The 129,648-nt window shown below is 35.1% G+C and overlaps 11 protein-coding genes, 4 non-coding genes and 1 pseudogene across 18 annotated transcripts; 6 read left to right on the top strand and 10 right to left on the bottom strand.

The window, feature by feature from the left end:
* Nucleotides 1–10,164: 10,164 nt before the first annotated feature.
* LOC117919765 (universal stress protein PHOS32) lies at nt 10,165–11,386 on the top strand. Its single transcript, XM_034837013.1, has 4 exons — nt 10,165–10,504; nt 10,597–10,706; nt 10,854–10,972; nt 11,078–11,386. Exons 1-4 carry the CDS (start codon nt 10,330–10,332, stop codon nt 11,166–11,168), a joined length of 495 nt encoding a protein of 164 aa, XP_034692904.1. The 5' UTR covers nt 10,165–10,329; the 3' UTR covers nt 11,169–11,386.
* A 6,715-nt stretch (nt 11,387–18,101) lies between these two features.
* Nucleotides 18,102–19,108, bottom strand: LOC117921118 (annotated as a pseudogene).
* Nucleotides 19,109–29,316: 10,208 nt separating this feature from the next.
* LOC117919636 (probable glutathione S-transferase) lies at nt 29,317–30,434 on the bottom strand. Its single transcript, XM_034836844.1, has 2 exons — nt 30,089–30,434; nt 29,317–29,960 (listed from the first exon to the last, which is right to left on the bottom strand). The coding sequence occupies exons 1-2, from the start codon at nt 30,398–30,400 to the stop codon at nt 29,607–29,609; spliced, it is 666 nt and encodes a 221-aa protein (XP_034692735.1). The 5' UTR covers nt 30,401–30,434; the 3' UTR covers nt 29,317–29,606.
* Nucleotides 30,435–33,686: 3,252 nt separating this feature from the next.
* LOC117921223 (rop guanine nucleotide exchange factor 7-like) lies at nt 33,687–37,466 on the top strand. Its single transcript, XM_034839055.1, has 7 exons — nt 33,687–33,704; nt 33,806–33,922; nt 34,390–34,544; nt 35,712–35,786; nt 35,869–36,159; nt 36,256–36,609; nt 36,701–37,466. The coding sequence occupies exons 2-7, from the start codon at nt 33,814–33,816 to the stop codon at nt 37,325–37,327; spliced, it is 1,611 nt and encodes a 536-aa protein (XP_034694946.1). The 5' UTR covers nt 33,687–33,704; nt 33,806–33,813; the 3' UTR covers nt 37,328–37,466.
* Nucleotides 37,467–41,071: 3,605 nt separating this feature from the next.
* Nucleotides 41,072–44,365, top strand: LOC117920413 (rop guanine nucleotide exchange factor 7-like). Its single transcript, XM_034837916.1, has 7 exons — nt 41,072–41,918; nt 42,001–42,117; nt 42,237–42,391; nt 42,682–42,756; nt 42,837–43,127; nt 43,248–43,604; nt 43,695–44,365. The coding sequence occupies exons 1-7, from the start codon at nt 41,315–41,317 to the stop codon at nt 44,199–44,201; spliced, it is 2,106 nt and encodes a 701-aa protein (XP_034693807.1). The 5' UTR covers nt 41,072–41,314; the 3' UTR covers nt 44,202–44,365.
* A 228-nt stretch (nt 44,366–44,593) lies between these two features.
* On the bottom strand, nt 44,594–44,665 carry TRNAP-AGG. The gene has a single exon. It is a non-coding gene; the product is annotated as a tRNA-Pro (tRNA).
* A 2,733-nt stretch (nt 44,666–47,398) lies between these two features.
* Nucleotides 47,399–48,014, top strand: LOC117920416. Its single transcript, XM_034837919.1, has 2 exons — nt 47,399–47,753; nt 47,847–48,014. The coding sequence occupies exons 1-2, from the start codon at nt 47,402–47,404 to the stop codon at nt 47,861–47,863; spliced, it is 369 nt and encodes a 122-aa protein (XP_034693810.1). The 5' UTR covers nt 47,399–47,401; the 3' UTR covers nt 47,864–48,014.
* Nucleotides 48,015–48,836: 822 nt separating this feature from the next.
* Nucleotides 48,837–52,177, bottom strand: LOC117920415. 4 transcript variants are annotated; one of them, XR_004652240.1, is made up of 8 exons: nt 51,891–51,982; nt 51,506–51,686; nt 50,822–50,912; nt 50,289–50,464; nt 49,808–49,868; nt 49,671–49,704; nt 49,482–49,586; nt 48,837–49,170 (listed from the first exon to the last, which is right to left on the bottom strand). XR_004652240.1 is itself a non-coding variant. In XM_034837918.1 (7 exons), exons 2-6 carry the CDS (start codon nt 51,638–51,640, stop codon nt 49,688–49,690), a joined length of 480 nt encoding a protein of 159 aa, XP_034693809.1. In that variant the 5' UTR covers nt 51,641–51,686; nt 51,973–52,177; the 3' UTR covers nt 48,837–49,170; nt 49,671–49,687. The 4 variants fall into 4 exon arrangements, 2 of the variants coding, with proteins under 2 accessions (XP_034693809.1, XP_034693808.1); XR_004652239.1 differs by lacking the exon at nt 49,482–49,586 and adding an exon at nt 49,377–49,441; XM_034837918.1 differs by lacking the exon at nt 49,482–49,586 and having other exon boundaries at nt 51,973–52,177.
* Nucleotides 52,178–63,848: 11,671 nt separating this feature from the next.
* Nucleotides 63,849–63,930, bottom strand: TRNAS-AGA. The gene has a single exon. It is a non-coding gene; the product is annotated as a tRNA-Ser (tRNA).
* Nucleotides 63,931–66,425: 2,495 nt separating this feature from the next.
* On the bottom strand, nt 66,426–81,870 carry LOC117920447 (probable proteasome inhibitor). Its single transcript, XM_034837984.1, has 9 exons — nt 81,640–81,870; nt 81,380–81,551; nt 81,088–81,219; nt 69,646–69,735; nt 68,653–68,730; nt 68,522–68,553; nt 68,369–68,432; nt 68,167–68,244; nt 66,426–66,849 (listed from the first exon to the last, which is right to left on the bottom strand). The coding sequence occupies exons 1-9, from the start codon at nt 81,812–81,814 to the stop codon at nt 66,780–66,782; spliced, it is 891 nt and encodes a 296-aa protein (XP_034693875.1). The 5' UTR covers nt 81,815–81,870; the 3' UTR covers nt 66,426–66,779.
* Nucleotides 81,871–83,670: 1,800 nt separating this feature from the next.
* Nucleotides 83,671–84,278, bottom strand: LOC117921222. The gene has a single exon (XM_034839054.1). The coding sequence runs from the start codon at nt 84,266–84,268 to the stop codon at nt 83,786–83,788; it is 483 nt and encodes a 160-aa protein (XP_034694945.1). The 5' UTR covers nt 84,269–84,278; the 3' UTR covers nt 83,671–83,785.
* A 3,248-nt stretch (nt 84,279–87,526) lies between these two features.
* TRNAG-GCC lies at nt 87,527–87,597 on the bottom strand. The gene has a single exon. It is a non-coding gene; the product is annotated as a tRNA-Gly (tRNA).
* Nucleotides 87,598–89,724: 2,127 nt separating this feature from the next.
* Nucleotides 89,725–89,795, bottom strand: TRNAG-GCC. Its single transcript has one exon. It is a non-coding gene; the product is annotated as a tRNA-Gly (tRNA).
* A 2,778-nt stretch (nt 89,796–92,573) lies between these two features.
* On the top strand, nt 92,574–93,796 carry LOC117919828. The gene has a single exon (XM_034837090.1). It carries the CDS (start codon nt 92,632–92,634, stop codon nt 93,454–93,456), a length of 825 nt encoding a protein of 274 aa, XP_034692981.1. The 5' UTR covers nt 92,574–92,631; the 3' UTR covers nt 93,457–93,796.
* Nucleotides 93,797–112,789: 18,993 nt separating this feature from the next.
* On the top strand, nt 112,790–116,710 carry LOC117920405 (protein NRT1/ PTR FAMILY 5.6-like). The gene is made up of 4 exons (XM_034837902.1): nt 112,790–113,117; nt 114,446–114,663; nt 114,909–115,453; nt 115,681–116,710. Exons 1-4 carry the CDS (start codon nt 112,991–112,993, stop codon nt 116,552–116,554), a joined length of 1,764 nt encoding a protein of 587 aa, XP_034693793.1. The 5' UTR covers nt 112,790–112,990; the 3' UTR covers nt 116,555–116,710.
* Nucleotides 116,711–118,078: 1,368 nt separating this feature from the next.
* LOC117920406 (aldehyde oxidase GLOX) lies at nt 118,079–120,478 on the bottom strand. The gene has a single exon (XM_034837903.1). It carries the CDS (start codon nt 119,846–119,848, stop codon nt 118,223–118,225), a length of 1,626 nt encoding a protein of 541 aa, XP_034693794.1. The 5' UTR covers nt 119,849–120,478; the 3' UTR covers nt 118,079–118,222.
* Nucleotides 120,479–129,648: the final 9,170 nt, after the last annotated feature.

The raw sequence follows: 129,648 nt of genomic DNA, 5'->3' as shown, positions 1-129,648 counted from the left end.
AAAATTATAAATTATTTTAAATTTAATTATCATAAAATTTAGAAAAATTGAATATAATTCATTTTTATATAAGAATAAAAAAATATAAGTAAAATAAGTTGAAAGAAATGTATCAAAATAATTTATTAATCATAAATATATTTTATTTTTGTTATTTTTCTTTTCTTTTAATTTTTTTCTCATCCTATTTTCATTCACTTCCATTTTTTAATGAGTCATTAATTATAATTATAATTATTTTTTTTTTATTCTACCTTTTTTCATCCTATTTGCATTCCCTTCCAAGTTTTCGGATAAACTTTTTAGGGTAACTAAAACAAGCCTAATTAGCCTAAATTTACGAATACGTGGTAAGTGGAATTGTGTGAACTGTTGGTTGCTTTTTGAGTATAATGTAAGAATTGGATAAAAAATAATAGGACTAGATGGAATAATTTATAGGAAGACATCTTAATGATTTTTAAAGGGTAATTTTACTTTGAATATGTTTTTTATATTATTTATAAATAAATTTGAGACAGTCAATAATGTGAGACCCATACATGATAACAAGTATAGACAATCAATAATATATTTTTTAGGTCCGAAAAAATTATTGTTAACTTTTGAATAATCAAGTAACTGTATAAAATTTTGATTTTTTTTTTCAAAAAAATGAGATATAAATATTAAATTAACTAACAAACAACTATTAAATGGAACAACTCACAATTATTCATTGGGTAATATAACTTGTGAAAAAATAAAGCAAAAAAATTTAAATTATGTTATAATATATTGTAATTATTGTGTATTTGTATTATAAGTATAATGCATTTATGTTGTACCTATATTTAAATATAAAAATAATAATAATTATAAAAATGCTTATTCATACCTTATTGGTATTAACAAAATGTATCAATATATTACCAACATTCATTGAGTGCATTGAAATTATTTTATAATTTTTGTATATTTATATAAAAAAAAAATCTACAAGTCTCGTGAATTTAAATTAGTATTTCATTTGGGTTCATAAATTATTTAATATAATATATTATATATGAAATATGATATGATTATATAAAATTATCATTGTTATAAAAAAATTCAAAATATTTATAATTAGGTTTTATTATTATGTATTGTAATTTAAGTGTATTTATATTGCAATTATAACATATATTTTGTTGTACTTGTATTTTATAATAAAACTCATAATTTTGAAGATCACTTTTTATACCTCATTGATATTCAACATATCAAATGTATTAACATCATCCTCTTAATATATATATATATATATATATATATATATATATATATATATATATATATATATATATATATATATGAAAATTAAGGAAAAAAACATCATGTAAAGAAAAAAAATCATATAAAATTTTAAAATTTATTTTATTATAAAAAATAAAAAATAATAAATAATTAAACATTCTCTGTTATTTTATTATAGTTTTAGATAATCTAAATAAAAAATAAAACATTTTATATTCCTTGAATTTAATACAAAAACATATTTTATCAATTTAAAATGAATATATATATATATATATATATGAAAGAATAATAAAAAATGCAAAAAATAACAATAAATGATATTTTGAAAATTTGTTGTAGAAGTATTTTTGTTTTAAATAATAAATTATACTATTATTATATAATAATAGTAAGAATTAAACAAAAAATTTTGATTTAAAATTTGAATATCAATAATTACAATAAGAGACATGCACTTGACAAATCAAGTACAATCCTTTAAATATTTTGAATTAAAAAAATTTTAATTAAAAATTAGTATTTAAACTTATTATTATCCTCCCAAGAATTAGAAAAAAAAACCGTCATTTTGGGTAATTATTCTTGCCCACCTTATTGGGTAATTATTCCACAAATAATTCAAATAGGAGGAATGAGTTAATGGAAATGAAGCAAGAATAGATAAAAAAAGAAAAAAGAAAATGACGCTGTGGTCGTACAAACAAGTAGGTCGGGGCCGTTGGGCAGCTCAACTATCAGAGTGTCTTGGTCAAACCTCCTCCGTTTGTTTTAACGGCTGTCGTGTTCCCATGATTATTACGGCGTGTCTTTTTTCCATTTGGGATAACTGCCGGCACTAGACGGCGCTTTCTCTGCCTCTCTGGCAACGCCAGTACCTTTCCATTTAACCCTATTTAATAAACCTAGATGCCCATGCCCAGTTCGTAGTTTTTAATTATTTCAACAATACAACACAAAACCAGAAATTTCAAATTCAAAGGAGAAAAAAATAAACATATAAAAATAAGAGAGTGAGATTGGGACATGCTTACCTGCGGAAAAGGACACGACAAGGACTTGTACACCTCACAGAAAATAGTAGACAAAGACTCGAGGATGTTGCAATTTCTATTAGCTCAATTTCACGATATTGTTTTACCCAATCGCTTTTACCCGTCCGTAGATGCAGTCGTGATGGCGGTATGATATGAAGGTGTTACTCACGGGTGCCACTCCGCGTGATTGAGTTATTTCTCATAAGTAGGTCGGCACGCTAGCCTTGGAAAGAATATAAAAAGGGTAAGAAAATTTGCGACGAAAAACTGGCTTTCTGTCTTGTTGCGCGAAGCTCAATGTCTGGCCTTAGTTTCTCATATGGCTTTTGAACTTCCCCGCCGAAAGGGGGGCGTGACTCGTGAACTTCATTTTCATATTTACTTCCATTCCGCCGTTGAATAATTCTAGTGGAATTCTTCTATTTGGGAATTTGAATTGTTTATTTATTTGTCAGCGAGATGTCATATCTATGTTACCAATCCCACCGGGCAATATTAGTAGACGTACCTCACCATTTCAGTAGTCGACAAGGCAATTTATGGCTATTTTGATAAATCACTACTTATGAAACTCCAATTTGAATTCTTTCCAAATTAAAATCGAAGTCTGGGTTGTCACTTCCAACTAGAAATTAAAAGGTGATCCAATTTTTTTTTTCTTTCATTTATTTATTTGTTTAGGATGCTGGAATAGCTCAAAACTTCTCCCCATCATTATCTTTATTGTTGTGACATTATCCAGAAGAGTTACATTTCTACCAACCTTATTTAAGAATATTAAAATTTATCGGATGAAGGCTATTACTATGAACCACCAAGAACTGCAGTTCATTACGTCATCGTCAAGCTTTGTCCTGTTAAATTTTCTTCTAACATTTTTGGATACAAAGTTTCAATTTTCAAGATCCATAAGTTTTTATCAGCTTGATTGAAATTACCGGAATGTCATTCATTTCAAAAACTAAATCATTTTTCATGAAAATATAGAACCTCCATAAAACCATATTAATCAAAGGTAGATCAATAGTCATGTATAACACATAACGAATGTACGACGTCAATAAAATTTATATTTCCTTTCACTTATGTATTACTAAAAATGTGAAATCGGAATTCCATAAAGTACTTAATGGATCCAATAGATTGAATTGGTCGGCAAAGTCGATGCCGCCGCATCACTTACCTTGTTCGCTCAGAGGGTACTGGGCCAGAAACGGCCCATCCATTTACATTGGTAGGCCCAATGCTTCATGTCAGTACGGCAATTGGATTGGACGAATGAGTGCCGCGTGCCACCACCTGGTTTACAGGGGATCCCCACTTTTGGTGCGGCAGATCTGAGATCACAAGGGACTAGGGATGGACCACTTGCTTCCCATCTGCTGTCTCCAACCCTCACTCTTTGTGGTGCGTGCATTTCACTTCCCAAACCCAAAATGAAAAATCTTCTGGGAAACAAGATTTCAGAAAAAGCAAAATATCTTCCACAGTGATGACTCATAATTTGAGAAATATGCTCATATTTTAACAATCGAAGCCGTGAGTGGTGGGAAGTGGGTGGAGGCCAGAGTGGGAGTGGGTCTACACTAAGGGCTTTCGGATAAATGGGAATGTGTTAATTAAGGGTTTTTCTTGAGTGACTCCTAAGCTTGCTACCCTTATTATACATTCTTATGTGCTTTGTTTTCCTTTTCATTTTTTCTTTTTCCTTTTTTTTTTTTTTTTGTTTCCTCTCCTTTTACTTTTTGCTTTTCATGGCTGGCCGTGCAAAAGTTGGTCAGCCTCCATACCCAACATTCCGTTCCTTACTTTGTTTCCCTTGGGGGTTTCCTATTCCCACCGTAGGACCAGATTTGGATGATTCGGTCCACACGTGACTATTAGTCCTATAACACATAAGTGGTGTCTCTCCCTTACAATAATAACCACTCCGTAAGTGACCATTTAAGAATAAAACGACGGTGTTATAAAATCTTTCATGATAATGTTATTTTTATTCTTTTTTATAAAAAAGCAGAAAAGCATTTGAAAAAGGTGGTCCTTTTCACTTATATCAGGGCATTCGGTTGGTTAATTTCTTTCATAAAAGATCATAGGACAGGATTCTGCTTGAGCCTGTGAATACGACTCATAAGTGGGCTGTGATATCAATGAGCATTACCAGAGACGTGGACAGATTTTAAGTGATAAGGTGGCAATGGCCGTTGGATACCAACCCTACAAGCAGTGTTGATGGATTGATAAAACCTTACGCAAAGAGCGTGCCATCGAACAAAAGATTTCATGAGTAAAAGAGGCGGAAGATTGTGCGTGGGGTATTCAATCAAAAGGCAATCATCCAAATAAAGCTGATTGGAAGGCGAAAAAGAAGGTGCATCAGGGTCAAACCTACGTATTAAGAGAGGAAAAAAGAAGGCAAAGGCCACACAGTTTGTAGAGAGAAAGAAAAAAGAAATATTAAAAATTCATTAGGTCCAAAAAAAAAAAAAAAAAACATAATCCAGCATCATATTGCCACTTTTTTTCTCATTTTCTTCCTTGTATCCTTAACACTGCTAATATCACAAGTGATAAACACATGAAAAAAGGAAATTGGATTATCACATGCTATAAATTTGAAATTACATGTCAGATGGAGGGTGGAGAGTAGAAACACTGTTGGATACAAGGTAACTCAATTATTGAGCATCAGCATTTTAATTTCCTTGTTTCACGCCTACAAGGCATGTCAACCCCAGTGCGTGCGGACAGCTATTATAATCAATAATTGGGATGAGTGACAAAACATCAAGATTAAGTCGCTAAACATGGGGATTGTGGGAATATTGAGGGAACATGTCGCCTTGATTAATGGTGAAGAAGGTGTTGCGGTCTCTAACTTTGTTTCTTCTTTAACTTTAATGCTCGAGTGTCTAACCCTGTTGCTAAAACTTTGACCATTTGTCCCCGTAACAGCCAACTCTCACTTTGACCAAAAAATTTAAAATAAAATTGGAGACTGCCTCTCATAGGTGGCATGCTAGCTGCCGCACCCAAACCACCCCATATCTAGAAACCATCAATTTGCATTGATTCTATGTGATAGGAAAAAAATAAACCATGGTGGGTCACAGTCTGGACAAAGTTAGGACATGGATCAAAGCCTATTACCAACCATAGTACTATGCTATTATACCCTGGTGGTTCGAAATATGAAAGGGTACCGTTTCAAATGCTACTTTATACCACTGAAACTACTCTTTTGTGCCAAATTGGGGTGCTGCTACGACTCGATGATTCTCAATAAAGAGGCGCATCCGGACCACTGTCACGGGAAAATGGGTGGGAATTTAACAGGCACTGTAGAGAAGTTTTAACGTCTATTTTATTATTATTAATTTTAAATATTTTTATTTTTTATTTGTTTGCGTTCCCTTGTCCTTTTTCTCAAATTTTTTCTAAGAGCGGTCACAATTTCTGCGGCATCTATCAATCAAGTTGTCAATTTCATTTAATTTCTTATTTTGTTTCGGCTGAAGCGTTTAATTTCATTGGAACATCATTATACATTGCTCGAATTTCAAGCTCATCTCTTATCACTTTCATATCATTTCACTTTACAACGGTTTGGATTTGTAGTTCTTTGCCTTTGTACGCGCGATCATGGTTGTACGGCAGCATTAGTACTCTGTATGCGTCTTTTGGAACTAGGGATTTGCAACCAAGGAGCTAAACACAAAACCAACAATATCTCATACCCTCCCTTTGGAATATAGAAAGCTATTTTACAAGGTATAGGCTTACCTTATATTCTTTAAATTATTTTTAAAAAATTTTAAATTTCAGATATTAATTTTTTTAATTATTTATTTTCTAAATATTCTTGTATTTTATATAAAATTACTATTATATTTTATTTTTTAAGTAAAAAAAGAAAATATATCTAAACATGTGCATAGTTTGTGATTTTGTATTTAGTGTGGTTTTAATTGTAATGCTTAAATATTTATATTATGTTTAATTATCAAAAAATATCAAGAAAAAATTTGTTATTATTATTATTTGAGATTTTTTTTTTATAGAAACAATTACATGTAGGAAAAGTTGAGACTTCTTTTTTCTTATAAACAAATATCTCGTAACAAAAGTGAGATAATTTGAAGAATATGAACATTAAAAGACTTAAACCTTATTTGGGGTAAGTTTAAGTTTTGTTGGAAATAAGGTTTATGGTTTTTTTCTCAAACTCATCTACCGTCCACTAGGTTCTATTATTTATAATGTCTATACTCTTCAAACCATCTTACTTTTGTTATGAGACGTTTGTTTATGTTAAAAAAAAATTTTAACTTTTCCTCTAAAAAAAAACTTAATTTTTTCTACTGAATATTTGTTTTTAGAGGAAAAAATCTTTAATAATAATAAAATATCTAAAAAAGGAGAAATATTTACGTGCAAAATTTTAATTGTGGATTGATGTTAATGATGTAACAAAAATGAGCATTTTAAAAAATAATTAGATAATTTATTAAAAAATCCATATATTTTAAATTATTTTTAAATAAATTAAAATAATATTGATTTAAATTTTTAAAGTTTATTTTTCATATATTTTTAGATTAGCAAGTCAAAACCTACTTTACTTTTTTCCATTCATCTTTAGTTTTGTTTTTTCGAGGCAATGGATAAGGATGCGAATAAGAAATCCTCATCCAAATTGTTTCCAATGAATAAATTATACGAGCCATGACTTTGTCTTGTAGAAGCAAAACCAACGTGATTTCCACACTGCTTAAGAGAGTTAGGTTTCCTGTGGGTTTGATTCCTTTCAGGTGGGCTGTCTCAACAACAGACTATAAATGTAAATCTCATGACCCTAACTTGGAAAGGGCGGGGCTTGGATGTTAGGCCCAACTTTAGTATAAGATTAGCCCCACTTTTCAAACAAGCCCACTCTATATTCTGCAGTGGGCTGAGGACTTTAAATCATGACAGGCAAGGGCAAATTCTAAAGTATGGTTTTTTCTTGCAACCACTCATAAAAGGCTGCATCATTAATCATTCATAGCACCGCCTCAGCCAGCGCATTTTTAGTATTTTGAAAGATATTTATTTTAATACGTATTAGCTGTTACGGATGGCCTCTAGCAGATACGGAATCTTTGACCAAGAGCCCAAGGAAATTTCCAGGCAGCTTCCTTTTTCTTTTTGCCTCAAAATGGTTGGGAAGGGTTTACTTTACTTAGTTCACAAGGAATGAGCCCCGGATGATCTCGTGCTTGGCTTTTATATCATCAATGCAATTATGGCCTAGGCGACATATGAGCGTGTATTTGTTTTCACATGGCGACAACTGTTTTTTGCCTTTTGTTCAATTATAGCGGAAGTCCCATAGTGTCAAATTCAGGGAAATCTTGGGGGGGAATGTCACTAAATGAGTCAGCCTCAGATGAAAAGAAATGGATAAACCTCGATTGTGAAAAATAAGCAAGTGAAATAGATTCCCCGATGTATAATGTCTTTCATGGAAATCTTAAAACTATCAAATTACCACCTTTTTTTTTTAATTAAATTTTAAAGGAAGTAACGTGAATTTGGAAGCTTGCTTGGCCTCTTTATTTATTTATTTTTTTTTTTTAAGCCACAGTTCCATTTTTTATTTTTTCTTGTTTGAATTCCCTTTTTTTTTTTTTCAAAAGCGATATATTGATATTAGGTCATGTGCATATTTGTTTCTTGCAACTGTTTTTATTACTTTGTTATCAAATTTTTCATAAATTTTGTTCAATAAAAAAAATGTTCTTCTTTTATTCCATACTTCCTTACTTTCAACTTGATATCGTATGAAAACAAATAATATGATTTATTGTCATTTTCATCTCTATTCTTTCAAACTTCATTTCTTTTCAAGATTGTTGATTATTATTGTTCTTTTTTTTTTTTTTTTTTCCAATTGTTGTGAAGACTACACCATCTAAAAACATGGGTCATTTTAGGTTGTTTTCAAGCAAATTTATTATTGATAAGCCCCATTCTTACTTTCTTTTTCAACCTCTCACCCAGGATAACCATAGCTAGAGCCTCCCATTCTTACTTTCTTTTGCAACCTCTCACCCAAGATAACCATAGCTCGAGTGATGTTGATTGCTGTGTCTACACATAACAAACAAATATGTATATGACCTAATCATTGAAAATCTACAATTAAAATCATAAGACAAACTATTTTGTTATTTTTGTTTTAGTTTTTTTTTTTTAATTGTAAAATCGTGGTTTTAATTTTAAGACTAAAATCACAACTATTGATTATGGTTTTAAAAACCATTGTCACTAATTGTGACTTTAAGATAAAAAATTTAAAAATAATAAAGCGATTTAAAATTTAGATTAGTAAATATTTTGAAAAATAAGGGATTACTTTAAAAAAAAATTATTTTTCCATCAAGCCCCTCTATTAGATGAAAAGGTTCAAAATTTGTAAAATAATTAACCTTTCCCATTTTTGAACTCAAAGAATAACTTATTTTTGAATAAATATTATTTAACATTTTTATTATTTACATGTATATTTTTTTTAAAAAGTTATTTTTATAAGAACAAAGTTAATGTATTTTTATTCATAATGGATATTTTTTCGGATAAAAAAATAGAAGGTTAGATTTACAATTTCATGTTTTTTTTTGTCTCTTTTGATATGTTATTACTTAAATAAAAGGTAGGCTTTAACAAAAATAATTTGTATAATATAATATTTTATAACAACGATGGGTGCTTTGTCTTTTTATTTTTTTTATTTTTATTTTTGGATAATTTGTCCCTTATGAGGTTGATTATTTAATTTATTTTTTTAATAACTAGGGCTTGTCAAGAGTTAAGACACAAGATTCAATAATTATTTTAAAAAATTATACTAAATTTGTTTCTTCAAAAACAAGCTTAAGACTATTTTTTATTTTATAGAGAATATCAAATAAATTTGCATAAAAAATATAAAATTAAATTCATTTCTTATTAAAAAAATTAAAATTAAATCTAGCTCTTAAATAAATGAGTTTTAAAACATGTTTTTTTTCTTCTATTTTAAGTATTATATATATATATATATATATATATATATATATATATATATATATATATATATATATATATATATATATTGCCAAAAAAAAATGATAAATAAGGAAAAAAACAGAGTTATGAAAATATGATGAGAACTAATAAGGATTATATTTGTATTGGACAAACTAAAATAGATAAATAAAAATACAATCAAAATATTTAAAATACAATCCTACGTGTCAAAGAGAAAGAAGGAAGTGTTGACGGTGATCTTTATCATCATTTTTATATTTTAGATTAAATTATTTTAATTTTTAACAAAGATGACGAACATGGACGAGAAGTAAGGAAGGACTGACGCTTCTAAAATTATTATAACAATAAAATTAAAATTAATTTATAAGGTGATTAAACAAAGGATAAATTGGGAATTCTTATGGCATCATATGCTTACACGTGGATCTGACTCCAAGGGTTATGTTTGATCAAAACTTTCTTACGACTCGAGAGTATTCGAAATATTTTCTTTTCTCTTTTCTTTCTTTTGGTTTTGAAGCCGCGGGAGTCATCACGTCACCTTGCACGCCACACGCACTCGCGTGCAAGGAAATATCGAAGAAAGAAAACAACTGACGGCCTATCATACTGAATACGTTGTTGCTCTGATTTCACGCTAACTTTAGAAGTTGGGTTCGTGATGCTGACGTGGACGGTCCAGATGCGACTGGACCGAGTCCTCGACGAGAATGAGCCACGCGCTTTTCGTCCAGTGCGAGGGCCATAAATATCTGAAGGAGCCATTTGCGTTTCTATCAAACTCTCGTCGTTGCATTGAAAAGAAAGCGCCATTTTAAGTTGTAACCCTCAAGAAAAGGGCAGATAAAGGCAAAACCCATTTCGGTTTCTAGGAATTCAGGGGTTGTTTGTTTCACTCGTTTGCATTGCTGGTATCGGAAAATCGACAGAGGGAGAGAAAATGCCGGGAGATAGGAAGATTGGGGTGGCCATGGACTTCTCCAGTAGCAGCAAGCTCGCTCTTCAATGGGCGATAGATAATCTGGCTGACAAGGGAGACCTCCTTTACATCATCCACATCAAATCTAGCTCGGGTGATGAGTCTCGTGACGTTCTCTGGACCACCCACGGTTCTCGTGAGTATCTCTTTCTTGCGATTAACTGCCTAGAAACCCACACCCACAATACGCAAACTGTCTTCTGATATGATTTGATCTGGGTTTTGCAGCTCTCATTCCCCTGACGGAGTTTCGTCAACCAGAGATCATGAAAAAGTACGGTGTCAAAACAGATATCGAAGTTCTCGATATGCTCGACACTGCTTCCAGACAGAAAGAGGTTTTTACTTTTTATGTTTTTTCGTTTTTCTCTTTTTAATTGTTGGATTGTCTTGTTGTTGTTATTTCTTCTTCTTCTTTTTTCTTTTTTTTGGATGTTACTGCCATTTCATCAACGATTTTTTTCCTTGGGTTTTATGGATTGAAGGTGAAGATTGTGACGAAACTGTACTGGGGAGACGCGAGAGAGAAGCTGTGCGAAGCGGTTGAAGATCTGAAGCTGGACTCTCTGGTTATGGGAAGCAGGGGTCTGAGTACCATCCGAAGGTACTTTTATATCTCCGTTGTTCATTTATTGCTTTCATCAAGCATAAAGCCATTGCTCTCTCGCTGATACGCCTGGTATATGTTTTGTTTTGACTGCCTACACAGGATATTATTGGGGAGTGTGACCAACTATGTGATGACGAACGCAACTTGTCCTGTTACCATCGTCAAGGATCCAAGCTCCCACAAGCAGTGATTATAAAAATTTGGATCCAATTGCAACTTATACCTATAATTTCCAGTATTGTAGTGTTTACTGTTTTAATGCGCTCTGAATTTGTTCTCTGGATGGTGTCTCAGATTGACTGGATGGCCAAATGATTGTTATACCTTCATTATGTAAAATAATGGATTTGCTTGCGGGCTTCTGTCCGGTTAATTATATTATATCTGTGCTTGAAATCACTACCACCATTTTAAATTTCTCGAGCCACTGATAGGCGTTAATGGAAATCGTTGTAAAAATTTTATATCTCATTGATTGCGACATGTGATATGGGGGGTGAAATGTCGCATGTTATCCTTCATCTTGGTTAAATTTAAATGTAGGCTATGCTCAGGGCAGGTGATAAGAGGTGGGGCACATGGTATTCTTAAATTTCCAGTCACATTCATGGGCTATGGCTTGCTATCGCTTATTTCAATTCACGTTGGTGGAACTCAGGCTCGCCTGCTTATAATTTGTGCTGTGGTGGTGTCTGAGCTTCCTTTTTTAGGTTGTGTGATTGAATGGAATTTTTAGATTTGAGTTACGTAACCCGGCAGATATGGCTTTCTTTGTTGAAAAGACTGGAACTCTCTCTTTTCGGGTTGGGGTTGCATAAAATATCCAGCGGAGGCCTTGCTGATTTCTTTGGATTGGATTAGGATTAGGATGTGGTTGGAACTTGAAACTTCCTAAATTTGATTTTGCTACATTGTAATTCCCAATTCTTTGAATAATCAGGTCGGCTGGCCTAATGTGATAATTCCATTCTTCTAGAGATAACGTAAGCCATTGTTGGTTGGGACTTTTCAGTGGCTGTTATGACATTGGATAGAGCTTAGCAGGCCAAACCTTCTGCCTCCTACCTGAAAATAATTTGACAAACAAAAGAGTGATCATTGAATCGTAGGTTTGACTGAAAGTCTGCTCTTGTACTCTTCTAAAATTGAATTGTAGGTTTGTTTCTTAGAATTCCAAAATGCAGGGAAAGGTCTCTGCGAGTTGGCGTGTAGCACAGGCCTATGATGAATGAGAAGAGTCAAGCAATCTCAAAGAACGTGGTGGCGACAAGTCAAGCCTCCATCGTACTCCTACGATGGAGGAGAGTTGAACAATCCCTAAGAACGTGATGGCAACTAGTTGATTGGTCTGAACGAATTAGCATAGATAAGAAGTTGAATTTATGGCTCTAGGATTAGATGTATACCCGAGGATAATGGTCAAGCTTGGAAAAGCCATATAAATCAAGTTCCAAAGGGCTACGATAGCTTTGGATGTCGGAATACTAATCCTAAATGAAAACCAAAAAAATTAGGCCTTGGTCACATTCAACCGACAATACGGAACGCAAAATAAACTTGACAACAAAAATTTACTTTGCTTCACTTTTTAAGGGGCCATGACCATTGTAGCACAACTCATGCGTAAGCCACTTATTTGGCAGCGTTAGTACTTCCAAAGCAAGGTGGGACAAAGCCCATTAGGTTGTCTTTGGGAGGCAGATTTTCGTTGACAACACTGCAGCTGACAAATTCATCAATCCATCTGCATCGCATCGGAAAAGCTGGCTTCAGTCAGCGATTCTATTGTTCTTCACTTCATTTTTGAATGATTTGAGACTCTCACTTGGTTCTTCTGTGGCCTTCTCTCGAGCGAGCAAGAACTAAAAATTAAACAAGAGACTGGATCAGTCTGTCTCTCTTGGTTATATTAGGATCTTGTATTCCAGGATGACAAGCAATTCCGGCTTTCCGTTTTGTAAGAGCACTGACATCTTTTGTAAACAGGGTCAGAATTGAAAAACAAAGCACTCTTCTTACTCACAACTTCTTTAATGTACACTCATATGCTGGAGTCCTTTCAGTTTCAGAGCAACCTCTAACCTGCGGCTAAAAGGGTTTGCCGTTGCGCACACTCGAAGTAGTTTCACTTCATTCGCCGTTCCTCACCTGACTGACTTTAGTGACGTAATGCGACAATATTTAGTGTCCTATATTTTCAAAATTAGAAAATAATAATAACTTTTGTATTACATATAAACTTATATTTATCTCGAAAAATCAATCATAAATTTTTATTATTTTAAATTTTAAATTTGTAAATCGATTTTTAAAAATATAAAATAAACCTATTTAAAGGAATAAATTTAGAAAGTATTTAATGGTTAAGGCGACAAAAATTGTATATCAAAACCAAAAATAGAAATATTATAATCATGAGTCAAAATAAATCATACATAGATGTTTTATATAAAAAAATAATTACATAATTATAATATATATATATATTCTCTTTATAATAACACAAAATTCATATAAATATATATCTTAATAGTAGGAAAAATATTAAAAGACAATTTAACAATAATATCTCTACATTAATTGATAAATCAATTATAGTAGGCATGCTGAGTCATTGTCCTCGTAAGCACTTTAATGTCACTTTAATTTTATTTTCTCTTCTTTTAATCAATAAAATAATATTATATTTGCTTTTAATATATTAAATATACAGGAAACAGTATAATATATTCTCTTCGTCAGGAATGAAATAGGGTAAGTCATTCTATTACTTTTCGCATTTGATCTTGATCAATCCAATAACATAAGTAATGAGAAGAGTCTAATAATCTTAAAGAAGGTGGTAACAATTGTTGGAATTTATATATTGGTGAATGAAATTGAGACTTATTTTTTTCTTGGAAAACATGTTGATTTTTAATAGACATAACTTATTTTAAATAATGTGTTTTGTATTTTAAAGATATAGTCTCTTCCAAAGGAAGTGTTTAGTGTCTTAAAAGACACATCTCTTCTAATACTCACCAATAAAATATATAAATAAGCCTTTCCTTTGTCTTTTTTATTCACTTACTCTCATTCATCAATTTTCTCAACTCTTTCTCCTTTCTAATTTTTTAAACTTTCAAGTCCCTCTTAGTTTCAAGTTTAATTATAATTTATTTATTTATTTTACATTTAAGCGAGTATAAATCACTAATTAATTCGTTATTTTTTGTGATTTGAAGTGTTACTATTATAAAAAAGTGATCATTGTATCTTAAAAGACAATCACTTGTACCATAAGCACTTGAGTAGGGTGAAATTTATCTTAAGAATATAGTATCAATCTCTAATTTTGATCAACCTCCAAAGACCATCTAATCCATGGTTGAGATAACAAGAAGGTCAAGCCATCTCCTATGATGGAGGAGCGTTGAGCAATAAGAAGGAACCGGAAGACGACTAATTGAAGGGTGTAAACGAATTAGCATAGATAAGAAGTTGAATTTATGGCCCTAGGATTAGATATATAGCTGAGATGATGGTCTTGGAAAAGCAACATAAATCAAGTTCAAAAGGGCTACGGTAGCTTTGGATGTGGGAATGCTAATCCAAAATGAAAAACAAAAAGCATTAGCCATTGGTCACATTCAACAGACAACACAGAGCTCAAAATAAACTTGGCAACAAAAATTTACTTTGCATCACTTTTAAGGGGCCATGACCATTGTAGCACAACTCATGGGTAAGCCAATTATTTGGCAGCGTTAGTTCTTCCAAAGCGAGCTCGGACAAAGCCCATTAGTTTATCTTTTGGGTGGCAGATTTTCGTTGATGTCACTGCAGCTGACAAATTCATCAATCCATCTACATCACATCGGAAAAGCTGGCTTCACAAGTCAGCAATTCTATTCCAACTAATTCTTGAAGAATGCCTCCTGCAATCCAAGAGACTATGATATTCCAACTAATTCTTAAAGAATGCCTCCTGCAATCCAAGAGACTATGATATTCCAACTAATTCTTGAATGCCTCCTGCAATCCAAGAGACTATGATGTTGGCAGCAACGTGCCAATATCTACCAGTCCAATTGTTTCTCCTCTCAAGAAACCTCTTGTTCCTCACCTCATTTTTGAATGATTTCAGATTCTCACATGCTTCATCTATGGCCTTCTCTCGAGCGGGCAAGAACAAAAAATCAAACAAGAGACTGGATCAGTCTATCTATCTCTCCTTCTTCTTCTTCTTTTTTTTTTTTTCGTTTCTCAATAGATTGGTCATATAATTACAAATGATATGAAGGTACTGGCGCATAGATGGGGCATTTGCCATGAGATAAACGCAATGAAGATTTTGAATGGCTGGCAGGCAGGCAGGCACAAACGTGATATCCACCTTAAACAAACATGGAAAAACAAAAAAAAAAGTAACAAAAATCGGTTTGAATGAGTCAGACCAGGTCTAGGTCCAAAGTATCCAACTGGGTCAAACCAGCATTAAAATCTTCAGCTCAAATCGTGGCATCAACCAAATGGGAAACCCACTCCTTAAGGCAAATCAGACCTGCATGATAGATAAATACTAGCATGTCCAACCAGGACCCAATGTTAATAGAGGTTTACCAAACATACTTGACAAAATGTTCATGCTTACCTTTTCATGATTTCATCTTAAGAACTTGAATTCCAGAATGAAAGCAATTCGGGCTTTCCGTTTTGTGACTTTTAAGAGCACTGAGATCTTCCTGTAAACAGGGTCAGAATTGAAAGGCGAAGGAATCTTCTTACTCACAACATCTTTAATGTACTCATATACCGGACTTCTTTCAGTTTCTGAGCAAAGGGTTTGCCGTTTGTGCACACTCAAATTAGTTTCACTTCATTTGCCATTCCTCACCCTGACTGCTTTTTGCACTACACATGTAATGCAGCAATGTTTAGTGATCCTATATTTTCAATTTTTTATTTTAAAAATTAGAAAATAATAATAACTTTAAACTTCTAGATACTTATAATCGAAAAATCAACGAATTTTAAAATTTTGAGATATCAATAAATTTTTATCATTTTTAATTTTAAAATTTGTAAATTGATATCAATTGCAATAAGCATGTTGAGTCATTGTTATCGTAAGCACTTTAATTTTATTTTCTCCTTTTAATTAATAAGATAATATTATATTTGATTTTAATAGATTAAATATACATGAAACAGTATAATAAATTCTACTCGTTAACAATGAAATAGGATGAGTTATTTCATAATTTATTGTCTTATCTTCAAATGGATAAGATGAGTGATGAGATATATTATTAGTGATGACAATGGAGCAAGTTTTTTTGCATATCTGTCCTACCCTTAATGGGACGAGTTTGAAATTTGAATAAAGGGTTCGAGTATTGCCTTATCCCACCTCGCCCTACCCTGATTATATATCAAATTAAGTTTAAAAATTAATTTAATGTAATTTTTATTTTCCTATTTTTAATATACTAATACTACTAATATTACTAATAATAATATTCAATAAAATAAGTTATACAAAATTATAATATTTTAATTATTTATAAAATATATTTATTTTAATGTAATTTTAAAAAATAATTTAAAAATAAAAAAATTTTAAAAAAAGTTAAATGAGGTGGACAAGTATAAAAAATTATTTTAAATAAATGAGATGGGGTTAAGATGAGGGTGATATGTCCTGAACTTGCTTCATTATTATTCCTATATATTATGCATTCCTTTTTACATGTAGGTGTAAGTTAAAATATGAGATATACATACATAAATTACACATTTACATTTTGTATCAATTTTCTTTATATGTATTTTCAATTTTATTTTATTTTATTTTTCAAATTTCTACATTACTCATTTTGCCAAACAATTAATTTTAATTAAAATCAAAATTCATAGTTCAAAAAAGAACTAAAATATGCCTATATAATATATATATATATATATATATATATATATATATTATAATATTTTTTATTTATATATTCTAAATATTTTAATCATAAATATTATTAATAAAGAGATAAAAAACTAATTACCAAATTATAAATTGCAAAATGATTTTTAAATAATACTAAACATGCGAGAAGTTTCATACTCTTTTTACTAGCAAATATTATGATGCAATTGATATAATTTTTATTTTGAAGAAATATCAAATATCAAAACATGTTATATTTTTTCATTTCATTTTTTATTCTTTTTATAAACCGACTCCCACAATGGTCTTCTCTCGTTCCTTCTGATAAAAATGCGTTCAAGAGTGCAGGTAAACGCTAAACAAATCAATAGATTCAATTAGTTTTTGTGGGAGATGCACGGTTGTTGCAGCCCCAAAAGACGGTAAATGCTAGTCAGATTTTAGGAAGGATAGGAGACAATGATACGTGCACCTTCTCATATGCGAATTTAGCACATAAATGTGCTCTGGCTCGCTGGTAGGGACCTTCAGGCAAGATGGTATTCTCTATTTCTCTTTCCAGGTTTCTTCCATATATTACAGGATAACAATAGACTTCGCAATAGGCTTTGCATTGCGGAGTAAAATGCTAGTCAGAAATTTATCGATATGTTTTAGTATATCGATTTCAAGTGTTTTGTTCATATTTAAATATTTAGAAGGAAATTCATTCTTTCGGCTGCAACTTGATTGGTTTGGGTGCTTAGAAAGTTGACTTACATCTAACTATTTATCGATATGTTCAATCCATTCCAAATCCAACCAAAGGTCGAGTTGGGAATTCCTAACTCCTTGTGTTTTAGTATATATCCGTACCTCTGTCCTGCTTTAGGCAATGTAAAAATGTTTATTCTCCACAGCCAACACTCTTCCGTTAGGTTTACACTTGATCACATTCAAAATCCCCTACTTCTGCCTCCTCAAGGGGAAGTAGTTTGAAATTTATTTCCAAGGTCTCTGGCTAATCCCACTTAAGAAGGAAAATGACATGATGAATAAAGAAAATAAATATGTCATTTATGACCGATTGACGGGGTGTAATGTTGTCTTTTTGTTAGTAAGAGAGTTAAATAACGGCTCTTGGATTACATGTTCAGCTTAGAAACCATACACAAAGCAAGCATGAAGGGCTTTATTGTTTCCCTGTTCACACTGTCAATATTTGACTCAACATCCTTTATTCTCACAAAGCGAGGAGTGGAAAAAGGTGTACGGACTGTATACTCTACCTCGTTTCCCGGTTCATCCAAAACGACAATCGACTGCTTATTACATGCCAAAAACAAGTATACAACATATTACAGTAGCAGAGGCATAACACATCACAAACAGACGGGAGAAGGCTCGTTTCTTTCAAGTTACTCGTGTCCATGAGCAGCAGTCCGCATAACCTCATCCATGGACCATAAACCATTCATTTGGATTAACTGGCGCTTTCAATCCGGGTCCGATAAAAGGCCACGACCTTATCTTTGGAAGGCAGATTTTCCTTGATCACCCGGCACCCGACGTGCTCATCACGCCATTTGCATACTATTGGAAATTTGTCTCTTGTCAGCAATTCCACTCCAACCGCTTCTCCAATAGCTCCAACCCAAAAGCCTATGAAATTGGCAACGATATCTACAAATCCGACACTCTCTCCTCCAAAAAACTTCTTATCCTTGAGCTCATTTTCTAGCGTTTTCAGGCACACGCATGCTTCTTCCACGGCCTTCTCTCGTTCCTTCTCTTCGCACCAACAAGCATTCCACAGTGCAGGCACACACTAAACACAATAGATTCAATTAATTTCTGTGTGAAATTGGGGTTGCAGGTCCCCAGAACGTGAACTCTAGACGTGAGAAAAGACATACCTTTTCATCTATGTATTTGGCCCAGAAACGTGCCATGGTTCTGTCGTAAGGGTGCTGAGGCAAGATAGGATTGTCTTTCCAGGTCTCGTCGATGTACTCGAGGATAACGAGTGATTCCGCGATGGGCTTCCCGTTGTGCAAGAGCACAGGGACCTTCTTGTGAACAGGGTTAGATTTGAGAAGCAAAGGACTCTTGTTAGTGAGATCAACTTCAATGTACTCATACTGGACTCCTTTCAGTTTCAGAGCAATCTCTACTCTGCGACTAAATGAGCTTACCTACATCCCAATTAGCTTCACTTCTTCAGCCATTATATCACCACTATCCAAGCTTGCCTCCTCTGCTCGTTTTGATGCCTTCTTATAAGGAATGTCCAATAGCTTCAGGGTTTCACTACTTGGCTAAGAAGTCTTCTGCTCTAGGCTAAGGTGTGTTTGTTTTTTTGGCTTTTTGCTGAAAATTATTTAGTTTTAGAATCTAGGTTGTTTGTTTTTTTACTTTTTCATAACTTATTATAAACTTTTTACTAAATAGAAAAAGTCAAAATATGTGGCTTTTTCTAAATAGAAAAAATAACACAATGATTTTTTTTACTTTTTAATACTTAATACAAATAAAATACTACAAAAACAAACAACCTAATATTTAATACTATTAAGTATTAAGGTTCTATTTAGAATTAAGTAAAAAAACAAACACCACCTAAGTGTGCTAAGTGATGATGTCACTCGACTTACTTATCCGACAAAGTGAAAATTCATTTTCAGGCAATATTCTAGGCTTACAGTTTTGATGATTAATTATGCCGGTTGGGTAGATGCGTGACACGAAAATTTGACTTCACATTCACCACAAAACATAACAACAGTTGAAAATTCAGAATGCGCACTAATAATATGTATTTATTTAAAAAATTTCCTTACTTTTTTTTTTTCCCACTCATTTTTAAGCCATTTTCTTTTTCACCTATTTCTCTCAAAATTTCTGATCCAAATAGTCGGTTAGTACAACAACCTTCACCCTTTTTCCTCTCAAAATTGACATAATAATCTAAGGTCGATTGTGGCCAAGTACGGGTGGTGGTCGACAGTTTCAACCAAGGCCCAGGAAGTAAAAAAACGGATGGGAAAACAGAAAATTCTAAATCCATACCCCATCAAGAATTTTAGAAAGATTTAAGTCGTATGGCTTCGTTTGAATTAATCAAACATGTATTGAAACGATAGGGTGGATGCACAGAGACCACTTCTCCTGGTGACAACTTTAATTTTTTATTTTATTTTTGACCTTTTGTGCTTTATTTGTTATATTATTATAATTAAATATTAATTCCATTATTAATATTATTATTTATGACATTAATTTATATTATTGATCCTACTAATATTATTCCTATTGCTACTTGACTTTACATATTTACATTAAATTTGATCAATTGGAAGACGATAAAGTTGGGGGCATTCTTTGGCCTAAACTTTAAATGGGTCCACCCCAATACATAGGAGAAGGGGAGAGCACAGTAACACAGTTCCTCCCATCGTCTTCTGTTGGCTTATTGAGGAAACAAAATCTAAGAATTTCTTTGTAAAGTATCAGTTGGTCTTCTGCAGCTAACCCAGGAGTAATATGGATTCCAGTTCCAGAACCACTAATTGGATTTTTTTTTTTTTTTTTCATTTTTGACTCAAACAGGAAGCATTTCCAAATGAACATTTAGCTATTATATTTGAGGCTTTTTATGGAAATATATATTTCGTAAAAATCAATAATAAAAGAATAAATATAGAAAGTATTTAATAATAAGGTAAGTAGTCAAGATGGCCAAAAACTTGCATCAGGACCAAGACAAAGAGATCATAACCATCCATTAAAATTTCTTTCATGTTTTTGTAAACACTTTAATTTTACTTTTTCTTCTTTTAATCAATAAAATAATATTACATTTGCTTTTAATGGATTAAATATATACGAAATAATGTAATAAATTTCGATGGACAATAAAATAAGATAATTTATTTGATCACTTATCATATCTCATTTTCAATAGTATAAGATAAGTAATGACAGTTATTATACACTCTTTTTTATGTATAAGTTAAAATATGATATATATATCTCTTATGAAATACAAATTTATATTTTATATCAACTTTCTTAATATATATTTTTTCAATTTTCTATATATTACTCATCTTTTCAAGCAAATAATTTTAATTAAAAAAATTAAATATATAGTTCAAAAAAGAACTAATATATATATATATATATATATATATATATATATATATATATATATATATATATAATATATCATAAAATAATATTAATACATGTATTATTTAATATATATAAATTATTTTATGTATTTAACAAAATACTATAATATTTTTTATTTATAAATTTTAAATATTTAAATCATAAATGTTATTAATAAAGAGAGAAACTACTTACTAAATTATAAATTGTAAAATAATTTTTAAATAATACTAAACATGTGAAGAAGTTTCATACTCTTTTTACTAGCAAATACTATGACACAATTAATATAATTTTTATTTTGAATAAATATCAAATATCAAAACATTTTAATTTTTTTTATATAAACCAAATATAGGCATAACATTATATATTATATTAGATATATTTCATTAATATATCATTTATATAGTAACCGTAGTGTTTATGATTTATCTTCTACTCGTGACACACTACAATATTAATTTGTAAATACCAAGTAATTTTTTTTTTCATTTTTCTTTGGATTTGACGTACATTATTATTTTTTTCTTATTTAAATATTAATATATTAAAATATTATAAAAATTCAACCTTATAAATGAAACACTTTTTCAAAATCTTTCAGAGTGTGTTTCACAGTGATTTTGAGAAGTGTTTTTAATATTTTTAATATTTGAAAAATAAAAGTTTTTAAGTATTAGAAAGATTAAAAACGTTTTTCAAAATCATTATCAAACATACTTTTAAAGTGTGTTTGAAAGTGATTCTAAAAAGAGTTTCCAATATTCTTAATACTTGAATAATAAAAAATTTCAAACATTAAAAATATTAAAAACGCTTTCTAAAGTCACTGTCAAACAGACTCTTAGTTACATTTAATCATCATATACAAACACCATTAATGAAAATAATATCTAATTGTCTTAGTTTCCCTTTCATAGCTAATATACATGCGCATTTAAAAATGGTTATGTCATATGACATGTATAACAGATAGTAGTGACAATCAAATGCGATTGGTTGAAACTTAAAATGGGTGCCTCCTTTTCTCTTTTCAAAGTTTTTTCCAGCTTGCACTTTGGTAGCATATATAGCATATTGTAAGTAAACTAATGAATATATCCAAGGTCTTATTGGAAGCGATGAACAAAAAAGTGCAGTCAACTCCACATGACATCAACGGTACGAGAACCAAAAACATTGCATAAACACAAGAAGGCTGGTTCATGATGCTGTACTTTGAATTTTGTTTATTTTTCCTATTGGATTGATGCCTCCTTATGTATGGAGTGATGATTACACGGTTACTTGGCGGAGAAGCCTCTGTACGATTTATAGTACCGCCCAAGTAACCTATATAAAGAAATATGGGAAAAGGAATCAGATGATAGTGTAGTATAATTTACAATATAGTATCTACTAGGTACAAATTACATTATCTTATTGGAAATAACAAACAAGAGCAGTCAACTCGTACAATGGCCTTCTCTCGTTCCTTCCCTTACGGCCATTGATAAAAATATCAATAATAACGAATATATCGATACTTTAATTTTACGGATATATCATAGATATATCGTTAAATATTTAAAAAAAAAATTGATAAACTTAAAATTGATAAAAACTCATAAAAATATAAGAAAAATCTCATACATATGTAATTAGAAGTTTAATAGATATTTAATTTTTTTTTTCAAAAATTTGATATATATATATATATCATTTATCATATTTGATAATAATATTGTATGCCTCAATAAAAAAATATGAATTATATAAGTGTATATTTATTATTAAATTACATTAACTATTATTCCATAATAGTATTATGATATTTAATTATAATAGGTCTAATTTTAAAATATATTTAATATTAAAATTATGACCCATTTAATTCAATTGTATTAAATAATATAAAATAAATGATTATATATGCATAATTTTTTTTAATATTTATTTTTTTATATTTAATTAATATATAAATGATATAAAAAAAAGTTAAGAAAATTATCACTATAATTTTATATTTTTTATGGTCAATTAAATTAAATTAAATTCGCATTTTAAATCATTGATTAATCGGTCCTAGTTGATATTTCGCTGATTTTTTCCAATATTTTTTCCCATTTTTTGTATTGTCCCTTACCCAAAACATGAAATTTCGACCAATTTTTTTTTTTTGAAATTTTCATCCATGCTTATGACAAAAAGTGTGAGGAAACACTAAATAGATCAATAAATTCAATTAGTTTTGGGCAAATTATCAGATGAGGTGGGTTGGATGTGATAATTAGTGGGTGCATACATGATGATAAGTACAAGTAATCAATATTACATTTCTCATACACTAAAAAATAGTTGTTCACTTTTAAACAATCGAGGGAGTGTTTAAAAAATTGTTTTTTTTTTTCAAAAAAATTGAGATTTTTTAAAGAACTTCGTAAAAAAAATAATTTTCAATATCTTATAAATAAAAACCATATCCTAAGGTTATTATGTCATTTTACATATGGAATATAAATTAAAAACTTTGTTACCATAATAAAATGAATAATTATTTTCTCATCAATTGAATAATATATAAATATTCAATTGAATAATACGCAACTATTAAATGAATTAACGAACAACTATTCATTGGGTAATATAACACGTGAAAAAAATTAAATTATGTTGCAATATATTGTAAAGATAGTGTATTTGTATTATAAGTATAATACATTTATGTCATATCTATATTTCATTACAAAAGTAATAATTATAAAAATGTTTATTTATATCTTATTGGTATTAACACATCATATCAATATATTAACAATCATTCAGTGCATTGAAATATATATATATAGTCTTAAGAATTCAAATTAGTATTTCATTTAGTTTCATAAATGATTTATAATATAAATATGTCATGAAATATGGTATGATCATACAAAATTATCATTTTTATAAAAAATTTCAAAATTTTTCCAATTAGGTTTTATTGTAATGTATATTTATATTGTGATTACAACATATTTGTGTTATACCTATGGTTTATAATAAAAGTAATAATCATGAATATCACTTTTTATACCTCATTAATATTCAACATATCATATATATTTTTTAAAAAATTTATTTTATTATAAAAAATAAAAAATGATTAAACATTCTTCATCATTTTCTTATTCCTTTTAGATAATCAATGAAAAATTAAACATTTTATCTTCTTCGAATTTAATATAAAAAATTAACTTATCAATTTGATATTTAAAAATATAGATATGAAAAAGTCATCATTTTTATTATATAATTATGAAACTTGTTTTTTTCTTAATAAAATTTAAAATTAGAAATAAAAAAATGTAAAAAAATAAACACAATAAATAATATTTTGAAAATATTTTTTAGAAATATTTTTGTTTTAAATAGTAAATTTAAATAACAAATTATACTATCATTATATATAATAATTGTAAAAATTAAAACTCAAAATTTTGATTTAAAATTTGAATGTCAATAATTACAACAAATGTAGGGGCCACGTCACCATAAATGTCCTTACAAACCAAGTGAAGTGATTTAAATTCTTTGAATTTTAAAAGTTTTAGTTGAAAAATAATTTTGGTAATTCTCCATTAGTTTTATATGGTAATTCTCCCATTAGTTTTTTTGTGTGAGATGCATGCACGACTACTGCAACCCTAAAAGATAGTAAATGTTAGTAAGCTTTTAGTGAGGACATGAGAAAATGATACGTGTACGGTGTACCTTCTCATCTGCAAATTTAGCATCGAAACTATCACGACTCAAATTCCGGGCGACCCAAAATTTGGCCCATGACCCCAGGTCAAAGATTTGACCCTAAGGGTTTCTCTTATTCCACGCTCGCAATCAACCAAAACACTCTGAATATTTATTTTTTTTCTTCTACACATACCTCACTCTAGAGTTTTCATCAACTAATAATATTTCAAATACTGCTCAAAAGCAACAAGATGTATTACTTATCATTACAATCCAAATTAAAAGTTCATACCATAGATCTAAGAATTCGACCGTTAAAATCATGATCGGCTATCGTAGAATCGTTTCTTTCGTCGAGTAGAACACCTCCTTAAAATTTGAGTCGAAGCGGACGTCGTTCAGCCGTCCAAATGGCTGGCCAAAGTTCCGACGAGATGGGTTTCTCCACAGTCCGTCGGGACTCTTTCTCTCTCTACCGTTCTGCCACTTTTTAATTGCTTTTCCTTTTTTCATTTTTTATTTTATTTTATTTATTTCATTTAACCACCAGCCCATTATCCACGGCCCAATATCCAAAGGCCTCATTGAATCCTTTTTATTTCTTTTATTATATTTATCCCATTTGTTTCATTTCCAATTTTTTTTTTACTAACACACAAATTAATTTATTAAACACCAACCCAAAAATTTAATTTTCTCAATTTTATTAATAAAAAAATTTAATTTATTTTTTATTTAATTAATTCTAATTAATTTTAATTAATTCACTTTTAATTTTCATTTTCGTTTTTCGTTTCTGGAAATTTTCAATTTCTAAAATCCTAAGTAAATTTTGATAAAAATTAATTCTAATTAATTTTAATTAATTCACTTTTCATTTTCGTTTTCGTTTTTTGTTTCCGAAAATTTTCAATTTTTAAAATCCTAAGAAAATTTTGATAAAAATTAATTCTAATTAATTTTAATTAATTCACTTTTCATTTTTGTTTTCATTTTTCGTTTCCGGAAATTTTCAATTTCTAAAATCCTAAGAAAATTTCTACCATAAGGTTGACGTGGCACAAAATTTTTAACTCGTCTAATTGATCAACACAATAAATCGAATTTCATCAATTCAAAATTAACATGTGTTCTTCAATCATTTTTTTTTTTTTTTGACTTTTCAACCACTACTCAAAGGAAGACTTTTCAAACTAGAATTTTCAACGTGGCCTAAAATACCTGGACATTACAGAAACGTGCCATAGATCGCCGCTTTCCAAGTTCTTCTATGTATTACAAGATAACAATCCATATTGGGCTTTTTGTTGTGTGGGAGCATGTAGAGCGACTAGAAAAGCAACAAACTCTTATTATTGAGATCTTCTTCATTGTAAGAGAACCACATTAAAAGAGTATGTGGTTCCGCTTTTACATTTGGTTCTTCTTTCAACTTCGCGCCTTCTTACAGAGGGACAATTATAGGATTACTTGGCAAATAAGCCTCTAGGTGTTGGAAAATTCTAGGGTACCTTTTCGGTACCTACCGAAAAGTTTTTCTAAGCCATTGGATGTTCAATATTACATCTTGGTCATCTATTTTAAATTTGAAATAAAAATTCCTCTTAACCAGTTAAGGGAAGAACCGATGGCCTTCTTTCTTCCTCCATTCTCAACAATTTTTGGTTTAAATAAAATAAATATGAGATAAAAATAGAATTGGAAAAAAATAAAAATAAAAACGATATAAAATTTGAAAACATATTTATTAGCAAAAAAAAAAATCATCATATATCATAATTACATTATTTTATTTTTAACAAATTATTAAAGATTTAAATTCAACATAAAAATGAATATGGTAATATTTTAATATAAAATGAGTATTTTCATTAAAATTCAACATTTTGATAATCATATGTAAAACTTAGGTAATTAGATCGTCCTAATTTTTTTATGTACTCTCCAAATTTTACATTTTTTGAATTTAAGGTTTTTAAAGTTAAATTAGAATAAAATAAATTACTAATACTCTTTTGAGTTACTAATGATAGTATTTTCGAAAATAAATTTTTAATTTCAAAGATTTTAAAACTAAAAATCAATATAAAAAATGTGATGAAAGTACCAAACATGCATTTATCACATTTTTTGTATAGTTCTCATATTTTTTGTACCCTAAATTATTTATATTTTTAATATTTACTTTTTAACTTGAAATAACAATAACATAGTTTAATAATATTATTTTGAGTTATTATTGATAGAATTGTTAAAAAAAAAAAAAAAAAGAATTTTAAAATTGGAAATAATGTAAATTATCCTAAAAAAAATTAGAAAATTAAAACACAAAAAAATTAGAGAGGATACGAAAAATGTGAGAAAAGGTATAAAGATTATGAGAAATCCTTACATTCTTCATACTCTATATCATATTCTCCATATCCTGAAGTTTAATTTTTTTTTTATTTTTTCCACTTAAAAATACAAATAATATTGTTTATTGATACTAATCAAGCATAGAAATGATGAAAACTATTTTCAAGAAAATTAAAAAATTAAAACACTACGTAATTGTAAAATATTATATTTTCAAAGTTCGTACACTCTCTTATAAAGTTCGCATCATTTCTTAAAAAGTTCGTACCATCTTTTACAAAGTTCGTACACTCTCTTACAAAGTTCGTATCATCTCTTAAAAAGTTCGTACCATTTTTTACAAATTTCGTACACTATCTTACAAAGTTCATACAATTTCTTAAAAAGTTCGTAAAATTTCTTAGAAAGTTCGTACCATTCTTACAAAGGTCGTATCATCTCTTACAAAGTTCGTACACTGTCTTCAAAAGTTCGTACCATCTCTTATCAAGTTCGTACATTGTCTTAGAAAGTTCGTACATTTTCTTACAAAGTTCGTACATTCTCTTAGAAAGTTCGTACTACAAAGTTAGTACAATATCTTACAAAATTCGTATACTCTCTTAGAAAGTTCGTATATTCTCTTACAATGTTCGTACTCTCTTTTACAATGTTTGTACCATCTCTTACAAAATATTGATGACAATTTCATAACAAATGACTAAATACTCTCAATTTGATTAATAATAACTAAACAAAAAAAAATGAAAAATCTAGATGTTATAAATCATTATATATTTAAATGTCATTTAACATGACATTTCTACCTACAATAGTTATATGTAATGGAAAAAAAAATCAAATGTTACCTTTTAACACTTGTAATCACTTGACATCCTTCAAGACATATAAAGCTTCATCTTCAAATTTAATCTATGAACAAAAAAAAAAATTATATAAAAATATTAATAACAATTTGATAACAAAATTTTATAATAAACTCATAAAAAATTCTAAAATCATTATTTAACATCACATTTCTTCCTACAACAATTATATTTGGATAAAAAAAATATCAAATATTACCTTTGACACTTGTAATCACTTGAAATTCTTCATCTTCTTCATATAATACAAATTTTAAATTTTCTCTCTCAAAAAGTTTTAAACTTGATCTTGAAATTTGATTCATCAAAATATATCTTACATATTTTGTAATTTGCTAGTTGAAATTATTTAATTTTCATATTAAATTATTATCCTTTTTTTATATATGAATAATGAGAGTATAAGAGTAGTTGATAGGATTTTCTTTTTTTAGATAGAGTTAGGTAATGCATTCAATAACAAATTATATTTGATATTTAATAATAAATTATAAAAAAGTTGTAATATTTAGATATATATGAAATGCATGTGATTATTTCTCACCAACAAATCATCTTTATCGGTTTGATAAGTTTTTATAAATTTTTTAATGATATGTACTTTAGACATGTCATCTTTTTATTGGGATCAAATGTGGGTAGGTACCCCAAAACGAAGAGTGAGTACCATTGAACAACCCTAGGGGTTTTATATTTATAAATTCGTCAATCGATATCATCCCCCAGTTGTTGGTGTACACTTCCAGAAAAGTGAAAAAGGAAGAAAAAGAGGCCCTATTAATGCATAATCTACCATAGTAGTCCCGGGTTGTCAAGTGTGTTATGACGTGTTTATGAAAGGTATCCTTCCCAGTTCCTAAATGAATATTTAGGAGGAAATTCGTTCTTTTTAGGACTAGCTGCAACTTAATTAGATTGGACAGGATGGCAGGCTAACTCGTATCTCGTCTATAGTATGTTCAATCCACACCAAATCTACCCGAGGTGGAGTTGGGAATTCCTAGCTCTTTATGTTTTAGTATATATTCATGGCTAGGTCATGTAAAAATGTTCATTCTCCATGGCCGATGTTTATTCTTAATCACATGCAAACATGCCTACTTCTGCCTCCTCAAAAGGATTAATTTTTCCAAGGTCTCTGCTTAATCCACTTGAGAAGGAAAAAGTGAAGGAATAGCATGATGACATAATGAATAAAGAAAATAAATATGTCATTAATGACCGATTGAGGGGGTATATGTTGTCTTTTTGTTAGTAAGAGAGTTGAATCACGGCTCCTGGACTACATGTTCAGCTTCTGAGCCGCACACAAAGCAAGAGTGACGGGCTTTATTGTTTCCATGTTCAAGTTCACACTGTCAATGTTTGACTCAACATCCTTTATTCTCACAAAGCGAGGAGTGGAAAAGGTGTACAGACCATATAGTCTAACACGTTTGCCGGTTCATCCAAAACGACAAACCACGGCAATCGACTCCTTATTACATGCCAAAACAAGTATACAACATACTAGAAAAGCAGAAGCATAACGCATTACACAAACATACAGACGGCTGGTTTTCTTTCAAGTTACTCATGTCCATGAGCAGCAGTCCGCATAACCTCATCCACAAACCATTCATTTGGATTGACTGGCGCTTTCAACCCGGGTCCGAAAATAGGCCCCTAGCTTTTCTTTGGAAGGCAGATTTTCCTTGATCACACTGCACCCGACGTACTCATCTCTCCATTTGCATAATATTGGAAATTTGTCAATTGTCAGCAATTCCACTCCAACCACATCCTCAAGAACTCCAACCCAAAAGCCTATGAAATTGGCAGCGATATCTACAAATCCGATACTCTCTCCTCCAAAGAACTTCTTATCCTTGAGCTCATTTTCTAGCGTTTTCAGGCACACGTTTCCTTCTTCCACGGCCTTCTCTCGGTCCTTCTTTTCGCACCAACAAGCGTTCCACAGTGCAGGCAAGCACTAAACACAATAGATTCAATTAGTTTCTAAGTGAAATAGGGGTTGCAGGCCTAGGAAAAAATCGTTTGACTCAAGAATGTTCTGCGGGGGGAAAAAAAAGAAAAGGCATGGGAAAAATGGTATTATACCTTTTCATCTATGTACTTAGCCCAGAAGCGTGCCATGGCTCTGTCATAAGGGTGCTGAGGCAAGATAGGATTGGCTTTCCAGGTCTCGTCGATGTACTCGAGAATAACGAGTGATTCCGCGATGGGCTTCCCGTTGTGCAAGAGCACAGGGACCTTCTTGTGAACAGGGTTAGACTTGAGAAGCAAAGGGCTCTTGTTAGTGAGATCAACGTCAATGTACTCATACTGGACTCCTTTCAGTTTCAGAGCAATCTCTACTCTGCGACTAAATGGGCTTCCCCACATCCCAATTAGCTTCACTTCTTCAGCCATTATATCACTATCTAAGCTTGGTTCCTCTGCTCCATTTTGATGGCTTCTTATAAGGTCTATCCAAGTGCTTCAGGGTTTCATTATTGCTCTTGACCCATTATCATATTGTCCATCGGTCAATGGCCAAATTAATAATATATATATAGAGCCTTCTGAGAGGCGTATAATATTAATTACAGGAGCAGCCCTCCAGAAGTGACCTAAGTGATGATGTCACCCCACTTTACTTATCTATTAAGGTAAACATTAATTTTCAGTCAATATTCCAGGTTAACAATTAATTATGACGGTTTGGTAGATGCGTGACACAAAAATTTTACTTTATATTCACCACAAAAGATAACAACGGTTCAACATTCACAATGTGCACTACCAATATGTATTTTTTTTTTCTAATTATCTTTCCAATATTTTTTATTTAAAAAAATTGTCAAGATTCTTATTTTTTTTTATTAAAAAGAAAAGAGCCAATTTCATTATCATTTTTTTAAAATTTCTTATTTTTTGTCCTAAATAGTTTGCTAATACAATATCCCTCACTTTTTTTCTTATAAAATAAAAATAAAAATTATAATTCATATAAATATCTATGAAAAATCTTTCTATCTTGAATTAGGATGATTATCTCTATTTTATTTTTAATCAATTTAATTCAAAAAATGAATTTTGAATTTCATGAAATCTTATCAACCTATTCATCTTTTATTTTTATTTTTATTTTTTACAAAAAAATCCAGATGTGAACCTTAAATTAAAAAAAAAACATTTAAATTCTAAAAACCTCTCAATATTGATAATTTGATATAATAATCTAACGTCAATTGTTATGTGGGGGTGGGTGGTTGACAATTTCAACCAAGGCGGCCGGCAGGTGAAAAGGAAGGAAAGAAAAACACGGATTAAATATTAATAATCAAATATTATATTATTATAGTTAAATATTTATGCTATTTTTAATATTATTGTTTATGAGAGATGAATATTATATTATTCATATCATTATTGATATTATTGATAGTACTAGTATTATTTTTATTAATATTATATTTATGTCGTTATTCAATATCTTTATTATTATGACACCTTCCATTACAAACTAATTACGGAAAATACACACATTTTTTTTTTAAATGATACTTATGGATAATTGCTATATGCTCCTGGACTTTACGTATTTACATTAAATTTGATCAATTTGAGTGTAATAAACTACAAAATTATCTTGAGAAAAATAAAATTTAAGAAATAAATTCGCTTGCAAGAAATAAATAAAATTATTACCTAAATTAAAAATATTAGTGCCTGACTAATTGTGTATTTGATAATATTTTTATTTGTAATATTTCTAGTGAAGTGTTTTTTATAATAATATTTTAAAGAAATTACCTATTAGATATTTTTTTAAAAACTATTTTTTATATTATAAATTATTTTTAAAAATATATTTTAAATTTTATTAAATATTAAAAAAAAAAAAAAAACATTTTGTAGGCAAAGGACACTCTCACCCCACCTCTTCCATCTATTAAAGCTCAATTTCTACTTTAATTTCTTCTAGACCTCTAGAAAGTATTCCATGTCTTCTATCTACTAAACAAGCATACCAACTACCCATTTATACTTTCTCACTCTACAAATAATAACATGGTAAATTTATTTATTAGAAGAAAATTTCAAAAATCATTTCTTTCAAGCTTAAAGTTTTTTTTGTTGATTATTTTCAAATTCAAATAACTTTCTAATTTTATTTATTTATTTATTTAAATCAGGAGGTGACATATGATTCCAAGAACTTTTGCCCAGTCACGTAGAAACCACCACTTGCATGATGACCTGGACTTTACATTGCATAAAAAGTTAAAAACTGATCATTGAAAAGCTGATAGAAAATCATCTGGGGAGGGCTCTCGTTGGTCTAGACTTCAAATGGGTCCACCCCAATACATAGGAGAAGGCCAGGGAGATCTCCGACTTGCAAGGAATTGTCATTTTACCACACTACAGTACATTAGAATGAAGAAAATGTTGTAGTAAATAAGCTTATGCTTCGGTTTTCCATGACTATTTGCATTGGCATTCTTATGAAACCAAGGCACGGTAACACAGTTCCTCCCATCTGTTGGTCTTCTGCAGCTAACCCAGGAATAATGCGGGTTCCATATCCAGAACCACTAATTGGATTTTACTTCACCGCGTATGGCATGAAACTCGGACCATCGAGCAAAGACACTCCAAATTTGCGGTTGTCCATATGAATATCAATGTTGGCTTTGATCATTTTGATCCTCTCTGACCAAGTTTATGACAGAATTGGACTTCCAAAAACCAACTACAATGGATGAATTTCACATGTGCTTTTACTTTTAAAAATAAAATAATATAAATAAGGGTAGGAAATGATGGGAAGATGGATATTTAGAAGTTTCAGTAATTAATTGGGGGATATAATTAATCACAGGTTTGCCATTTACAATGTTCCCATGTACTTCTCTCTCTCTCTCTACATATATAGTTAAAAAAAATGATAATATTCAATACGCTAATGATACCTGTGATCCCGTTTTAAGTAAAAACAAGGAGACAAGGTGCAAAGGTGATGAGTCCTTTCTCTCACACTAAATTGTGGCTGGAAACTTTATTGCAGTCTTGTCATATCACAAAGCTCTCCTATAGAATTTTCACCATTTCTTCCCAATTTTCTTTATTTGCCTCTTCAAAACCAGGCAGGGTTCAGACTGGCATCTTATGGAGCGAGCTTTGATCGACATACAGTCTAGGGACGAGAAGACCCAGAACACGCAATATCCCAATCTGTCCCTGCCACTGGTGAAGTTGATCATGTTGTCCTTATTGGGTAGTTTCTGGGTGTCGAAAAATTTTCGAACTCTGTATCACAGAACGCGGTTTTCAAATGTTTTTTCGGTGAGGAGGCTTTGTTCTTCTGGTGTGGTACTTACAAATTCTGCTATTAGTGAATCGCCTGGGTTTATTGAAGAAGGTGGGGATAAAATGGACGGTTCGATAGAGAAAGGTAACGTGATCCAACAGTGGAAACTTGAGTTTGGTAATCATGGAGATGGAACTAAGGAGAGTCGTTCGTGGTCTGGTTCTCCAACCCGGAAGGGGACGTCTAATGAGGAAGAGAGTCACCGTAGCCCGAGGCATTCGTCTTCCTCTCTTCCGTTGGACTGGCCTCTTCAGAAAGTTGAGGAATCACATTTTGTCCGTTCTGATGATATTCATGGTGCAGAGAAACCCCATTTGCACGAGATGAAATTTGAGAAACACTGTTCAGAAATTTCAGGTTACGTATCTTTTTTTCTCTCTTTATTATGTGGCGCTGATATATATATATATGTAATATGTCTGAATATTTGGTCGTGGTTGTTGTTGGTGTTTCGGTAGAGGTTGAGATGATGAAGGCAAGATTTTCAAGATTGCTGCTTGGAGAAGACATGTCAGGGCGTGGAATTGGGGTTTGCACAGCATTGGCTATTTCTAAGGGCATTACAAATCTCTATGGTATGCTACATGTTTGGATCATAGGAGTTTGGGTTCCCATTTGCTTTTCTCTCTACTAATTACAATGGTTGGTTAAGGAAAGAAAAGAAAATTACGAATCACTTTTTTTTTTTTTTTCTAATAGTTATGTAATGTTTGGTCTCAAGAAAGCATAAAATACATAAAAAAAAAAAAAAAAAAAAAGAGATGCTAAAATGATTGTGTTACTTCAAAGGGATAAAAAAAATCAAATATAATTTAAAATTAAATCAAACTTATATAATTTTAAATTATTTAATATTTATATATTTCAATTAAAATAACTAAATTAAATTTCATTAATATATAAAAATAATTTATTAATTTTAAATTTAATTTTTTAAAAAAATTTCTAAACTTTTTCTCCCGATTTTCTTTTCTGCGCATTTTTCTTCATTTTTTTTTTCTAATTAAACATAGATTATTTTTCTTTCTTTTCCCATGTGTAGCTACCCTGTTTGGGAAAATCTGGAAATTGGAACCTTTAGATCCAATGAAGAAGGCGATGTGGCGAAGAGACAAGGAATGGCTTCTTTCTGTCAGTGATCACATTGTTGAGTTCACACCCGCTTGGCAGAAATTTCCTGATGGAAGCGAGGGTGAGGTAAAATCTAATTCTATTTTAATTTTCAAAGTTCAACACCCTTAGGATGGTTTGTAAGAAGATATGGCGTGAAGGTCACATTTGGAACTTTCGAATAAAGAATGAGAACAAAAAATTTATTAGTATAAAAATTAAATTTCACTCAAATTAAAATTTTTATTTATCTTTTTTAGATGGTATTATGATTTATTTCAATTTTCATCTTAATTTTGGAAACGAAGGTGAACCACACTACCATATAAAAAAATGAATGAAAATTTTAGTTTTCATATTTGTGAATTATTATTTTTATTCTCATTTTAAAAACAATTTAAGAAAAAAACATTATTTCATCAAGAATGAAGATGAATTATAATACGATGTGGGAAAGGGGAATGCAAATTTTGATTTCTATGCTAATGAATTTTTTTTATTCCTATCCCCATTTTAAGAAAATCTAGGTTTATTGGATAAGTCAAAATGAGGATTCAAAATCCTTACAAGAGTAGATTTTGATTTCCATAAAAATGAATTTTTTTTTTTTCATTTCTATTTAAGATACATGACTATTATTTAATGTTTGATATATAGGAATGAAGATTGAAAATGAATATTTTGTTTTTATTTTTATTTATCCTTAAATGAGAAAGAACCTAATAATTCCAATTCTCATTTGGATGGAATGTAAAGTTGGAATTTTTATTGATTTTCATTTCAGTATTTTATATTATGAGATGAGAATGGAAAATGAAATAAATGGATAATAATAACTTTACAATTTTATTTCAAAAGAACATTTTTTGAGAGTTTTTTTTGTTAAATAAAAATATTGAATTAATAAATAAAAAATTATAAAATAATATTTTTAACTTAATATTAGATTTTCTTGAAAAATAAAGAAAGTTATTGGAAATAAAGAGAGAGAAGAGTATGAATATAAAGAATGGAGAATCATGTTATGTTTCAAGAATTCAATAGTTGTAATTGGTTTTATCCTTTATAATATTTTTTTATTATATAGTGGAATGATTTTATCTCGGCATGATAGATCGAATCATCTTAAAACCTCGTATCATACTTGTGATTATTTTATCTATTGAATTAACCTTGTTTGCATGAAAGCTCCCGCCGATTACTTAATTTTTGAGCTTTGTTTCATCCTTTTTCTTTTACTTTGCTGTGATTCAGGTCATGACTTGCAGGCTCCGAGCAGATCTTTATGCTAATCTCCCAGCTCTGCGTAAATTAGATGACATGCTTATTGTAAGGTTCAGAAATAATTGTCTCGCAGTAGATTTCCTATAGTTTCAAGAGGTCCCTCTTTAACTCATAACCCATTTCCCAGGAAACATTAGATAGTTTTGAAGATACAGAGTTCTGGTATGTCAACCAGGGGATCCTATCCCCTAAAGCAGATGGCTCGTCCTCTTCCCCAGGACATCTACATCACCAAGAGGAAAAATGCTGGCTACCTGTGCCTCATGTCCCTCCCACTGGCCTCTCTGAAAATTCAAGGAAGCACTTGCAGCAGAAACGCGATTTCACTAATCAAATACGAAAAGCTGTCCGGGCCATCAACAGCACTACTTTAGCTGAAATGGAAGTCCCAGAGCCGTATTTGGAAGCTCTTCCAAAGGTCCTAGAATGCTGCAAAATATGATTTTTATGTAATTGAAAGATATTTGTTATTGATTTCCACTGTCGTTGTTATCTTGCTTGTTCTTGGTTTCAGAATGTAAGAGCTAGCTTGGGTGATCTTATCTATCGATATATTACGTCAGACCAGTTTTCCCCTGAATATGTCCTTAGCCATCTTGATTTCACCTCTGAACAAGCTATAGAGGTTGCCAACAGAGTGGAGGCCTCAATAATTGTGTGGCATCAAAGACACTACCCAAAACCCGTTAGCATTAAAAGTCAGCCCACTTCGAGGCAATCATGGAAAGCAGAGAAGGAGCTGATGGCTGATGCAGACAAGACAGAATCAATAGCAGAAAGGGCCGAGAGCCTCTTGTTTTGCATTAAGCAGAGGTTCCCTGGCCTCCCACAGACTACCTTAGGGATGAGTAAAGTCCAGTTCAACAAGGTTTGGTTTAATCTTATTCAAAACTTCAGTTATTACTGCATTTTGTTTTCCATGTATATACTCAACCGACCAAGTTTCCCCTGTTCTTTAGGATATTGGGAAATCCATTTTAGAAAGCTACTCAAGAGTTTTGGAGAGCTTGGCAGCTGATATTTTGGTTTGTATCGATGATTTATTATATATGGATGACTTGACGAATCAGTTTTTGCCAATCACTAGGGTTGGGGTGACTGGCCACGAGAGCATTTCAATTCCACATTTGCTGCCCGTCTCAAGCACTCCTATTGAAACAGCTGTCACGACATCAGGCGTTTCCCAGGGGCAGCAAGTTATCCCTGCAAAGGCAGAGACATCACCATTCTTCAAACCTAGCAAGCTTCTGCTTCGAGGGTTAAGCAAGAGAAAGCCCTCGACAGATTTTCGGAATACTGAGAGAAAAGGGAAAGACAATGACAGTCACATTGAGGGTTCAGAATTGACTTCAAAAGCAACTGGAGAAGCGATGGGTTTTCTTAGTACTGAGACAAAAGGGAAAGACAACAACAGTCCTATGGAGGGTTCAGAATTGATTTCAAAAGCGACTGGAGAAGCATCAGCGCCACTAACTGGATCAGAATCTTTTGAGATTTTGAGAAAAGCTATTAGGCCTCCATCACAGGGCTCAATTCTGGGTCTAATGGCTTCTGATAGAACTTGGGGGATCACCTACTTACAATGAGGACTAGGAAGCCTCTGGACCTCTAGTGATATCTGTCAATGATAAGTAAAAGGCTTGGGGCGTTATCCGCATACAGGGGTGCCCAGGAAAAGGAAAACTCAGATCTGCTGGTGGCGACATGCATTTTATACTACCAAGAGAGGAGTTGGATTGGTTATTTTATTGTTTTAATAGTGTTTAATATACTACCAACATGTTGACACCATTAGCTTCTACCGTTGTACACAAGCCAGAAGAACAATGGCAAATGGCTGGTTGGGATTTACCATTATAAGGTATATATTCTCAATTTTAAGGCTCCCTATCCGAATCCAGGCCGGATAAAATTTTAGATAGGAATTGCAAATTCAATACGACATCTCACAACACAGTCACTATTTACATCAATGCTATTTTTAGAGATTAAATTCTGAGTTTTAGGCTTCAAAAATCAGTACTGCATGGTGTCAAGCAATCATGAGTCAGGACTGACACCATCTGACTCGTTCAGTCATGGCATCATCTCGCCTTTTGTCTCTGACCAAGTTGTAAGTTACAACTTACGTATTAACATCCCTTTTAGGCCTAAAATTAGAATAAATAGAGCCCATTCCACTCTTCATGAGCCATTGGAATGGACCTTATGCCACTCCAACCGTGTACCTTAGGGATTTCAGGCTTTGGTAAGCCTCAAGTGAGTCCTATAACATCCAGATTATGATTATGAGTCGCCAATTTTCTCTCTCTTGGAAGCTTCAAGTGACTCATGAAAGACAAATATAAATGAATCATAATCACCAATAAGATAAAACATATCTACACAAATTATAAAGTGAATATAACAAGCGGAAAGTGATGAGATCAAACCGATTGAGAAAAACCTAGTCTATAAGTGTGCTGATATACCATATTAGCGGAATCAATTGAAGAAGATATAGGTCAGAAGAAACTCTTGAACAAGAGCGTTACAAGTTTCATTTTATCACTACTTGAGTAAATATTACCTGAGGTAACTTTAATTTCATTTTGATGTCTAATATTTTTATTTGAATACAAAATCAACTAATTTTGTTAATTTTATTTTAAGATAAAATATAATATTTCTTTACCCTGGATGGGTTATGCAACACACCACATACCGATGGAGACACAGCGAAGAGAAGCCAAAACACTGGGCCCTGAAGACTTGATAATTTTTGTCAGACTCCATGTGCCAGAATGAGACTTTTTGCAATGAAAATCGCTTGTAGGTTGCAACAGCTAGAAGTTTTGAGTTCACTAGAGAGGGATGTATGGGCGCATAGAGATAGTACAGATAAATTGGGCATATTTTTTGGTGATTGGAACCCTCTTAGGATGACTCTAGGCTGTCTAGCATTAACTTTCGTGGATCACATCCCCACTTTCCATTCTAAGAACAAAAAAAATATAAAATATGAAATAATTTTTCTTATATTTAAAAAGTATTGTAATCAATTATAAAAGCTAAAATGGTAAGCATAGAACCACTAAACTAGACATACTTTTATAATATATTTAAAATTTTACTCTAAAAAAAATAGAAAAAAATGAAATAAAAAAAAGGAAAAGTATATACAAACAAGCACATACTTTCCAGATTTTAGAGATGGGGTAGGTTGCCTATGAATCTATCATGACTAAGTGATTAGTTCCGAAGGATAAAGAGGAGCCCCTTTTGAGAGGCATTAGCTCCTAGGAATTAATTAATCAATACAAACTTAGAAAAAATTCACTACCCTTAGTACTGACAATCCCAGAGAAGATGGCAAAAAGTTGTAAACTGGCCTAGATTTAAAGTTGATGCTATCACTACAACTAATATGGTGGCAACATATACTGGAGCTCCTTAAATTCTTTGGAACGGATTTCAAATTTTAAAGGGAATAGGGTGGTTGATGGGCTCCTCTTTATTCCCAAAATAAATAAAGAAAAGAAAAGAAAAAAAAGCATAGTTTAGGCATGCTATTTTTTTTTTTTGAAAACACTTTTCAACATTTTGAACAGCAAAGCTTCGTAAACCATTTCTGTTTTGATTGGGTGCATTTGTGTCCAGCAAAATGTTGTCTTGACAAAATATTTCCTCTCAAAATGCCTCAAATCACACGAGTCTCGAATCACCAAATACTTTGCCTTGAATACCAAACTAAGTCATGTTCTCCTTTCTCCTGGCATCATTAGCAATGTTTACATTACCAATTGTTCCCCGCGCAATTGCTGGAAAAGTATGAAAGGGCAAAAAATATTGAAGGCTATCTTGGGAGTGTTATAGAAGTCAGCGGAGACAACAATTAATATGATGAAACTTATGATATTTAGGAGCGTTCCCCCTTTCACTACTTAATTTATAGCCCATAACGCATAAGGGTTTGTATTCAAAAATTGAAATAGGATGAGGGAGGGAGATCGTGAATAAACTTCAAAGGAGGAAAAGAGCATATGCAAAAGAAACGTGTGATAGCTTTTATACCACACAGAAGGCTAAAAAAAAGAATAAAATTCTCTGCTTCCCTCTGGGGTTTTTCAAATACTGGGTCGACATCAACCAAACTTACAAAACAGTTGGGAGGAGGCCATCCATGTTTGCAAATATTCAGATGGAAGTTGGAACAACCAGCAATATCATGATGAGAGGAATCGGAAGTGGTAGAGGACATAGAGACTTACAAGGAAAGTTACAAAACTAAGTGGCCAAGTAGATGGTTGGGAGCTACTGTTTTTTATCATATCATTTCAACCGCTACTCTTTGTTAGCGTTAGTTAAGATAGAAATCCCATATTAAGTCCTTTTGGACATTGTTGCCATTATGCTTTTTTTATTACTTCTTACGAGCCACATTGGCTCTAAAACGTGACTGCAATTAGTATTCTTAAAACATAAGAAAGGCTCTTTTCTCCTTTCATGCTTCTTTAATGGCATGTAATATGAATTCTTAAGGAACACTTATATGAGGAAATTTAACATTAGGTTGATAAAACACAGAAGCATCCCTGTAGAATCCGTTGTGTGGCCAAAATGCCCTCAGAGAAGTTAATTCGTCGCCAACTTCTTTTGGCTCCAATTCATGTCTAGTGGCATGTGGCTTCGAGCTCAGATTCCAATTCCAAGGAGGAAGCCATAGGTGTTCCACTTTTTATTAGATGAGGTTCTACGGGACAGATGGAACAGTACTTTGCCTCTAGCATCCTAAAACACTTATCCCCTTGAATTCATTTTTTTTATTTATTTAAAAAAAGATCCGATTTTTCATTTTTGTCGTGAAACATCTCCATCCCCTTTAATTTAAACAGGCGCTGGCCTGCCCTTCTTTGGATTCCCTACTTTGCCTCTAAAAACAAAACATCCCTTTTAGGTTACATTCGCGATTGCCAAAGAACCCACAAATCTCCGGTCTGACTAACCTAGGAGTTTTATTTATTTATTTCCTCAAATTTCAATTTGTCATTGAATATTCAGTCATTAAATGTAAGCAAGTACCAACCATTAAAAAGAAAAAATGTGGCAATAAAATGCTACATTATTATCAAACAAAATGTTATATAATTTGAAGAATAAGGGCAATTGAGGTATAGCAGTAGAAAAGCAGTAAGGACTAAGGATTAATTGGTGGACGTAATCGATAGATTCGTCTCTTACACGACTCCCATGAGCTTACTTTATTATTAAATTTAATTTGAACTAAAGCATAATATTTAATACCCAATGAGGTGTGGGAGCTTGTTGAAGCAAAAGCAAAAGCAAGGGCATAGCCGCATAGAGAGTGCAGAAATATTAATGAGAAGAAGAGGGCGCTCCTTCTCTCCCACAATCTCCTACACAGTACGCGCTATCATGTGTCTCAGCAGGCTTCAGTAATCATGCCTACCAGCTTCACTGCCCTTCTGTAAACTTCTATATATGATAATGTTCCTCTACGATATATCCACCAATCTTTCTGCATTTCCGTTTTTGACCCCCTCAGAGCCAGACATGGTTCAAGCAGAAACCTTATGGATAAAGCTTTCACCCAACACCAACGGACAGAAGTACCCCAACTCCCGCGACGGCATGCCCTCTGTTTGCCATCCGTGAAGCCGAAGAGTTCCAATAAGTCTACTGCGTTTCTCGTATTGGGTCGTTTCTGGGTGTCGAAATATCTTCGAAATTTGTGTTGCAGAGGGCAGTTTTCTAATGGGTTTTGTGTGAGGAGGATTCGTTTTTCTGGCATGGTGGTGAACAACTCTGTCTTTTGTGATTCGCCTGGGTTTGTCGAAGGGGCGGCTGAAATGGAGGGTTTTATACAGAAGGGTGAAAAGGTTGAAGAGAGGGAAAATGGATTCGGTGACAGTGGGGGTGGAATCGAGACTTTTGGAAGTTTGCTTGAGGACGAGGGTCGCGAGTGCAGTTCGAGCTCTGATTCTCTGACTTCGGAGGCAACGGCTAACGAGGAGCAGAGTCACAGCAGTTCTGAGGAATCATCTTCGCCACTTCCATTGGATTGGTCTGTTCAGAAACAAGAGTCATCACATTCTCTCAGTTCTGGTGATCCTGATGGAGCAGAGAAACCCCATTCGGATGAGATGAAATTAGAGAAACAAGGTTCAACAATTTCGGGTATGTCTTGTTCCTTCTCTTTATTAAATTTCGTGACATATGTTTGACAATTTGATTCTGGGTCTTTCTGGGGTTTGGGCAGATATTGAGCTGATGAAGGAAAGATTTTCGAAATTGCTGCTTGGAGAAGACATGTCAGGATGTGGAAACGGGGTGTGCACAGCACTGGCTATCTCCAATGCCATTACTAATCTATGTGGTATGCTATGTGTTTATTTTTTGAAGTGTTTGGATGATGGGAATTATAAATTTACGACATTGGCTTTTTTGAGTTTTTTCCTTCTAATAGTTATTGCTCTTTCTTTTCCCAATTTCCAGCTACCCTGTTTGGGCAACTTTGGCGATTGGAACCTTTACCTGCAGAGAAGAAGGCTATGTGGCGAAGAGAGATGGAATGGCTTCTTTGCGTTAGTGATCACATTGTTGAGTTAATACCCTCTTGGCAGACTTTCCCTGATGGGAGCAAGCTCGAGGTAAAATCTGTTTCCATTTAGTTTTCAAAGTACATCCTCCTTCAGTTTGCTGTGTTAATTGTACCAAAAACCCTAAATAACAAACCTTTGTCTGATATAATCTACACTTGCATTGACTTGAATCCCTTGCAAATTTGGCTGAATTAAACCATATATGCATTCACTTCGCCCAAATCACTCAGCTGTTTATAAATGAAATGCTGGAAAATCTAATGAAACATCAATTGACTATGATGTTGAATGGATGACTAATTTTTTGTGTTTGTTACACTTCCTTTGATATGATTCAGGTCATGACTTGCAGACCCCGATCAGATCTTTACATTAATCTCCCAGCTCTGCGTAAATTAGATAACATGCTACTTGTAAGGTTCACTAAAACTCATTTCCTAGTAGAGTGCTTCTAGATTCATGAGGTCATTCTAACTAGAAGACTATTTTTCAGGAAGTATTAGATAGTTTTGAAGATACCGAGTTCTGGTATGTTGATCAGGGGATTCTAGCCCCAGATACGGATGGGTCATCCTCTTTCCGAAGGCCCCTTCAGCGCCAAGAGGAAAAGTGGTGGCTACCGGTGCCTCGAGTACCACCTGGTGGCCTCCATGAAAATTCAAGAAAGCAATTGCAACACAAGCGTGATTGCACAAATCAAATACTGAAAGCTGCCATGGCAATCAATAGCACGGCCTTAGCTGAAATGGAAATCCCAGAGTCATACTTGGAAGTTCTTCCAAAGGTATTAAAATGCTGCGAAGTACAGAAGTTTTGTGATACCAAAAAACATCTGTTGCTAGATTTTTGGATGAATTTAATCAAAAGACACCTTTGATGATGTTTTGCTTGTACTTGGTTTCAGAATGGAAGATCAAGCTTGGGCGATCTTATTCATCGATATGTTACATCAGATCAGTTTTCCCCGGAATATCTGCTCGCCTGTCTTGACTTGTCCTCTGAACATCAGGCCTTAGAGATTGCCAACAGAGTGGAGGCCTCAGTCTATGTTTGGCGTCGGAAAACCAATTCAAAACCCATTAGTAATACAAATCGGTCCACTTCACGGTCATCTTGGGAAATTGTCAAGGATCTGATGGTTGATGCTGACAAGAGAGAATTGCTTGCAGAAAGAGCAGAAAGCCTCTTGCATTGCATGAAGCAGCGGTTCCCTGGTCTCCCACAAACAACCTTAGATATGAGCAAAATTCAGTATAACAAGGTTCACTTTAAGCCACTGAGTATTTTTGTTCTATTACTGCATTTCATTTTCTATCTAATACTCAATTAATCAAATTTACCATTAATTTAGGATGTCGGGAAATCCATTTTAGAAAGCTACTCCAGAGTTTTAGAGAGCTTAGCATCTAATATTGTCGCTCGAATTGACGATGTGCTCTATGTGGATGACTTGACGAAGCATTCAGATCAACTGTTGTCAATCTCTAAAGTCGGTGTGATGGCTCACAAGGGTGTTTCAATTCCATACTCGGTGCCTGTCCCAAACACTCCATATAAGACAGCTTTCACCACACCGAGCTTTTCCCCTGGGCAGTTGGTTAGCCCTGCTAATGGAGACAGTTCACCATTCATCAATGACTGCAATCTTCTGCATCGAGGGTTTGGCGTGAAAAAGGTCTTGACGGATTATCTTAGTATTGATACAAAGGAAAGAGGCTGTGGCAAACCTATTGAGGGATCGGAATCAATTTCAAATACGGTTCTAGATGCATCGGCTCATCAAACTGGATCAGAATTTTTTGAGCATAGAAAAGAAGGGGTCAGCTCTCTAAGACATGGCTCGGTTGTAGAAGGATGAGAATGCTGGAGGTTTGCCCTCTTGAACTAATTCTGAGATTTGGTCTCTCGCCGAACCCATTTATGTATGCTTTAAGTAGATATACAAAATGTACTGGGGAGTGGAAAAATTAATCAAATTATTTAATTTTGTTGTAAAATTGGATTGCCAAATGGTTTTCGTCATGGGCCTTCCACCGTACATTGTTATGAGTTTGCACCTAGTTGGAACCAAATCAGCTTTGATATAATTTCAAATAACAAGACTAAGTCGTTTCTTCCTCCAAGTATATTTCTGCAACTGATATAAATCAAAGGAGGTGACTTCAGCTTGGTCATACCGAAAGTAGAGGTGTTGCAGACAATTTCCTCCAGCTTTTTTCCCTTGAAATTGTTAAAAATAAACGAAAAGTGGGGGCATTCCGAGAATTGAACTCGGGACCTCTCGCACCCTAAGCGAGAATCATACCACTAGACCAAATGCCCATTTTGGAAGTCGTTCTGAACGTTTATTATAAGTCATCTAAACACACCCATAAGGACAGAGAAAATAGGGAAAACCATCCTGGTGACTTGTATCAAAGCTAAAATCATTGCCTCCGAGGCATGTTATTTGAAGTATGAACACATCAACCGTTGGAGGATAAGGCCAGTTATTTTTCCACTGAAATAAATAAATAATTCCTCCAGAACCCAACTTTAGGTTGATTAAAGATATTCATTACCACTACCAAGCGCCATGACTGCTTATTTCTAACTGGAAAAAGGGACAGCACCTATTCAATGACATTTCAGTGTTCATTCGCCCTACAATCTTTGGTGGGCTCAGTCCCAAGAGTCTTCATCCAAATTCAAATTTCAGGCACCAAATGGGATTAATTAGATTTACTGTATTTTGGCACGCACTGCCTATAAAATTATGATCTCCAACACCATTCAGGAGCCAGCGACCCACGGGGAATCAATCATTTCATGGGTAGCTAAGGTTGTTGAAGTGCTGAAATTAATCAAGTTCTGCCCTATTAATTAGATCGCTTATGTTTTACCTTGTTGACGGCATGCCTTCTCGTCCGTCAACGAATATGGAGGGTTACTAATGCCGTGCCCACCATGTTTTCTTCAAGATACAAAAATGTGGCTTGTTGGAGCATGGCCGAAACCTTTTACACCAGGGTACATGATGCCCGGGTGGCACACTACAAGGCATACAGCTGGATCAAAAACAAAGCGACAGGCACCATAATTGAAAAAAAAAAAAAAAAAATTAAAAAAGAAGCATTCCAGTCAGATGGAAAATTGGCAGATTTGAGGACGTGACGTGGAGAACTCAGTTGGAGAAAATCTACACGGTGACATAGGTAACTAGTCGGAAAGAATTGAAGAGGACTTGATGAGATAAATGTGTGATAATTGATGAGTTAATTTGGAAAATTAGCAATAATTATGATTTTTTTAAGGAGATACAGTGCATGAGTCGACAAGGATCTAGCAAAATCATGCACTAAGAGGGATAAAATTTTTATCAATAGCAACATCAGTGTAAGATAGAAAGTTAGAGAATTTGGGAGACATCTAGAGAAGTATTGTCAATACATCACATTAATTTAATTAATTAGCTCCGTAGCTTTATTTTTGCCTTTTTTGTTGTGGATGATGACGGTCTTCTGTATCCATTTATTCTTCTAGTATTATTAGTACACTACCAATTTTCTAACCTCGTCTGGCGTCTTACCATCATTATGAAGCTACTGAATTTTATATCATCCTTTCGTTAAAATCTTAGTGGAAGACGAATGGTAGAAACTATTATTCTATTATCCAAAGTATCATTATTCAATGAAGTTAGCGGTTGTTGTTTTGGTATTTCAGTAATTAAAAGACTGAAAGCATTCATTATTGTTCCAATATCCAACATGTCATCAATTAGACCTTTATTTTAAGTGCCTTGTCTTAATGATTAGTCAATGAAGTCAACATCTTCTATTCCATTATTCTAGTAAAAGTATAATTATGTAAATATTTCATAGCTTTAGTATTTTAAAGTAGCAGTGGATAGTAGTAAAATTCTAATTCAATAATGTGATGCCAAAATTAGGTAGGTGCTACCTAGGTACCTCTAAAAAAACGCAACTCAACTTGATACTGTGCTAAGAAGGAGATCCTTTCGGTACTACCTATCAAGAGGCACCTCCCTACATCATTACCTGATCATAGAAAAGACCACAATAATAAAACCGTGTTCCCCTATTGGACATTTAACTGAAAAAGTTTGCAAATACCTTATGATTATCCTAAAAATTTCACATGTAATCGTTATATACAAGATGAACACGCCTATTGTAACCATCCATAAAATATAAGGAAGATAATAAAAAGAACGTTTCCAACAACAATTATTTCAAATAAATGAAGAATAAGTTAAATCAATATTCTAACTCCATGAACCTTGCAATTGTTTTATTTATGATATTTGCTATAAATTCAAAGCCTTTTCTCAAGGTAAGAAAAGAAAGGCCTATGAAGTGCCCTAACTTTTACTCCAAGAAATTTAGTATGGCCACAACAAGCACATTCATTGTGAGGGTCAAAACTAGTGACCATGACAACAAGGATTTTCTAGATGTTTGCATAGGCAAGTAACTATGATAACAAGGATTCTCTAACATGCATGCACAAAAAAAAAAATTACAAAGCACTTTTATACCAAAGATAAAAAGCTTTAACATAAAAAAGGTTCAATTAAATGTAGAACTCAAAATTTAAATCATTAAAATATGTGAGTAAAATTGAAATATTAAATAAAAGTATAAAGAAATAAAACTCGTGTAAACATAGATGAAAATATAAAAAAATGGTAAATACAAAATAATGAAACTTTCTTTATTACGTGATATTTTCTAATCGAAGAATCGAAAAACTTTTCCGTAAAAAGGAAAGTTTTCAATTATAAGAATGATATCATTATTCTTTTTACTAGAATAATTTATCAAACTTCTAAATTTTGCCTAAGATAAACCACATTGGGGTAGCGACTTAGCATCAGGGAGGCAGGGGATATTTCCTCGTCTATGGGCATAAAGTAGGCTACGCGTGCTTGCAGACTTTAAAGTAGTTGAGTGGTGCGATAATGTTATAGTACCTACTATTAAGACTATTAGTGGGTTGGAGTGCAAGCAGTTTTGGAGCCTTGGCTGCCCTATAAAACCAGGTGAGACTGGGGGAATGAATTGTGCAATGGAGTATCCAAAGAGCTTCATCTTCCTTGTGGGATTGCTTTTGGTTATCAGCCTTTCCAGTTTGGAAAAGGTTGATGGGGCAGGGGCCTGTGGAAAATCTTCCCCAGATAGTCAGGCTTTGAAGTTGATTCCTTGCGCAACGGCGGCCAGCGACAAGAACGCTGCTGTTTCTAGCAGCTGCTGCCTTCAGGTGAAGAAAATAATCCAGAACCCAAGCTGCCTCTGCGCTGTTGTGCTTTCCAACATAGCCAAGTTTTCTGGAGTCAATCCTGAAATTGCAATAACCATCCCCGAGAGATGCAATATTGCTGATCGTCCAGTAGGTTTCAAGTGTGGAGGTGAGTTTGCTACTCCTTTATGTCTGTGCTTTCCCTCATATGTTTCTGCCTCTCTTTCGTCGCTTCCCTCCTAATTTATTGCTGGTTTTGCAGCTTATACGCTTCCTTGATGGGATACACGTACACAACTGAAGACCCATGACTCTAGTATGGTACTTGTAACTTGTAAGCTAGCAGGCTTCACCCAATAAAAGCTAGCAGTCTGTATGCATCTACCCAAAATAATATTAATGCAATATGGTGATGAGCACATTACTTAAAGAGTTAAGATGCGTGGTTAAACAGAGTAGATGTGGCAGACCCACATGCGGGGGCCACCAGAAAAAAACTAATGCATTTGGCCGAGATTCACTTCTGCTGATATGTGGACACTGTGTTGGTCTGCGCAGGCCAATCTTGTTAACCACCATATCTAAACCATCAGGCTCTACTCATAGATAGGGACTGTTCCAATTGGTGGGTGACCTAGTGGACAAGGAATAACCCATACTTGGAATCTAAAGCTTAGATAAGGAATGCGAACTCAACAATTCTAAGACAGACAGCAGTTGATATAAAAAATAACAGTACTTGTTGGACCACTCCCCATTGAAGATATGATTCAGTAGTGTCTAGATGGTGGTATCGCATTCCATTATAATGGTGTTTTCAGTAGGGAAAAGGTGGACTGTCAAGGAATCTCAGACTGGAGGGTTTGACTGTTTGAGAAACATCAAACTTCATGTCTGACATGTTTCCAGAAACGGTCTCTAGGTATATCATTGTTCCTCAACAAGGGGACGAAAATTGGTTACACCCTGGGAAATATTGAAAATCAAGCAAACATTCTACGAAATAAAATAAATCAAATAGGGGATATTCAAGGAAAATAACCAGTGCCCCTCAATACATCAAGACAGATTGATAACAGGAAGCCAAGGCATAAAAGGTTAGGTGATGAGTAAGAAAACAAAGATAGCCTGAGTAACTCTGAAAGGAAGCCCAGAAGGCCATCCTGAGTATGTCATGGGAATTACAAAGGTCCCATTTAATTTTTGTGGGGTCCCTCTGTCCTACAACATACATATCCATCCACAATTAAAATAGAAAAACAGGGGAAAGAGTTCAACTATACACACAAGACACTAAAAGGTAATCTGAAATTCAAAGTAATCAACCAGTCAGCTATAGCCCATGGTAAATGCAAGCACTGCAACAAACATTCTTTACAGTAAAAAAGAAAAGCGTACAACATCCTTCACGGTAAACAAAAGACCGAAAAAGAAGTTGCATATAACTATCCAGTAAATATAAAGATTTTGTTATCTGGCTGGAGGAAAGTAACAACCAGCATTCCGGCAATTAGCTGACTGATACCATGATCATCTATCTTCATATTACAATGCAGATGAAACTGCTACCCTATGCTCATGACCTCCTGCATAGCATGAAATAAGAACAACTGCATTAATTAAGAATGAAGCTGATGCAGAATAAACAAGCAAATACTTGCAATACTTGCAACCCAATGAATCAGTTAAGTTAAAGCACCATTATGGATTTACAGGGGAAAGGAGTTTTTATGACATTTAATTTCCCATTTTCAGAACTTCTGGAAATTTGCAGAGAAACGCTAGAACACACCTTCAAAGTTAATTTCTAATTTTAGAAATCAGAGTAATTTGCCAACTTCTTCCACTTGTAAATATCTGAAAAATCCAGATGAAAAGTACAGTGATGGCAGATAACCTTTTATTCATCCAGCTTGTTATAGGTCCATGAAAACCATCAAGAAATTATCCATGGATGATATACTGAGGTATATGACCTCTTAACTTTATTGAATCTGAAAAACTGAGAAAGTGAAACCATTTAAAAGAGTGTGTGTGTGTGTGTGTAACTGGAGCAATCATGTACTTCAGGCACCGATTCACATACCTGGGTGGATCAGCTTTTTAGTAATAGAGAGACCCTGCAAAAATAAAAATTAAGGAAAATGAAGATGTTAGAACAGTACAAAAGGTCAATCATATTGCCTCATCATATAACTTAGATGCAGTCATAGTAACACACACCCTGCCACCAATTTCCTCTTGAAGCACTGCCAGTATCATCTTCTCCTGAATCTTTCTTTAACTGATGAGATCACCAAACATGTTAGCAAAATTTTGAATTTCAAGAAACTTATCTACTAAAATATATAGTAATGCTCATTGGACGTTAAAAATATTCTTCTTGTCAATCTCCCTCTAGCCTAGCGGAAATCTTATTTCTCCTCTCTTGCCTAAGAAGGAATGTAATCCTTCAATGAAAAGCATTTGAGATGGGGGCTCAATGACTTTCTCTATATAATACACATGATGACTATTTCATCAAACCAAAAGATCTTTGAATCCTGGTAAACATCCCAAGGGCTCCTCAAAAACTGAATCACTGGTAAATTCAACAGAAAAATATCCACTTATTGACTCGTGCAATGCATTTGCAGACCCTTTCAAAATTTAGCTAGTTCTGCACAATGAAATGATCCACAAATGTATGATAAACTACACTAACCATGGAGGGCATTCCAGAGCTCTGGGTGTTCTGGGGATGAAAATAGATGTCTTGACCACCATAGTAGATTGAGGAGCTCAGGTGACATGGTTGTACTCTTTGTTCCTGGTAAAAGGAACCTGTGTCTCTGTTTGATATACTCTGACTCTCGCCTTCACTCTGTTGCAAGGCATTTTCTGAAAAGATGACAGGAAAGATTTAAAGACATTAGAGTTAGACAAAAATTCAAGTTTTAACCAAAAAGAGTGATTAAAAAAGAGTGATTAAAAAATACAAGTGCAAACTTAAAAAGTATGCAAATAAATAATTCTCATCTAAAATTCCCAAACAATGTATTGAAGTTTTTTAATTGTTTATTGAGATGGGATGACAGCAGCTTTTATAATTTGTCCTTCGTTAAAAGAGGGTTTATGCCCTGGGATTTTCTCTTAATCATGACTTGCAATTATGGTAACTCAAACACAATTATAGCTGCACAATACGAACCACAACTACTATCCTTTGGTATGTTATTACTATGTTTCTTCACGAACCTGTAGTCCCTGGTTTGGCGTTCCAAACTTCATTGCCAGAATCTTGCTTTTTCTTGGTCAGGTCAGGGCGCAAAGATTCCCTCCCTAACACCTGGAAAAAACCATCAATAAAAGAAATCTCAGGGCCTGCTACAACGAACAACATAGGGAAATAGAACTTTAGACACCTTTGGTATAACAAAGCAGAAAAGAAACAGAATGTAGAAGATGAAACAGAGCTGTCCCTTCTAGAGTACTTCTTTATGATACCCGAAACAAGTATTATAATTGCTTCTTGTTCTTTATCCACTGAAAACATCTTAACTTGAACTAAACCCCTGGTTTGCAAAAAATTCCTCACTGCTCTCAAGGGTGTTCATCTAATTTGGTGGACTTCCAAAGCCCATATAAAGTTGACAATACGCAACCAACAAGGATTTTCCAAACTATAAAACAAAAACTTTAAACATTAAGAAATATCATCACCCAATAGAGAAAAAAACCCTTGGAACTGTGCAAACCTTTAAAAGAACTCAGCTAAAATTCAGATGAATGGTACAAAATGCAGAAACCCATTGACATTAAATGAAAAGAAAATTCGAATTGGACTGGGCAATCAATAGAAAAGGAAAGAATCCATGAGAGAAACAAAGAATTGGAAGAGAAAGAAACAGAGAAATGATTGAAGACGGCACTAATATATACCTTGGAAGAAGTCGAAAAGATAGAGGCGAAGATACCCGTGGAAGACGGAGACGGGTAAGAAGACTCCTTGGAACCAAAAAGATCGGTAGCGAAAGAGGAAGACGATGATGAACCCGCTTGCTTTTTTCCTTCCATTTCTATCTCTCTCTCAAGACTAGAGAATGGAGAATGCCCCAATAGACTGATAGATATAGCCAACAACCACCGTCAGAGAATGCTCAAAAAGAAAGAGAACGCCGATAAAGATTTTGCATAGAAACAAACACAAACTGCAGAGTTCAGATATAAAATACAAAAACAAAGAAAGAAGCAGAACAAACAGAGAAAGAGAGAAAGACACGTGAAGATCGCATCATACTAAGAGAAAACCAAATCGTCCTCTTACCGATTTATAAGCTTGAAAAAGAAAATGGAAAAAGAAAAAACAAGACAACACTCTTAATAAACTCCCTCGCTTTCTCTCTTACTTTGCCTTAATTCTCTCTCTCTCTAATCTTTTTCGGCTCTCTGCTTCTCCTTCTCCCTCTCCAAACCGTTGAGAGATTAGCCGATTATTGCCACGTAAAAATTATTGACTGCCCATGTGGGGTCAGCTCCAAAGTTCCAAACTTTTCTGCCACGACTTCCTAATGGATAAAAGCAACCCTCCTATTTTTCACTAGCCCATCACTGTCTCTGTTCAACACATATGTTTATGTATTGACCTTTCTCTCTCCTATCTCTCTCTCTTCCTTTCTTTGGATATAAGCAGTAAGCACCGTGGAGAAAGGCTACCTCATCTTATCTTTCAATCTTGTCGTAGCAAACATGGCTTTCCCTTTTTTGCCCTTTTTCTTTTTAATTGGAAAATCAGATGCAGTACAATAGGCCACGGCAACTTATTTGGAGACTGCAACGCATTATAAAATTAGAAGGAGACAGGACACGTTAAGTTGTGTGTGAAATGCATTTGTGTTTTTACTGAAAAATGGGGCCGAGGCAGATGAAGAGAGTGAAGAGGGTCCACAAGGTTAAGTGCCGACAGGGAGGTCACACAAAAGACAATGAGGGTCCACGTGGGCAGGTGCAGTCATATAAGGATTGCCACTGTGGGTCGCCGCATGCTCTACGTGTGTCCTACTTTAAGCCACATGGAGTGTCACAGTCCCTCAATCCCCACTCCTCATCCCCCACCAGATCTCATCTCTTCTGCCTATGACTCTCCATCCACGGTAATTTCCAAGTTGATGCCTAGATGACTTTAGAAGCCCCCTTTTTGGCAACTAGCCCTACTCCAAATGTGGATCACCACCATGGTCGCCGCATTTGCTTTAATTTCAATTTTTTTCCCCTTCCTTTTTTCCAATAGATATGAAACTCCTACCAGATATGGAGACCTTGATCACTAGTATTCGGTGTGAAGTCTTGAAATTTTTGTCCCTCCGCCTATTTGACACCTCATGTTTCCTCATCCTCAGGCTTGTCCCTCTCTATCCACTCTTTAATTAATCTTAAATACTTAATTTATTATCTTATCTTTCCAACCTCTATGCCCACCATAGCCAGTGGACAGGTCAAGCCCTAGGCCCCAGATTTAAACATATCGCACTTCAATCATCAACATTTTCACTATCAACCATACAAATAAAAAATTGGGTTCCTCTTGTTATGTTATGAAGAGTGGAGAGCACAAGTAAAGGTACACTTACTATCCAACAAATATTTGTAGATTCCCAGTGTCCCAAGTGAGAAAACTTTATCTATAAATATAGTGATCCCTCCAAACAAGGACAAGCTTATCCTCAAAATGTCTCTTCTATTACTAAGACCACTTGGTGATAAAACTTATCTAAGAGATGTTTTTCATTTGCACTTAGCCTTTTGAAAAGAGTTGCCAAATCAACTTCTTCTTTAGGTAAAAGAAATATGATTGTTTTATTAATAGTTGAAACCCAACTTGAAGATGTGTTGGCTTATATTCTTAAAATTATAATTTCCATTATCGATGGACAATACTCATTCGTCAATTTATTTAGTGCTAGAATCACGTCTACTCTTAATGTGGGTATTTTCATCTCCAAAATAGGATTCACGACTCAAATTAAAGTCATAAAACAAGAAGCTGACAAATCAAAATTATAATTGGTGTAATTCCTATACATATATATAAAGGAAAATTTAAGGTATCGTAATGGTACCTACCGAGTAAAAGATCTAAGTTGTTCAATATTATGGTGAGATTTAAGCCATTGAATGAAGGTAAAAATGAATTAGACCAAGACACAAGAGTATAAACAAAATACTAAGTACAAATACTGAAATCTAAAAATGTATATAGGGTGCCACCTAATTGATGGTGTTTTTTCAATAGGTGCCGACAAAATACATTTACATACCATAGCTAGGCTTATACATAATAATAATAGTTTATTATTATTATTATTAAGAAAAACAATTGTATGTGTTGACACAACTCCAATATGGCTAGCTTAGACGGTGGACACCCTTGCAACAAAAAAGACCCAATGCATCCTAAGAATCCTTCAATGACAACCAAATCAAGTTTTCTGCAAGGGTTCACATATCATCTTCACTACTTATTATTGTTATTATTATTATTATCATTAAGAAAAACAATTCACATGTGTTGATACAACTCTAATGTGGCTAGCTTAGACGATGGACACCCTTGCAACAAAAAAGGACCCAATCGATCTTAGGAATCCTTCAATGAGAACCAAATCAAGTTTTACGCAAGGGTTCACATATCATCTTCGCTACTTGGTCTTATTTTATGACCTTTCTCCTATGCATTGATTAGAGTGAGATTAATATACATGAGTTGGCACGTGTAATGTATGTGTTTGTTTTTTTATTAGCAATGCAACTTTCTACCTTGGGGATTGCCTAACAACATTCTCAAAATGCATAGAAAATCCTAATGGGAGTTCGGAGTGTGGCATGCCATTTCGATGGTGAATAAAGGGAGAGAAAATAAGGACAATATGCACGAAAAGGTAACATGGTTGGTTAGATGTGGACAACGTATAATAGATTAATTGAACTTTGCATGCAAGTGTTTGTTGGCCTTGCTCTATATGGTCAAGTGTCAACAAGTACAACTCCTACACAATTTTAGATCATCTACCCCCACCCCTAATCCTGCCTCGTTCTCCTCTTTCTACTCAAGTACTTTGGAGAAGTGTTGTCAGGTAAGAAAAATTGGCACATGTATAGTTTTAATTTTTTTGTAACTTGGTGGTAGGTGGAGGACATGTGGCATTATCATCATGGTCACAAGGTTTCATGTTCACCAATCATCTCTTAAAGGCGACATTAGTATTGGCAGCAACATGCCTACTCATGGTATTTAAAGGTGTGTTTTTTCGTATTTGGTTTGCTTTTCACACTTTATTTTTTGCTTTTAGGTTCATTGTTCCTGCATTTTTACTCCTTAAAACATTGCTAAAGTTGTTTTTTAAGTTGTCGTCACTTCTTTATTTCGATAGGTTTCTAGTTCTTTTTCATTCCAATTTCATTTTCTCCTCTAGTCTTCACTTTTTTTTCTTTTATGTCCCCTTGTCCATAATATATCTAGGGTTTTTAGTGGGAATTTTTTGTTGTTGTTAGGTCAAAACACCCCTAAGGTGGTTCTTGTCATTGTTAGATGATAAAGCAAAGCTACTTCATAGCCCTTTTGTTCTCTACCCTCAATTCTCATCTCCTATAATTTTGCTAGATCAAAGCCTTTAAATCTCTTTAGATTTTAGGTTTATGTCATCCCCTTAAGGTTGTCACTTGTGTGACCCTTGGCCTTCTCTTATCATTGAACAAATCAAACAATTAGAGTTGTCTACCGTAGGGGACTCTAATTCATTTTCCCTTGCGTGGGGCCCATTCTATAATTGTTATTTGGCCCAATCAGTTAAAACATCCAATCCATTCTTTACTTGATTTTTTGGACGCTTAAGGGTCACTCGATGACATTGTCTCACTACATGTTGGCTTTCAAAAAGGTCAACTTTCCCTTAATTGGTCATATAACTAATTTTTAATGGTATGTGGATAGGATGAACTTCATCTTATGTATCTAGGTTTGCCATAACACCGCATTGTACAAAAACAAGTCAACCATTATTGAGAATCATACTATTAGAATGATGAGACCATCTAAAATGGAGAAGACAATCTCCCTAAGAAAGTAGTAGTAGATCCATTTGTAGGAATGGTTACATAAACCATCTCAGGCCTTGGATTTCTAGGGTGTATACAAAAACTATCCTAGGTTTCTCTAGATTTACACAACGGAAACATAAATATATTTTAAAAGTTAGATATCGAGATTAGGAACAATACTTACAATCTAGATGTTTCTATCTCTTTTCTAGTAAATGAAGAAACGATGTACATCTAGAAACCTAATGGATCTTCTACCTAATGTCCCTTTCTTGAATCTTAACAAGCGAAAAAGGTGAATTCCTCTTTAAAGGGGATGAAGACTAGAGTTCACCTCTCTAGAAGACTAAATAACAAAGCTTTAAAGTCTTAAACCCCTAATAGAGTTCATATGGGGTTTCCTTGTGTTCTTAAGTGACTTAAGCTCGTCTTGAACTTAGGTCACTCAAACTGGCTCACTGGGTCCTAATTAATTGATTAGTCTCATTGGCTTCAATTAAGTAATTAGTTTAATCCAAAAAAATCATTCATAAAATCTCGTGCAATCTTACATATTTACTAAAGCACCTTTACACACATATATGAACAAAGAATCCAAATATCCTTTAAATAACGTGTCACTAAGGAATGTGGTCTTGAGTAAAGACTATTAGAACCCATGGGAAAATAATGACTCCCTCAAAATCTAATTATGAAGTTAACTTAATATCTCACTACATAGAGTCAATTGCACTATAATATTTTATGATATTAAAATGAAATATTTTCTCAAGTCCTTAACCTACTATTTACTATATTAAGCTTCTGATGAATTGGTATTTGTAATCTAACAAGATGAATACTATCAACCTTTTAAGATTACTTCTACCATCCTTGAGTCTCAAATCATCATATTATGTGATCAATCGACATACTCCACTTTTCCAATAACACATGTCAAATTCTACTTAAGTAATTACTATGGTCAGAGATTTCCTTATCATAAATCCTTAAGACCACCCAAAGAACACATTGACTCAAACTCATGAGATATCATGGTATCTATCTTAAAAATACTTATTGTCACATGTCTTAATCAATAGCGACTCAATTCATAGATAATATATGACTACCTCAAGGTCTCATGTGTATATCAAAGTCATTGAATATCTTAATACTAGCTCAGTTTTCTCTCACGGTTGAGAAACCATTAACATAGTAGCTTAGTGAAGTCATGAGTACTCAAGAACTAATGTTATGACTCACCATAAGTCCTGTCTAATGTTAATCATACATAATAATGTACTCACCATGGGAACCTTATCCTAATGATTAAGACAAGTTATTATTTTAATTGGGAGATAGTAAACTCCAACCTAAAAAAGATTGCCTAAGTTTATGAACTACTTACGAACAACTCATCTACTTATAAGAAACCTTAGATTTAGATTTTCCATATAACTCATTATGCACGCTAGTCATGTACAATGTAAGTGATGTTATAGACCTAAAGTTTTAAAAGTATAATGCATGAATAGGATAGGTAAGAAACCGGAACCTCAACTATTAAAAGAAAAATCGATTCTTTGGAACGCAACGAACAGAGATAGAATCAAACTAATTCCCAAAATGCCTTTTTGGATATTTCTCAATGTAAATATTATAAATTAAAAAAATATTTATTGTTACATTAGGTCATGATTTTAAGGGTTTTATCCTAACACTGCTAAAGTTAATAAGTACTCTCCTCGGGCTTTCTAACATTATTAGGGGATGGCCCATCTTGTAGTTAGTGAAGACATGGAGCAAATTAGCTAAGATCTCATGATTGATAAGTACCCTACATATATCAAAGTTTGAGATACTTAATGTTAGTATCAAAGAATCTTGACATATGATGTAAATTTGTCTCCAAAAGGTGATAGGATAGTCAATTGACTACAAACTTCCTAGGTAAAATAATACTAGACAACGTTGATGCAGTCGACCATGGTGGCACTTTAGAGCATGGAGTGTTTCCACCCTTGCGAGTATCTATGTGAATTTGTCGAGTCACCATGAATAAAATGAACGTATAATATGCAAACCTCATTAAGTGTTGCATTGGAAGTTACCAATGTTGTGGCATTTAGTCAGGGAGGCATGGTTCCTTTATTATGCACATACTAAGTGAGATGTGAGACATTGACCAATCTTTCGACCGAGAAGTACAAGTAGAAGCATTATTATGTGGTCTTCTTGCCAAGGATCACTATGCATGGGGTTTAGCCACTTGAATTAGGGTGTACTTTAGATAATTGAGAGTAACTAGGCATAAGGAAGATTAAGTGAAGTAAACACCATGGTAGCTTATACAATTTTGGATGCAACTTTCTATTTCTAGCTACCAAGGCTAGTATTGACTCTACCACGAAGAAGTTGTAGGTGGTGATTGGAGGTCAAAATAAAGTATTGTCGGGGTAGCCACAAGTCATCTTCCAAGATGATGTACTTGTTGGCATCACAAAATACATTGACGATGGTTTTCGGTGGCTTTTTCAAGACTGATTAAAAAAAAAAAAAGGAGTTAGGCATGATACACCTATTGAATGTTTGCATGAGATTATCTATGTTACATGACTCCATTTAGAGGACGATTTGCTTGAATCTTTTCATAAATCCCACAATGATTTGTTCCCCATCATGCACACGTTTTTTTTAGGGTGTTGACACTCTGCTTTTGTCTAACTAGGTATAGAAACGCACTATAAAATTTTTGAAAATATCTTGAAATAAGCATACAGAGTTAAGCAGAAGGAAACCCAAATAGATCATAGGAATCCTCCAATGGCAAAGTCAAGTTTTACGAAAAGAAGAATGACAGGTAATGAAGAAGAAAGGGTTCATTTATTATCTCTGCTACCTAGTCTTACTTTTATAGTCTCTCTTTGGCACACTAACTAGCCAAACAGTGATAGACATGGGTTATTGCACATGGGAGCTTTGATTCACAATGTGGTGAGGAGGAGGAGTGGTCGGCAATCCTCTCATAATTGAAAAAAACTCTGATTTAGAGTGTCAAGTGTTGTTTGGAGAGCTAATTGGGGAGAGGTGTAAGGACTGCATACATGAAGGAGTAATATGGTCAGCCTGACGTAGACAACATCTAGTAGAATACTGTGCATGGCCAAGTATCAACTGGTATATATAGCAGCTTCTACAAGGTTTTGGATCCTCCAATATGTACAAATTTAATTTCAATAATAGTTGCTATTAAATATACTTTCTTTATCTCTCTTTACACCTTTTCCATTAAAAAAAATATAAAAAGAGAAAAGTAAGAATGGAGAGGGCAAAGATAGGTATATTTAACATCACTTATAAAAATAAATACAAAGCGGTTAGTATTGGCGTGTCATGCCTTAGCAACGAAGATTAGAGACGACAGCACTTGTTTCAATTTGTCGTTTTTGTTTTGGAGACTTGGAGTGCATATCCTGGGCCTGGGCCTGGGCCTACAAATTGACTAATACCTGATATGTCATGTTTAGCATTCCACGTGCCTCTCACTCTCATTCGGTGGACACGGTCACGTGGGCCTACTGAAAGTCGGGCCAACGGAATAATCTGCTGGCACTTCGAGGCCTAAATTTGACCGCCTAAGCCCACTACGCAGAGACAACAGCTGGAGCCTGGCTGGTCCAATAAGAAAATAACTATCAACTCAACTGTTCATACAAATTAAAAAGAATATATTCTGAAGCCGCATGACATCATTTGATCCATGACATCTTTTGTTATTAAATTTAATCTACATTATCACATATTAAGTGGCCCCAAATAAAGACAAACCCGTCGACCAACATGGCTTGAAATTAACGTTAAGGTGTGAAAGAAATGAATAAATTTCGAAAACCGCCCATGTGCCATCACAATTAGAGTACAGTTTTGATCCTCCGCCCTGTTCCAGAAGGTGGTGGCCCAGCTCTCCTGTTGCCAATTAAGATAACTTTTGTTTAAGTCTTCTTTTAAAAGTCTAATGATTTTGTGTCCAACCCTTAAAACCCACTGTTATTTTAATGATTTTTTTTCTATTTATCATCCCTTTAGTCAATTCAAAAATATTAGAGAAAATGTTTTTACAATATAATATATATAAATTTTTATATGAACAACACAATCATGGTTGAAATTGTTAAACAAACAAAAATTTTAGTCTGAAAAGAAGAAACTTCAACCTTCTCGAATTCCTATTCTAAAAAAAATGATTAAATTTGATATTTTTCTAAAGTCTTTGTCAAAAAATATTTTTGCCATATGTATATATTCATAATCAAGTGCATAAAAATAAAATAAGAAGAAAGAATCCACTTCAATTAGTATTTCTAAAAATTAAAAGCAATAAAATATTAATATATTGAATTTTTTAATATAAAAAATAATATTTATTTTCCTTAATTTAAGATATTTATTTATTTTTATATAATTCATGATACATTTTTGTATAGATTTCCTAAAAAGTTTAATAAAATTTATTGCTTCTGTTGCCAATCAGGAAGGAGTCCCAAAGTTCATGTTGCACACCAAGGCATAAAAAAAAATATTAAGAAACTCCAAGGGTGGATACATGAAATTTAAGGGGCAAAAACAATAATATGAAATTTAAGAAAATGACAAGAAAGAAAAAGGAAAATCTATGAAAATGAAAGATGAGAAAAGAAAAGGAAAGAACACCTAAACCAAGAGTAAAGGGAAGTCTAAGGAAAAGGGTTCGGTTTCAATTAAAGTTTAACGGGTGTAAAGTAAAGGTGAAAAAGTTTGATACGATTTGAGAATATAAATCAAATTTAACATGTTTTATTTGTAAATTTAGGTCAAATTTGCATTGACGTATATAATTTTTTTAATAAATAAATAACTTTTTAATCACGTTCCATAATATAAATCAACCCATTTAATGATTACACTTATTTACCGTAGTATAACTTTAAACTGTTTAACTTATTTATTTTAAATTTATTTTTAAATAAATAAATAAGTTAATTGAATTAGAAATTTATTTGATTGAGATGTTAATCATATAAACTTATATAAAACATAACTCAATTTGATTATTAAATGAAATAACTTTGTTATTAAACAAGTTACACGATATATTATATGTTTAATAATTAGTTAATATTTGGATTTATGTTTTTGATATGATTATTATTTGTATCGGGTTTGAGTTGACATATATAGTAAAATATTTAGACCCTATTTGGTAACTGTTTTCGAAAATAATTTTAAAAAACAATTTTTGAGAATAGTTTTTTAATGTTTTATAAAACAAAAATACATTTATGAATATAAAATGTTTCTAATTCATTTTTAATGTTTTTTAAAATACGTTTAAAAATAATTTTTATATTTAGTGTTTTATTTTTAATGTACATGTTTATATAATTATCTTTTAAAATAGCTTTCAAAAACCGTTTTTAAAAATAGAAAATAAAAACAAGTTTTTAACTGTCAAATTTGTTTTTCTATATATTTTTTTTAGTGAGAATAGAAATTGTTTAAAGAAACAATTGCTAAATGGGACTTTAAGTTTTCATATGACAAAACATGACCTCCCACGAGACAAAATTTTTATTTAAAAAGTAAAGAGATAAAAGAGAAGAAAATTAAAGGGATTTGACTAGTTTAATATTTTAATAAAAATAACTTTGGTTTTAAGAAAATATCCTAAATAAAATATTTTATATATTTATTATAATTTTAAAAAAAATCTACATTTTTTTTTATTAAAAACAATTTTTATGAAAAATTGTTTTAAATTAACAATAAATTTGAAGTATCTTCTGATGTTTTAAAAAATGGAATTTTATTCCATAAAAGGATGAAACTGTTTTTAAAGAAATGTTTGAGAATTATTTTTTTATATAAAATATTTTTGACAAGTTTTTGAGTGAAAATAATATTTTTCACAAATTTTTTGGAGATATTTTTTATTAAGCATTTTAAAATGAGAAAAATATTTAATTTTTTTTTTCACCATATGGAATCATGGATACAGTCTTTTACCTTTTCAGTAGAGTTTTCAGGCACAGTGACTTAGATTATGTTTGCTTTTGAAAATTTTTGAGAAAAAATATAAAGAAAAAAGAAAAAAGAGATAAAATAAGACGTAAATTTAAATTCAATACATTATTTTTATATATAACTTCAAATTTATTTCACTTATATTAATTATTTTATATAGAAAATAAATAAATAATAATTATTATATTTGTTTTTTCTTCACAATAATAAAAAAAAATATCCATTTTCTTTTAAGGTTGATTTTTTATTTTTTATTTCTTATTTTTAAAAATAGGCCTGGTATTTAGTTACCAATTAGTATTTAATTATGAATCAGAAAAAGAGCTTGGGGGTGTTTGGATACATGTTTTGTTTAACAAAAAATAATATATTTTCCTATAGCCAAAAATCTTCCACAAACATTAATCCCTTTCAAAATCAGCAGACCAGCAGGTCATTTCATTGGAGGACCACTGGGTAAGCAATTAAAAGCATCCACCAGACCAGATGTTAAGAGCTCAGACTCTAATGGCAGCCTCCGAGCAGGCGAACCAGAGCCCCAATCAAATGAAAGCTCAAGCTTTCTTTGCTTTTCTTCATGTTAAATTTTTAGTAAAAACATCATGTTTTCAAGCCAAAATTCAGAAACAAAAACATGGGCTACGGGCGACAACTTGCTGCATCTCATATTAATTGGTATAAATCCCAAGATACATGTACAACAGCAAGGAAAACTAGAAACTGTACAGAGAAATCAGTGTGATTTCCATGGTGAACATTGGAGATTAGAGCAAGACATATTCCATGTACTTGTGCATTCGCCTCCCACGCCATCACAGCACTTGCATACCATCCCCAGGGTTGTGAAAATCTTCCAGTACCCTGTCAATTATTCACAAATATATATATAATTCACACTAACCATTGCCCACCACTACCCTTGATGAGACAGAAAAGAGTTTGAGAATCCTTACAGTACCTCTGTCCTGAGGAGGAGGAGGAGGATGAAAGCGGCCTGCCTTCCACAGCTCTCGTTTTCTGCGTGGAGAGATTACTCACCAACAGCAACACCATCACCACGTAAAGCTTCAACACACCCATTTCCCCTTCCCCTGTGTTTCAACTTTCCACCAACCCTCTGACTGGGGGAGGAGGAGGCTGTCTAAATTGTCTAATATATATCTCTAGTTATCTACATCTCCCCCACCACACTTAGCGTCAGGCCCCAGACAAGGAAAACATCATTATTTATAAATATTAGACTAATGCGGACGGGTTGCTTTCAACCATAATACTAATAGCAGTACTTCTAGAAAAAATACAGGGTAGTGATGGATGGGCCCGCCACCACACGTTTCCACCTTCTTTACGTCTTCTGCGAGCCTGAGTGGAAACTTCAACTCGGGGGTAAAGTTGGGACCACTTCTTTATTATATTCAGATTATGTACAGTGAGAATTTGGCCTATGCGATTTGATTCCTTTCTATCTTAATTTCAAGTGGTTCACATGGGCATAGAGGTAGGCCCCCAATTTTAAAAATGTGTACCCCCTTTTCTGTCTCCTTTTCAAATTTTCTTTGTGGGGTAGGGAGCCATCATCATAGGGATCTTTAGCTCTTCCTGTAATTAAACATTTCTACCTCTTAATCATATCATCTCATATTTTTCCTTCTCTTTGATTTCAATTTTCGTAATAATTTTTTGTATATATCTCACTATTAGTTGAAATTGAAGGAAAATTTAAAGGAAAAAAGAAAAAATTAAACTATCAATAAGATTGACTTACGAGAAACAAAATGCAGAATCTCATGATATTTTCTTGAGTCTCTAGAAAACCGTGGCACAATAAGTCATACACAAGTAAGATGAGCCGCCCCATCACTCAGATGATGATTGACAAGAAACATAATGTAAGAAACGAGCATGTCTTTTTCAAGGCAAGTTCGAGGCAAGAGCAAGAGGGACAAGTATGGTAGAGGATAGACCTTTGTGGAAGACCTAGGGATTAGTAGTTCAACGCCTCCACCACTTTACTAACAACCCACTTCATCATCCCAATGTATTCTGCTCCACTGACCCGTGTTGCTCAACAGTTCTAAAAATTGAAAAAAAGTGGATGTTTTCTTTTATATTTTGTAGCACCCTTTCAAAAAGTATTTATCAAAACCGTGGGCGGCAGGATTCGAACCTGCGCGGGCAGAGCCCACATGATTTCTAGTCATGCCCGATAACCACTCCGGCACGCCCACTTGATGTTTAAGCTGATCTTAACAATAATTATAATCTCAAATCAAATATATACATTCTTGCAATCCGATCACGCATTTTATTTAAAATACAAAAAGGGTAAGATGGTCTTCTACTCTTTGTATTTTAATGTAAAAAAATTATTTTGTAATTTATTTTTACAATTTGATAAGAAAATTTTAAAAGGTAAAGTAATATAATTTTTTTATTTCTAAAATTATTAAATAAATTCTAAAATAAAAAATTAATATGCTCACCTACATCTTAGTTTTATTTATCAACCCAATGCTTCACAAAATTTTGGTTACACGGATGTCAGTCATATTAATAAGTTAATCTTATCCCCTATGTTTATAAATTTAATTTAATCGCTTATCCAATTTGAATGAGAGTTGAATACAAATTTAATATATGTTTTCACTCATTATTGTATTTGAAGATGTTGAAATTTTTTTGAAAGCAAAATGTAAGTTTTTTTTTTTTGAAATATTTGATTAAAATGAATGAAATAATCTTTAAATTATGAATATAATCATTCTTATATTTTTTTTTTTGAAAAGTAACAAATTTTTTATATAAATGTTTTTTTTATCATTTCAAGTATTTATATATAATTTTTTAAAAAGTGTTATTTTTACAAAAATAAAATAAAAATAATATGGGCATTTATATTCAAATAAAGTAAAAAAAAAAATGTGAGAGGATAAGTTTCAAAAATTAAATTTTTAAAGGCCCTCGTAATGGAATAATTTTGTATTTATTTATTTATTTATTTTTAAGGAGCAAAGGTTGACGTGGAAGTCGGTGGTATTCATTATTTCTTTCCTTGTCTTTGCATGAGAGAGGGTTGGAAAAACTTTATAGACTTTCTTCTTCACATGTGATTTGGAGTTCTGTGGCATATACTTTTCAAAAATTTCAACAGTTTTTTAGTAGGCTCGTGATTTGTATCAAGGACTAAGCGTTTTACTCAGATTGAGTGAGTCAGAGTCTCTTTTGTACAAGGCGTTAAGTGGGTTGTATAGTGAGGTAGTAGTCTTTCCTAGAAGTGTCTTCCTTTTTGTCGTGAATATTACTTACATATATTTAACAAGATAATTTAGTAAAATTAAATAAAAACTTCCATTGGTATAATTTTATGAAATAGGTGGGTGCCAATGTAATCAAAACTTTTCATGTTCTTATAATCACTAAAAAGTTTTGATTTTTTTTTTCTTATAGTGCATTAGATTGCTCAAAAAGTGAATGAGAGACTGCTATATCTAAAGTTCACAACATTTTATTGAAGCTTTTTCTTGAGAGTGTACCCCTAATAAAGAAACAAAATCAGAGTTAGCTGGTGGGTCGTGTTTATGCTATTACAATCCTAAATTGAATAATTTTGGATGAAAAATTGGATATAAGAAAATGGTCTAATTTTCGATCAAGAGTGTGTCAATTAGGACACTGAGCTCCAAGGGGTGGATTATAATATCTTACATCGCTCAATAAGTGAATGGGGAAAAAAAATCATATATAGAGGGTCTTCACAACATAATCGAAATCTTTTTTTAAGGGTGTAAGCCTAATAAAGAAACAAAATCAAAATCAACTAGTGGGCGGCATGTATGCGTTACTATAGCCCTGAACCTCGACAATATCAAATAGAGAGCAGACTGTGACATTTTTTTTAACTTCTTTATTTTAAAATTTGGGTACTATATGTGATAACATTTTTCCGATTATTTAAAAAATAGTTAGTTTTTAGGAATACTACTTTTTAAGTTTAAAACAACATTAATATACATCAACCAATATGTTCTCCAAAACTTTGCGGAAAAAAAAAACGCAACATTAAGTAAACCTAATCTATAAATTAAACTTATTTGGCATTTGGTTTCCTATTTGAAATATGAATAGTTTCAAAATTAACAGTTAAATGTATAAGCTTGAATGATACATATTTTATTTAGTAAATAAATATTTAATGTGACATTTGTATTTAAAGTAAAGTTGCATCATTTATGTAAGAATTCATATTATTTCATATTCTTGAAAACTGAGAAAATGTACCCAATTTTCGAAATTAACTTAAACTTAGTAATTACTAAGTTTGTTTTTTTTTTTTTGTATATTTAAGATAATAAGATATTTCAAAACTAATCATTTTTATAAAATAATAATAATTGAACAAATTTTTAAGTATCTCAAAGTAATAAATTATCATCATAATAATAAGAAGTTTAACATCACTATATTGATTTTTCATTTATATAATTAAGATAAGATATTTAAAAAATAATAATTTCAACGAAAAATAGCAAAGAAATATATTTTAAAATAATAAAATTCTAGTAATTTAATATTATGATCCTCCGAAAAAATGATAAGGTAAGGAAGTGTGTAAAAGGTAAGATTTATGTTTGGGTGTCAAAGGTTGAGAAGAGGAAAAAAAGAAAAGGTGCAGAAATAAGAAAACCAAGTATGAGAGCATTGAATTTGCTGGGGACACCCAAACTTAAAACTAGAAGAACCCCTTCTCCCACTGCCCAACTGCATTGCTATTCCGGGAATACCCAGCGGAAAAACAGGTACAACCCTACAACGTTATGGTTGGTCAAACAAAATACTGCATCGATGCAACAATGGCTCAAGCTTAACTGGTAGATCTCGGTCAAGGACTTGTGGAAGTTGTATTAAATATTTTAACCTTACGAGCATGTATACATAGAAAAGCAAAGAAAATTAGACTGAAAAATCTCTACAACCGAGTGTATCATACTATTATTATTAAAAACAAGTCTCTGGTTTCATTTTTCCATTTTCTTCATTCAAAAGCGAACTCAGGGACAGGGGGAGGGGAGCATGACCTCTAGAAATCAGAACCAGTGCCAAAGTGTTGCAAGTCTGGATGAGTTCCTCCACCAGGTCTCCTAGGCATCCTGCAAAACATTTCAAGAAAACAGAAAATTGTCAACTGATGGCAGGGGAGACTTGAGAGTATAGCACCTACAATGCCGCAAATCTCAAGTATGCTGTAACACATATCCAAGAGTAATCTAAGGGCTGTGCAGATAGCTAGGCAGCTGGTCCAGTTCAGTTTGGCTGGTCGACCAACAAATCATTGAGCAAGAGAAATGACAAATTTCCCAATTGCTTATGCAATAAACTTGGTGGTGACCAATGTGATTCTTGACCAAATTAGGGCATTTATACACTATCTATTCAAAGAAGGTGGTTGGCAAACCTAGCATCAGTGAGAGACCTATCATCATTGAACCAAAAACATAATTTCAAAAAAACCATTGCCATGAATTTTGGGTTCAGTCATGCTTAAATGTTAAAAAAACATGCATGACAAACTAGGTAAGTCTATTTAGCTTGATTTAACAATGATAAGTCCATCCCAGTGAAGAGCCAGGCTTCCTGATCTGGAAACTTTGATCTATCACCTAGGTTGTATACAAGTGCAGAAGCAAATTCTATCTGGTTTCAAGGTCCTTGTTCAACAAAACAACATCATGCCTGGCAGAATGTAAAATGAAATCTCAGACAGCCAAAGTAGCAATCAACCTGGGTCATAAACCTAATTGACGACATGTGAAGCGATCTTGTTTTAATTTTCACGATTGTGGTGCACTACAACGTGTTCCTTCAAATGCTAACTGAAGTTAATGAACTTAATTCTATTTCCAAGAGTCCCTCAAGCACCATATAAATAAAATGTTATTCCAACTTCTATCTCATTCTTCTGAAAGCTAAAACCTATTGTCTGGAATTTAGGTCTGCCAGAACAACTAAGAAGTGTAATACCTAGAATCCATGTGATTGGATAACCAAAAATCGATTCTTACTCCCTATAGCATTGCATAAAAAATCCTACTTATTCTCTTCCCAAAGAACCCTAATACAAGCATTATAATTCATCAATAAACATGGCACATCAAAATAAAATGACTTCAAAGATACACTGCCTTTCTAAAATCTCTCCCCATAATCTTCCCTCTCCCAACCACCCATTGTCTCTTTAGCTTCACCAGCACAGCCATCCACTCTCTCCCACCTATTTTGGGATATTCTAAGGTGTGTGCCTGTGCATGCATCACAAATGTCACCACCTGTAGCAATATAAATTCCACATGGATAGGTTTCATGTTTTATTATTTTCCATAGCAATTGAGTTATTTAGTTCAGTCATTAGCAAACCCAAAAAGGAAAAAACAAAGGAAAAGAAAAGGAATCAATTTGTTTAAAAATACCTGGTAAATCTATTAGGCTCAAAACCAGGAACACCAGGTGGGCCATAAGGATCAAATCGAGCACCAGGTGGAACACCTCTGTTTCAAACAAGCCATCCAATATTAAAACCCAGCTCAAGGAAAAATTCCTCCAATGTGTGTGTGAGAGAGAGAAAGAGAGGGAGAGAGAAAGAGAGAAAAAGAGAGGTTAAAAACAACTTACGGTTGTCCTCCAGGAAAGCTGGGGTCTCCACCTACTCCACCAAACCAGCGAGGATCATTAGGTCCTGTATCCACAAGATAAAAGCTCTAAGTTGAACAAAAGTTTGATGTGTTCATATGCTAAACAGTTCAAAACAAGACTGGTATTACAAACCTAAAAGCATGGACCCACTACCAAAATCGCCCCTGAAAGAATTAAAACAAATAATAGAAACACTAGTCAGTAAGAAAGTGGATGGTCCAAGAACTGCAATGCTAAACCATGAATCAGGAATGTCAACAGACCTGGTAGGGTACATTCCAGCGCCAGGTCCCGGAAAGAGATCACTGCCACCAATAGGATTAACAGGAGGGTATACAAGTCTACATAGAAAACCCAGAAACAGAGACACAAGTCCCAAATTAGATGAGTATAACAGAAACAACCAAACAAAGAGCATCTCTATCACATATCCTATAAACATTTCAAAGCACATGATTTGTGACTCAGAGAGGATAGGGGCAAAAACAACCTGAGATAGGCTGCCTGCCTCTACAGTTTGATGCCCTGTATGATTGGCATATTTGTACATATAAAGCAAGTAATGTGCTCATATTCCTTCTCCAGTGAAAATCAAAGCATGTTTTCCTTTAGTGGATACAAAAGTTGGAGAAACACTAAAACAAATGCAAAACAAATACAGGAATTGATAATCAGGACAAGATTATTTTCTCTAGTTCTTCCTTTTCCTTTACACCTCCCAATAATTTTCATAAATACAGAGACCTGCAACTAATAAAATATACTTCATCCAAATACCAATGGCAATGGCATAGGCCATGCACTGCCCATGAAGATCCAAACACCTAGACATTGCCTAAATGCATGCTAAGCTGGCTCCACCTATATCAAAAAGAAGAATCTAAAAACCAGACACAATTACTACAGCTTTTTTTTTTTTATCTCATATATATATATATATATATATATATATATATATAGAGAGAGAGAGAGAGAGAGAGAGAGAGAGGGGGGTGCACAGCAGGGAGACAGAAAGGAAGGGATAGAAATTAAATCAAAAAGTTGGACTCTAAAAAAAATCCATTAAGAAAATTATTGTCATCATGCATGTATACAAAAAATTCAAAACAGTCACATTCCAATAAAAACCCAAGTCATTTTGGGCACAGCAGGTCATTAATAACCTATGTACCATAAATGAATCAAGGAAAGATTACATCATTATGTTGCAAACTACAAGTATGAATGAATTAAAAACATAGTTTTTCAAAAAATACCCTGCGGGATAGGTTTGAAGATGTTGAGGCTCAGCAACTCCCATGCCAGGCTCGTTTAGGTTCTGTCTCTGTCCTGGTCTTGTTTCTGAACTGCAAACACACACGCATTCACAATAATCAGTTAAAAGCAAATTGAGAGACAATTGTCCTCACTGAACAAAATTTTATGTCCCCAAGTTGGTTCAATATAACCAACCACCCAAACAGTTGAAAGCAAATTCAAGGTTCTCACGGCACAAAATTTTGTACCTCTGAATGAGGAAAAAGGGTTTTCCTTTTTGCCAAAAAAGAGAAAGGCTTATTTCATGTTTGATAGCAAAAATGAGAACTTTTTTTTTTTTTTTTTTTTTTCAAGAACAGAAAAATGAAAATGCTCTGGAAAACATGGCCTGTGGCAAATTATGAAAAATTGTCTCAAAAAAAATTTCCTTGTAATTTATCATTGTTAAAAAATATCGAAATCTTGCTTTTGCATTTTCAGACATGCAAGCACTTAAACAATTGAAAACAATCCAAAAAAGAATTGTTCTTCATTTCTTTTCCAAAATGGAAGTAATTTGTCCAAGATTTATATTCTGCAACCTAAAAAGGTCCATCAAAAGATATGATAAGAAAATTAATTCAAAATCAATATCCATGCGAATTCACCTCTATCACACCCCAACTGACAGAACAAAAGTCATGGGTTTTGGAATATCACTTAGAAAGGAATGAGATTTAGGCAAAAAAAAAAAAATGAACAGGTAAATAAAGTAGATAACTTGGGAGTTATCAGTGGAAGAGGTAGGAATGAGAATTGAAAGAAAGATGGATAGCATAGATCGGTGGAAATGGAAGAATAAGAAACTAGGGCACTTAGGTAGGAGCAGGATCAAAATAAAAAGTTCTTCCAATGGCTGGCTCTTGTTTATTGGTGTTTAATCACATGGGTACTTTGCAGACAGAGTTTAGAGGACCATGGAAGAAAAGATTCACAGTAGGAACCCAACAGAGAAGGAAGCTGGAGAGCAAGGTTAGATGGTTAACAGTTTAGTTCTTTTAGTGCAAGACATAGTGTTTGATTGACAGAGCATTGAAAAGGAAGTGGAGTCAGCTCTAAGATTTAACAGGCAATAAGGTCCCAAGGCTAGATGGGTTAATGATGGCATTTTGGAACCATAAGTTGGGGTACTGAAAGGAGCGATTACAAGTGTTCTAAACAAATTACATGCATCTACGTACTAATGATGCATTCCTTGTATTGGATCAAATGAGAAGAGGACTAGATCAGCTTCAAAAACTCCACATATAAATTTTACTAAGGAATATGTACAAGTTGACAGTACCTATAAAAAAAATTACAAGTTGACAGCAAAGATTCATGCACATCGGAAAGGAAGTAATTGGGGAAGTGGTCACTTCTTTCACAATACATTCATTTCCGATAGGTAAAATAATGAGAAAATGCACAATCATTCAAAATGGAAAAAACAGTATGTCAAGCAAAACTTTCACTTTTCATTTGTCTTTCATCATCCTCCTTATGGTCAAAATTCAACGAGGATCCTCTATCCCCTTATCTGTTTGTGTTAGTGATGGAGGCTCTCAATATTCTTTTGAAAAAGACAGGGACACTTCATTTTAGGCTTCCAGGTAGGAGGTAGAATAGAGAGGGAGGAGATTTCTCACCTCCTATTCACGGATGATTTGCAAGCCTTTAAATTTTATTTTAAAAATCAATTAAAATATTTTAAATTTTAAATTTATTTATTTTTATATATATTTACAAATCAATTGATAGATAAGAAATTAAATTTTAATTGAAAGGATAATTTTTTTCTTCCATTTTTAAGTATATCTTCGAAAATTAATAATCCTTTTGGATATTTATAGAATTTTTTATAATTAAAAAAATTAACAGTTGCTATTTATTATGTATCTTAAAAAGAACAAAAGAATAGAAAAGAAACTTAGTTTTATTTTTAAAAGTAATTAATTAAATTAATTTTAAAGATAAAATTCTTGATAAAAGCGAATCGGTTCATGTGAGGGAGGTCCCTAATTTTGAGGAGCTTGCCTCATTGTTGGGTTGCAAAGTGGGGAAACTTCAAACTATTTATTTAGGCTTGCTTTTGGGTGCTTTGTTCAAGTCTCCATCTGTGTGGGATGTGGTTGAGAAGAAGTTCCATAAAAGGTTAGCCGTTCAAAAAAGACCATCTCTCAAAGGGTGGTAGACTCACTTTGCTTACAAGTGTTTTTTGCAGTTTGCCTATCTATTTTATGCCTCTTCTTGTCATTCCTAAAGTGGTGGCTTTAAGATTGGAAAAAATTCAACGGGACTACTTGTTGGGGGAAGGAACCCTCGAGAAAAGAGAGCTTTGACCCAAAAGACTACGTTTTAAAAAAAAAATCCATAAAGTACCCTCATTTCTAAAATAATGTTCAATCTAATGTGTTTGCACCACGTAGATTGGCACGTCATAAAACCGTAGTTGGTAACTACGGTTTTATTTTTTAAAAATAGTCAAAACCGTAGTCACCAACCATGATTTTAACTTTAAGTTTAAAACCGTAGTTGGTGACTACGGCTTTAACTTTAATTTTATATATAAATATATATTTATATATATATTTAACTTTAATTTTTTTAAATAAAATATTATATTATTTTGATTTTATATTGATTAAAAATATGTAAGTGGTGTAATAAAAATATTGAACTTTAATTGATTTCATTATTTAAAGAATAGTAATATATGAAATTAAATAATTGATGTCTTTAAGGGATTTTTAAGAGAGAGCCATGGGAGAGAGAGAGAGAGAGGGAGTGAGAGAGAGAGGGGGCGTGAGGGCGAGTGAAGGCGCGTGCGACGGCGACAATGAGGAGTCCGGCGAGGCGAGTCGAAAGCGGTGCTTCTCGGTGGAATCTAAGACCTTCAAGCTTGCTCTCGACGAAAGGAAAGGACGGCGTCAGATCCTCATCGTGGAGAAGAAGAGGGGGGTCTCGACATGGGTTCGCTTAGGGCTGGAAAGCTTAGGGTTTTTTAAGGAAGGGTTAATCCATTGTATACGTGACGAAGAAGAAGGGAAATGGGAGAAGGAGTGGAGAGAAAGAGGAAAGCGGTTCACCTTGGCTCGGGGCTCCAACAGCGCGGGTGGCTTTTTAAAGTTGGGGGTGGTAGATCTGGAACGCAGAAGGTTCTGCATCTTCTTACCGAGAGGTAGGAGGGTCAGAAAAGGTTGGACGGACATGGCGGAGATGATCTGTCAAATGGAAAAGCTGGCTGGAAGAAGAATGGAGATTCAGGAAGATCGGGCCGGCGGAAAAACCTCTCCGGCGAAGTCATACGCAGAAGCAGTCAAGCACTCCAACTGGAAAGGCATAAATGCGATCAAGATGAAGGTCTCGAGGGAGGAGTTGGCCGGAAACTTACAGAAGTTGGAACACTGCCTTGTCGCGAGCTGGAAATCCAACAAAAAGCAAGAAGAAAATATGGAGAGGCTGGGGAGGCTTTGGGCGAGCTCGTGGGGCTTAAAAAGCAAGCTAGGGCTGGCTAAGCTGGAACGAGGTAAGGTCTTGTTGGAGTTTGAAGATATAAAAGAGGCTCACAGAGTGGCCTCATCAGGGAGCAGAGCAATAGGAGGAGTTCAGTTGAGTTTAGACCGCTGGAACTCAAAGACGGGCTGCTGGGTAGAGGAGGTGACGATTCAGGAAGCCTGGCTTAAGATCTTTGGTCTGCCAATCTCGTTATGGAGCCCGACGATATTGAAGAAAATAGGGGATGAATGTGGGGGATTTGTCGAAATTGATGAACGGACAAGGACGATGGGGGAAATTCAATGGGCTAGGATTCTGGTCAAGCTAAGAGGCGATATTAGACCGAGTATGTTAGAAATTCAGGTAGAGGAGGAGGTCTACTCCTTGTCGCTGTGGTGGGAAGTTAGACCCGTGGTGAGAAGGAGCTTTTCCGCGGCGGAAAGCACCAGGAGAACCAAGGTCAGGGATGAGGTGCTTTCACGCGCGGAGAAGAGCGTGGGGAAGGATTTGAGAGGAGCGGGAACCGAGGGATTGCTCCTACCAGACGATGGGAAGGCTTTGCAGGAGTATGGGCCGGACTTAGGGCCCGGGAACCAAGCCTATGGCCCGTCGTCTGGGAATTGGGATTACTCAAATGGTAAAATGGTTGGGTCGTCTTCATATGGCCCAAACAAGTTTATTAAGGAGCAGGAGAAGGAAGGTGGGCTGGTTAAGCTTGATGGGCTTCTGGGCCGAAAATTAAAAGGAAAGTCAAAGATGGCCGGGGAGGCAGAGACAGGCCCATCTAACTGGGCTGCTGAGATGGGCTGCCCCTCTAGTGCAGAATTGGATGGTTGGGAAAGGGAGGGCCCAATTGCTGCCCAAGAGAAGGCTGGTCTTTTGGGCTGTGTCGTCTCTAAAATAGGATCCAGTCCAGAGGATCCATTGCTGTGTTGGGAGCCAGTAGAATCAGAAGGGATCAGAGGGCTGAAGGCCTATCCTTGACTGACCGTGCGCTTAAAGAAGAAGCCAAGAGGTATGTCCTGAGTTCCAATCTTAAAGGAAACCGGGCTATGGGGGATTCTTCTTCTCCTTCTTCTAATTTTGATCGGGCTCTAGAGGGGGAGTCTTTTGATCATCCAGGGGGTTTAGAGGAGGAGTTATGGGGGGATAAGTCAACTTGGCTAACAGTCTATGAGGGGAATGTCGAAAAAGAGAAGGGATCCTGGAAGTTGGGAGAGGCCAATAAAGTCCGAGGCAAGGCTAGGGGCAAGGAGGGGTATGCTGATGCATCAGAACCTCAAGTCAATGAAAATGAGAAAGAAGAACTATGGGAGGATGGCAGTTTAGCAAAATTTAGTGAATTTCTGGGATTCTCTACGGAGGGGTTGGAGAGGGAGATACTGAACTTTCTGACTAAAATCAGAAAGAGGAGGGAAAAGATTCACAGCAAGGAGCTCTTGGAGAAAACCAAATTCGAAAGGGAACTAAAGAGGCTGGAATGCTCCGTCAATTACGAGGGGGGGAATAAACAGAAAGGTCCTGTTCAGGGCAAGGGGGATCAGATGATAGTTGTCCAATGAAGCTGAAGATTATAAGTTGGAATGTGAGGGGAGCTAATGACAGCTCTAAGAGGAAAATTATTAAGAACTATATAAGGAGTCAGAGGGTGGACCTAATGTGTATTCAAGAAACCAAGATTCAGGAGATGTCGGAAGGCATTGTGAGAAGCCTGGGTACAGGAAGATTTTTAGACTGGAGAGTCCTTAATGCGGAGGGGGCTGCGGGTGGCATTTTGATTTGGTGGGACAAGAGGGTCTTGGATATATTGGATTGGGAGGAGGGCCTTTTTACTCTGTCTTGTAGATTCAAGACTATTGAAAATGGGGCTACTTGGGTTTTTACGAGAGTGTATGGTCCTTTTACTAAAGCGGAAAGGGAAGGTATGTGGGAGGAACTTGGGGCGATAAGAGGTCTTTGGGACGATCCTTGGTGTCTTGGTGGGGACTTCAATGTTATTATGTTTCAGCAAGAAAGGAGTAGTCAAAGTAGAATCAGTTCAGCCATGAGGAGATTTGCAGAGACGGTGGATGAATTAGAGCTGGTGGATTTGCCTCTACAGGGGGGAGAGTTCACCTGGAATGGGGGTTTTAATAATCAGGCGTGGGCGAGGCTTGACAGATTTTGTCTCCCAAAGCTGGTTAGATCAGTTTAATGGAGTCACTCAGATCAAGTTATCTCGTCCAATTTCTGACCATTTCCCAATCGTGTTAGAGGGGGGTGGAATTAGTAGAGGCCCCACCCCGTTTAGATTTGAAAATATGTGGCTGAAGGTTGAGGGGTTTAAGGACATGGTGAGATCATGGTGGCAGGAGATTGAGGTCAGGGGCAGCGCTAGCTTCAGATTGAATGTTAAAATGAAGGAAATTAAAAAGAATTTGAGAGTTTGGAACAAAGAGGTTTTTGGGAGGCTGGAGACCAATAAAGCTGCAGCATTAGAGCAAGTAGACCATTGGGATAGGGTGGAAAGTGAGAGAAACTTGACTGTGGAGGAAGCTGACTTAAAAAAGGAAGCCAAGGACTCATTTAAGAAATGGGTGCTGTTGGAGGAAGCCCATTGGAGACAGCATTCAAGGGAGATTTGGTTAAGGGAGGGGGACAGAAATACGGGGTTCTTCCATAGAATGGCTAGTGCACACCGAAGGAACAACACTATGGGCAGAATTAAGGTTAATGGGGAGTGGCTGATAGAGGAGCAGGAGGTGAGAGAAGGAGTTGTGAACTCGTTTCAGCAGGTGCTTTCTGAAGACATGGTATGGCAGGCGGATATTGGTAGCATCCAGGTGGATTGCATCAGCCAGCAAGAAGCAGAGAGTCTGGAAGTACCATTTTCAGAGGGTGAGATCCATTCGGCATTGATGGAGATGAATGGGGATAAAGCCCCAGGCCCGGATGGCTTTACTGTAGCCTTTTGGCAAAATGTATGGGAATTCACAAAAGAGGAGATCATGGAGATGTTTAAAGAGTTTTATGAACATAATGCCTCTGTTAGGAGCCTCAACAACACCTTCTTGGTGTTGATCCCTAAGAAAAGCGGGGCGGAGGACCTGGGAGACTTTAGACCAATTAGCCTATTGGGGGGACTCTACAAACTTTTGGCTAAAGTCTTAGCTAATAGGCTCAAGAAGGTGATTGGTAAGGTGGTATCTGGCGCTCAGAATGCCTTTGTTATGGGAAGACAAATTCTGGATGCTTCCTTAATTGCTAATGAGGTGATAGATTCGTGGCAGAAGAGAAAGGAAAAGGGTATTATCTGCAAATTGGATATAGAAAAAGCGTATGACAGCATCAATTGGAAATTCTTAATGAAGGTCCTCCAAAAAATGGGCTTTAGGATCAAGTGGGTGGGATGGATGTGGAACTGTGTGTCTTCTGCTAAATTCTCTATTCTTGTTAATGGAGTGTCAGCTGGGTTTTTCCCTAGCACTAGAGGGCTTCGTCAAGGGGATCCTTTATCCCCTTACCTCTTTGTTATGGGAATGGAGATTCTGGACGTCCTTATCAGGAGAGCGGTGGAGGGGGGATATCTAACAGGGTGCAATATTCGGGGTGGTAGAAGATCTTCATTGAATATCTCTCATCTATTTTTTGCTGATGATACCATTGTGTTTTGTGAGGCGAGCAAAGAGCAAGTATCTCATTTAAGTTGGCTTCTCTTTTGGTTTGAAGCGGCCTCGGGACTTCGTATTAATCTAGCCAAAAGCGAAATCATCCCAGTTGGAGAAGTGGAGGAGATTCTTGAGTTGGCAGCTGAGTTAGGGTGCAGGGTGGGGTCTTTGCCCTCTCACTATTTGGGGCTCCCCTTAGGGGCCCCCAATAGGGCTTCTTCTATATGGGATGGAGTGGAGGAGAGGGTCAGGAGGAGACTTGCTCTTTGGAAAAGACAGTACATCTCCAAAGGGGGGAGGATCACTCTCATAAAAAGTACTTTGGCTAGTATGCCAATCTACCAACTGTCTATCTTCCGCATGCCCAAGGCCGTTGCTAAAAGAGTGGAGAAAACCCAAAGAGATTTCCTTTGGGGGGGTGGACACTTGGGAGGAAAAGTTCATCTAGTCAAATGGGATGTGGTCTGTTCAGAAAAACTCAATGGTGGGCTAAGGTTAAGGAGAATAGCCACATTAAATAGAGCTTTGCTGGGCAAGTGGATTTGGAGGTTTGCTTGTGAAAAGGATAACCTTTGGAAACAAGTAATCTCTACGAAATATGGGCAAGAGGAACATGGATGGAGGCCTAAGAAGGTCAATGGAGCGGCGGGAGTAGGGGTTTGGAAGGAGATTATGAAAGAATCAGATTGGTGTTGGGAGAATTTGGCTTTTATAGTTGGGAAAGGTTCCAAAATTAAATTTTGGAAAGACAGATGGTGCACTGATACTCCGTTGTCCCAATGTTTCAACAATCTTTTTGTTCTAGCTGCGCATAGAGATGCCACGATTGAGGAAATGTGGGATCAAGATTCGGGCCATGGAGAGTGGAATCTTGTTTTTGAGAGGGACTTTAATGACTGGGAGTTGGACATGGTTGGTGATTTGCTCAATACTTTGAGGGGTCATAGGCCTGCATTGGGGGATGACTCTGTTAACTGGAGGCAAGGAAGGAATGGCTTTTTCAGGGTTAAAGATGCTTATAGACTGTTGGATAAACCTAATGCCACAGTGTTTCCCGCAAAGAAAATATGGGTGGATAGGGTGCCAACTAAAGTCTGTTTTTTTGCTTGGAAGGTCACTTGGGAGAAGGTGCTCACTCTGGATAGACTTCAGATTAGAGGGGTGCAACTACCAAATTGTTGTTTTTTGTGTGGCTGTGAAGAAGAGAATGTAAATCATATTCTTTTACACTGTATAGTGACTAGAGTCCTTTGGGATATTATTTTTGGGTTGATAGATATCAAGTGGGTCCTACCAGAAACTGTAAAGGAGACTCTTATCTCCTGGAGGGGCTCATTTGTAGGGAAGAAAAGGAAAAAGATTTGGAAATCCATTCCGTTATGTATTTTTTGGACGGTTTGGAAGGAGAGGAATAGATTAGCTTTTAGGGGGGGTGAGTTGAATATTCAGAGATTAAAGAATTCTTTTGTTTGTAACCTGTGGAATTGGGCCAAAGTGTATTTAGATGAGGAGTCTTTCTCCCTTATAGGTTTCTTGGAGTGGATAGCTTCCACTTGAGGGGAGGTAGTTCTTTCTGGTCCTTTTCTTTTTTGGGCTATAGCCAGCTTGTATACTCCCTGTATGCTTTGTGGCGATTAGCCTTTTTAATGAAATCCTTGCTTACTTATCAAAAAAAAAATAATTGATGTCTTTAATTTGATATAAAAATATATTTTGATAATTTTATTAAAATATTTGGCACTACACTCAATATAAATATAATTAGTTATAAATATACTATTTTATACCATCATAATGAAAAATATTATATTATTTTGTAACTTTGTGCAAAAATTAAAGGCAATTATGCACTTGTACAAAATATAATATGACTTCAAGTGGGTAAATAATTGAAAAATTACTTAAATACAACAAAAATATTTTTTTTTTCCATTTTTTTACCCACTTGAAGTCATATTATATTTTGTACAAGTGCATAATTGCCTTTAATTTTTGCACAAAGTTACAAAAAAATATAACATTCTTCTTTATGAGGGTATAAAATAGTATAATTTAACTAATTATATTTATATTGAGTGTAGTGCCAAATATTTTAATAAAATTATCAAAATATATTTTTATATCAAATTAAAGACATCAATTATTTAATTTCATATATTACTATTCTTTAAATAATGAGATCAATTAAAGTTAAATATTTTTATTACACCACTTACATATTTTTAATCAATATAAAATCAAAATAATATAATGTTTTATTTAAAAAATTAAAGTTAAATATATATATAAATATATATTTATATATAAAATTAAAGTTAAAGCCGTAGTCACCAACTACGGTTTTAAACTTAAAGTTAAAACCGTGGTTGGTGACTACGATTTTGACTATTTTTAAAAAGTAAAACCGTAGTTACCAACTACGGTTTTATGACATGACAATCTACGTGGCGTAAACACATTAGATCGGGCATTATTTTAGAAATGGGGGTATTTTATGGATTTTTTTTTTAAAACGTAGTCTTTTGGGTCAAAGCTTGAGAAAAGACCTCACCTAGTCAATTGGTCTTCCATCTACAAAGATAAGAAACAAGGAGGGTTAGTATTAGGGTCTTGTCCTCTCTCAATAAAGCGTTGCTTGAAAAATGGTGTTGGAGATTTGCTTTGAAAAGGGAATAGCTTTGGAAATAGGTTATAGTGGGAAAGTTTGGGTAAGAACCTAGAGAATTGTGATCTCTTGTAGGGATGGAGGGGTATGGTGTTGGCTTCTAGAAGGTGATGAAAGGAGGTTGGGAAGACTTTTAAGGATAGGATAAGTTTATGGTTAGCAATGGAAGAAGAACAAAATTTTAGCATGATGTTTGGCGTGGGAATGCTCCTTTAAAGGACTATTTTATCTTTTGCTTCTAATAAAGATGCTAAGGTGTGAATGCTTGGGAGGTCATTAGTAGGCATGTTGTGTGGAACCCCGGTTTCACAATACAGTTTCAAGATTGGGAGACAGTATTGAGGAAGTTACTTAGGAGGCTTCAAGTGCTTAGGAAGTGTAGTGAGGATGAAAACAAGTTGATTCAGAAAGTTAGTACGAATGGAAACTTCTTAGTAAAATCTTTCTATTCTTTCTCAGAGTCAAATGGAGGAGTGTCTTTTCTCTCGAAGGTAGTGTGGGGATCTTGGGCACCTTTAAAAGTAGGGTTTTTTTTTTTTTTTTACTTGGGAGGTTGTTTAGGAAAGGTTCCTAACCTCAAATCAACTTAAGATAAGAGGTTAGGTGTTGGCTAACCATTATTTTTATGTACGAGTTCAAAAGAATCAACTAATCACATGTTAATCCATAGTGAAAAACTAAGGGGTCTTTGGCATTTGTTGTTTTCTCTCTTTGACTTATTTTGGGTCCTCCCTTTTCTTATGAAAGAATTGCTTAAGAGATGGCAGGGGAGTTTTGTTAGCAAAAATAGAAAAAAGATTTAGAGGATAGCCCCGCTTTGCTTGTATTGGATTCTCTGGTAAGAGAGGAATTGAAAATACTTTGATGGAATTCAACGCTAAAATCAAGCACAAAAGGACTTTCTTATTTGTATCCTTTCCCAATGGACTCACCAACATATTCAAGATGGTCCTATTTCCCCATTAGATTTTATTGATTGGTTGAGTGTGTGTTAGTGAGAGTGTGTTTTGTGTGCTTGTTTGAGGTGTTTTGTTTTTTGTTTTGGCATCCTTTGTATATCTCCCATATACTTGGGGTGTGCCCCCTAGTCATTGATTGACGTCTTTTATATATTCTTGTTTGCCCATAAAAAAAAAAATGATCTCAATAGCATATCTCTCATTCATATAACATCTTCTCTTTGTTGGAGAAACAATTACACTTGCTTCAATCTTTGATGCCTAACTTCAATAACATTTACCTAATGTTTCCACTTCCATATATATCATTGTGTCTCATCCTTTCCTTTTATCATCCATTTTTAACATTGAAGAGCCTTTTAAATAATAAAGTTAATATTGTTTTAAAAATAAAATAAAATATTATTTTTATTTAAAAATACTAAAAATAGTCAGGCTTGATTGTATGAGTAACATAACCCGTATATTGCACAGCGTAATGGATACACTGAAGATGGGACTTAAGATGGGACATGTAGCAGTCATTCTGGTAGTTTTCTTTGAAATATGTACCACACCATATCATGTATAATAAGTGCTTCCCAAGTGTGTTCCCAGTTTCCCTAGTATAAAGAAGTTGCAAGAGCAAGATCCAGTACCAACTAAGTTTATTACCTGGTGGGTTTATCAGATGAACCATCCAATTTCGACAAAATGTCCTTATCCAGAGTCTTCACGAGCTTATCCAAATTCTTGAACTGCCCAGAATAATTGGTACCCCCATTTTCAGCAACACAGTCCTCAACACTGCAAGAAAAATTCAACCAGATAAAGCAATTCGAAAATAATAATAATAATAATAATAATAATAAATAAATAAATAAATAAATAAAAGAAACACCCCAATTGAAAAATAAAAAAGAAAAAAAAATGAAGACGACTTTAAGAAAAGGGGAGAATAACCCACTTGATTTCAAGATGGATCGGCTCAGAAGCCCCATCGGCCAAAGCAGCAACAAGCAATTTGTCATTCATAACGAGACACTTCACCAACACTTTTTTGGAACCCTTCTCAGGGTTGAAATATACGAAGGCATAATCATCCTGAAGTTCGTTCCATCGCTCAATCCCCACTTCATCTATACACCCAATTAACCAAAGCACATATAGATATGGATATAGATATAGATATAGAGAGAGAGAATTGAGAGAGAGAGGCGCACGGACCTGTAGAGGTAGAAGAGAGAGCGGTTTCGGAGAAGGCGGGGTTACCGGTGGCAGTGAGGAGGTAGCCGGAGGAGATGAAGGCGGCGTGGACTGCGAATGCTACTTTGTCGTGAGCGTTTCTGAAGCTGGGTCTTGATGCCCTAATCACCGCCATTACTGATTTCTCTGTCGCCATTGTTTCTCAGATGGAGTGCTTCTCAAGCTATGTCGTGGGTGTCGAATGATATTCAGCCCAATGCATTTATAGCTTTCCCTTATATAGGTACTCTAAAAAATTCCCCAAAAATACCATTCCATTTAACATATTTTTTTAAATTATAAGGTAAAATAGAAATCTTTAAAAAATAAACAATAAAAAAAATAAAAAGTAAAATCTAAAAGCGAAGATGGATAAGAGCAAGCTCCTTGCTGGACCTGCGTATTGGCAGGTGGCATGCAGTGCATCTTCATGGGCCTTGGCCCACCCGAAACTGCGTGTCAAGATGATTTGCATGCCACCTGCCAATCTTACCTACCACACATTTCGTGTTCCTCCTTCACTTATGGGTTGGGCTTGTGACATTGACTAGGAAAGCCCAACTCTGTATCAAATTCAACCTAAATTGGGTCCATCTTTTTCAAAGCCCAAATTCAACGTCTTGGCCCACCTCACTCCCTGGTAGCTGCCTTACTAGAGTTTCACCGGGCCGTCCCTTTTTCCCATGACCCACTAAAAAAAAAGGCACAATAGCATCTAGGAACTCCAATCGGTTGGTTGGCTCGGATCGGCAATAAAGTCGAGTTGAATTTAAATTATGAAACATTTAATTCAACTTTAATTCACTAGTTGTCATATTATAGGAGGTATTCCATGTAAATCCATCAAAGCTCATTTCATTTAGAATTTGGGTTGAGTTGGTATAAAATGACAAAATTTAAATTTGTCAGTTATAATATTTTCAAATTAAGTATTAATCAATAAAAAAAAAATCAAATATTCATAATTGATTTAAATTATTATCGATTAAAAGTTATTATAAGAAATAAGTTTTTTTATCAATTTATAAAAATTGTTCAAATATGACGCTTTTAAATTAATTTTAAAAGTTTTAATATAAGATAATTCAAATGATAAAAGTTGGAAGAGAGCTTTTCAAGAGAGACTCAAACTTTTTTAAATTGTCAAAAGAAATTTTATCAAGTTCTTTATTTCAAAATCTCAAATTTTAATTTCTAAAATCGAAATTTACCAAATACCTATTTGATCTGTGATCAAGTTATTTAAACTCTTAGTCCACATTATTCAAGTCATACTAAAATTGAAGTCATACTCATAATAGTATAAAAAATTAAGTCAAAACAGACATGCAAAAACTCAAATTGTATTAAGATTCACTTCATACTAAGTTTCAAGTCAAGTCAAAATCCAAATAATGCATGAGGCTTAACATAAGTTAAACAAAAATTTAAATTAAATCAACATTCAAATCTAAACCAAGTCAAGACCCAAATTAGGTTCAAATTATTCAAGATGGAACTTTTTAAAATCATTGATTTATAACTAGAAAAAGAAAAATTACATAACAAAATGGTTATTATAACCATGTCCCTCTTCAAATAAATAAAATCCATAAACTCTAGGTAATTGAGTTGGATTGATTTCATCCACAATACTAAATTTTTTATTATCAAAATTAGGTTTGGGTTAAGGGTTATGCTTGGATTGTCAAAACTTTGGCCTAAATCCACTCAAATTAAGTTTGGGTTGTAAAAACTTAACCTAAGTGAGTATAAAAAATAACCACCCAAATCAGCTCAAATGTTGGGTTGAGTCGGCCCAAGTTTCACCCCTAGCGGATGGATGTTTAAGGCTTCCCATTGCAATTAGTAGTCTTCCACTGTTCTACAGCCAGTTGGGTTTCCCTAATTAAATATTCTTGCGTTAGGAACGTGCACGATGCCATGAATCACGTTAATAATCATTGATGCTAGCTTCATATGCATTAGGGCTGTGAGGTAATTTAACATTGTGTAAATTTCAAACATTTTAAATTCAAGATAGATGCCTATTTTTATGCAAGATGATATTATTTATGTTTCATTTACAGTTTTTATCAAGGGTGTTTGGTAACATCACTCATACATGGGTATGGCTACAGTATTACAACTAAGTAAGATCGGCAGTACTATCGGAATTTTTCCTTCCAGTAGCGCGAATGTAACAGAAAACAGCCACCAGGAAGGTGGTGGCAAGGCCCCCAAGGATGACTCCTCCTCCGGCTATCGACTTATCCATTGAATGGTGCTGCTTCTTCACTAACGCCTTCTCACCCTCAACTATTTTATTTTCTTCATTCTTTGGTTCAATCGCAGCTGTTTGATCAGAAGAAGAACCCATCTCTTTCGTTGAATACTGCTTATCTTCGCTTCCAGGCGCTCGAGATGGGCTGAAAGCCGGTGCACCGGCGGACCTGACCAATCTGGAGTGGTGCCTGCCAAGCTTCCTTATCACAGGTGCTCTGGCCGTGCCTTGTTCATGGGCATGGGAGGGACTAGGAGCCACATTGGGGTTCTGAGATTTTTCATGAGCCATGGCTAGAACAACACAAGTATCTGCTAAGATCAACCACAGAAGAAGGAACCGAGCCATTATGGGTAATCGGGTTTGGCAAATGCTTGTGTTTTCTGAGGCTATGCAGGTTAATTGATTGTTGCTCTGAGTGTGATTATATAGGTGTTGGCATTACGAGATCATGAGACCGTGTGGTTGATGGAAATTTCCCCTCCCTTGGATTTCAGGAATTATTTATTCAGTTTTTTGAATGGTTTTATTGGATTGTCTACAGAGTGGGGAAAATTAAGGAACTTACACGTGGAAGCAATAGAATATTAGCCATACAACTGTGATTTCAATCAAGGGAACAAGATCTGTATCATGTTTATTTGTAAACTTGTAATGCATTGAGGTTGAGTTATTAACAAATAAAATAAAATAAATGAAGTCTCTGTTTTTCATACATCTTTAAGATGGGAAGATGACGAGAAGTTGCTTGATTTACTGGTAGAGTGTTTGGAGTAATTTTGCTCCTAAAAGATATACTTTCTTGTGCCCCAATTTTTTGGCAAGAAAATGAAGGAAAAACTCTCAAATATGTTTTCCTCCACCCAACTTCTATCTTTTGTAGATGATTGTGTTAACAGAAAGAGACTGATTTCAGTACTGAATTCTGGCAGCTATATTTAATCAAAGAAAAGTGTTATGTTCATCATTATCAGCTATTAGGCTAAAAATGAACTACATATATATACAGAACATGAAATAAAGAACATATCTATGTGCCTGCAATTCTTAATGTCCATGGATTGGATTAGGGTCCTAACCTACCAAATTAAATGAAGTCTGCAGTTTCTTTTGCTGAGCATCATTTGTAGTCCCCTTTTATGGGAACATTACAACATTTGGTTTTGGGACTTTGTTTTTCTGTGTTTATATTTCCTGGATTCCTTCTCTCCAAATAAAGTAGTCCCCGGTCTCATTTAGAATCCAGATGAGTTTGGCTAATCAAATTATAATGAGTTAATAACAACATGGTGTTAACTCAAAGAATTACACCATCTGTGAACATCTAAGACAGAATCACAAAATACTTTCGCTCCTGGAATAAATTTTCAATGCTTGCTTTATATGTTGCAAGCAGTCAAATACATGTTGAGACATGCCCCACCAGGTACACATACAGACGAATATGCATGGATGCCCTGCTTTCAATGGTTGCTTGAAGACATGGAATTGCACTTATCAGCCAAGATTGTGAATGTGCAAGCATCTCTATTGTTTTGATCCAAACATATGAATATGGTTTATTGGGTTATTCAGGCATCATTACTGTTCAACTCACGAGGCCTTAGTTCCAACTACTTGGTTTCAGCTATAAGATTATTTTCTTCAACCATTAAACCTTACAAGTACGAATATCATGAGTATGGTTCAGTGAAAACTCTAACCATTAGTTTTGACCTGGAGCGTATAAGCCACATTAAACGGAGTACTTAAGGAAATGTTGGAAATGATACAGAGGGAATATTTCTTAGGCAAGCAATCTGCCATGATATCATTTAATTAGCAAATTTAAATAAGGGAGATGCAGTAGGTGCCCATTACATAGGGAACATTGATGTTGTGGACACCTTGGAGCGAAGAGACTAGCAGAGTCCAATTTGATTAAGAAAGGTTTCCTGTCAGCTACTGTCCTTGCATTGTGGAATGGTGATGGCATTAGGTTGCTGATTTATTTTAAACAGAAATGGTTCGCTGGCGCTCCTGTGCCAGCTGATGGTCAAACCAGTGGGGCAATATGTTGGTGATTTGCACATTGCACGTGCGCTGATTTCAAATCCTTGATAACCCCTACCCTGCATACGTTCACCAATGATCCGAAGTCACGCCTAGATCCATTCCCCATGTGAATTTGCCACCCATTTATATGAATCCAGAGTCATACAAAATCATGCTATTTTCACAATGGATCAGGGTTTCGTATCTGAGATTGAACCATCAGATTTTCAGTATTCATATAGAATTTGGTTCTCGGTCGAATGGATTTAGAAAGACAAGTAGTATTTCTAAGAATCATAGGATATGGATTAGAAGAAAGGGCTTGATAAATGTGGATCCATCATCGAGCCAAATCATATGGCCATTTCCCTTGGTTGCTCAAATTTTGTTGGGACAAATTCAAGATTCAGGTCCAATTAAGTCTGACCCTTCTCTTCGCTACAAACTGGGTGGTACTCTAACAATTGAGTATATTTCAAAACAAAGTGCTTCTTTTCAAATGGACATCATCAAAACAATATGATAAATCAAGTTTAATAATCATGTATTCCAATTATTATTAAAATTCAGTTCAAGAACTAAATATGGTTGCTATAATAATTTCTTGAGTTCCAATTCCCAATAGCACACTAGTTGCTCCATACAAGCCACATAGAAGTTCTTGTCAATCACATTTGACCACAAAGTGTACATATTTTTATCTTGTGCTATGCAAGGATGGTTTAGAGCTGGGAAAATGGATAACCAGAAAAAAATACTCACTTTCCTATTAACACATTTTATAGAGCCCAAGTCTGTAATGAACCCAGTTTAATAACTGAAAAGGCTTCTGATCACATTTCTTAGATCAGAAGCTTCTTGATGGCATCCTGCCTTTCCCACGGCAATGTTTAGGGGTTGAACATGGTTTGCTGAAAGAGAATAGGAGACATCCCTAGGGAAAGTTACCTTGAGTTGTTTTTAAGATTTCAACTGGCCTCTTTCACTGCTTGTCACAGGACAAGCAATCACTGGTTTGTCACTTCACATGCTCAGAAGGAGCAAAATTGTAGGGTCCGTAATAAAATTATTTGTTTGCGGAAATAAGAGTATTAATTTTAAACAACCTACACATTATAGGCTGTTGAATGCCTCTCATCCATCTTAGCACCCCAATTCAGTGATATTCTATAAGAAGTCCTGTTTCTTGACAATTTAACATTTTGTGGCATGAAGTATTGCTAGCTTTATTCTAATTGATCTTATTAAACAAGAATAAGATAATAATGCATCTCTTTCATTTTTTACTAGGCAGCTTGTTTGATTCACAGCTTCTGTAGCGTTTTTATCTTATACAGCAACCAAATGAAACAGATAATAATGTTTAATGAAATCAGAAGAACATAAATGGTTCAAAACTAAACAAAAAACTTGCTGCGTAAATAGAAATATCTTACCACATCATAACCTATAAATAAAATTGAAGAACACATATGCTTCAAAACAAAACTTAACACTAAAAGTTGCAATAGGAATTCCTTTGCCGTATTAACTCAAAACAAGGTGATATGGCCAAAACAACAAAAATAAAAATGCACCAGCCGGGAATCGAACCCGGGTCTGTACCGTGGCAGGGTACTATTCTACCACTAGACCACTGGTGCTTGATGTTTCCATCTGCTCATCAAATATCATTACAAAAGTGAGAACTTATTATTTTGTGAAAAAATTAAAGAGGGTAAAAAAATTTAGAAAAAGCCTAAAAAATATTTTAGTCCTATATTTGTAAATGGTTTAATTCCAGAATGCAAAAAGCTCCATAAAAGTGTGCCTAGAACAACCTATTTGGCTTAGTAGATCAGTGAGATTTATTATCACTTTTGTTTGGGCCGTTAAAACAACACAAGTCATAAGAAGGTGTTAAGAAATATATACTAATTTAAGAGATAAATAATAAATTTTAGGTTTCCCTTCAAAACAATATCAGAAAGAGGGTAACCACTTAAAAGTATGGTAAGGATAGAATCCAGAAGTTTTAGGATAGGTAGGACAGAATTCGTTTTTTCTATTTGCAGAATATAAATAATTATTAGAATAAGTTGCGTAAGTAAGATATAATATAAAGAATGTAGTTTTAGTAATTAGAAGACAAAACAAGGGAATAGAAAAGATAGGGAAAATAGATACTAACTATTGACAATTTTAGTAATCTTTTTGAGGGGGAGGGGATTTAGCATGACACATTCAATAAATGCTTGTCACTTAAAAGGAACTTCTTCTCAGACAGAAATAAGGCCAGCATACTTTATAGCACAAAATGTTGGATAATCAAGAAAAAAAACGATCTATAGAACTCCATTGAAAATTTGGATGTCAAGTTGGATGAGTGGCAAGATGACAACTAGTAGAATTAGAGCCCATATTTCTTGTACCTACCAAAGAAATGAGTATCACCAGGGATAATGACTTAAGAATATTTCCCAACAAAAAGCCATAGAAACCAGGTCCCTCTTGGATACGCTTTCATTATATCTCTTCCTCATAAAGCTTCTAATACATGCAAAGCAGATTCATACAGATGCTCAATCAGAAATGTTACTAGTCATACACCCAATAGATGATACAACTATGATTTATTGTCCATATGACTCAAGTTTCACCTGGAAAAGTTTCAGCAAAACCTCTTAATAGACAAACTGAACATATTTTTTTCCATCCAGTTAACTCCAACTACTGAAGAACAACTCCTAGAGAATCTGATCCATATTTCAATGTGACCAAGAGAAGTAAATGCCATTTATAAATTAACGAAAGTAACTAGTCCCCTGCTCATGACAGGCTCATTCAGCACCAGGCATTCCACTATGAATTCAAGTTCCAATTGAATGACACAACTATCATTCAGAATATATTCCAAAACTTCCCATTTATAATTCATTCTCTTTAATGTAAATAAAAGTAAATCCTATAACGTAAAATTTTACTGCTCTGACCAACAATAAGGAATCCACCTTTATAATTTCCATCCAGTCAACATACCATCTGGTAACTCAATACTTAATTCATTCATTCATTTATTCGGAAGCAGGAGATTTCACACTCCATCATCCATCATTCTATACAATCACAAATAGCAGTAATTTGCAACAACACCAGCAAGAAAATGTACAATAAATAAGTAGGGAACATACCTTACAGTTGGCAAGAAGTGGAAGATGGACAAGGATTTGAAAAAGGCTCCGTATGACCACCACTACAATGAACTTCAACATTCCTACATTCAAAGTCTTATTTGCTGAAAGCCTGAAACACAACCCAGAAATCAATAAGACCACAACAGAGTGAAAATGGAAGAATTCAAAGAAAGAAAAAGCTCCAATTATTAATAAGAGCCTTCATTAGCAATTTATGCTGTTTTTAGTTGGCAGCTTATTGCATGAGCTCCAGTATGGTAATGGTTAGCTGAGGATAAGCAAGTGGTATGCCTTGAAAGCTTCTGCAGTCTGATCGTTGATAACAGGAACCCAAAAAACTAAAGTTAGCACCAAGGTTTAAAGGATGAGAATGGGAATGTCCCACCACATTGACTGATTGTTGAGAAACCTACAAAAAGAATGAACCAGTATGGTAATGGTTAGCTGAGGATAAGCAAGTGGTATGCCTTGAAAGCTTCTGCAGTCTGATCGTTGATAACAAGAACCCAAAAAACTAAAGTTAGCACCAAGGTTTAAAGGATGAGAATGGGAATGTCCCACCACATTGACTGATTGTTGAGAAACCTACAAAAAGAATGCACCAGCCGGGAATCGAACCCGGGTCTGTACCGTGGCAGGGTACTATTCTACCACTAGACCACTGGTGCCTGACGGTTCAATTTTCTAAAATTTATCTATTTATTTATAAAAAGGAATGCATCTTGGATTAGAGGAACGATTGACATACTTTGTTTTCGCGGATGGTTGGATTCTAGAATTCAAAAACCTCCACGAATATGTGTGTTTAAGGTAACGATTTTAGCTTGGATGGAGTGAGAATTTTATTATTATTTTTATTTGAAAATCAAAGTGAAACAAAGTTTAAGTAAGGGTTAGGAGAAAAGCTATTAAGCTTTTAAGTTATTTTCCTTTGATGTTATGATATGATATTGCTATAAGAATTCAGCCAAAAAAACTTTTTTTTTTTTTTTTTTGTATCATGTTAAGACTCGACCTAGTCAATTCATACTAATGCAACTCAAGGACAAACAACACAAGTTCTTAAAACAAAACTAGGAGCATGCAATAAATCATTTTCCAACTTAAATTATTTCATACACAATACAAGAAACCAAGACTTGCAAATATTATTTTTAGGAACCAAAGATCTTTAATAATTGTCTAAGTTTTGGAGACACAACCCATGTTCTCTCACTTATCTTAACACTTTATTTAGGCTTGTAACTTCTCCTTAGGTGTTGCTGGGTGATCCATGCATCTCTGCAGTATAATCCCATGTTTGTTGGTGAAGAGATATAATATCTTCATGCATTATTCACTTTAATAACAATTGACACATGTTAATCATAAGTTCATGCCTCATTGTCATGCCTTATTTAAAATCAAAAGTTGCTAAGCATCATAACCTAGTTGGTCAAAAGAAGTTACTCAATGTCACAATCTTGAAGTTGTTGGGTGTCATAATGAAATAAGACGATAAAAGTTGTTATGTGTCGTAATGTAATTAGTATTTCGAGGAGGTTGAGAATTGTCGAGGTTTCACCACATGGTTGATTAAAGAAGGTTTTGCACTTGATTGCTAAGAATGGGGTGAAACATGATTGGTTGGTTCAATGGCAACCATTCATTAGTCCGCATGTTGCATTAACATTGGTTGGAGTTCATGGTACCATTTGATTGGTTAGATGAGAAGGTTATTACAAGGATGAGATGTTAATGCATCATTCACCAGTGGAGGAGGTGCCAAACATTATAAATAAAGTACTAATCTCATTTGTAACAACCAATATGAAACTTGAAGGACTCTTTTAGTGAGCAATAAAATTCCTTTCTTTTCAATGCTTTTGTTTCCCCATTCATTGTTGCCAAAGTACTAGGTTTTGCTCAACTTAGCTAGTTTACTAGCGAGTTTAGGCTAACTTAATCTTTTAAGGAGGCTTTGAGAGTGACTAAGTGTCACATTGAAGCTTAAAGCTTTCAAGGTCCATGACATTATGCCTCGACCAATCAGCCTCATATGTCTTGATATGCTCCCCTTCCTTGAGTTTACATCCTTGTATCTACATGCATGCACTCACATGTTCATGGGGGTGTCTTTTCAGGTTAACCTTTACTTAACATTAGAGCCTTTCATCTTTTGTAGGGTCTCATGACCTTGGTCATACCCAAGGCTCACATGTAAGTAAGGATTGGTCAAGTGTAGGCCATGCACCAAGTTGCTTGAATTGCACCTTGTCTTTGTCAAATAGCCCACACTTGGCTTGTGTCATGTTTATGCTCATAGCCTTGTATCTATTCTCCTATGCCTTATCCAAGTGGTTGGACGTTTTAGTATGTGCAAGCCTTATAAATGGTGTTCGACACTTGTTTGTGAAGAGGTTTGGTATGTCTTAGGTGTGCCCATGCCATGCCTCAACCTACCCCTTAGGTTGCCCCAAGTATGATTGTCACCTCTTTTTTAAAGAGCATTTTAATTCATTTTCAATTTTTAAAAAGGTGATATCAAGAATCCTTTCAAGGTGCAATGAATTTTATCTAATTATAGAACTATTTCTTAAAATAAAAAAATAAAAAAATAAAAAAAAATACAAAACAAAAACCCATCATTTAAAAAATTCTTTACCTTCAATATAAGGGCTCATCAAAGTACCACCATCTAACAGTTGCCATGTCAAGCCCACATGAGTATGTCATCATATGCTGTCATTGTTGCACATCCAGCCTCCAACATGTGTTGGCAATGTTGTGTGCTTGCAGTAGTGCGGCTTATGGCGCACAGCCCTGTTACACCCATACTACTCAACCCCTGGTCCAATCCCTTATGACTTACCACAACCAAGTTTCCATTTTGGAAGTCCCAACTTTTGCCTTGAGTTTTCTAAGGAACAACACCTTGCTTGAGTTTGGGCATGCGACAATTCACAAACCTTGGGCTATGTGGTGCAAGGTACCATCACACATGCTCATGTCGCACCCTTCAATGGATAAAGTGCTAATACTACTAGAGATGAAATGATGACATAAAATGGACAAAATTTTGTAAAGTTTGAAGAGCAACCGGGAAAGTTTGGATGTAGATGGGCTGGAGCTTCTGGCAAGCATGGAGTGTGGATCATTAGGTGACCAGCAACTTGTAAAGCAAAATCTCATTCTTATACGGTTTTATATCTATCTTTCCACACTCATTAGTCATACCGTGGCAGCTTGAAAAATAAGATGTACAATTAAAACCGTTGCAATAATTTCAACATTGCCCAATTAATTATTATCCGCAAATACGTCCTGAGGAGCTTAAACAGGGCCCATCCCGCTTTTCGTACAGGCAGTTAAGCCCAGGTCTGACCAGGCCCACAACTAAAACCCAGTAGCCAAGCCAAGGTTCAGTTCAGAAAACGGCGTCGTTTGGAGCATGACCACAATATCTAACCAACATCCTCTCGTCCTCCATGAATTTCCCCTGCAACCCTACACGCACGAAAGAAAATGTCCATAATGTCCCTTTCCATTCCAATACCTCTTCGAAACCTCTCCTTCTCTAGGGTTTTAACCGGACCAGACAACGCCTTCCTTGAAACAAAACTGTCTCAGCTCTCGCTCGGCACTGCACAATTTCCAGCCAAAACGACGTTGATTCGCATGGGTGGGGGTCCGAGAACCTACCCTGGAGGAGTATCGAAATGGCAATGGAAGCGCATGCAAGCAAAAAAGGCCAAACAACTACTCAAGGCTCGGCTGTGCCGCGAGCGCCAGGTGTACGAGATGAGGAAGAGAGCGGAGCTGAAAGCGGCAGTGTCAGAGCTGGAGAGGCCCTGGGAGGTTGTGGAGAGAGCACCCACGTTGTTATCGGTGAGTGCCGACGAGCAATTGAAGGTATTGGCTGACCGCTTTCAGAGACCTGATGGGTTCGATTTGTGGTCCGAAAAGGACGGACCCCAATTGTTCGATAAGGCGGATGGGGTGCCATCAGCGAGGTTTTTTCCCAAAGGGGTTGTGCACAGCATCAAGCCGTACGAAGCTAGGGAAATGGCAAAGGAAAGGGATGGGTTCAGAAAACAAGTTGATTTGAAGAATTCGATGGATGAGGAAGGGAATTCGTATAGCGGAAAAAGCGGGAATGGTACTTACGGGAAATCTAGGAAGCGGAGGACTAGGAAGAGAATTGGGTCTACTGCCAATTCTTCCAATTTTGATTTTGATGGCGGCCAGGGGCCCACTATTGCTCAGAGATTGGAATATTCAGATTCTGAATTTTATGATATGAGTTTGCAGCAGGATGGGAGTTATGGATTTGAAGCCAAGTCCTCGTAATGTTACTTGAAATTCGGGGCTAAAGATGTAACTGGAGTCGATTCATTCTAGTCTTGGTGGCAATTGAAAAGAATGGGATGTGGAATGGCAGAAGCTTTTTAATGAAACTTCGTTGTGGTAATAACCATTACTCTCCCAGTGTGCATTTGTGGGTATATATTCATATCATATGTTTCAAACTTCTTGCAAGTAAATTGTATGTAGAGTCCTGACTCGTAATGTGCTGAAGTTGTCGTATAGAAATTCAAATATTAGCAGAAAGATTAGTCTGCTGTGAGCTTTGAGCTATGCCAAAACACCTGAAAACATAAATTATGCATATATTTATTCTATTGGGTTATGTTTGGTTCTTGGTAAATGCTAGGGAAAGGAAAAAAAATACTAAGAAAAATCATTTTCTTTAGTTTGGATGATATGAAAAATATGATGGAAAAAAAAAGGGAAAGAAAATGCTAAAGATAATATTAAAATATTTTCTATACCACTTTACTTAAAAATTAGTGAGGAAAATACGAGAGGATGGGAGGAAAGCTTGAGGAAAAATTTATCCAGCTCAATCCTTTTCTTCATCTAAGAATCCTGTCATCGGCACTCCTCTTCTCTACTTCTATCTATAGCTTCCCACCACCATCAACCCTTTCAACAGCCACCACCATGACTCCAGCCACCTTCCAAAGCCTCTGAAAAGTTACCCTCTACGAGTACACAAGTTCTCATGGATGAAATGTTTTCTTCAAATCCAACTAATGTGCTCAAATCCATGTCTTTAAATCAGGTATGAGTTGAGCTCTTTTCTCTTAACGTCACACCTTGATGTTTTAGTCCATAGAATTGTTGCTGCTTTATGTTTGGTGCCACTGTGATGTGCATCTAACCCCTCCCAATCACCCTACCTTCATTAAAACCATTTTTGTGCTAACTTCTTGTTGTTTTGCCTCTTGAGATATGGTTTGATTTGGTTATTGGACATCAATTTCTTTTAATGATTGATTATTGTAAGATAATCGTTGTTTTTCTGATCTTGAGATAAGGTTTGGCTGTTGAGCATTTTTTATTTATTTATTTATTTTGATATTATCTATATATTTGAATAGCAGATTTTCCAAATTTTTGGTTCTTGGGTGTGAGGACTTTAGTTTAAAAAATGCTCTGTTCCAAGGTATAAACAGAAAATAAGCAGGAATGCAGAGCCACTGAAGAAGAGCCATTGAAACCTTGGATTGCATTGAAGAAGAACATAAAGAACATTAAGTATCTATCTTCTTGGTTGATGTGAGTTTCAACCAGGAATATGTGGATGTGGATGTTGGAGCATGAAGCTATTGTTCAAATATTGGTAGTTAGTTCAAGAAGCAGTACTTGAAACAGAATAAGACTTTTGAAATTTATGCAATCGAGGCTGACAAGACTTTCAGCGAAGTGCATAAACTCAACAATGGTTAAGTCTTATGCTTTATGCAGCTTGAGTGTAGAATGAGATATTGTTCTTTGAGATGACCAGAGACAGCTTGGGTGTAGAATGAGACATTGTTCTTAGAGATTACCAGCGACCTAGGTAAGAAAGTTCAGAAAAGAAGCAGGGGAATGGGAAGGATTCAACCCAGGCAATTGTGGGCTGGTTATACTGCTGCTGTAGATAAGATTCAATGAATTGATTTTGCTAATTGGTTGAAAAGTACAATTTCGGACAGAGATTTTTTCATGATGAAGATGGATGTGGAAGGCACTGAATTCTTTTTGATTCCGAGGTTGATAGAGACGAGAAATTTGTTTTAATTGATGAGATTTTCCTTGAATGTCACTACAAAAGATTGCAAAGATGCTACCCTGTTCAGAGGTAGTTCCAAGTTTCAAAAGACTTATGGCCAATGCTCGACCTATTTTCTTCTCTTAATTAGAAAAGCTGGAGTTCTTGTGCATCAAATGGTGGTGATGGACTGATGGGTAAGGGTCAATGTTCATGTTACATTCTTTAATTTTGTTCCTCTATAAATTTGGTTTATTTTTAGGTGAAGATATTTTTTTTTCCTGTTTCTCTGCTGTTTTCATTTGTTACACTTACAAAAGAAAATTCAATCACATTTTTTTGGAACTGATTCAATTCTATAGTTTGCTTCAATCATTTTTTACTCCTTTCCTTGCCTTGCTTGAGCAATCTTAATTGACCACCAAAGAATACAAGGGATAAAAACAGGTTTGCAGTACTTTTGGTCTAAAAAAAGTTGCCTTGGTTCTGTATGGATGTGGTTGTAGTGAGGCGTTAGCATCTAGAATTTAAGTAGGTGATTGGGTTTTAGTGGTTGGATAGTTGGCTTAAACAAGAGAGCTTCTCAAGACTCAGGATGTCTCTTCGGTTGGGGCCTGGGATATAATTGAATAGATAGAGAGATAGGACTTGTGTTTGGGTTAAAATTTTAGGGAACCTTGAATGGTGTTTGTTTGCCAACAAAGAAAAAGATTCAGAGCTTCAATCTTTCATTAGGTGTTAACTTAAATTCTTTTTCAAACATTTTGATTTCACGTATAGATAATGAATATGATGAATTTTATTTAGTAAATATGGGTGAGTTGGATCACCTAATTTTTTTAAAAACTCATTTCAATTGTAAACTAATTTTACAAATATTTTTATTATATTAGTTAGGAAATATAGATATTATAGATTATTTTTTATGTTGATTTTATTTTGCTTCCATTTTTCCTCTAAACCCCAAACAAGGGAAAATGAATTCCTTGTCTTTTCTTTTTGCTTTAACTTTTCCATGGACAAACAACAAAGGAAAATTATTTTTATTCTTTCTTTTCCATTTTCTTTCTTTTCACTTTTCCTTTCTATTTTCTTTTCTTAATGTTTTCGGGAACAAACACAGAAATGGAATTATTCTCTAGGATCCAAGAACTAAATAATGAATTCTTAAACTTGAGATTGAAGGTGACTAAAAAATAGTAATATATTGTTACAATAAAAAGAGTAACATTTCTTGTTCTATTATGATATTAATGGAGGATATTTGAAAGTTAATTTAGGCTATGTTTGGTTCTCGGAAAATGTAAAGAAAAGAAAATAGAGAGGAAAAGTAAAAGGAAAGAAAAAGTGAAGGAAAATAAAAAATAGAGTTAAAGATGATAAATTATTTTTATTTACTAGTTCAAATTCATTTTATTTATTTTAACTCATCAATATAAAGATTAAATAATTTAAAAATATATAAGTTTCTAACTAACTTTAATTATATTTAATTTTCTTTGGAATGTTTTATAAGACAACCAAATATGTGAAAATCATTTTCTTTCATATTTTTTTTCTTTCATTTGTACTTTTCGAGAACCAAACATAACCTTAGAATCTAAATATTTATAATTATCGTAACATTTATAGAGAAGCAAACAATATAACAAATTGTTTAGTTAAAAAATGTATTTGTAATATAAAATCTATCATTTGGAGGTTATATTTTCTTAAAGATGTTATAAAGTTTGGTTTTAAAGGTTATTATGACTTATATTTCAACCAAATTTGTAGTTACTCTATTTCATACTTTTCTTCCAAAAAAAAACAAAGGGTTATAATTGGTAATTTGATTTCTCGTTGCCTTTTCAAAAATACAACCGAAGAAGAAGTTTGTTGAGAGCGGGCTTAGAATCCCCTTGTCCTTAGATATGCTACTGCATGTGAATGAAAGATATTAGGCAAGTAACGAGGAATTGGTCGTTGGGAGTCAGAACAATGATGCCTGCAGCGAAAAACTGTTGATAACCCTAGCTTTGACTGCAACCCTTGAATATATCATAGATGTCCAATTCACTGGATGCTCAACCCCCGTGACCACTGGTCCATCCCCAAGTCCTTTTAAGTTTTTGTCCTCATGCAACACCTCTCTGTGGTCAGAGAATCTCTTTCAACCCATTTACACCATGTACTCTGTTATGGCTCAGGTGAAGGCAATCATATCTACCAGCACTAAGAGGAAAATCCTTTTGTTTTCTATATGTGAGGAGCATGAGTCAACCTTTGCAAGCCCGCTATCCTCCAAATTTGATCCATTAAGATGGGTGGTTTAGTGGGCCGTTGCACCCATCTTCTTCAACGTTGAACCTACTCCTCACGCATCTTGGTGGATTGCTCTTTTTGTGTACCTTTTATTATGGAGTTAAGATTGAACTTCCTGTGTCAAATGGAGAACAGGAGGAATAACATATAGCTCTTTTTTTGTAATTACAATTTTAGGCATTGACTTCGTAGGTAATGATTACACATGCCACTCTTTTTCTTCATTCGGGTGTGTATCTTATCTTGAGCAAATTAGCATGCACAAAGAGAGTTCAAATCAACCAAGCAACTAATGAAGAGTGAAAGATTCCCCTGTTCTCCTGGGGGACTCCTTTTCTAATCACTTCCTGCTAGATTGATCATTAGTAGTAGAAATACAGCCGGTTTTGATGTTTTTATACTAGAATTTATGATTTCTATCTGGTCAGTGACTCAGTGGTCGCTTTAAAATTTATATACTATTATTCCATGAGGTCCATTGGCATTTTTATGCCCTTCCACTGGACCAATCCTTACTCTGTCAAATTGGACGGACTTGAATATCAGAAGGTGCGTGTAATCATTAAATTATCCTTCCTCGATGGTCGGAGGCTAAAGCCCTCAAATTGCATAGTTGTGATGCTGCTGCTGCGTCCCATGTGTGATATCTTTTGGTCTAAAAATGGGACAACTGCACTATGCTTAATACCTTGATTGAGAGCTCAAGATTACCAACTGATCCACTAGTTGTCCAATACCGGTTTTTTAATGGAGAAAAACATTAGTGGTCACTTAGAACTCTCACAGGTTTGAGGTTTCTAATTCACCTATAGTGCAAGGAATGATGATGATTAAGGGTTGATGCATAGCACTGCCGCTACTAGGCCAATCTCCACTCTCCACTCTCCACTCTCCACTACCACCATTGCACCATTGCTTTTAGACTCTGCACGTGGATGCAGAGAGGCAAATTTAGCTGGGAAATGGTGATCACTGGACCCTGTTGAGAGAGAGAGAGAGAGGCTATTCGAGTTACAAATTAAGAAATGATAATAATAATAATGTTGTTGCTATTTTTACTGTAGAAGCAGTGCCTTTCCGTGTTGGAATGAGTCTTGGATTGGGAGGAAGGGAAATCAAGGGAGAGATCATGTATTTTGCATTGCCAAACCTGTTGGACAACTAGCAAATGATGATGCCCTTGAGGAAACTAGTGGTGTGGACGGAATGAGTAAAGCCAGCAAAATGGACACGTTGAATTTCCAGGATGAGAGGATGCTTTATAGGCATAATTGATGTGTGATACACCTAGTCCTATACTATTTAGGAATTATGGGCCATTATCAAAAGTAGGTGTCACAAACTCACAGCAATAGTGGGTGTAATGTAATAGCATGCACATAAAGCGCAATCGTGTTTATCCTTTCGGCAAATTGAGTGGCTGAACTAAGCCAAGCTTTGAAACAATTCACTACCATCAAAAGCTTCTCCTCATTACAAAAAGAAGCAGCTCGCTGAATCATAAGATGGGGTGCCAACTCGATTTCTGTCGGCCAAGCCTACCATCATGACTATTCTGTTTGACGCAACCTATCGCACAAGATTCATCTGTTAAACACTCTTCTCATTCGTTGTCATGGACTTGTCACATGTATGGCATGTGAAGTTAGGCACACACTGATTAAGATTTAAGAGCCATTCCAAATGACTTTATCATTCTGCTTCATTTAAATCGGAAACCTAATTCACAAGCCCCACAAATTCCACGACTCTGGCACGCAAAAACTGTCAGCACCGAGCTTTTCATCACTGTAATTACTAATTTGGCGGAATTCAACCACTTAAAAGGGAAAAGGATCAAAAAGAGAACACCGCCTCAACAAACTCATCCTATATTTATGTCAACTTTCAAGTGCAAGTTACATAAGTGAAAATGTGAATCTCAATAATGAACTACACCTAGAGGGGGGTGAATAGGTGTTGTAGAACAATTTTAAAATTCTCCCAACAAAGATGACCTAACCTTAGACTATCTTTATGTCAATAAATTTTTTCTTCTAATAACTTTTCAACAAAGCAAAACATCCACAACATCCACAAGCAATAATGTATGCATCAACACTCTCCCAACAATTTATAAATGCAAAACACATGCAAATGCTTCAACACTCCTCAAAAATAAACCAAAATATAGAGTGAGAGAAAGAGACAATGAACACCAGATTTTTAACGTGGAAAACCTCCGAAGAGATCAAAAACCACGGGCCTATCACCGATTGAAAACTCCACTATGAAGAATAAAAACTGAGTACAAGGTTTTACCTAGCTCAAGCCAACCAATCCTTCCCGGAATACTTGACTAGTTCCTTCATTTTCAGCTTCTCCTTTTGGAGCATACTTGGAGTCCGCACCAAGCTCAATCTCGGCCTCTTCTTGAATCCACACAAGAAGAAAATGGGTTTTTGCACAACCCAAATAGAATGAGAGATTTAGATGTGAATTAAGGAATGAATCAACCCATTTATTGCTCAAGAAAATCCATTGAAAACTAGTTTTGAAAACATTAAGAGAAGTGGATTTTCTTTGCAATCAAAAACACCAACTTAGGAAAGCAAAAATGAGAAAAATGAAGAACACTTGGAGTGTGGCTGCTCTCCCACGTTTTCAGCAGTCTCTCTCACCAGAAAATGAGAGAAGATTGGTTTTTAGAGTGTAAAAAGAAACCCTTAATCTAATGGCTGAGATTTGATCAAAAAAACATTAGTTGGATAGATCCACCCCTACACCTGGATAGATCCAGAAACAGAGGAATGAAAGCCTTGCACCAAAAACAATTTTTCCCAACTTTCTAACACATTTAAAGATTAAAAACCGGGTTAATTCACACCCAATCACTCCACACTCGACTACATACCTCAGCCTCTTAGCAAAGTCTTAGTCTTCAAAGTCAAGTAGTCCGAATAGGAATAGGAAAGCCGAGTTAGAGGACACTTAGGAATTTTGTCCGGAATTGCCAACTTAGCTAAAACACTCACAATCTCCCCCTTTGGCAATTCTGGGACAAAACCCTTTACAACACGAATGAGTACAAGTAAGTAAGCCCCACCCAACTCTCATACAAGGCCCCTCACTCACTCATAACCACAACCTAGGTACTACAATACCTGCAAATAAATCTCAAGAAAAGCATTAGTAGCACCTGTACATATTCCAAGGCACTTCCACAAGATTTGAATAAATTAACACAGATATCCACATACATCCACAAAGATCATTTGCCTAAAAATAGTCAATACGCATTCATGAGTCAAAATAACCATGTCCAATATCCACAAATACAAAACAAAATGATCATGATCAACATATCAAATATCCAAAGCACAAAACACAATGTCATGATCAACAACATGTCAAGTGTACAGTCTCCCCCTTTTTGTCCCAGAATGAGACAAAGAGTTGTCCAAAATAAGCCATGTACATAAGTCAATCAAAATGAACATGATAAGCAAAGTACACAAGACAAAGAGCTGTCCAAAAAAAATAATAACTAGCTGCTACTTGGCTAAGAGAGATGCTTATGGACAAGATCTTCAAGAGCATGCAGCTGATCCATGTTACAAAGCATTTGTCCATCAATTAGAGAGAAGCCTCTCTCCATGTAAGATTGGAGTTGAGAAATCTGCTCAGACAATAAGGTGGATTGAGCAGAAATCTTCTCATCCAAAGCATCAAACCTAGCACAAAGTTGAGCTAGGACACTGGAATCTACATCTGAATCAGCATCACTTTCACCAAATTTTCTCTTGGCTCTACTATGGCACACCTTCTTCTTAAGACCAAGAGCACCTTTAATCTGTGCTTGACGTCGATTCCAAGAAGAGGTATCAATGGGACCCATTGGCACAAGAAAAGGAGAATTTACAGGAAATACAACTCCAGCCCTTTGGCAGATTTGTGTGATTAAAATGCCAAAGGGAAGAACCTCCTTCGTAGACACTGTAGGATCACCTCGAAAAATCATCTCATCTAAAATGCAAGATGCGAGATTGATGGGTTCCCGATGAAGGATACGAGACAAGAGAATGCAACCATTCTTACAAATGTTTGCCCGATGAGAGGAGGGATAAACTGAGAATGATAGAAAAGTAGCTAACACCCAAGCAGGACGAGATAGACTACCAGTGTGCACCCTTGAGCCTAGCTGACCTCGGACCTCTCCCCATAAGTCAATAGACACTCTATCCAACAGGTCAGAGGTGATTTCCAAATCACTCACAGAGGGTGCCTGAACCAACGGGATGCCTAAGACTTCAGCAATTATCTTAGGGGTGACTTTAACAACAATTCCAAAAAGACTTGACTGGAGGTAGGACTGATCCAAGTCATGCTCAATAATGTTTGAATAAAACATTCGGACAATAGGAGCACAAGCAGACCCAGTGAAGTTTGCTAAAGGAAGCCATCCTAGTTCTACAAACAGGTCCGGAATTGGTGTGTCGAGAAAAGATTCTAAATGAAGTTGTCTCTCAAGAACAAGAGACCTCTGACGATAAACCTTAGTGTACTGGTCTCTACACAATTTTGCCGGGAAAGCATTGAAGGGAATCCCGTCAATGGAAGTTTTGGTAGGAGCCTTGGGATACTGGGAGGCTGGATAGAAGGAATAATGGGTAAATTTTCATCTCGAGCACCTTTTGAGGTTCTAGAGGATGACCCTTTAACAGGGGCTTTACTCTTACGACCTTTTGGAGGCATATTTCCCAAATAATCCACCCAAATAGCCTATTGTGAGACAATCTCACACAAAAACTACCCAACAACACCAATGGAAGAAAAACCAACCTGTACACACGAGAAAAAGCTGTGACGACCAAAGCTGTGACGACCAGGGCTACCAGATCAGCAATCCTTTGACAGGGAAGATATCAGATCAGTGATACCACAAGAAAAGCTGGAACGAATGCCGACTAACGAAAATGGAAATGCAGTCCAGCGACAACCAGGCGACAAACAGAGAAGAACAAAATGAGACGAGACGAGCTAACAGCACACCGAAACGCCGACAGCAGACAGAAATAAGAAGGAGAGCTGTTCACGGGGAAGATTTCCGGTGACAACGGCCGGATCGAACCAAACGACGGCGAATAGCAGAGACGAAGGGTTCTCCTCTGGAACGAAAAACCCCTAGGGCTTGGAAAGAAATAAGACGATAACCAGATTTGGGGTTTTTGACATTTCATTTTTTTTTTTTTTTAACTTTTAATTACCAAAATGCCCCTCATCCATTTAACACATGAGTATAACCATTTGGGGACACAATTGGAAAATTTCACACAAAACAAATAAAAAATGTTTAGAGATTTTGAGTTTTTTTTTTTTTTTATTATTATAAAAAAAATGACGAAAATACCCCTGATGCATTAAACCAAAGGAGTTGAACCAGATGAGGGCAAAAATGGAATTTGACACAAATGCATAAGTGGTATCGATCTTGGTGGATCGATCCACTCTTCGTTCAAGAGCTCTCGGTGAAGGAACAAAATTGTGCAACTGCAGGAAATTTTTCACAAAAAATTTCTAAGTGTTGGAGTCAAGTGGTATCGATCTTGGTGGATCGATCCACACATCGTTCAAGGGCTCTCGGTCACATGACTGTGCACACAGTGGATCGATCCACACAATCAGCAGATCGATCGACACCCTACTGAAAAATGACTTAGGCAAAAAATTTACAACAAAAACACAAGAAAACCAACAAGCTTTCCAAACATTGAAAATTTGATTCACCATAGCTAAGATTCAATAGGATGACATACTTATCTTTCAATCAATGAGTTAGAATTGATTCATATTGAACAAGAATGCTACCAAGAGCTTAACTTTAGACACAATTAATAAACATAAAGATTGAAGAACCTTCCAAATTTATTAAATGAATAGGTAAAAAACAAATGATTATCAACATTCTAACAAGTATGTTTAAGCTCAAAGAAGACTTACTCATGACGCCATAAAATAGTGAGTATGTTAATTTCTTTCCACTTATAAACCTATATCCACCCATAAAGCAAAAAATCATTTTCAAGACACACTTCCTTCCTAGAGAAATTCAAGATAATATTCCAAGAAGTCAATTTGCACCTCTCTTGGCCGGATTTCTGTTTAACACGGCTTATTCACATCCCAAAAAAAATTCATACAACATTTGTTTTTCACATTGAGCATTGAAATGATTTCACAAACATGAGCTTCACTCTTAGGATCATTTTTTTTTTTTTTTTTAATTTGAGGATCACTAAGGTGGCCTTTACAACATAACAACATACGGGATGTCCCACTCTTGCAATGGAGGCTTTTTAACTCTTGAAACATTGCCAAGGAGCCATAACCATTCTGGGAAACTTAATATTTTTCTTTTCTTCCTTTTTTTTTTTTTTTTTTTTAATTTCAAAGAGAGGGCAAACAATCAAGGAAGAATAATCTTAAACACTCAAGGATATTCTGAATGACTTTACTCACTTTTTAATGCTCATTAGATAAACATAAGTTTGCATTTAGACTATAAAGAACATTACTCACAATTTATGTAATCACAAGGTTCAACCATGAGCTGTTACTCACTTAAAAGAAATGAAGCTAACCTTTTGAGGTTTATCTAATCAAATCAAAATAGCAAGGATTCAATATCATGTTACCAATCAAGCCATTGAGATAAAAACATCTTGAAGCTTTCAAGATCATTAAGAGTCAATTTAACTCTTAAACAAAAGTGTAAGCATGTCACTCTCATGAACTCAACAAATGTTGAAATTTATGAAAAATGAAGAAAGGATTGAATCAAAACAACAGGACATCAACTTGATTAAAGTTAGGAACATAGGAAGACAACTAGGACTCAAGGATATGCAAGAAGGTGTCCTAGACAGGTCCTAGAGAAAGTCAATTGATTGTGCATAAACCTATGGACTTTCTAAGTGATTCAAACCTAGACACATCCAAAGGTTTAGTAAGAATATCAGCAATTTGACCCTCAGTTGGAACATATTCCAATGACACAACTTTGTCTTCAACTAAGTCACGAATGAAGTGATGTCTAATGTCAATGTGTTTTGTTCTAGAGTGCAGAACAGGGTTCTTGGAGATGTTGATTGCACTAGTATTGTCACAAAACACTACCATGGTTCCTTGATCAATCCCATAGTCTCTCAACATTTGCTTGATCCACAAAAGCTGGGAACAACAACTACCGGCAGCAATGTATTCCGCTTCAGCTGTGGAAAGCGAAACAGAGTTTTGCTTCTTACTCATCCAAGCAACCAAACAATTTCCAATATAGAAACAACCACCTGAAGTGCTTTTCCTATCATCCACATTTCCAGCCCAATCGGCATCAGTGTAGCAAGCTACATCAGAATGAGTGTCAAATGGATACCAAAGACCCAGCTCTAAAGTACCAGCAATGTACCTAATGATACGCTTAAGAGCTATGAGATGAGATTCCTTAGGACATGCCTGATACCTAGCACACACTCCAACACTAAAAGCTATGTCCGGTCTACTAGCAGTGAGGTACAAGAGGCTACCAATCATGCTTCTATACAATGTTTCCTCTACCCTTTCCCGGATTCATCCTTACTTAGCTTTAGGTTGGTTGGCATTGGTGTCCTAAAATGTTTAGTTGACTCAAGCCCAAACTTTTTGACAAGTTCCCTTGCATACTTGGATTGGGATAGGAAAATCCATCCTTGAGTTGTTTCACTTGGAAACCAAGAAATAGGTCAATTCTCCTACCATGCTCATCTCAAACTCACTTTTCATCTCTTTGGCAAAATCTAAAGCGCACTCACTGGAGGTAGAGCCAAACACAATGTCATCCACATAGATTTGTGCTACCAAGAACACTTCATCATTTCTTCTAATGAACAATGTTCGATCAGCTCCCCTCTCATGAATCCTTTCTTAAGAAGATAGGATGTGAGTCTTTCATGCCAAGCTCTAGGAGCTTGCTTTAAACCATAGAGAGCTTTTCTAAGTCTATAGACATGATTTGGATACTTAGGGTCTTGAAACCCTTTGGGTTGCTCCACATACACTTCTTCATTAAGGATCCCATTTAGAAAGGCACTCTTGACATCCATTTGAAACAATTTAAATTTCCATACACAAGCTACAGCTAAGAGTATTCGAATGGATTCAAGTCTTGCAACTGGAGCAAAGGTTTCATCAAAATCAATTCCCTCATTTGCTTGAACCCTGAGCAACTAACCTAGCTTTATTTCTCACAATCACACCATTTTCATCCATCTTATTTTTGAAAATCCATTTTGTTCCAATGACATTCACATCTTTTGGTCTAGGCACTAAGAACCAAACATCATTTCTAGAAAATTGATTTAGCTCTTCATGAAGAGCATCTACCCAAGCTTCATCATTCAAGGCTTCTTCAACATTTTTTGGTTCAATTTGGGAGGTATAGCAAACATAACTTACCTCATTTAGCTTGGATTGTCTCCTTGTTACCATGCTATCCTCATAGTTCCCAATCACATTGCTCAAAGGATGGTTCTTAGGTACCCTTGACTTATTTTTCTTTGATGGCTCAATTCTCCCCCTATCTCCTTTCTTTCCTTGCTCATCTTTCTTTTCTTCATCTTCACTTAACTTTCATCTTCAGATTTTTCTTCAATCACTTCAATATCTTTTGACACATCAATTCTATCATCATCACACTCTCTTGACCTTGATCCTATATCATCCACAATCACATTGATTGATTCCACCATACATTTTGAACTCAAAATGTATACTCTATATGCCCGACTTTTGGAGGAATATCCTAAGAATATCCCTTCTTCACTCTTGGATTCAAACTTTCCAAGATTTTCATGATCTTTCAAGACATAGCATCTACTTCCAAACACCCTAAAGTATTTCACACTGGGTTTTTTACCTTTCCACAGCTCATAACAAGTCTTCCTAGTATGAGGACGCATGTGAGTTCTATGGAAGTATAGCAAGCGGTGTGATGGCTTCAGCCCAAAAATGTGTAGGAGTTCATGCTGATTTAGCATTGTTCGGGCCATTTCTTGAAGGACACGATTTTTTCTCTCAACTACCCCATTTTGTTGAGGTGTTCTAGGAGCGGAAAACTCATGTTTGATTCCTAGAGAATGACAAAATTCAAGAAAATTTGAATTGTCAAATTCTCTCCCCCTATCACTCCTAATTCTTTCAATGGGATGCCCTTTTTCATTTTGAATTTTCAAACCAATGTCCTTGAAATTTATGAATGCCTCACTCTTATCTCTTAGGAATGCAACCCATGCATACCTAGAATAGTCATCAACCATCACCAAAATGTATTTCTTGCCCCCTAAACTCTCAGTTCTCATTGGTCCCATGAGGTCCATATGTAAGAGTTCTAAAGGTTTAGAGGTCAAAATTTCATCAACTCTCTTATGTGTACTCCTTGTTTGTTTTCCCTTTTGACAAGGACCACAAATAGGATTAGAGGGTTTTCCAAGCTTAGGAATCCCTTTGATGACTTCATTATTTGCAACCTTCATCAAGTCACGGTAGTTTAAATGACCCAACCTACGGTGCCACAAATCGATTGATTCAATTTTTGAACTACCACACACAGAGAAGAAGCAAAAGAGGTAGAAGAATTTTGACAACAGCATAGCAATTATCAGAAGTTCTCAAACCAGTCATCACACAATTTCCATTCACATCAAACACTTTACATAAATTTTGTGAAAATTGAACATTGAACTTCTTGTACATATTTGACTAATGCTAATCAAGTTAGCTTTCAATCCTTCCACATACAAAACCTCTTCAAGGTTAGGATCCCGGGAGCCACAAATTGTGCCTTTCCCTTCACACTAGCAACATTGCCATCACCAAAAGTCACATTTCCTCCATCAAATTCAGTGAAAATTAGTGAAGAATGATCTATTACCTGTCATATGACGTGAACAACCACTATCAAAATACCATGAGTGTAACTCACTAGCTCTAAGTGCAGTGTGAACAACAAGGCAATTAAGCTCACTCTTTTTCACCCATATTTGTTTACATTTGTGACTTTGGTCATTCCATTTGAAGTGCTTCCTTGGAAGCCACTATAATGAGGGACATTTGAATCTCTCTTGAACACTCTCTTGCCTCCTTGTAACAACCTATTTCTCAAAGTGAATGATTCATTCATTAGGTTGGTCAACTTTCTTTGGAAACTCTCAAACATCCTAGCATAACATCTATCAATGGTGTGTCCCATTTTTAGTGCAATGAGTGCACTGAAGTTTCAGTTTTGGAGGAATTTCTTAGGGACCACTTCTTCACAAGACTTGACAAAAATTGTTTTACCACTACTAGGAGTGGTAGCTTCATCAACAAACCTAAGCCTCTTTTATCAAATGATTTCCTCCCTAAATTGATCAAATCACTAAGTCTTTTAGAGCTAGGATGTGACTCTTCTTTCCTAAGACTCAACTCATTCTTAAACACTTGATTTCACTCTTCAATTCATCACACATTTTCTTCATGTCAAAGTGTTCGCCCTCAAGAAAGGCAATCTTATCTAGCAAAGATTTTTTCTCTCCCTTTAGAGTTTTAATTCATTGATTAAACTCCTTTTAGAAGTCTTCCACTCAACTTGTTCCTGTTGAGACTTAAGCATTCCTGTACAAAGTCTCATATGCAGAGTCAAAACTCATCTCATCACCATTTGAGTCACTTGACTCACAAGACTCACTAAGTACCTCCTTTTTGAGTGGTTCATCAATGACACTTGCCATAAAGGCTGTGAAATTAGTGCATTCCTCACTAGCATTGGATTCTTTTTCACTAGATTGACATGATTCTGAGTCACTCCAAGTGACTTGCATGGCTTTCTTTCCTTTTTTCTTGAGGGACATTCTGTGGCATAGTGTCCCTTTCCTCCACACTTGAAGCATTCAACCTCAAGATCCTTTTTGACACTCTTGTCTTTCTTTTGTCTTTTACATTTGATTTTCCCATTGAATTATTCCATTTTTTACCATCTTCCTTGGACTTCTTATATTTCCTGAACTCATGTATTTTTTGAATTTTCTAGCAAATCTAGCAACCTCTCCATCCGACATTTTCTCATTACCCTCACCTTCGGAACCTAAGGACTCCTCTTTAATGGCATTCAAGGCAATGCCCTTTGATTTCCTAGGTGATCCAAGAGTCATTTCAAAGGTTGGAGTGAACCCACAAGTTCATCCACTTTCAAGGAATCCACATCCTTGGATTCTTCAATGGCAGTGACTTTTGCTCTAAATCTCTCCGGGAGAGATCTTAGAATTTTTCTAACCACTTTGGAATTAGGGATGGGCTCACCTAGATTAAAACTAGAATTCACAATGTCCATCAGTTTTGCATAGAACTCTCCAAAGTTCTCATGATCCTCCATCCTAATTGTCTCAAACCTAGAGGTTAACATTTGAAGTTTGGACACTTTCACAGCATTAGTGCCTTCATGAGTCACTTGGAGGATATCCCAAGCCTCCTTAGCCGAAGTACATGTGGCTATCCTACGGAATTCATCCGTGCTAATGGCATTAAAGATAGAATACATGGCTCTAGCATTGTTCTCACTAGCTTCATTATCACCTCTATCCCATTCCAACTTAGGCTTGATAACATTAGTTGGTCTTCCTTCTCTATCCAACACCTTAGGTGGAGACCAACCAAATTCAACGGCATTCCAAACTTTTTCACTTTGCATTTTGAGAAAATATTGCATTCTCACTTTCCAATGAGAATAATTTTCGCCGGTTAAAAATGGTGGTCTCCCAATGGAAGCTCCCTCTTGATGAGGTTCCATGATTGAGATTCAAGGACCGAAAATGATTTTTCTTTTAAAAACCCGCTCTGATACCAATTGAAAATGTGAATCTCAATAATGAACTACACCTAGAGGGGGTGAATAGGTGTTGTAGAACAATTTTAAAATTCTCCCAACAAAGATGACCTAACCTTAGACTATCTTTATGTCAATAAATTTTTTCTTCTAATAACTTTTCAACAAAGCAAAACATCCACAACATCCACAAGCAATAATGTATGCATCAACACTCTCCCAACAATTTATAAATGCAAAACACATGCAAATGCTTCAACACTCCTCAAAAATAAACCAAAATATAGAGTGAGAGAAAGAGACAATGAACACCAGATTTTTAACGTGGAAAACCTCCGAAGAGATCAAAAACCACGGGCCTATCACCGATTGAAAACTCCACTATGAAGAATAAAAACTGAGTACAAGGTTTTACCTAGCTCAAGCCAACCAATCCTTCCCGGAATACTTGACTAGTTCCTTCATTTTCAGCTTCTCCTTTTGGAGCATACTTGGAGTCCGCACCAAGCTCAATCTCGGCCTCTTCTTGAATCCACACAAGAAGAAAATGGGTTTTTGCACAACCCAAATAGAATGAGAGATTTAGATGTGAATTAAGGAATGAATCAACCCATTTATTGCTCAAGAAAATCCATTGAAAACTAGTTTTGAAAACATTAAGAGAAGTGGATTTTCTTTGCAATCAAAAACACCAACTTAGGAAAGCAAAAATGAGAAAAATGAAGAACACTTGGAGTGTGGCTGCTCTCCCACGTTTTCAGCAGTCTCTCTCACCAGAAAATGAGAGAAGATTGGTTTTTAGAGTGTAAAAAGAAACCCTTAATCTAATGGCTGAGATTTGATCAAAAAAACATTAGTTGGATAGATCCACCCCTACACCTGGATAGATCCAGAAACAGAGGAATGAAAGCCTTGCACCAAAAACAATTTTTCCCAACTTTCTAACACATTTAAAGATTAAAAACCGGGTTAATTCACACCCAATCACTCCACACTCGACTACATACCTCAGCCTCTTAGCAAAGTCTTAGTCTTCAAAGTCAAGTAGTCCGAATAGGAATAGGAAAGCCGAGTTAGAGGACACTTAGGAATTTTGTCCGGAATTGCCAACTTAGCTAAAACACTCACAATAAGAATAACATGTGGCTCATGGCCTGCAGTCTCTTTTTCCAAAACTACTTTGGAATATATTCCCTTGGAAGAAAAAAACAACCTACTGCAAAACAGAATCACAGTTACCATTTCTCAAGCTTCTTCCTTCCAAGCTTTCCTAGGGTTGGATATAGAGGAGAACGAGAAGGAAGACAAAAGTTGAAACTTTGCTTTTCCATTGGTCCTTCTCTTTAGTCATTTCTGAGATCCCTACCTACTGTCGTATTGATGGACACCTCAGACATGTGCCCAAACTGGGCAAAAGCTAAAATGATTTGATTCTGATTCATGACTATCACGTCTAGGAACTCTCTCTTACCCGCATTAGTAGTTTTCTGAACTCTCATGCCACCTCCATGGATCTTATCCCCATTGTTTGCGTCGCTATCAATTCTTTTGAGGATAGTCTCATTGGACACCCATCAAGATTTGAAGTTTAAAAGTAATAACAAATACAAAACACATGTCACAATGAACTAGAGTGACCCTGCGTCATAATCTATCACAATCCTTCGATTTAATTGCGTAATGCAAGTCATATTGATAGTGCCCCACTCATCCCCCTAATGACAGAGGTTCCTTGTATTAGTCTAATCTTTGGGGTTTTAGTGTCAAAAACTATATAATAGAATTCCTAGTCATTTTTCAATTTTGGTGCCTTACTCATTATTTAAAGGAGAGTGGTGAGGAAAGTCAAACACTACCATTTCTCACATCCATTATTCCTATTACGTTCATCCTACTTTGGTTGACTATGAGTTGTTTATACTGGTTATTAGTTACCACTACTTCTTCAGATTGGCTACCGTTCCCATCTGATCTGATGCAACCTGACATGGATAAGGATGTGGGAAAGAGATGGACGAGATCATGAAGGCATTAACTTCAAAGAATGACCCTCTTAGTGGCCTATGTCGACCAGAAGAGATTTTCCATAGTTGATAGTGCTCAGCCCCCATCTTGAGTAGATGCCAGCATGAACTACTTTTTAAGTTTTGAGTCTTTTGACCCAAACCTCCCCCACCCCTCAACCCAAAAAAAAAAAAAAAAATGGTTCGAATCAGGGCTTTGAAACAGGGAGCCTTTTGAGTTTGAGCTCCGGCCATCACCGACCCTTTCTATCATTTCTTTTTTCATACTGTTTCTATACCAGCAAAGAATACTTTGGATTTTTATCCACAATTCAAAGAACTTAAAGTCAAACAATTTCACTTTCATTCTATTATGATATTAGCACGTGATTATTTGGGCCGTAGATTGGGAAAGTCGCTTAGTCGTATCATATGTTGGGAGAAATGGGCCATTAACCATCATAATGGTTTCGACTTTTTCTGTAATTTTCTTGGCCATTATTATAAGATGGTCTAAGACTGAAACAAATAATAGTCCAACTGCAATAATTTAATTATATGGTGATAAGCTTTTTGAAGCAAATCTAAAGTTTCAGAATTATGATGTCTCCAATATGGATGGAGTAAATGCAGAGGCAATCCATCTCAAAGAAGACCAAAATTTTGGTAATGGGCCTATCATTTCTGCCCCCATCGCTCCTTTAAAGGTTTAAACTACTCATAACTCATCCCCAAACACGACTTATTTTCATTCCTTTTCTGGTAATCAACCAATGGTTTCATCTTTCTGTTCTTCGGCCGTCTTCAAATCCGGTTGAATTTGACAAGGGGGCAACTAAAGGAAAAGGAGTAAAGGAGAGTGGAGGAAAGTGTAGTGCTGTTATCATTATTTAATTTTTTTTTTTTAATTATAGTCGGTGAGAAATAAATATATAATATAATTTACTTGAGATTCGTATCTAATCGAAATCTTGATGGTGGAATATAAGCTTATAGGTTAGGACGTTGCTAATTACCCTACACTTGAGTTCGACACCATACAACTTCACCAGATTCACATTTTTGATTGATACAAATTTGATTCTAACTTAATTCATTCAAGTCAATAACAATTCAATAAACGTGGTATGTGAAATCAAGATCAAATTATTTGACATGGACTGATTTCATAATTAGATTTAAAAATACGCTTGATAGCGAAAGAATGCAAGTGCGTGCATTTTTTTTTTTGGGAGAGTGGGGGGCGGGGGTTGCGGGGCTTTTCAGGCGTTGGTCCCTTAAAGAAAAAACTGAAGAACGGGCGATGGATGTCATTCCCATCTAGGGACCAACAATGACGTCTTAGTGGGAAGGAATAATATTTTCTTACTGAAAATCATGGCCAAGAAAAATTATCATTTTTCATCTGCTGTAATAAACAGAATGGTCAAGAAAGGAATCCATCTATATAAGAAGTAGAGACCACAGCTTCCCTCCCCACCAAAACATAGTCCTGCGATATCTCAGTAGATATCCTCTCTGAACCTTACAGCCTTTTTGTATTGATTATTTCTTCCTACTACACAGGCAGTGAGGAAAATATATTGTATCATCCAACCCAAGTGAAAGATGGCGCAGAGACAGGAAGGAGAAGTTGATGAGAAGACATGGGTTTATGATTCTTCTGTGGATCATAAAGGAAGGCTCCCTCTCCGAGCTTCCACCGGTGTTTGGAAAGCCTCTCTCTTTATTATTGGTAAGGAATCTAAGGCTTATTTGGCATAACCCCTACGCTAAATCCAAAAGGATTCCTGTCTGATTATGCTCATGTTTATGCTCCGTTTGGCAGTAGGGAAAGTAGAAGGAAAGTCATTCTTCTGTTCCTTCTTTTTCTTGTCCGCCTATCTGCTTATCTCAACCAAACAGATCATGCATCTAATTTCTAATTACTAGTTGCTTCTTCTTCCTTCTCTTTTATCTTGAATTAGTGTTATTTGTGGTTGCTCTTTAGTTTGATCTTTGCTTCTTATTCTCTTCAACAACATTACTTGTTCATGTTATATGCTTTTATCATTTCAAACTATAACCTTATCTGCACCCACTAGATGTAGAGGCCTGGGAATTCAACAAGGAACAACCCATCTTCCCCTGGTTTATAGTACAACATACGAATAATTGTTCTCAGACTATTTCGTACCAAGAAAGAGAGAGAGATAGAGAGATGAATATGACTGGAGGATCATTCCTAGGATAAGATACATTTTTTCTTACTGTTGGCTACTGAGTGTTAAAATCACATGCACTTTCCCACAAAGAATTTACCAACTCATGGAGGCCATGCATGTGTGTTCAAACTTCAAGCATAGAATTTGGAAGTCCTGCCAAAATGATTGAAAATATCGTACTAGATCTTCTGTTTTAGAAAGCTTCCTTTTTTTTGTTCTTTTGCCTTTTTCTTTTTAAATGAAAGAAACTAATCATACTCGAAGATAAAGTCCCACAATAATTGCCCTGATCCTTTCAAGCAGTTCCCTAAATTTTGGTATCAAACATTTGTTTATGTTTTAAATAGGATTTATATGCAAAGAAGCCAGATGAAAACCAGCTGTAAAGGCAAAAGTAATAGCTCCAGCTGTGTTTGATCTCTGATTTTGAAGATTATTGAGAGGCTCAGGGTGGTCGAGGACCCTAATTTTTTTTTTTTCCACTTCAATTGAATGACCAAATTATAAAGGTATATGGCATCAGTTTTCATTTTTTACTAATTGTTGATTATATACACAACTGTATCAAAAGTGATCAAAATCTAAGGGAAAGTGGAAAGTAGTGATAGTCATGAATTGACCCAAACCAATCAAAGATTGAGGTTCAATCATATCGTCCAAAAAAATTAGTTTAGTCATTTATACCACATAAAAATCAAACAATCAGATGACGGAACTTTCTGGCCTAATTGATGAATTGGGTCCGGGTTCAATTCGAATTTTAAGATCATATTACAAGAGTATATTTTTATGAAAAAAAACTGATGTTTGCTTTTCTGGTCATATGAATGCTGATTTGATTTTCTGTGACTATTTGCAGCAATTGAATTCAGTGAGAGGTTGAGTTACTTTGGAATAGCAACTAGCCTGATTTTATACCTCTCTAAGGTAATGCATGAAGACCTCAAGTCAGCGGCAAAGAGTGTAAACTACTGGTCCGGAGTAACCACCACGATGCCATTACTTGGAGGATTCCTGGCTGATGCTTACTGGGGCCGATTCTCAACAGTTCTCATTTCATCCATTGTCTACCTCTTGGTAAATTGCATCTTTTAACTATATATATATATATTAACTATCTCATCCCATTTGGTGCTTGGTTCATCCCATCAAATGAATTCAATTGGACTATTTAGAGTCAACAGTCCTACGTCCATGGGTGGTGGAGATCCACACAAATCAAAGCTGGACTTGCACTTTGATATAAGTTCATCAATGAGTCAAGTTTACAAGGATTGGAATTCTTGTTTGATGACACTAATTGGGAATTTTGTGTTGAACAGGGATTGATTCTCTTGACCATGTCAAGAGTAGTACCAAGCTTAAGGCCATGTGGCGCAGGCACATGTCTGGAACCTAGGAAGGTCCATGAGGTGGTCTTCTTCCTTGCAATTTATTTGATCTCTATAGGAACTGGAGGGCATAAACCAGCCTTGGAGAGCTTCGGGGCTGACCAGTTTGACGATGATTACTCCGAAGAAAGAAAGAAGAAGATGTCCTACTTCAACTGGTGGAACTTCGGCCTTTGTAGTGGACTCCTAATTGGGGTCACCGTGATTGTCTATGTGCAGGATCATGTGAGCTGGGGTGTTGCCGATATCATTCTCTCTGTAGTTATGGCGGTTACAATAGTGATCTTCTGTGTAGGAAGGCCATTTTATCGGTACAGGAAGCCTATGGGGAGCCCCTTGACCCCCTTGCTGCAGGTCTTAGTTGCGGCAATTGCCAAGAGAAAACTTCCTTATCCTCCTAACCCTTCCCAATTGTATGAAGTTCCAACAGCAAAAAAGACGCAAGGGAGATTTCTCTGCCACACCGAGAAGCTTAAGTAAGCAAGCAAACTTCTAATTTCAATTAGATTCTGCTACATGTGATCCATGTCACTAAATTTGTTTCACTGTGAATTTATTCTTGTGCATTACTTAGTCCTAATAGATTGCACTGCACAAAATCTTGTGCCTATGCATTTTTTCTCTTCGTGTTTGACATGTCTGGGTTTACCATAATAACAGAGCAAGTGAAGAAAACTTAATTTATTCTATCAATGTTTCACAGATTTCTTGACAAGGCTGCAATCCTCGAAGACAATGGAGATTCAGCGGAGAAGCAACACAGTTCATGGAGACTTGCAACTGTAACAAATGTTGAGGAGATGAAGCTTATCCTCAACATGATTCCCATATGGCTAAGTTGCTTGCCATTTGGAATTTGCGTAGCCCAAGCCTCCACATTCTTCATCAAACAAGGTGCAACAATGAACCGCAAGATTGACAACGATTTTCTCATCCCTGCAGCCTCAATTTATTCTCTTGCTGCCATAGGAATGATAGCCTCAGTCACCATTTATGAAAAGATTCTTGTACCTGTGCTAAGACAGGCAACAGGAACCGAAAGAGGTATCAAAATCCTCCAGAGGATTGGTATTGGGATGGTTTTCTCAATGATAGCCATGATAGTAGCAGCCTTGGTTGAGAAAAAGAGACTTGGCGTCGTGGAGAAAAATCCGCAAACTGGTTCACTTTCAATGAGTGTGTTTTGGTTAGCTCCACAGTTTGTCATCTTAGGTATTGGAGATGGGTTTAGTCTAGTGGGCCTGCAAGAGTACTTCTATGACCAAGTTCCTGACTCCATGAGAAGCTTAGGCATTGCCTTCTACCTTAGTGTGATTGGAGCTGCCAACTTCCTCAGTAGTCTGTTGATAACAATCGTGGATCACGTAACAGAGAAGCATGGGAAGAGCTGGTTTGGTGTGGATTTGAACACTAGCCGCTTGGACAAGTTCTACTGGCTGCTAGCAATCATGAATATGCTCAACTTGTGGGTATATGTGATCGTGGCTCGCCGTTATTCTTACAAGAATGTGCAGAGAAGGGCAGCTGTGGCTGTGGCCGACTGCTATAATGGTGATGGAGTAGGATCAATGGCTTGATATATATGCACTTTAGATAGTTTTGTGGATATGCCATTATTGCTTTGGCATATGTTATATAATGGTCAGTGAACAGAAAAAGGCTTGGAGTGTTGTAGCACATGAATGGTTGCTTGCAATTGAAGTATTTTCCTTCTTAAAGTTTCATCTTATTAATCTACTTGATAAATGTCACGTGCCGAAGCTATTTATCTCCATTGTGCGGACTGCTGAAGGATACAACTCCGATCCATATAATGGACTGCCTCTCGACAGCTTAGCCAAATAGATCACTTGAAACCCTATTTTGCAGGTCATAAGTTCAGAACTTGGAATTTCATCAAATTCCTAATAGGAATTAGAGAAGTTAATGAGATGCGTCAGTCACCGACCATAGACTGGGAAATTAACCTCAGGTTTTGCCTTCCTTCTCTTTTGTTTTCTTCTTTTTCCCTCTTCGGAGCCACCAATACCCCCTTTTTGGGCTGCAACTTTGAGTAGGTCCAACATGCCAAAGCCGTGCCCAATCCAAGATTCAGGTTGGCATGAGTGAGATTTCAAGGAATTAGAGTCAAAAATACCAACTCCAAAATATTAAAATACGAGAACTAGCACTGATGATTGAGATAGCCTATTGAAACTTGAACTCACACATATGGTTGGTAAAAGTGAAGGCTGCACCGATCTCAAGTTTATCCTATTTATTCAATATAATTCGCATTTCTATTCCATTAAAAATATTAAATGGTATCAAATAGGTATGCAAATTTCTCATACCTACCCCACCTCTCCCGTTTATTTTTAAAGAAAAATTAAAAACTTTTCTTAAAAATTTATTTTTATTTTTTTTAATTATATTAAAATATTATAATTTTGTATTGAAAAGTAATTATGTTATTAAAAATAAAAAAAGTAAATTAAATTAAATTAAATTTATAAATAATAAAAGTTGGGTGGGAAAATACCCAAACCTGTCTTAAGTCTTAAAAAAATTCTCAAATAAACCCCTAATACATTTATTTAGATTTTGCACTCATCTCATTATCATTCTTATTCACACACGATTATTTAATATTTTTAAATTATATTCTGTATTATTTTATTTAAGATATAAAATATGAAAATAATAAAAAATAAATTGCAACACCTCTCTTTTTTAATTATCTAAAATTAATGTGTGTCTCGTTTTTATTTAATTGTTAAAGTATTTTAGAATATTAAAATTTGAGATTATGATTTATCATTTATTTTAAATTAAATAAAAAAGTGATAAGTATTTTTAAGGTTTTTGAGATATTTAACTTATAATATTTTATGTTATAAAATGGTTCATATCATATAGATTTTAAAATAATTAGTAAATAACTTGAGTTCTCATGGGTTTTAGCATGGGTTGGTAAATCCCGACCCGATTTGTGGCGGGTTGGATATATGGACAGGTGGCGGTCCTCGTTTATCCGGCCCATCCTAGTCCTTTTTAACTTTTCAGAGGTTTCAGTAGGTAAAATAAAAGTTGGATTGATATGTACAAATTGGACATTACAATTTAAGAAAGTTAATGCAACATTCAACATACTTTTTCAGACAAACCAACCTCCATTTCTTTGAAATCTCGTGACTGATAGAGACATTTAAGAGCAAAACAAAATAATAATGATAATAAGTCACAAGAAGAAAAAATTAAGAGGCTTATGGGACCAATTGGACCCAGCGTGCAACACTTGGCACCCCCAAATTGACTGCAAACATCATATAATACCCCGGCGGAGCGATCTTCCCTCCGGGCGGTGCTGTACAGACAATCCGGTAACGTTCATCAGCGTCGGGCACGGTGGGACTAACGGTCAATTTCACCAGTCTCTGTCCTTGCGAAAACGAATGTGTGGCAAAAGGAGCGCTTGCCAAATTCACTTCCATTGACCCAACAACCGGCAGCGTAACCGATACGAACACATCAAATTGCTCCCCGAAACGGACCATTTCGGGCGATTCATCAATCACCGGACGAATATTTGCTTTGTCCGCAAATAAGTACTCGGGCGAAAATGCCTCGATTCGCAACTCGGTGGGAAATTCCGCTGCGAATTTGTAGAAGTAATGTGGGTTACTTCCGGCGATTAACACCCTGCCGTCTGGCAGCAAATTGGCGGTGGAGTGGTACATCCTGGGCACAGTGCCCGGGGTCAGTGTCATGAAGCGTAACCCAAGCGGTTGATTTGGGCGATAGAGAAGCGGGAAGATACAGGGGCTAGAAGCCAACTCGAAACCTTGAGACCCAGCTTGGGCTCCATTTATGATCAAAACATCTCCGGTGGGGAGCATCACCATATCACCCATGATCCGACCAAATGGCATGTCCTCCATTTCCCAAACCGGGTGGGGCGAAGTGGCCACTATGCGGCCACAACTACCATGCGCAGGGGTGTCAGTGCTCTTCTGAATAAAAGCGCCGAATTGGGCTCCACCACATACCACGATTATGGCCATTGAGTAATCTCCCTCCAGAGCAAGCATCACCGATGAACCAGCCGACGGGTAGTTTCGTGGGCCTCCATCCAAAGGTGGGTATTCAAGCATGATTTTGTTACTAGTATAATCGTACATTACTGCTTTATTATTGGCGAAAATGAACAAGTGACCGTTGGGAAGAAGGTGAACGTAAGGGTACAGATTGTCCATCTGCTTGTCCTCTACGTCACTCAGAAACGGTAATTGCACGGCGCCGCCCTTCCTTGGCGGATAATATTCAACACTGTTCGCGGCTCTACCGCCGACGATGATGACAGAGCCGTCGGGTAAAATCTGGTTGGTAGCATACCACCTCCCTGTTTCCAGCTCCACGTCTTTGAGCTCCTCCCAGTCGCAGAAACCATGTGGGCCGCAAGGTACGAACTTTCGTATCTTCTTCACACCGTCCAAGTCGCCTCCCGTCTGTAAGAGCGAGCCGTCCGGAAGAAACTGGCCGGAGGAGCACCAGGTGTCGGTGAGGATCTTGAGTGGGCGGATTTTGTTGGTGTTGAGGTCGAGGAGGACAGAATGGGCGTAGCAGTCGCGTTTGAGAACTTCGTCCTTTGGGTCGTAGCGGCAATGGCCTTTAGGCAGCATTTTCCGGGAAGGACCAATGTTGGTCCGGTCTAGGAGGACGACGGTACCGTAACGTGTGACGGCAGTGTGCATCGAGGCTATACCGGCGTTGGGAACGATGAGTTCCCATGTGCCAGGAAGATCTGCAAGTGCGACGATGGCGGCATCCAAGATCATGAAAGCAAAGAGGAATATAACGCATTTCCAGGGAGAAGGAGAAGAACGGGCCATCGAGGGTGGGGCAGTGACTCAGTGAGTCTGGCAGAGAGTGTTCATGTACTTCACTTGAAGTAACGGATGACTCACAATAAGACAAAGAATGAGTGAAGCAACATGAACCGTCGATTTGAGCACTGACGACGAGGACGATACTCGTATTAAGATAGTGATAATGAGCTGGGAACGATCCCATATCAGTCGGAGCAGGGATGACACGTCATCAAATTCGTGTCTGTTCTCTTTTTTTGGAGCGAAGCGTTGTAGGGTGATCCTTGCTGCGGAAGGGAATATTATATAATATAAAACAATAGGTATGAGTGGGGGGCCACCACGTGGCTAGTATCCAACCTGCTCTTCTTTTGGTTTCTGCGAGTGGATAAGAGTAGCTAATGTGACGGCAGAGTTAAATTCCAGGCGGAGGAGGGCAGAAACGTTACTTGTCATTTCGTGTATTTATTTCTTACCGATTAAGCATTCGCATCACTTGATATCACCATCATGTAGATTTAAAATTCATGAAGCATGGTAATTAATTACACCAATGTCACCCCCACCTACGTAATCCACTTCTAAAATCTCTTTCTTTTGAAAAACAAAAACCCCACAGATGATAACAACCTAAGCCCATCTTTCAATAGGCTCCCATGTCGGCCATGTGTTGAAAGGGCGATTCAACCCTGAATTTTTCACTTTTCATTTTTCAAAAAATACAATCCGATTGTTACAGCTTGGACGACTCCGGAGAGGAGCCATCTTTAATGATTGTCATGATACAAGAAGAAGGCCAATGTCCAGTCGTGTTCAAATGGCGCCTGCTCTTCTTCACATATATATATTATTACATGGAGGGAGAGAGATAAGAAAGAATAATTGACAAGTGCCAACAAAATATATTATTTATCTATACCTTTTTAATTGGGAAAGCAGGGGACATCATAATTTGGTTGGACTTTTCTTGAAATCGTGGAATCAAAGTGAAGATAGATCGAAAAGACTGCTTTATAGGGCTTTGAGTTGGAGGCTGCTAAGAAATTGGTTTAGCTTTAATCATACACACTCATACCCCGTGAGGTGATTGGGCATGAAGCTGTGTGTTCAGTTTAACAAAACTGATTAAATTGCAATAATGGCGATGCATCTGAATAATGGACTATTGGACATCCAGACTAGTCCAAGGTGAGATGTTTAAGTGGGCCTGGGCATGTTGGCCCGTAGGACCAGCCTAGACTCACAGAGGCCAATCAACTACCCAATCGAATTGGGTACAGACTACACATCAAACACCACCGCATATCTTGACAAGAATTAGAATTATTTGTGTTTGGGAAATTAATGATTCTTAAATGAGGAATGGATAAATAGGGTTTTGTTTTGTTCTGGAGGAAAAGAAAGTGGATGGATTTTCTCAGCACACAAGAAAACTTGCATCCAGATGATCTACAAGTTAGTCATGTTGGTGTAATGTAATCTTTGTTTTGTTGAAGCTGGGTACTAGGAAAAACCATTTTTCCTTAAGAGAAGCAACCAAGCCCAAGAGAATGATGAGGGAGGCGAATGTTGCATACCATGCATATTGGGGTGGGCGGAAACGGACACCATGGTGGGAATCAGTAATTGAAGGTGTGACTACTGGCAAGGAGAGCAATAGACTTGGGCTGTTTGGACGAGGGTTATTAATTGAATGCATGGTGGTGGGCATTTCACAGGTAGACACAGTGAAGTGATTGCGCTAAAGTGTGGCAAGTTTTCAATTTTGTGGGAATTCGCTAGCTAATTTTCAAGGGGTAGTTCATTTGCTAAAACCCAAAGGTTCAATTATTGATTTCACGACCAAAAGTTCTGAAATTTTATAGGGAAAATGTATTATTGAGTATAACCTAGGATTAAATTATTGCGACAATGAACAAATATTAGTGATTACATAGAAATATTATAAGAAAATTTAGAAGAAGAAAAAAAAACAAGAGTAGAACGGAAATTAAGAAAATTCAGAAAAATATTTTTAAAAAATTAAAAAATAATAAAACATATATCTAATTAGAAAAGTTATTTATTCGTGATTCAAATTGGCCCCGTGATTGAATCATGTATTATTAAAATTAAAATTAATTATTAAGAATTAAAAATAACGAATTCTAATGAAATATTGAGAGCAACCCCCATCAAGCCAATAAAAAAAAAAAAAGCCCATACAAGGTACAGGAAAATTCTTGAAGTTTTATAGCCCAAAACAAAACTGTGCATGAGCAGAAAACGTGAACCAGGAAACCTAAAAACATAGTCTTCAAACTTCAAACAACAGAAGACCAAAAAATAAAAAGTTAAACACATACCGGAAGCAGCACTTCATTCATTCGCCTCGGCGGCTTCAAGCCTTCACCTGCGACTGTTTTGGGTGCAGAGACAAGTTTCGTACCATAAGAAAACGAATTTGCTCTACACCTTCACCTGCTTCCCTTTGGTTGCAGCCAGAGACTAGCTTTGACTCAGCTAGTTTCCGCGTTACCAATTCCTTCGGTTTCAGCTTATTTTTGAGCATCGATTTGAGGGTCAGATGAATAATCAGAGAGTAAGGAACCTCCGAACAATAAAACGACGGAGAAGGATTGCAAATGTGCAAGGAAATTGGGATCTGAGGGACTGAAGGGGAAAATTTGAAATTGGGCTATGAAACGATGTCGTGTGGCAACACCAATGCTTTTGTGAGTGTAGGCTTGCAATTTCGGAGCCAAACCTCCTAAGAATACCCGTGGTTTCCTATCTCTTCCGTGAATTTTCATGTTAAATCTTGTGTCATTAGTTTATTATCTCTATCTCTTCTTTAGTTAATTCATTGGATTTATCCCGATTAAGAATGCTACAATATTTTAATGAATAGATTATAAGACATTTAAGCTGAAATTTGTTTAATAAATTATTAAAATGGTTTTAAATAATTTTTAGTTTGGTTTATGAAATAAAGGATATTTAGATTTGTGTAGTTTGAAGTTAATATAAATTTTGATCAAAGAATATTGTTACATGTGAATTGTATTAATATCATTATTAAATTATTGTTAATACATTGATTTTTACATGTGATTTGACTTGATGTATTTGGTGATGCAAAAATAAGGTACCCTTGGAATGGGGTGTCGGTATGTCTCCCAAAGGGAAAGATAGCGTTAGTCTAATACTACCCCTAAGGAGTTACCTTCTCGACTTATTACCTCCAAGTCAAGTCAAGTCAAGTTCATGATTTGATCGTCAATAGTATCATCTTGACAAACCGTATTGTATTTTGGTGTTTAGTTAAAAAGTTTGTAAATGACCCAGATGACACACAATCTCCTTATTCCACACGCATGATCGCTATATAAAAGGAATACTCAGGACATGAAGAATCCAAGAAAAAGACCATAGAAAAATATATATCTCTAGTATTAAAGGAGAAAACTATTAACAATGAAAAATTTTGAGAAGGAAAAATCATTCTTAAAAGACTTTTTCAAATCATTACAAAACACCTATTAACCCTTCTTCTAAATGAAATCCATTGTTGAGACTCACTCATAACTCAAATTAAAATAAATAATAAACATATACATGTATTTTCAATTTTTTTGATTCAATCAAATTACAGTCCAAATCATAAATGATTCAAATGAACAATTCAAATCAAAGAGCCCATAGATACATAGTTGAATTGGTTTGACCAACCGATGTTATTTGATTTTTAAAACCTTAAAAAAATAGATGATAAAAAATAAGTTCAAACAACTAACAAATTCTAATATAATTAACATCATAATTCTAGTCTGAGAAATATAAGACAATAAGACTAATGATGTTAAATTGATAAAGATAAGTCTCTCATGGCAGTACCATGTTGTCACAAGAAGAATTGACTTCCTCTGGCATATGAATCCAAACCTCCAAAACCATTACAACACTAGCATCATATTAAGCTTCCAATTACCTCCAATCTATTTGAAGGTTGCAAGCAAAACATATACACACATTAAAAGATGTATAATATTATAAAGGAAAATATGAATGGTTTGAGAAGTTAATAAAGAAATGAGGAAGAAGGAAAAAAGTTAGTAGAAAAACGCTAGGATGTGTGAAAGCAGAGGGTGGGGCTGGGACTGAATTAATTTGCAGACATATGATGGAACACAATCAAAGGTGGATGGTGTGCACATCCTAAAGCGTCGCTGCTTTCTTAAATATGCACACCTTAGCAAAGGTGCCTTTTTTGGGAAGATTGAACAGCAAGTCTGGAAGTATTACATAAATAACCAAACAAGTTACAGCATGCCGGTAGTTCTCTGGTCAATTCCAATGGGCTCATGGGACCAGCCACCTCACTCATGGCTGAAAAAGGTGAGAACGATTTCTACTTGCTCATCACAAGATGCCAAATGGGCCTTTCGTGGACAGTCGATCGTAGCACATCATCTTCCATGGGTTACATTTTCTTTTGAATCTCGCAACTAGTCACATTATTTGGTGAATCAACCATTTTGATTCTTTCTTCGACACGTTCCCCCCCCACCCCCAATATACCCTATTCAACCATCAAAAACCACTTTTCCATTTAAAAATAAAAAAAATAAAACCCTTCATGGGATCGTCCCATAACATCCAATCCTTTGTAAAACAAATATCTGGGATTGGACCATCAAACGATCTAACATAATTTTGGAGACATGTCCAAATGTCCAATGGGCCTTTTGGGCCACAAACCTATTTTTTGAGTGGGCCTGGAGTGAATATGTTACCTCCCATGTTCCCATTTCCATTATAGGAGACAACGCATTTAATAATTCTAACAAATACGACCAATCCAAGTTTAGAAATTTCAAAATTACTTAGCCTGGAAGGCAAAGTAAAGAGGTCGAGCCCAAAAGTCAACAGAATGACTACGCTCCATTTCGATGAAAGTGCCAGGATTTTTGAAGCACTTGACAAATGGGGTTGAAATTAAATTAAGGTAGTGGGAAGGAAAAGCTCCTCTTTACTTGGTCGTCTACTACTACATTTCATGTAAATAATTGATGGTCACAATCCATAAGCATTTTATTTTCATGTATCAAACATGTCTGTTTTCTTTAAATATAGCATGTACCATGTTCACAATCTTGTCTAGGCTTCCCTGACTTATCGTAACCTCTCATTGAGGTAGTTGAGGATCAATCACTCACTCCCTTTCCTCCAGTCTTGATTATAAAATTTAAAAATTGTAAGAAAGAAAAAGTCTTCTATGATTGTGGTTTCATTGCTGTCCATATCTTGTTGATTTGATGTTCAGCATTGAGATAAGATAATCTTCAATATAATCACGAGATTCCTTCTAATTTACTTGACTAATCACCCAATTAGCTCTAGGATGGTTTTGGAGTGACTCTCTTATGAAATCTCACTAATATCCCTTCTTTCATTATTTCCAAGTTACTGTTTTCTTTATTTGGTTCCCCAAATATTATCTGTAAAATTAAATTAACTTTAATTACATATTTACTTACTGTATATAAAAAAATTGAATCATTAATTATATAAAAAAAAAAGTCAAAGAATTGATTTTTTTTTATATTTGATTATATAATGAGAATTTAAAAAAATAATAATAAATATTATTAAAATTATTTAAGAATTTATGTATTTTTAAGTTTATATTGAGAAGTTCAGTGAAGATAAAAGAGTTTAAGATACTTTATTGATTGTAAATAATAATTAAAAAAAAAAATTATGTGAGACAATGGTAGGGAGCACATGGCTCTAGTATCCATTTCATTTCACACAGTTGAGTGGATGAAATGATCCCAAATCATTTTACAATCAGAATTCAGAAACCACAGGAATTGAAAAAATGATATCATTCCATTCCATGATGCATGTGAAGTTGACTTGGTCAAGCGAAATCCAGATATATTTTATGAAAGATGTGAATACTAAAGAGTGAGAAAAATGAATAGGATGGGTAGTTTAATCGAAGGACGAATGAGAAGTGGGGATGTATCATGTATCTGGTGACTTAAAAGTGAATTTAAATAAGAAAAAGTAGAAATGGATGATTGCAGAGTAGGAATGGGATGATGTTGAGGTCAGCATAATGAGGTCACAGTAAAACTTCGCTTTCAGTTTCATGTTTTATCCCCCGCCCCACCGCCATATCATTTACATGTAAAATGTAAATACCCTCTTTCCCATATCTCGGCTTTTCAGTCTCCCCCTCCCCCACCCCCACCCCCATCATACACTCTCCTTCTCTCCTTTGGCCCCCACCCGTTCTATCATTAAACCTAATCTCCAACACCATCCCAAGTTATATGAAAATTGAAATGCTTTGCCAAACGTATGCGAACGGGACGTCGTTTTTATGGATGGTTGGGGACCTGGGGTTGGGAGGATTAGGAAGACAGGTCTAGAAGGCTAAAGGTCGAGTGGACGTGGGCCGCCAATTTTCAGATTGGAGAGACATCTTACGGTGCAGGCGCAAGGTGATGGTACTCCGGAAGAGGAGGGTATCACTCATCAGAGCCCTCTCTCTTAATTCACTAAAGCTATTTCTCAGAATATATATATTACCGAGAGTACGGTGTAGCTGTTCCTCAGAACCCTTCACGCAACGCATGACGCAGCCTACAGTCCTCTCTAGCCTCGCCTCCCCCCTCCCCACTCCACACTCAATACTCCTCAAGTTACCGATGTGTTCTTTTTATTTCCTTTCTAAGAAATATATATATATATAATCAACAATCGCTATATCTCACTTCAATTTTAATCCATCACCAATGTAAAATAAGAACGAAGATCAAGTGATATTATGAGTTTGTTTGATAAATTGGAAATCAATTCAACTCTAATTAAATTTAATCTTCATTTTAAATTTTTTAGCTCACCATCAATTTCCAAAAATTCAAATTAACATCATGCATTATTCAAGTTGAATAAAAGTTAATATTATTTACCATCTTAATCATTTTAAAAAATAATAATAATAAATAAGAAGTTTTAAATTCATGGTAGTTTGTTAAAATAAAATTAATAAAATAGAATACATAGTAAAAAAAATGAACTAACATTTTTATTTATCCACATCAAGTTATAATTTTTTTATATTATAGAGTGGATGATATTGCCTTTAGAGTTTAGACTCACTTTTATCATAACTTTTACTTAATAATGTAATGATTAAATATGATAAAAAAAAATGATTTGTAGTTCAATTTTTTCTTTCTTTTTTTCACATTCAAGGTGATAATAACATTAGCATAATATTTTAATTATATCATTGAATGGAGTGCTAATCATGTTAACATATTCCACTTCATTATCCTAATTAATTAATACAAGTAAAATGTATCATTCCATTAAAAGAGCTTTAAAAAAAAAAAGAGAAAAATGATTGATTTATAGAAATATTCCATTTAATTATGATTGTAATAATTCAGCAATGTATGAGGCAAGCTTTACAAAACTCTTTTATTTTATTTTTATGGGGAAGTTGTTTATAGAAACCATAAAAAATTAAGCAGCCCTCATTGAATTCACCGAATAGGTTAATTTTGCAAATGATTCAGGTACGCATTACAAATACTTGTATTTTTAAATTAAGAAAAAAAAGAGTGTAGATGTGGGTATGATAAGAAAAATGAAAATTTTAAAAAAGTTAGGATATGAAGAAAAAAAAAAAAAGTGATGAAAATAGATTCCAGAATCTAGATACAGATCAAGAGTGGAGCGTGTTTCCCAAACAGGAGAGGTGAACGCCGAAGCGGAGAAAAAGAGTAGGGCGGGAAGGGGGAGAGGAGGGACCATCAGCCTTGTACGGACATTGGGTTGCTGAAACGAAACTGAACCTCCGTTTCGTCGAGCGACGGCAAACTCGGGCGCTCTCTCTCTCTCTTTCTCTCACTGTTTCTCTCCCAAGTCTCAAGCAAAAGATCTCTGGCGGTGCTCCTATTCCTACGTCACCTGAACCCTTCCACCTCTCCCCTCCCCCAGACTTGATTTTTGGTTCTTATACATGTCTTATGTCAGTCCCCATTTACCCAAGACTGCCACGTTTCCCGCTTTCTACTGTTCCATTTCATCATTGTCTCAGGTGTACTGTTTCCACCTCCATGCCCTCTATTTCCCCTCTTTTATTACCATTTAGGCCCCCACTGTCCAAAGACAAAAACCCTGAGAGAAGTGAAGAAGAAGTGAGAAGAAAGGATCGAAAGAATTCAAAGGATCCAGTGAGTGTGTGGCGTTACTCGCACAAAGGCACTTGATAGTCATAGGTATGGTCACTCGTCATACTAGAACCAGGACACTATGATAATAGGTATTCTATATATGCATAGGTAGCCTGTGACTGTGAGATCCCCAGTTTTATGATGCTTTTCGTATGCTCTGTCGTTTCCTCAACTGTCTCTAAATTTAAAGCATCATACCCCCCCAGCCCCCACCCCCACTCTCCAACCTCAGAACTTTCCGTTAAATTCAAATATTATTTTCCTCCTTACCAAAATACAGACAAACATATGTGTGTTATAAATTTCAGGTTACTGCCTCCCCATAATATTTTATACTTACATATACGACATGTTGTGTACTCAATTATGTTTGTACCTTGTACATATGATATTAGTATATATATATATATATATGCTATATTTAAGAATTAGCCAGAATCAGGACAACAATAATCTAAAATAACATAATATCGAGTGTTCCGCGGGAATGGTTTCATAAACTTCCAACATCGAAGGGGGCGTTGCCTATGAGGTGGGGTGTGGTGGGCTTTAGGTGGCTAACATGGGAGGGTGCGACCTCGTAACATTGAGGTCACGGGATTCTTACCATCTTACCTAACACGCAATTATGAAAATGATGTATTAACATCAACCAGCATTACCACAAAAAATAATAAAAAATAAAAAATCTTGAGTCAGATAATATTTTAGATTATCTTATTCACCTCGATAGAATACTTCTAATAGAAAAAAAAGGTGGGAAACAGGAGAAAAAAAGAAAAACAAAAAGGAAGGGAAGGGAAAGAATGAATAGGGGAACACATAAAACATGAGGCAAAATAAGGCTAATAAGCTAGCATGGTGGTGCGGTGCATATTTGGAACGAGCAAATAGGAATTATTACAGCAGTACAGTACGTGTTGGCACTTTCTTTAATAATTTGCAAGGAGGGGAGAGAGAGTGGTAAAGTGGAATGCCATACTTACTTTAGAAAGGAGAGTTATACGTGTGGCTTGGGAGTGTTAAAAGGAGGGGGTCCTTTTATTAAGCCAAAAGAGAATATGTAAGTGTCCAAATCAAGTAATCAAACAAGAGGAGTAAGGAGTGAAGAGAGAAGAATAGGTCCATGATCCATCCACTACAAATCTTGACCGGGCCTTATTGAATAGGGGGTGCCTTTTAGAAAATATTGGTGAAGCTGCTCTCTCAAGTGGTGCACCCGCAACTGCACCCCACTGTGGGGAAAGGGTACTTGTTGTTCATCTGTCCCCCTCCTACGTGAACCCACCCACGTCTCAACTCTCACCTCACCCACTAAATCCAAACCCACCAATTCCCCCCATTTAATCTTGAATTCCTTTTTCTATTTTTATTTTTGTCATTTTTACCCAAATGGTAAAATAGGTTTCTCCACCTTTATCTCTGAAATGTTTTTGATTAAATTGGGAGGGCCATTTTGGTCATTGTGACAGACGTGTGCTCGTAGCTTTTCCGATTTTTATTTTGGGGGAGAAAATGATTAAAATTAAGCCTCGTAAAGCGAGAGATGAGTGTTGTGAACGCCAAACTCAGCCTTATATTTCATCA

This window comes from Vitis riparia, chromosome 8, assembly GCF_004353265.1.
Source record: "Vitis riparia cultivar Riparia Gloire de Montpellier isolate 1030 chromosome 8, EGFV_Vit.rip_1.0, whole genome shotgun sequence".
NCBI classification, from domain to species: domain Eukaryota; kingdom Viridiplantae; phylum Streptophyta; class Magnoliopsida; order Vitales; family Vitaceae; genus Vitis; species Vitis riparia.
This window is presented reverse-complemented; position numbering and strand designations above follow the sequence as displayed.

Bases quoted from the DNA above. Each gene is read 5' to 3' on its own strand.
- LOC117920416 (XM_034837919.1), top strand. From the start codon at position 47,402: ATGAATTGTGCAATGGAGTATCCAAAGAGCTTCATCTTCCTTGTGGGA.
- LOC117920447 (XM_034837984.1), bottom strand. From the start codon at position 81,814: ATGGCGACAGAGAAATCAGTAATGGCGGTGATTAGGGCATCAAGACCC. The intron at 81,552-81,639 runs GTCCGTGCGCCT...TTGGGTGTATAG, and splicing joins TCTCTCTTCTACCTCTACAG to ATGAAGTGGGGATTGAGCGA. The intron at 66,850-68,166 runs GTATTTTTAAAC...AATGTTTTGCAG, and splicing joins GAGCCTAATAGATTTACCAG to GATGCCTAGGAGACCTGGTG.
- LOC117920415 (XM_034837918.1), bottom strand. From the start codon at position 51,640: ATGGAAGGAAAAAAGCAAGCGGGTTCATCATCGTCTTCCTCTTTCGCT. The intron at 50,913-51,505 runs GTATATATTAGT...GGTTTTTTCCAG, and splicing joins TCTTTTCGACTTCTTCCAAG to GTGTTAGGGAGGGAATCTTT. The intron at 49,869-50,288 runs GTTAGTGTAGTT...TGATCTCATCAG, and splicing joins GCTCTGGAATGCCCTCCATG to TTAAAGAAAGATTCAGGAGA.
- LOC117919828 (XM_034837090.1), top strand. From the start codon at position 92,632: ATGTCCATAATGTCCCTTTCCATTCCAATACCTCTTCGAAACCTCTCC.
- LOC117920406 (XM_034837903.1), bottom strand. From the start codon at position 119,848: ATGGCCCGTTCTTCTCCTTCTCCCTGGAAATGCGTTATATTCCTCTTT.
- LOC117920413 (XM_034837916.1), top strand. From the start codon at position 41,315: ATGGATAAAGCTTTCACCCAACACCAACGGACAGAAGTACCCCAACTC. The intron at 42,392-42,681 runs GTAAAATCTGTT...GATATGATTCAG, and splicing joins CTGATGGGAGCAAGCTCGAG to GTCATGACTTGCAGACCCCG. The intron at 43,128-43,247 runs GTATTAAAATGC...ACTTGGTTTCAG, and splicing joins ACTTGGAAGTTCTTCCAAAG to AATGGAAGATCAAGCTTGGG.
- LOC117921223 (XM_034839055.1), top strand. From the start codon at position 33,814: ATGATGAAGGCAAGATTTTCAAGATTGCTGCTTGGAGAAGACATGTCA. The intron at 33,923-34,389 runs GTATGCTACATG...TCCCATGTGTAG, and splicing joins GGGCATTACAAATCTCTATG to CTACCCTGTTTGGGAAAATC. The intron at 35,787-35,868 runs GTAAGGTTCAGA...CCCATTTCCCAG, and splicing joins AATTAGATGACATGCTTATT to GAAACATTAGATAGTTTTGA.
- LOC117920405 (XM_034837902.1), top strand. From the start codon at position 112,991: ATGGCGCAGAGACAGGAAGGAGAAGTTGATGAGAAGACATGGGTTTAT. The intron at 113,118-114,445 runs GTAAGGAATCTA...GACTATTTGCAG, and splicing joins AGCCTCTCTCTTTATTATTG to CAATTGAATTCAGTGAGAGG. The intron at 114,664-114,908 runs GTAAATTGCATC...TGTGTTGAACAG, and splicing joins CATCCATTGTCTACCTCTTG to GGATTGATTCTCTTGACCAT.
- LOC117919765 (XM_034837013.1), top strand. From the start codon at position 10,330: ATGCCGGGAGATAGGAAGATTGGGGTGGCCATGGACTTCTCCAGTAGC. The intron at 10,707-10,853 runs GTTTTTACTTTT...TATGGATTGAAG, and splicing joins CTGCTTCCAGACAGAAAGAG to GTGAAGATTGTGACGAAACT. The intron at 10,973-11,077 runs GTACTTTTATAT...CTGCCTACACAG, and splicing joins GGTCTGAGTACCATCCGAAG to GATATTATTGGGGAGTGTGA.
- LOC117919636 (XM_034836844.1), bottom strand. From the start codon at position 30,400: ATGGCTGAAGAAGTGAAGCTAATTGGGATGTGGGGAAGCCCATTTAGT. The intron at 29,961-30,088 runs GTATAATACCAT...TATTGTGTTTAG, and splicing joins CTAAGTACATAGATGAAAAG to TGCTTGCCTGCACTGTGGAA.
- LOC117921222 (XM_034839054.1), bottom strand. From the start codon at position 84,268: ATGGCTCGGTTCCTTCTTCTGTGGTTGATCTTAGCAGATACTTGTGTT.